At 47.1% G+C, this 130318-nt stretch overlaps 1 protein-coding gene across 1 annotated transcript; it reads left to right on the top strand.

Annotated features, from left to right (window-relative positions):
* The first annotated feature begins 35872 nt into the window (after positions 1-35872).
* On the top strand, positions 35873-88684 carry LOC138663796 (zinc finger protein 773-like). Its single transcript, XM_069750138.1, has 7 exons — positions 35873-35926; positions 56214-56363; positions 56493-56672; positions 56746-56869; positions 56953-57050; positions 57249-57339; positions 86845-88684. Exons 1-7 carry the CDS (start codon positions 35900-35902, stop codon positions 87777-87779), a joined length of 1605 nt encoding a protein of 534 aa, XP_069606239.1. The 5' UTR covers positions 35873-35899; the 3' UTR covers positions 87780-88684.
* The last annotated feature ends 41634 nt before the right edge of the window (positions 88685-130318 follow it).

Consider the following 130318-nt stretch of genomic DNA (forward strand, 5'->3'; position numbering starts at 1 on the left):
TACACTGCACAGTACCACTCCCCTCTATATATACACCGCACAGTACCTCTCCCCTGTATATATACACTGCACAGTACCTCTCCCCTGTATATATACACTGCACAGTACCTCTCCCCTGTATATATACACCGCACAGTACCTCTCCCCTGTATATATACACTGCACAGTACCTCTCCCCTGTATATATACACTGCACAGTACCACTCCCCTCTATATATACACCGCACAGTACCTCTCCCCTGTATATATACACTGCACAGTACCTCTCCCCTGTATATATACACTGCACAGTACCACTCCCCTCTATATATACTCTGCACAGTACCTCTCCCCTGTATATATACACCGCACAGTACCTCTCCTCCTGTCCTGTATATATACACTGCAGAATTTACAATAGCTATCACTCATGTAAGAAGTGAATTATGGCATTGGACTATACCTATATTTCTCTGCTGTATCTGGGCATCATGAATCGTGGTATGTGTTAAAGGGGGTAGGGGGGGGGGGGCCCACTGAGACTCTTTTGCCCGGGGCCCTCAAAAACCTGGAGCCGGCCCTAGCGACAGTAAGAGTCTTAGCAGTTTCAAAGGTGAGAAAAGGTCGGATTCTGGAGATGTTTTTAACATGCAGGTGACAAGAGCGAGTGAGTGATCGGATATAGGACGTAAAGGAAAGTTCAGTGTTGAATATGACCCCAAGACAGCGGGCATACTGCTTGGGAGTTATGGTTGAACCCTCCAGGGTTATTTCGATGTTAGGTAGAGTGAGGTTAGTAGAGGGGAGAAACACAAGAAGTTTAGTTTTGGAGAGATTTAGTTTCAGATAGAGGGAGGACATGATGCTAGAGACAGCAGACAGACAATCCTTGGTATTTTGAATTAGGGTAGGGGTGATGTCAGGGGAAGAAGTGTATAATTGGGTGCCATCAGCATAGAGATGATACTGTAACCCAAATCTGCAGATTGTTTGTCCAATAGGGGCAGTGTATAGAGAGAAGAGGAGGGGGCCTAGGACTGAGCCCTGCGGAACCCCGATAGTAAGGGGACGAGGAGAGGAAGAGGAGCCGGCAAAAGATACAGTGAAGGAGCGGTCAGAGAGGTAGGAGGAGAACCAGGAGAGGGCTGTGTCCTTGAGGCCTATAGAGCGGAGCATGGTGAGGAGCTGGTGATCCAGTGTCAAAAGCGGCAGAAAGATCCAGGAGAATCAGCAGGGAGCAATGACCTTTGGATTTAGCTGTTATTAGATCATTAGAGACTTTATTGAGGGACGTTTCAGTGGAGTGTAAAAAGTGGAAACCAGATTGTAAGGGGTCAAGAAGAGAGTTTTCTGAGAGATAGCGGATTAGACGGGAGTGGACAAAGCATTCCAGGTGTTTAGAGATGAAGGAAAGGTTAAAGACAGGTCTGTAGTTAGCAGTATAGTTCTGGTCCAGGGATGGCTTTTTAAGTAAAGGGGTTATGATAGCCAGCTGAGTGGTGACCACTGGTGAGAAAGACTGCAGGAGATGTGAAGGAATGGGGTCACTGTTGCAGGTTGTAGGCCGAGCAGAAGCGAGGAGCTTGGAAACTTCTTCTTCTGAAACAGGCTCAAAGATGTCTAGTGAGCTTGAGGTGCGGCAGGGAAGGAATCCAGGCACTGAGGAGATTGGGATAAGATATCCTGATGGATGTTGTTGATTTTTATAAGAAATAAGTGACCACATCCTCACCGCTGAGGTTGGTGATGGGGGGCCTGTACTTTAGGTTTCAGGAGGGAGTTTAAGGTTTCAAAAAGTCGTTTTGCGTTGTTGGATAGTAAGGTGATGAGGGTGGTGAAGTAGGATTATTTGGCCAGATGAAGGGCAGAGTTATAGGTTTTGAGCATGAACTTATAGTAGATGAAGTCTTCTGCTAAGAGAGATTTTCTCCACTCCTGCTCTGCACACCTTGAGCAACGCTGAAAAAAGCATGTTTGCATTGTGTGCCAGGGCTGCTGTTGTCTGTGTTGGGTCTTTCTGCGTGTAGAAGGTGCTCATCTGCTCAACAGGCCCCTACCGGCGCTGCGGCAGTTTAACGTTATTGACGTGCGGGCGCGTGCCCGCACGTCAATAGTTAACAGCCGCCAGCCAATTGGAGGCTGGCAGCTGAAGTCAGCCACAGTGCGCACGTCGCAAGCGTCTGATGTCATTGTCAGTCGCCGGCGAGTGCACACTGCTGGAGGGAGCATCGCCGAAGGAGCGCGGACAGGTGAGAACTAGGGTTTTTTTTAATTGCGAACAGCAATCCAGGGGGCCCGGGCCAGAATGCTGGGCACACTGGGGGCAATATGCTGGACACACTGGGGCAGAGATGCTGGACACACTGGGGGTAATATGCTGGACACACTGGGGCAATATGCTGGACACACTGGGAGCGGAATGCTGGACACACTGGGGGCAATATGCTGGACACACTGGGGCAGAATGCTGGAGACACTGGGGGCTGAATGCTGGACACATTGGGGGCAATATGCTGGACACACTGGGGGCAATATGCTGGATACACTGGGGGCAATATGCTGGACACACTGGGGCAGAATGCTGGACACACTGGGGGCAATATGCTGGACACACTGGGGGCAATATGCTGGACACACTGGGGCAGAATGCTGGACACACTGGGGGCAGAAGGCTGGACACACTGGGGCAGAATGCTAGAGCACTGGGGGTAGAATGCTGGACTGACTGGGGCAGAATGCTGGAGCACAGGGGGCAGAATGCTGGACACACTGGGGGCAGAAATGCTGGACACACTGGGGGCAGGATGCTGGACACACTGGGGGCTGAATTCTGGACACACTGGGGGCTGAATGCTGGACACACTGGGGGCTGAATGCTGGACACACTGGGGCAGGATGCTGGACACACTGGGGGCTGAATGCTGGACACACTGGGGGCTGAATGCTGGACACACTGGGGGCAGTATGCTGGACACAATGGGGGCTGAAAGCTGGACACACTGGGGGCTGAATGCTGGACACACTGGGGCAGGATGCTGGACACACTGGGGGTTGAATGCTGGACACACTGGGGGTAGAATGCTGGACACACTGGGGGCTGAATGCTGGACACAATGGGGGCTGAAAGCTGGACACACTGGGGGCTGAATGCTGGACACACTGGGGGCAATATGCTGGACACACTGGGGGGCAGAATGCTGGACACACTGGGGGCAGGTTGCTGGACACACTGGGGGCAGGTTGCTGGACACACTGGGGGCAGGTTGCTGGACACACTGGGGGCAGGATTCTGGACTCACTGGGGGCAGAATGCTGTACACACTGGGGGAAGAATGCAGGACAAACTGGGGGCAATATGCTGGACACACTGGGGCAATATGCTGGACACACTGGGGCAGATTGCTGGACACACCGGAGGTAGTATGCTGGAGACATTGGGGCAGGTTGCTGGACACACTGGGGGCAAGATGCTGGACACACTGGGGGCAGAATGCTGGACACACTGGGGGCAGAATGCTGGACACACTGGGGGTAATATGCTGGACACAGTGGGGGCAGAATGCTGGACACACTGGGGGCAATATGCTGGACACACTGGGGCAGAATGCTGGAGACACTGGGGGCAATATGCTGGACACACTGGGGACAATATGCTGGATACACTGGGGGCAATATGCTGGACACACTGAGGCAGAATGCTGGACACACTGGGGGCAATATGCTGGACACACTGGGGGCAATATGCTGGACACACTGGGGGCAGGATGCTGGACACACTGGGGCAGAATGCTGGACACTGGGGGCAGAATGCTGGACACACTGGGGGCAGAATGCTGGACACACTGGGGGCAGAATGCTGGAGCATTGGGGGTAGAATGCTGGACCCACTTGGGCAGAATGCTGGACACACTGGGGCTGAATGCTGGACACACTGGGGGCAGAAATGCTGGACACACTGGGGGCTGAATGGTGGACACACTGGGGGTTGAATGCTGGACACACTGGGGCAGGATGCTGGACACACTGGGGGCAGGATGCTGGACACACTGGGGGCAGTATGCTGGACACATTGGGGGCAGAATGCTGGACACACTGGGGGTAGAATGCTGGACACACTGGGGGTAGAATGCTGGACACGCTGTAGGCTGAATGCTGGACACAATGGGGGCTGAATGCTGGACACACTGGGGGCTGAATGCTGGACACACTGGGGGCTGAATGCTGGACACACTGGGGGCGGAATGCTGGACACACTGGGGGCAGGATGCTGGACACACTGGGGGCAGAATGCTGGACACACTGGGGGCAGAATGCTGGACACACTGGGGGCAGAATGCTGGACAAACTGGGGGCAATATGCTGGACACACTGGGGCAGAATGCTGGACACACTGGGGCAATATGCTGGACACACTGGGGCAGATTGCTGGACACACTGGAGGCAGTATGCTGGAGACATTGGGGCAGATTGCTGGACACACTGAGGGCAATATGCTGGACACACTGGGGCAATATGCTGGACACACTAGGGGCAGTGATGCTGGACACACTGGGGGCAGGATGCTGGACACACTGGAGACAGGATGCTGGACACACTGGGGGCAATATGCTGGACACACTGGGGGCAGGATGCTGGACACACTGGGGGCAGGATGCTGGACACACTAGGGGCAGGATGCTGGAGACACTGGGGGCAGGATGCTGGACACACTGGGGGCAGGATGCTGGACACACTGGGGACAGAATGCTGGACAAACTGGGGGCAATATGCAGGACACACTGGGGCAGAATGCTGGACACACTGGGGGCAATATGCTGGAGACACTGGACAGATTGCTGGACAGACTTGTGGCAGTATGCTGGAGACACTGGGGCAGATTGCTGGACACACTGGGGGCAATATGCTGGACACACTGGGGGCAGGATGCTTGACACACTGGGGGCAGGATGCTGGACACACTGGGGGCAGAGATGCTGGACACTGGGGGCAGGATGCTGGACACATTGGGGACAGAGATGCTGGACATTTGGGGCAGAGATGCTGGACACTGGGGGCAGAGATGCTGGACACTGGGGGCAGAGATGCTGGACACTGGGAGCAGAGATGCTGGACACATTGGGGGCAGAGATGCTGGACACTGGGGGCAGAGATGCTGGACACACTGGGGGCAGGATGCTGGACACATTGGGGGCAGAGATGCTGGACTTTCGGGGCAGAGATGCTGGACAAACTGGGGGAAGGACTGGAGACAGATGGGGCAGGATTGGAGACATGGGCAGAATGTAGATACGGGGCATGATTGGAGACACGGGGCAGAATGAAAGACATGGGGCAGGATTGGAGACACTGGGGGCAGGATTGGAGATAGATCGTGCAGGATCATGGGGCAGGATGGATACGATGGAGACTGATGGGGCAGGATGGGGAGATCATATGGGGCAGAATGGATACTCATGAGGGCAGGATGGGAGAACATATGGCTGAAGCCAGGAATGAGATACACGGGGCCAGGATGGGGGATATTATTATTACCATAGGGGCTAATTAAGGGATATTATTACTGCAGTGATGTATTTATTTTATTTTTTGAGAGCACTGTTTTAAATGGGGGGGCGGTCCTGTTACTGTGCAGAGTGACACTATGTCGCCTCTTTTTCTTCATGTGGTTTAATGTAGAAGTTGGGAAAAATTAAGTAATGTGTTCTGCAAGCGGAGCTCGAGATAATTGTGTTATTTCCTGCAGAGACAAGTCCTGGCTGGATGAAGTGATGGCAGTCTGTGCTGGATGAAAGATGAAGAACTTCACCTAGAGACGTCACTGGTGAGTCAATGTGTTACCTATACACTGACACTATACACTGTATACTATATACAGAGCTCCTGTGTATAATGTCACCGGTGATCACTGTATTTCCTCTACACAGACACTGCATACTAAGTACAGATCTCCTGTGAATACTGGCACTTATGGTGATAGTATTGTGTTTTTTTTCCCTTCCTAACTGAAGGGTAAATTGACTAGATCAATGGATGTTTGACAGGTTATAGTTTCACACAGCAACTATTTTTCTGGAATAATCTGGTTCAGGTATATGATGACCCGTCACATGACCGGGGGGCCCACAGTGTCTGAACAGCCCGGGGCCCTGGCTACCCTTAATCCACCCCTGGACGCAAACCTCCATAATTTTTCTTGAAAAAGAGAAACCCCACAGCGACTGGAGAGATGGATGGACATACATTCCCCTTGGCCCGACTCGTTTCAATATACTTTGAATATACCCTTTTAATGCATCGCTTTTGGGAAAAGGCAGGTAAAACTTAAACATTTCCCCTTCTCATTTCCTTATGCTTTTTTTTTCTTTTTTTGATATTTCAATATACAGCAGTTTTTCTTTACCTTTAAAATGCAGGACATGTGGTCATGTGAACTCTATTCAGAGACAGGTGACTTAATCACCATGGTATTGAGATAGCTCTTTTTCTGATTGGGCGATATCCGCGCATGCATGGGATTGGGAGTCATGAGACAGCCTAACGCACTGATATCTGATACAGGACTGGGCAGTATCTGGATGCATATTGTTTCCTCATATCCGGGGATCGTCTGGATTGGCGAACTTTTTACCATGACTACACAGATGTGGACGATGTAGGGATTCTGAGAGTTTGTATTCATTTTATGACATTTAAGGCCGGCTTCACACTCAGCGTATGAAAATACGGTCCGTATATTACGGCCGTAATACGCTGAAAAGTCCCGAAAATAGTGGTCCGTAGCTCCTCCGTAGGCAGGGTGTGTCAGCGTTTTTTGCGCATGGCATCCTCCGTATGTAATCCGTATGGCATCCGTACTGCGTGGTTTTCTCGCAAGCTTGCAAAACCAACATACCGCTATAGAAGTGATCCATGTGTCCCAAAAAGAAAAAAATATATATATATACTGTCTATCAGTAGACACATATATGTATATATATTAATATTTTTTCCAGCGCTATACAGCTTGAAAGCCGGTAATTCAATTACCGGCTTTTTCTTTCTCCTTCCTAAAACCCGACATGATTTGAGACATGGTTTACATACAGTAAACCATGTCTTCTCTCCATTTTTTTTGCAGATTCCACACTACTAATGTCAGTAGTGTGTATCTGCAAAATTTGGCCGTTCTAGCTCTTAAAATAAAGGGTTAAATGGCGGAAAAAAGTGGCGTGGGCTCCCGCGCAATTTTCTCCGCCAGAGTAGTAAAGCCAGTGACTGAGGGCAGATATTAATAGCCTGGAGAGGGTCCACGGTTATTGGCCCCCCCCTGGCTAAAAATATCTGCCCCCAGCCACCCCAGAAAAGGCACATCTGTGTCGAAAAAGGAGAAGGAGGAGCTATGCTAGGTATATAGTATAAAATCCAAAGTTTATTGAAAACAATTACATAACATCTATAAAAACGTTTAGTACACGTACAAAAGCCAATACACCAAGGTGAACCAGATCCGCCAGAGAACCCAGAAATGCCTAGGTTACAAAACAACTAGTAGTAAAGTGCAGAGTGTCATCATATAGGCAAGTGTGCCCACCAACAGAACGCCCTATATAGGTTTAGCCCCCAGTGGGGCAGTAAACATAGTCTGGAGGGTGGGAGAACGCTTACCAGAGGCAGGGGATGGAGGATCATAAGTCGGATGTGTACAGACGCCCCCCGACGCGCGTTTCGCGTCCCTATAAGACCGCTTTTTCAAGGGAGTGCCAATACATCCGTCTGCAGGACCTTTTAAAGGTCAAGAGGTAAGTCACATGTTCCATATGGCCCAATCCAGGTGGTTACACAGCGGCGCACGCGCACCGCAGACTCCAGGTCCTGGCAGTGCGGCGAAGCGTCGCGCGCTACTGCGCACGCGCGGGGAACACAGGGAATCCCCAGGCGTGCGAGCAGGGCAAGTGACGCGACGCCGCATACCAAAGATCCCGGGCCGCGGCACGCGTGCGCACAACCACTGGACCACCAATGGATACTGTGAGCGCTGCTGCGTACGATACCAGATGTCAGTTGCGACAGTAGAGAGGTGCGCAGCTCATTAACAATACACGAGGGACACAATAGAGGCACAAGAACAATTTCTTAACAATGGCGATTTAACAGCAGAGAAAAATAATAAATAATTAAATCCCAGATAGTGCAACAGTCCGGACTTCAGTCACATATAGCATTCTTTTCTCTGCGGTTTGTGTAAATGTCCTCTTTATTGCCCTCGGATGTAACGGTTCAGGTTATGTATCGTGCAGCACAGCGACATCCAGCATCTTAATAAGATGTAATAAGGGTCCATAAATTCATTGGTCCTGCTGTCGAATAATAGGCATAATAATGAAAGAATAATATTAGTGTACAATAAAAATAATAAAATAAAATCAAAGAACACCCGACTTAAAAAAGTGGGTAACCGATAGGAACAAATATTTCAAACAGAATATATAAAGACATATCATATTCAGGACCCTATAAATGAGGAGAAGGATAACGATTCATTAAGACCCCTCGGGGTCAAAGTATCAAGCATGGTGATCCACTTTGCTTCAACCTGTGCTAACACTTTTTTATAGTCCCCTCCTCTAATACCAAGGTGGATAGCGTCTATTCCCCTTACTTTAAATGATCCTGGATCACTATTGTGGAATTGCCTGAAATGGCGGGGAACAGTTTTGAGAAGAGTCACATCGGTCGCCGTCTTGGCCGCGCAAATGTCCCGCACATGCTCACGTACCCTTATTCTGAGCTCTCTTGACGTAAGTCCCACGTATATTTTGGAGCACCCGCACGTAGCATAGTAGATTACGTTAGTGCTACTGCAGGAAATCCGATGTCTAATATCAAAGATTTTACTTCCATCAGAGCTACAGAAGGTAAAGCAGCGCAGGACATTTGCGCAGGCAAGACAGCGACCGCATGGTATATATCCCAATGTTGGACCCCTAGAGCCAAAGGGGTGGTTCACGGTGGGCACGTAGTGGCTGCTGACCAGAAGGTCCTTCAGATTTTTGGACCTTCTAGCAGTCATAAGGGGATAATCCCCCAATCCAGTTCCCAGGGTGGGCTCGGTATGCAAAATAGACCAATGTTTTGAAAGGATCTGCCGCATATCCTCCCATTCGTGATTGAAGGTTGATATAAATCGGATAGGCCCATTGCTAGTAGTGTTTGGTCGAGCTCTGGCACCCCTAAGGAGATCGACGCGTGGAGTCGCCCGCTCCCTGCGGTAACCATACTTAATACACCGGTTCGAATAACCACGTGCCTCAAATCTGGATTTAAGATCCGAGGCCTGTGCCTCGAATTTGGCATCCGACGAACATATCCGCCTCATCCGGAGGAACTGTCCGACTGGGACGGCCCTGATGGTAGATGCAATGTGAGCTGAAGACGCATGAATCAAAGAATTCACAGATGTTGGTTTACGATATACATCTGTTTGAATAGACCTGTTTTTATCTAATTCAAAACTGACATCCAAGAAGTTAACCTTCTTGACGTCATAACTATAGGTCAGAAATATGTTACGAGAATTCCGATTCAACGTCTCCATAAAGTCCCCGAGCTGCCGCACCGTCCCGTCCCACAAGAAAAAAATATCATCAATATATCTGTGCCAGCACAGCACATGGGAAGCGGCCTGCGGGCCCTCGTCGCCAAAAATCAATCTCTCCCAGGAGCCCAGGAAGAGATTTGCGTACGAGGGCGCACAGGCCGCGCCCATGGCGGTGCCGCGCTTCTGTATATAGAACTGATCTTTGTAAACAAAAAAATTATGAGTCAGGACATAGTGCAGCAGCTCGAGGATAAACTCACAAAGCGGGCCGTCACGATCGGAGGCCTCCAGAAAGAGGCGGACCACGTCAATGCCGTGTTGGTGATCTATGCAGGTGTACAGGCTTTCCACGTCGGCGGTCACCATCAGGGTATCATGATCCACAAAAATGCCATCGACCCTAGCCAGGGCGTCCGTTGTGTCCCGTACATACGATGGTAATGTCTCCACTAGGGGTTTTAAATAAAAGTCAATAAATTGGCATATGGGGTTACAGAGTCCCCCAATGCCTGACACAATAGGACGCCCCGGGGGGTCGAGGGCATTCTTGTGGATTTTAGGAAGCAGGTAGAATGTTGGTATCTTAGGCTATTTCACTGTCAGACCCTCCACTACCTGTTTAGTGATAATCTCTTTGTCCAGAGCCCGAACCAAAATGCCCTGGAGACCGAGAGAGAAAGAGGCCAGAGGATTATAGGATAGTCTGGAGTACGTATTGAGGTCCCTAAGTTGTCTAAGGGCCTCACGTTCATATTTCTCTTGAGGCCAGATCACAATGTTCCCCCCCTTGTCTGCTGGTTTAAAAATAACACCAGGCAAGGACTGTAATTGAGACAAAGCTGCACGTTCACTCTGTGTCAGATTATCGTAACGTCTTCTAGTTGACAGTTTTTTAAAGTCCTCACTGACACATCTGGTAAAAACTTCAATTGCTGGGCTTAAAGACAAGGGGGGGAACCTTGTAGATCTGGGCAAGGATGACGGAGGAAATCTGTTAGTTTGTGGACCAACCTGTTCGTCCAAAAGATCCTCCAAGTTCTGGAGAGTCTCTCTCTCGGTCTCACTCATGGGCTCACATAGGTCCTTTTTATGGTGTAGTTTCTTCAACAGGAGTTTACGGGAGAATAGGTGCAGATCCTTTATCGCTGTAAAAAAATTAAATGAGTTAGTAGGAGAAAAAGATAATCCTTTAGACAAAAGTTTAAGCTGAACGTTAGTGAGTTGGTAAGAAGACAAATTGACTACCTGTAGCCCGCCCTGGGAGTCGGATGGTGCCCCACCACCAGTCTTAGATTTGGTGGCCTGTCTTGTGGTCCTTTTAAAATTTGATGCACCACCTGAAGCACCACTCTGTTTAGCATTCTTAGAGGTCACCTCCTCTTCCCCCGAGAAGTTAGATCTAATAGATGTCGAGCGTGACCTGGAGTATGACGCATTTCTAAAGTAGGATCTTGAACGCTCATTACTATTGCGCCATCTATATACTCTTGAGAGCCTCTGGTCTTCCACATCCCTCTGAAATTTCTTACTCTTGGTAGCCTGGATCTCATTAGCCCATTTTTGAGAGAGGGAGTACATCTCCTCATTAAACTTTTTAAGAGCGTCGGTCGTCATATCCCTCCGCAGGGTAACCTGTAGCTCCTCTATCTCGACCTCGAGAGAAACTAGGGATTCCTGGTTCATGTTTTTCAACAGTTCCAGGAAGCCCCTCGAGCATGTGTTGGTCAAAGTTTCCCATTTATTCTTAAATGTCACATCTTCAATGGGAAATGAGGGGAAGACCTGTACTCTTAGACCTCGTGGTATCAGGTCCTTTTGTAAATATTTTTCCAGAAACGCATGATTCCACCAAATACGTGTCCTTTTTCTCAAAAGATCCTTAAATTTATTAATAGTGTCTTGTATGTTCCTATCGGGTCCCACAGAACACCCTTCGGTATCGTCTTGCACAGTATCATTAATTAAGGCCCGCCAAGTCTGGTCGCTAGCACGAAAGTCCATATTAGGACAGAGGCTAGCTGTGAAAAACACAGAAATAATTAGTAACCACAAAGACCTCTCTGACATATTGCTGTCAGGAACAATGGCTATAGTTAGCCCATTAGACAAAAAACAAGTAGGATATGCCGGCTCAATATATCATATTGAAAAAGGAGAAGGAGGAGCTATGCTAGGTATATAGTATAAAATCCAAAGTTTATTGAAAACAATTACATAACATCTATAAAAACGTTTAGTACACGTACAAAAGCCAATACACCAAGGTGAACCAGATCCGCCAGAGAACCCAGAAATGCCTAGGTTACAAAACAACTAGTAGTAAAGTGCAGAGTGTCATCATATAGGCAAGTGTGCCCACCAACAGAACGCCCTATATAGGTTTAGCCCCCAGTGGGGCAGTAAACATAGTCTGGAGGGTGGGAGAACGCTTACCAGAGGCAGGGGATGGAGGATCATAAGTCGGATGTGTACAGACGCCCCCCGACGCGCGTTTCGCGTCCCTATAAGACCGCTTTTTCAAGGGAGTGCCAATACATCCGTCTGCAGGACCTTTTAAAGGTCAAGAGGTAAGTCACATGTTCCATAAGGCCCAATCCAGGTGGTTACACAGCAGCGCACGCGCACCGCAGACTCCAGGTCCTGGCAGTGCGGCGAAGCGTCGCGCGCTACTGCGCACGCGCGGGGAACACAGGGAATCCCCAGGCGTGCGAGCAGGGCAAGTGACGCGACGCCGCATACCAAAGATCCCGGGCCGCGGCACGCGTGCGCACAACCACTGGACCACCAATGGATACTGTGAGCGCTGCTGCGTACGATACCAGATGTCAGTTGCGACAGTAGAGAGGTGCGCAGCTCATTAACAATACATGAGGGACACAATAGAGGCACAAGAACAGTTTCTTAACAATGGCGATTTAACAGCAGAGAAAAATAATAAATAATTAAATCCCAGATAGTGCAACAGTCCGGACTTCAGTCACATATAGCATTCTTTTCTCTGCGGTTTGTGTAAATGTCCTCTTTATTGCCCTCGGATGTAACGGTTCAGGTTATGTATCGTGCAGCACAGCGACATCCAGCATCTTAATAAGATGTAATAAGGGTCCATAAATTCATTGGTCCTGCTGTCGAATAATAGGCATAATAATGAAAGAATAAAATTAGTGTACAATAAAAATAATAAAATAAAATCAAAGAACACCCGACTTAAAAAAGTGGGTAACCGATAGGAACAAATATTTCAAACAGAATATATAAAGACATATCATATTCAGGACCCTTAGGGGTGCCAGAGCTCGACCAAACACTACTAGCAATGGGCCTATCCGATTTATATCAACCTTCAATCACGAATGGGAGGATATGCGGCAGATCCTTTCAAAACATTGGTCTATTTTGCATACCGAGCCCACCCTGGGAACTGGATTGGGGGATTATCCCCTTATGACTGCTAGAAGGTCCAAAAATCTGAAGGACCTTCTGGTCAGCAGCCACTACGTGCCCACCGTGAACCACCCCTTTGGCTCTAGGGGTCCAACATTGGGATCTATACCATGCGGTTGCTGTCTTGCCTGCGCAAATGTCCTGCGCTGCTCTACCTTCTGTAGCTCTGATGGAAGTAAAATCTTTGATATTAGACATCGGATTTCCTGCAGTAGCACTAACGTAATCTACTATGCTACGTGCGGGTGCTCCAAAATATACGTGGGACTTACGTCAAGAGAGCTCAGAATAAGGGTACGTGAGCATGTGGGGGACATTTGCGCGGCCAAGACGGCGACCGATGTGACTCTTCTCAAAACTGTTCCCCGCCATTTCAGGCAATTCCACAATAGTGATCCAGGATCATTTAAAGTAAGGGGGATAGACGCTATCCACCTTGGTATTAGAGGAGGGGACTATAAAAAAGTGTTAGCACAGGTTGAAGCAAAGTGGATCACCATGCTTCATACTTTGACCCCGAGGGGTCTTAATGAATCGTTATCCTTCTCCTCATTTATAGGGTCCTGAATATGATATGTCTTTATATATTCTGTTTGAAATATTTGTTCCTATCGGTTACCCACTTTTTTAAGTCGGGTGTTCTTTGATTTTATTTTATTATTTTTATTGTACACTAATTTTATTCTTTCATTATTATGCCTATTATTCGACAGCAGGACCAATGAATTTATGGACCCTTATTACATCTTATTAAGATGCTGGATGTCGCTGTGCTGCACGATACATAACCTGAACCGTTACATCCGAGGGCAATAAAGAGGACATTTACACAAACCGCAGAGAAAAGAATGCTATATGTGACTGAAGTCCGGACTGTTGCACTATCTGGGATTTAATTATTTATTATTTTTCTCTGCTGTTAAATCGCCATTGTTAAGAAACTGTTCTTGTGCCTCTATTGTTTCCCTCGTGTATTGTTAATGAGCTGCGCACCTCTCTACTGTCGCAACTGACATCTGGTATCGTACGCAGCAGCGCTCACAGTATCCATTGGTGGTCCAGTGGTTGTGCGCACGCGTGCCGCGGCCCGGGATCTTTGGTATGCGGCGTCGCGTCACTTGCCCTGCTCGCACGCCTGGGGATTCCCTGTGTTCCCCGCGCGTGCGCAGTAGCGCGCGACGCTTCGCCACACTGCCAGGACCTGGAGTCTGCGGTGCGCGTGCGCCGCTGTGTAACCACCTGGATTGGGCCATATGGAACATGTGACTTACCTCTTGACCTTTAAAAGGTCCTGCAGACGGATGTATTGGCACTCCCTTGAAAAAGCGGTCTTATAGGGACGCGAAACGCGCGTCGGGGGGCGTCTGTACACATCCGACTTATGATCCTCCATCCCCTGCCTCTGGTAAGCGTTCTCCCACCCTCCAGACTATGTTTACTGCCCCACTGGGGGCTAAACCTATATAGGGCGTTCTGTTGGTGGGCACACTTGCCTATATGATGACACTCTGCACTTTACTACTAGTTGTTTTGTAACCTAGGCATTTCTGGGTTCTCTGGCGGATCTGGTTCACCTTGGTGTATTGGCTTTTGTACGTGTACTAAACGTTTTTATAGATGTTATGTAATTGTTTTCAATAAACTTTGGATTTTATACTATATACCTAGCATAGCTCCTCCTTCTCCTTTTTCGATATGATATATTGAGCGGGTATATCCTCCTTGTTTTTTGTCTAATGGGCTAACTATAGCCATTGTTCCTGACAGCAATATGTCAGAGAGGTCTTTGTGGTTACTAATTATTTCTGTGTTTTTCACAGCTAGCCTCTGACCTAATATGGACTTTCGTGCTCGCGACCAGACTTGGCGGGCCTTAATTAATGATACTGTGCAAGACAATACCGAAGGGTGTTCTGTGGGACCCGATAGGAACATACAAGACACTATTAATAAATTTAAGGATCTTTTGAGAAAAAGGACACGTATTTGGTGGAATCATGCGTTTCTGGAAAAATATTTACAAAAGGACCTGATACCACGAGGTCTAAGAGTACAGGTCTTCCCCTCATTTCCCATTGAAGATGTGACATTTAAGAATAAATGGGAAACTTTGACCAACACATGCTCGAGGGGCTTCCTGGAACTGTTGAAAAACATGAACCAGGAATCCCTAGTTTCTCTCGAGGTCGAGATAGAGGAGCTACAGGTTACCCTGCGGAGGGATATGACGACCGACGCTCTTAAAAAGTTTAATGAGGAGATGTACTCCCTCTCTCAAAAATGGGCTAATGAGATCCAGGCTACCAAGAGTAAGAAATTTCAGAGGGATGTGGAAGACAAGAGGCTCTCAAGAGTATATAGATGGCGCAATAGTAATGAGCGTTCAAGATCCTACTTTAGAAATGCGTCATACTCCAGGTCACGCTCGACATCTATTAGATCTAACTTCTCGGGGGAAGAGGAGGTGACCTCTAAGAATGCTAAACAGAGTGGTGCTTCAGGTGGTGCATCAAATTTTAAAAGGACCACAAGACAGGCCACCAAATCTAAGACTGGTGGTGGGACACCATCCGACTCCCAGGGCGGGCTACAGGTAGTCAATTTGTCTTCTTACCAACTCACTAACGTTCAGCTTAAACTTTTGTCTAAAGGATTATCTTTTTCTCCTACTAACTCATTTAATTTTTTTACAGCGATAAAGGATCTGCACCTATTCTCCCGTAAACTCTTGTTGAAGAAACTACACCATAAATAGGACCTATGTGAGCCCATGAGTGAGACCGAGAGAGAGACTCTCCAGAACTTGGAGGATCTTTTGGACGAACAGGTTGGTCCACAAACTAACAGATTTCCTCCGTCATCCTTGCCCAGATCTACAAGGTTCCCCCCCTTGTCTTTAAGCCCAGCAATTGAAGTTTTTACCAGATGTGTCAGTGAGGACTTTAAAAAACTGTCAACTAGAAGACGTTACGATAATCTGACACAGAGTGAACGTGCAGCTTTGTCTCAATTACAGTCCTTGCCTGGTGTTATTTTTAAACCAGCAGACAAGGGGGGGAACATTGTGATCTGGCCTCAAGAGAAATATGAACGTGAGGCCCTTAGACAACTTAGGGACCTCAATACGTACTCCAGACTATCCTATAATCCTCTGGCCTCTTTCTCTCTCGGTCTCTAGGGCATTTTGGTTCGGGCTCTGGACAAAGAGATTATCACTAAACAGGTAGTGGAGGGTCTGACAGTGAAATATCCTAAGATACCAACATTCTACCTGCTTCCTAAAATCCACAAGAATGCCCTCGACCCCCCGGGGCGTCCTATTGTGTCAGGCATTGGGGGACTCTGTAACCCCATATGCCAATTTATTGACTTTTATTTAAAACCCCTAGTGGAGACATTACCATCGTATGTACAGGACACAACGGACGCCCTGGCTAGGGTCGATGGCATTTTTGTGGATCATGATACCCTGATGGTGACCGCCGACGTGGAAAGCCTGTACACCTGCATAGATCACCAACACGGCATTGACGCGGTCCGCCTCTTTCTGGAGGCCTCCGACCGTGACGGCCCGCTTTGTGAGTTTATCCTCGAGCTGCTGCACTATGTCCTGACTCATAATTTTTTTGTTTACAAAGATCAGTTCTATATACAGAAGCGCGGCACCGCCATGGGCGCGGCCTGTGCGCCCTCGTACGCAAATCTCTTCCTGGGCTCCTGGGAGAGATCGATTTTTGGCGACGAGGGCCCGCAGGCCGCTTCCATGTGCTGTGCTGGCACAGATATATTGATGATATTTTTTTCTTGTGGGACGGGACGGTGCGGCAGCTCGGAGACTTTATGGAGACGTTGAATCGGAATTCTCGCAACATATTTCTGACCTATAGTTATGACGTCAAGAAGGTTAACTTCTTGGATGTCAGTTTTGAATTAGATAAAAACAGGTCTATTCAAACAGATGTATATCGTAAACCAACATCTGTGAATTCTTTGATTCATGCGTCTTCAGCTCACATTGCATCTACCATCAGGGCCGTCCCGGTCGGACAGTTCCTCCGGATGAGGCGGATATGTTCGTCGGATGCCAAATTCGAGGCACAGGCCTCGGATCTTAAATCCAGATTTGAGGCACGTGGTTATTCGAACCGGTGTATTAAGTATGGTTACCGCAGGGCGCGGGCGACTCCACGCGTCGATCTCCTTAGGGGTGCCAGAGCTCGACCAAACACTACTAGCAATGGGCCTATCCGATTTATATCAACCTTCAATCACGAATGGGAGGATATGCGGCAGATCCTTTCAAAACATTGGTCTATTTTGCATACCGAGCCCACCCTGGGAACTGGATTGGGGGATTATCCCCTTATGACTGCTAGAAGGTCCAAAAATCTGAAGGACCTTCTGGTCAGCAGCCACTACGTGCCCACCGTGAACCACCCCTTTGGCTCTAGGGGTCCAACATTGGGATCTATACCATGCGGTCGCTGTCTTGCCTGCGCAAATGTCCTGCGCTGCTCTACCTTCTGTAGCTCTGATGGAAGTAAAATCTTTGATATTAGACATCGGATTTCCTGCAGTAGCACTAACCTAATCTACTATGCTACGTGCGGGTGCTCCAAAATATACGTGGGACTTACGTCAAGAGAGCTCAGAATAAGGGTACGTGAGCATATGGGGGACATTTGCGCGGCCAAGACGGCGACCGATGTGACTCTTCTCAAAACTGTTCCCCGCCATTTCAGGCAATTCCACAATAGTGATCCAGGATCATTTAAAGTAAGGGGAATAGACGCTATCCACCTTGGTATTAGAGGAGGGGACTATAAAAAAGTGTTAGCACAGGTTGAAGCAAAGTGGATCACCATAGTAACATAGTAACATAGTAACATAGTTAGTAAGGCCGAAAAAAGACATTTGTCCATCCAGTTCAGCCTATATTCCATCATAATAAGTACCCAGATCTACGTCCTTCTACAGAACCTAATAATTGTATGATACAATATTGTTCTGCTCCAGGAAGACATCCAGGCCTCTCTTGAACCCCTCGACTGAGTTCGCCATCACCACCTCCTCAGGCAAGCAATTCCAGATTCTCACTGCCCTAACAGTAAAGAATCCTCTTCTATGTTGGTGGAAAAACCTTCTCTCCTCCAGACGCAAAGAATGCCCCCTTGTGCCCGTCACCTTCCTTGGTATAAACAGATCCTCAGCGAGATATTTGTATTGTCCCCTTATATACTTATACATGGTTATTAGATCGCCCCTCAGTCGTCTTTTTTCTAGACTAAATAATCCTAATTTCGCTAATCTATCTGGGTATTGTAGTTCTCCCATCCCCTTTATTAATTTTGTTGCCCTCCTTTGTACTCTCTCTAGTTCCATTATATCCTTCCTGAGCACCGGTGCCCAAAACTGGACACAGTACTCCATGTGCGGTCTAACTAGGGATTTGTACAGAGGCAGTATAATGCTCTCATCATGTGTATCCAGACCTCTTTTAATGCACCCCATGATCCTGTTTGCCTTGGCAGCTGCTGCCTGGCACTGGCTGCTCCAGGTAAGTTTATCATTAACTAGGATCCCCAAGTCCTTCTCCCTGTCAGATTTACCCAGTGGTTTCCCGTTCAGTGTGTAATGGTGATATTGATTCCCTCTTCCCATGTGTATAACCTTACATTTATCATTGTTAAACCTCATCTGCCACCTTTCAGCCCAAGTTTCCAACTTATCCAGATCCATCTGTAGCAGAATACTATCTTCTCTTGTATTAACTGCTTTACATAGTTTTGTATCATCTGCAAATATCGATATTTTACTGTGTAAACCTTCTACCAGATCATTAATGAATATGTTGAAGAGAACAGGTCCCAATACTGACCCCTGCGGTACCCCACTGGTCACAGCGACCCAGTTAGAGACTATACCATTTATAACCACCCTCTGCTTTCTATCACTAAGCCAGTTACTAACCCATTTACACACATTTTCCCCCAGACCAAGCATTCTCATTTTGTGTACCAACCTCTTGTGCGGCACGGTATCAAACGCTTTGGAAAAATCGAGATATACCACGTCCAATGACTCACCGTGGTCCAGTCTATAGCTTACCTCTTCATAAAAACTGATTAGATTGGTTTGACAGGAGCGATTTCTCATAAACCCATGCTGATATGGAGTTAAACAGTTATTCTCATTGAGATAATCCAGAATAACATCCCTCAGAAACCCTTCAAATATTTTACCAACAATAGAGGTTAGACTTACTGGCCTATAATTTCCAGGTTCACTTTTAGAGCCCTTTTTGAATATTGGCACCACATTTGCTATGCGCCAGTCCTGCGGAACAGACCCTGTCGCTATAGAGTCACTAAAAATAAGAAATAATGGTTTATCTATTACATTACTTAGTTCTCTTAGTACTCGTGGGTGTATGCCATCCGGACCCGGAGATTTATCTATTTTAATCTTATTTAGCCGGTTTCGCACCTCTTCTTGGGTTAGATTGGTGACCCTTAATATAGGGTTTTCATTGTTTCTTGGGATTTCACCTAGCATTTCATTTTCCACCGTGAATACCGTGGAGAAGAAGGTGTTTAATATGTTAGCTTTTTCCTCGTCATCTACAACCATTCTTTCCTCACTATTTTTTAAGGGGCCTACATTTTCAGTTTTTATTCTTTTACTATTGATATAGTTGAAGAACAGTTTGGGATTAGTTTTACTCTCCTTAGCAATGTGCTTCTCTGTTTCCTTTTTGGCAGCTTTAATTAGTTTTTTAGATAAAGTATTTTTCTCCCTATAGTTTTTTAGAGCTTCAATGGTGCCATCCTGCTTTAGTAGTGCAAATGCTTTCTTTTTACTGTTAATTGCCTGTCTTACTTCTTTGTTTAGCCACATTGGGTTTTTCCTATTTCTAGTCCTTTTATTCCCACAAGGTATAAACCGCTTACACTGCCTATTTAGGATGTTCTTAAACATTTCCCATTTATTATCTGTATTCTCATTTCTGAGGATATTGTCCCAGTCTACCAGATTAAGGGCATCTCTAAGCTGTTCAAACTTTGCCTTCCTAAAGTTCAATGTTTTTGTGACTCCCTGACAAGTCCCCCTAGTGAAAGACAGGTGAAACTGCACAATATTGTGGTCGCTATTTCCTAAATGCCCAACCACCTGCAGATTTGTTATTCTGTCAGGTCTATTAGATAGTATTAGGTCTAAAAGTGCTGCTCCTCTGGTTGGATTCTGCACCAATTGTGAAAGATAATTTTTCTTGGTTATTAGCAGAAACCTGTTGCCTTTATGGGTTTCACAGGTTTCTGTTTCCCAGTTAATATCCGGGTAGTTAAAGTCCCCCATAACCAGGACCTCATTATGGGTTGCAGCTTCATCTATCTGCTTTAGAAGTAGACTTTCCATGCTTTCTGTTATATTTGGGGGTTTGTAACAGACCCCAATGAGAATTTTGTTACCATTTTTCCCTCCATGAATTTCAACCCATATGAACTCGACATCCTCATTCCCTTCGCTAATATCCTCCCTTAAAGTGGACTTTAGACAAGACTTTACATAGAGACAAACCCCTCCTCCTCTCCGATTTTTACGATCCTTTCTAAACAGACTGTAACCCTGTAAGTTAACTGCCCAGTCATAGCTTTCATCTAACCATGTCTCGGTTATTCCCACTATGTCAAAGTTACCTGTAGATATTTCTGCTTCTAGTTCTTCCATCTTGTTTGTCAGGCTTCTGGCGTTTGCGAGCATGCAGTTTAGAGGATTTTGTTTTGTTCCAATCTCCTCACTGTGGATTGTTTTAGAAATGTTCTTACCTCCCTTCTGAGTATGTTTTCCTGGGTCGTCTTTGTTCGAGTCTAATGTTTTTCTTCCCGTCCCCTCTTCTTCTAGTTTAACGCCCTCCTGATGAGTGTAGCGAGTCTTCTGGCGAATGTGTGTTTCCCAGGTTTGTTGAGGTGTAGTCCGTCTCTGGCGAGGAGTCCATCATACCAGTAATTCACACCGTGGTCCAGGAATCCAAATCCTTGTTGTCTGCACCATCGTCTTAGCCAGTTGTTTGCATCAAGGATCCTGTTCCATCTCCTGGTGCCATGCCCGTCTACTGGAAGGATAGAAGAAAAAACTACCTGTGCATCCAGTTCCTTTACTTTCTTCCCCAACTCTTCAAAGTCCTTGCAGATTGTCGGTAGGTCCTTCCTTGCCGTGTCATTGGTGCCAACATGTATCAGAAGAAATGGGTGGACGTCCTTGGAGCTGAAGAGCTTTGGTATCCTATCGGTCACATCCTTGATCATCGCACCTGGAAGGCAGCATACTTCTCTTGCAGTTATGTCCGGTCTGCAGATGGCTGCTTCGGTGCCTCTCAGTAGTGAGTCTCCCACCACCACCACTCTTCGTTGCTTCTTGGCTGTACTTTTTGCTGTCACTTGTTGCTGTGTGCCCTTTTCTTTTTTGCTTGCTGGTATTGCTTCATTCTTAGGTGTGCCATCTTCATCCTCTACAAAGATTTGATATCGGTTCTTCAGTTGTGTGGTTGGTGATTTCTCCATGGTCTTCTTGCTTCTTTTGGTCACATGCTTCCACTCATCTGCTTTTGGAGGTTCTCTGACACTTTTTGCACCTTCTGTGACCAGTAGAGATGCTTCTGTTCTGTCTAGAAAGTCTTCATTCTCTTTGATGAGTTTCAAAGTTGCTATTCTTTCTTCCAGACCCCGCACCTTTTCTTCTAAAAGGGCCACTAGTCTACACTTCTGACAGGTGAAATTGGATTCTTCTTCTGGTCGATCTGTGAACATGTAGCACATGCTGCAGCTCACCATGTAGGTTGTCACATCTGCCATGTTGCTCCTAGATCCTGCTGACTTGCTGTGTGTTTTCCTTCTTGTGTAATCTACTCAGCCAAGCTCTCTTGCAATAATGTCCTACAGGCAAAAATTCGCGCGCCGTAAGGCGCGCGGTTTGGTGATGCTTTCGAAGCAGCTGGTCCCGGCTGTATCCAACGATCTTCTAGCTTAGGGAGACTTCGCTTCTCCCAGAAGGCACCTGGAATATGCAAATTAGCCTCCTGAAGCTTGAATCCCTGGTTTGGTGATGCTTTCGAAGCAGCTGGTCCCGGCTGTATCCAACGATCTTCTAGCTTAGGGAGACTTCGCTTCTCCCAGAAGGCACCTGGAATATGCAAATTAGCCTCCTGAAGCTTGAATCCCTGGTTTGGTGATGCTTTCGAAGCAGCTGGTCCCGGCTGTATCCAACGATCTTCTAGCTTAGGGAGACTTCGCTTCTCCCAGAAGGCACCTGGAATATGCAAATTAGCCTCCTGAAGCTTGAATCCCTGGTTTGGTGATGCTTTCGAAGCAGCTGGTCCCGGCTGTATCCAACGATCTTCTAGCTTAGGGAGACTTCGCTTCTCCCAGAAGGCACCTGGAATATGCAAATTAGCCTCCTGAAGCTTGAATCCCTGGTTTGGTGATGCTTTCGAAGCAGCTGGTCCCGGCTGTATCCAACGATCTTCTAGCTTAGGGAGACTTCGCTTCTCCCAGAAGGCACCTGGAATATGCAAATTAGCCTCCTGAAGCTTGAATCCCTGGTTTGGTGATGCTTTCGAAGCAGCTGGTCCCGGCTGTATCCAACGATCTTCTAGCTTAGGGAGACTTCGCTTCTCCCAGAAGGCACCTGGAATATGCAAATTAGCCTCCTGAAGCTTGAATCCCTGGTTTGGTGATGCTTTCGAAGCAGCTGGTCCCGGCTGTATCCAACGATCTTCTAGCTTAGGGAGACTTCGCTTCTCCCAGAAGGCACCTGGAATATGCAAATTAGCCTCCTGAAGCTTGAATCCCTGGTTTGGTGATGCTTTCGAAGCAGCTGGTCCCGGCTGTATCCAACGATCTTCTAGCTTAGGGAGACTTCGCTTCTCCCAGAAGGCACCTGGAATATGCAAATTAGCCTCCTGAAGCTTGAATCCCTGGTTTGGTGATGCTTTCGAAGCAGCTGGTCCCGGCTGTATCCAACGATCTTCTAGCTTAGGGAGACTTCGCTTCTCCCAGAAGGCACCTGGAATATGCAAATTAGCCTCCTGAAGCTTGAATCCCTGGTTTGGTGATGCTTTCGAAGCAGCTGGTCCCGGCTGTATCCAACGATCTTCTAGCTTAGGGAGACTTCGCTTCTCCCAGAAGGCACCTGGAATATGCAAATTAGCCTCCTGAAGCTTGAATCCCTGGTTTGGTGATGCTTTCGAAGCAGCTGGTCCCGGCTGTATCCAACGATCTTCTAGCTTAGGGAGACTTCGCTTCTCCCAGAAGGCACCTGGAATATGCAAATTAGCCTCCTGAAGCTTGAATCCCTGGTTTGGTGATGCTTTCGAAGCAGCTGGTCCCGGCTGTATCCAACGATCTTCTAGCTTAGGGAGACTTCGCTTCTCCCAGAAGGCACCTGGAATATGCAAATTAGCCTCCTGAAGCTTGAATCCCTGGTTTGGTGATGCTTTCGAAGCAGCTGGTCCCGGCTGTATCCAACGATCTTCTAGCTTAGGGAGACTTCGCTTCTCCCAGAAGGCACCTGGAATATGCAAATTAGCCTCCTGAAGCTTGAATCCCTGGTTTGGTGATGCTTTCGAAGCAGCTGGTCCCGGCTGTATCCAACGATCTTCTAGCTTAGGGAGACTTCGCTTCTCCCAGAAGGCACCTGGAATATGCAAATTAGCCTCCTGAAGCTTGAATCCCTGGTTTGGTGATGCTTTCGAAGCAGCTGGTCCCGGCTGTATCCAACGATCTTCTAGCTTAGGGAGACTTCGCTTCTCCCAGAAGGCACCTGGAATATGCAAATTAGCCTCCTGAAGCTTGAATCCCTGGTTTGGTGATGCTTTCGAAGCAGCTGGTCCCGGCTGTATCCAACGATCTTCTAGCTTAGGGAGACTTCGCTTCTCCCAGAAGGCACCTGGAATATGCAAATTAGCCTCCTGAAGCTTGAATCCCTGGTTTGGTGATGCTTTCGAAGCAGCTGGTCCCGGCTGTATCCAACGATCTTCTAGCTTAGGGAGACTTCGCTTCTCCCAGAAGGCACCTGGAATATGCAAATTAGCCTCCTGAAGCTTGAATCCCTGGTTTGGTGATGCTTTCGAAGCAGCTGGTCCCGGCTGTATCCAACGATCTTCTAGCTTAGGGAGACTTCGCTTCTCCCAGAAGGCACCTGGAATATGCAAATTAGCCTCCTGAAGCTTGAATCCCTGGTTTGGTGATGCTTTCGAAGCAGCTGGTCCCGGCTGTATCCAACGATCTTCTAGCTTAGGGAGACTTCGCTTCTCCCAGAAGGCACCTGGAATATGCAAATTAGCCTCCTGAAGCTTGAATCCCTGGTTTGGTGATGCTTTCGAAGCAGCTGGTCCCGGCTGTATCCAACGATCTTCTAGCTTAGGGAGACTTCGCTTCTCCCAGAAGGCACCTGGAATATGCAAATTAGCCTCCTGAAGCTTGAATCCCTGGTTTGGTGATGCTTTCGAAGCAGCTGGTCCCGGCTGTATCCAACGATCTTCTAGCTTAGGGAGACTTCGCTTCTCCCAGAAGGCACCTGGAATATGCAAATTAGCCTCCTGAAGCTTGAATCCCTGGTTTGGTGATGCTTTCGAAGCAGCTGGTCCCGGCTGTATCCAACGATCTTCTAGCTTAGGGAGACTTCGCTTCTCCCAGAAGGCACCTGGAATATGCAAATTAGCCTCCTGAAGCTTGAATCCCTGGTTTGGTGATGCTTTCGAAGCAGCTGGTCCCGGCTGTATCCAACGATCTTCTAGCTTAGGGAGACTTCGCTTCTCCCAGAAGGCACCTGGAATATGCAAATTAGCCTCCTGAAGCTTGAATCCCTGGTTTGGTGATGCTTTCGAAGCAGCTGGTCCCGGCTGTATCCAACGATCTTCTAGCTTAGGGAGACTTCGCTTCTCCCAGAAGGCACCTGGAATATGCAAATTAGCCTCCTGAAGCTTGAATCCCTGGTTTGGTGATGCTTTCGAAGCAGCTGGTCCCGGCTGTATCCAACGATCTTCTAGCTTAGGGAGACTTCGCTTCTCCCAGAAGGCACCTGGAATATGCAAATTAGCCTCCTGAAGCTTGAATCCCTGGTTTGGTGATGCTTTCGAAGCAGCTGGTCCCGGCTGTATCCAACGATCTTCTAGCTTAGGGAGACTTCGCTTCTCCCAGAAGGCACCTGGAATATGCAAATTAGCCTCCTGAAGCTTGAATCCCTGGTTTGGTGATGCTTTCGAAGCAGCTGGTCCCGGCTGTATCCAACGATCTTCTAGCTTAGGGAGACTTCGCTTCTCCCAGAAGGCACCTGGAATATGCAAATTAGCCTCCTGAAGCTTGAATCCCTGGTTTGGTGATGCTTTCGAAGCAGCTGGTCCCGGCTGTATCCAACGATCTTCTAGCTTAGGGAGACTTCGCTTCTCCCAGAAGGCACCTGGAATATGCAAATTAGCCTCCTGAAGCTTGAATCCCTGGTTTGGTGATGCTTTCGAAGCAGCTGGTCCCGGCTGTATCCAACGATCTTCTAGCTTAGGGAGACTTCGCTTCTCCCAGAAGGCACCTGGAATATGCAAATTAGCCTCCTGAAGCTTGAATCCCTGGTTTGGTGATGCTTTCGAAGCAGCTGGTCCCGGCTGTATCCAACGATCTTCTAGCTTAGGGAGACTTCGCTTCTCCCAGAAGGCACCTGGAATATGCAAATTAGCCTCCTGAAGCTTGAATCCCTGGTTTGGTGATGCTTTCGAAGCAGCTGGTCCCGGCTGTATCCAACGATCTTCTAGCTTAGGGAGACTTCGCTTCTCCCAGAAGGCACCTGGAATATGCAAATTAGCCTCCTGAAGCTTGAATCCCTGGTTTGGTGATGCTTTCGAAGCAGCTGGTCCCGGCTGTATCCAACGATCTTCTAGCTTAGGGAGACTTCGCTTCTCCCAGAAGGCACCTGGAATATGCAAATTAGCCTCCTGAAGCTTGAATCCCTGGTTTGGTGATGCTTTCGAAGCAGCTGGTCCCGGCTGTATCCAACGATCTTCTAGCTTAGGGAGACTTCGCTTCTCCCAGAAGGCACCTGGAATATGCAAATTAGCCTCCTGAAGCTTGAATCCCTGGTTTGGTGATGCTTTCGAAGCAGCTGGTCCCGGCTGTATCCAACGATCTTCTAGCTTAGGGAGACTTCGCTTCTCCCAGAAGGCACCTGGAATATGCAAATTAGCCTCCTGAAGCTTGAATCCCTGGTTTGGTGATGCTTTCGAAGCAGCTGGTCCCGGCTGTATCCAACGATCTTCTAGCTTAGGGAGACTTCGCTTCTCCCAGAAGGCACCTGGAATATGCAAATTAGCCTCCTGAAGCTTGAATCCCTGGTTTGGTGATGCTTTCGAAGCAGCTGGTCCCGGCTGTATCCAACGATCTTCTAGCTTAGGGAGACTTCGCTTCTCCCAGAAGGCACCTGGAATATGCAAATTAGCCTCCTGAAGCTTGAATCCCTGGTTTGGTGATGCTTTCGAAGCAGCTGGTCCCGGCTGTATCCAACGATCTTCTAGCTTAGGGAGACTTCGCTTCTCCCAGAAGGCACCTGGAATATGCAAATTAGCCTCCTGAAGCTTGAATCCCTGGTTTGGTGATGCTTTCGAAGCAGCTGGTCCCGGCTGTATCCAACGATCTTCTAGCTTAGGGAGACTTCGCTTCTCCCAGAAGGCACCTGGAATATGCAAATTAGCCTCCTGAAGCTTGAATCCCTGGTTTGGTGATGCTTTCGAAGCAGCTGGTCCCGGCTGTATCCAACGATCTTCTAGCTTAGGGAGACTTCGCTTCTCCCAGAAGGCACCTGGAATATGCAAATTAGCCTCCTGAAGCTTGAATCCCTGGTTTGGTGATGCTTTCGAAGCAGCTGGTCCCGGCTGTATCCAACGATCTTCTAGCTTAGGGAGACTTCGCTTCTCCCAGAAGGCACCTGGAATATGCAAATTAGCCTCCTGAAGCTTGAATCCCTGGTTTGGTGATGCTTTCGAAGCAGCTGGTCCCGGCTGTATCCAACGATCTTCTAGCTTAGGGAGACTTCGCTTCTCCCAGAAGGCACCTGGAATATGCAAATTAGCCTCCTGAAGCTTGAATCCCTGGTTTGGTGATGCTTTCGAAGCAGCTGGTCCCGGCTGTATCCAACGATCTTCTAGCTTAGGGAGACTTCGCTTCTCCCAGAAGGCACCTGGAATATGCAAATTAGCCTCCTGAAGCTTGAATCCCTGGTTTGGTGATGCTTTCGAAGCAGCTGGTCCCGGCTGTATCCAACGATCTTCTAGCTTAGGGAGACTTCGCTTCTCCCAGAAGGCACCTGGAATATGCAAATTAGCCTCCTGAAGCTTGAATCCCTGGTTTGGTGATGCTTTCGAAGCAGCTGGTCCCGGCTGTATCCAACGATCTTCTAGCTTAGGGAGACTTCGCTTCTCCCAGAAGGCACCTGGAATATGCAAATTAGCCTCCTGAAGCTTGAATCCCTGGTTTGGTGATGCTTTCGAAGCAGCTGGTCCCGGCTGTATCCAACGATCTTCTAGCTTAGGGAGACTTCGCTTCTCCCAGAAGGCACCTGGAATATGCAAATTAGCCTCCTGAAGCTTGAATCCCTGGTTTGGTGATGCTTTCGAAGCAGCTGGTCCCGGCTGTATCCAACGATCTTCTAGCTTAGGGAGACTTCGCTTCTCCCAGAAGGCACCTGGAATATGCAAATTAGCCTCCTGAAGCTTGAATCCCTGGTTTGGTGATGCTTTCGAAGCAGCTGGTCCCGGCTGTATCCAACGATCTTCTAGCTTAGGGAGACTTCGCTTCTCCCAGAAGGCACCTGGAATATGCAAATTAGCCTCCTGAAGCTTGAATCCCTGGTTTGGTGATGCTTTCGAAGCAGCTGGTCCCGGCTGTATCCAACGATCTTCTAGCTTAGGGAGACTTCGCTTCTCCCAGAAGGCACCTGGAATATGCAAATTAGCCTCCTGAAGCTTGAATCCCTGGTTTGGTGATGCTTTCGAAGCAGCTGGTCCCGGCTGTATCCAACGATCTTCTAGCTTAGGGAGACTTCGCTTCTCCCAGAAGGCACCTGGAATATGCAAATTAGCCTCCTGAAGCTTGAATCCCTGGTTTGGTGATGCTTTCGAAGCAGCTGGTCCCGGCTGTATCCAACGATCTTCTAGCTTAGGGAGACTTCGCTTCTCCCAGAAGGCACCTGGAATATGCAAATTAGCCTCCTGAAGCTTGAATCCCTGGTTTGGTGATGCTTTCGAAGCAGCTGGTCCCGGCTGTATCCAACGATCTTCTAGCTTAGGGAGACTTCGCTTCTCCCAGAAGGCACCTGGAATATGCAAATTAGCCTCCTGAAGCTTGAATCCCTGGTTTGGTGATGCTTTCGAAGCAGCTGGTCCCGGCTGTATCCAACGATCTTCTAGCTTAGGGAGACTTCGCTTCTCCCAGAAGGCACCTGGAATATGCAAATTAGCCTCCTGAAGCTTGAATCCCTGGTTTGGTGATGCTTTCGAAGCAGCTGGTCCCGGCTGTATCCAACGATCTTCTAGCTTAGGGAGACTTCGCTTCTCCCAGAAGGCACCTGGAATATGCAAATTAGCCTCCTGAAGCTTGAATCCCTGGTTTGGTGATGCTTTCGAAGCAGCTGGTCCCGGCTGTATCCAACGATCTTCTAGCTTAGGGAGACTTCGCTTCTCCCAGAAGGCACCTGGAATATGCAAATTAGCCTCCTGAAGCTTGAATCCCTGGTTTGGTGATGCTTTCGAAGCAGCTGGTCCCGGCTGTATCCAACGATCTTCTAGCTTAGGGAGACTTCGCTTCTCCCAGAAGGCACCTGGAATATGCAAATTAGCCTCCTGAAGCTTGAATCCCTGGTTTGGTGATGCTTTCGAAGCAGCTGGTCCCGGCTGTATCCAACGATCTTCTAGCTTAGGGAGACTTCGCTTCTCCCAGAAGGCACCTGGAATATGCAAATTAGCCTCCTGAAGCTTGAATCCCTGGTTTGGTGATGCTTTCGAAGCAGCTGGTCCCGGCTGTATCCAACGATCTTCTAGCTTAGGGAGACTTCGCTTCTCCCAGAAGGCACCTGGAATATGCAAATTAGCCTCCTGAAGCTTGAATCCCTGGTTTGGTGATGCTTTCGAAGCAGCTGGTCCCGGCTGTATCCAACGATCTTCTAGCTTAGGGAGACTTCGCTTCTCCCAGAAGGCACCTGGAATATGCAAATTAGCCTCCTGAAGCTTGAATCCCTGGTTTGGTGATGCTTTCGAAGCAGCTGGTCCCGGCTGTATCCAACGATCTTCTAGCTTAGGGAGACTTCGCTTCTCCCAGAAGGCACCTGGAATATGCAAATTAGCCTCCTGAAGCTTGAATCCCTGGTTTGGTGATGCTTTCGAAGCAGCTGGTCCCGGCTGTATCCAACGATCTTCTAGCTTAGGGAGACTTCGCTTCTCCCAGAAGGCACCTGGAATATGCAAATTAGCCTCCTGAAGCTTGAATCCCTGGTTTGGTGATGCTTTCGAAGCAGCTGGTCCCGGCTGTATCCAACGATCTTCTAGCTTAGGGAGACTTCGCTTCTCCCAGAAGGCACCTGGAATATGCAAATTAGCCTCCTGAAGCTTGAATCCCTGGTTTGGTGATGCTTTCGAAGCAGCTGGTCCCGGCTGTATCCAACGATCTTCTAGCTTGATACTTTGACCCCGAGGGGTCTTAATGAATCGTTATCCTTCTCCTCATTTATAGGGTCCTGAATATGATATGTCTTTATATATTCTGTTTGAAATATTTGTTCCTATCGGTTACCCACTTTTTTAAGTCGGGTGTTCTTTGATTTTATTTTATTATTTTTATTGTACACTAATTTTATTCTTTCATTATTATGCCTATTATTCGACAGCAGGACCAATGAATTTATGGACCCTTATTACATCTTATTAAGATGCTGGATGTCGCTGTGCTGCACGATACATAACCTGAACCGTTACATCCGAGGGCAATAAAGAGGACATTTACACAAACCGCAGAGAAAAGAATGCTATATGTGACTGAAGTCCGGACTGTTGCACTATCTGGGATTTAATTATTTATTATTTTTCTCTGCTGTTAAATCGCCATTGTTAAGAAACTGTTCTTGTGCCTCTATTGTGTCCCTCGTGTATTGTTAATGAGCTGCGCACCTCTCTACTGTCGCAACTGACATCTGGTATCGTACGCAGCAGCGCTCACAGTATCCATTGGTGGTCCAGTGGTTGTGCGGCGTCGCGTCACTTGCCCTGCTCGCACGCCTGGGGATTCCCTGTGTTCCCCGCGCGTGCGCAGTAGCGCGCGACGCTTCGCCGCACTGCCAGGACCTGGAGTCTGCGGTGCGCGTGCGCCGCTGTGTAACCACCTGGATTGGGCCATATGGAACATGTGACTTACCTCTTGACCTTTAAAAGGTCCTGCAGACGGATGTATTGGCACTCCCTTGAAAAAGCGGTCTTATAGGGACGCGAAACGCGCGTCGGGGGGCGTCTGTACACATCCGACTTATGATCCTCCATCCCCTGCCTCTGGTAAGCGTTCTCCCACCCTCCAGACTATGTTTACTGTCCCACTGGGGGCTAAACCTATATAGGGCGTTCTGTTGGTGGGCACACTTGCCTATATGATGACACTCTGCACTTTACTACTAGTTGTTTTGTAACCTAGGCATTTCTGGGTTCTCTGGCGGATCTGGTTCACCTTGGTGTATTGGCTTTTGTACGTGTACTAAACGTTTTTATAGATGTTATGTAATTGTTTTCAATAAACTTTGGATTTTATACTATATACCTAGCATAGCTCCTCCTTCTCCTTTTTCGATATGATATATTGAGCGGGTATATCCTCCTTGTTTTTTGTCTAATGGGCTAACTATAGCCATTGTTCCTGACAGCAATATGTCAGAGAGGTCTTTGTGGTTAATATAAATGATGTGTAGGGAGTTTTTAGATGTTATGTGCTGATTGGCGGGTGGATTAGTTAGGAAGGGGGAGGTGATAGTTGTTCATACTGGTGTGTCAATAATCAGTAATGCTGCTGTTTGCACTATGTTGGTATGCTTGATAAAGACTGGTACTGTACGTTGCACTGTATTTGGTAGAATAAAAGGAAGACTTTTTTTTTTAATTCACTCAAGTATGGATGCTGTCCTTTTATAGATGATTAATTTATCCAAGTGAGCTCCTTGGATATTGGGACTCTGCATCTGTGTAGGTATGACGACCCAGTTCCTAGAAGTCCTTATAGAGTGAAATGGTTTATTTTCTACTTTCGAAGGGTTTGAAGAGTCTAACGGAGTGGGCTTCAAAGGAAGGAAACATAAGTAAGGTCGGGGTCACACTGGCGACTAAAACGGACGAGTGCAATGTGATAAAAAATCGCATTGCACTCGGACCAATGGTAAACTATGGGGCAACTCCCAGCAGCCGATTTTTTTGTCAGCCGTTTTCCTCAGTCCGAGACAATCGCAGCGTGCTGCGATTGTCATGGACACTCGGCCGACTCTTGGCTCACTCGCACCCATATAAGCCTAAGGGTGCGAGTGAGACAACGCACATCACATGGGTATCATCCAAGTGATGTGCGTTAAACGCTGACCCCGGCAATAGAGGAGATGGAGAAATTAGTTTCTCCGCCTCCTCCGCAGCTGTGCTCCGATCGGCTCTCTGCGAGAGGCTCGGAGCACAGACGCATCACACTCGGCTCCCGCTCGCAGCAGAGCAGGAGCCGAGGGTCATTAGCATATCGCAATAAGCTAGTGTGACTCCAGCCTAAGAGGGTAAAACCTGGAAAGCACATTGTGATGAAAGGAGCAGACCAACACCTCCACCTTGTCTGCTCTAAGGTCTGGGGATAGGTGAAAACTGTATGCCATTTGTGGAGATTCCCCATTACTGGGCACAGGCAGCATTTTTCCCTGTCTCTTAGGCTAGGTTCAGATTGCGTTAATGGGGCCGCTCTAACGAACAGCGTTGCACGGCGAAATTAACGCCGTGCAACGCGTCCGTTAGTGCGCCCATTGGCAGCAATGGGAACGCGCATCCCTAGCGCGTGCCATTTTCGGCACGTGCTAGCGATGTGCCGGTGTTTTGTGACGCGCCTCGGACGCTGCTTGCAGCGTCCGCGGCGCGCCCGAGGTCCGTTCCCCGCTCTCGCAGATCGGGGATCTGCGCTAGCGGGGACGTTAACCGCGACCCCGAAAAAGACATTGCGTTAGCGCAATCCGCTAGCACTTAGCGATAAACGGATTGCCCTAACGCAATCTGAACCTAGCCTTAGTGTACCTTAGATAAAATAGAAACGCCTGTATCTCTCTTTCAGAGAAATGAAGATAAAATGAAGGAGGAGGGAGAAGGGTGCTACCTCTTGAATGAAACTTTAGCGAGGGCAGTTACTCAGGAGTGTGAGATGTATATTGGGGTGTAATCTCCTCAGACAAACTCGGTGGTCTTGTAGTGGACCCCCCCAGTGACACCAGGGTAAGCGAGGGAGGCCTTGATGCTACTTACTGTAACAGATGGAATATATCATTCTCTCACAGCCAAATGTAAAGACACAGTGAAATATTTGTGGGATAAAAATGCCATTACTGCCTGAGATGATCACTGATGGGTATAGTGTCAGAAATGGGGTCATCTTTCTGCTGGTCACACACCTCGGGAAATCTGCAGTTGGCCTCCACAATCTAGAACTGACAGATTACTGCTCTAAAAGCAAAATAGTGACTTCCCATTTGAGCCCGACCATGGGTACAACAGAAGCTTCAGACTTCAGGGTTTGGGAGAATTTTCTTTACAAGTTGTGAGGTAATTATTTCTCTTTGTGAAATTGAAAACCTTGGACCTAAAACAACATTTTAGTAAAAAAAAAAATTTAATGTTTTGTTTCCATGACCCAGTGTTATAAAATTTTATGAAAAAATTGTGAGTTTAAAATGCTCCTCACACCCCTAGATGAATTACTTGAGGAATGTCATTTCTGAAATGGGGTCACCTTGGGGGAAGGGGAGGGGATGAGTGGACCTGTGGAAGTTCAGGTTCTGGAACCTGACCTGAACTTTACTCCAAAGTTTGGTTTGGGGACCAGAAATTGAACCCCATTGAAAACATCAGACAAAACAAGAAAAATTACTTTAATAAATTTGGGAATGATAAATTGGGCCTGTAGTGACATTTACGGTTACATTTTCAGGTTCTGAATGCGTAAGGGTTTTGAAATGATGTCCTGTTTTTGCAGTTTTGCTTTTTTGGATATCTTTTTAAAGGAATAATTAAGCATATAGATTTTTATTCGGAGATTGATTGCTGGACTGAAATCATCGTTTACCTATATATACTACGAAGGGTGCAGTTTAAATTAAAATCACTTTTTGGGTTTTCCTAGTGTATGGGCTCCTCAGAATCACTTCAAAAGTGAAATGCTCTGTAAAAAAAAACTAATTTTGTTGAAGAAGAAAAAAGTGGCTGCTAAACGGTTAACAGCCATAAAAATTAAATGGGCGATTCAAAACTGATGCTGATGTCAACTAGACATAAGGGAATGTAATTTCTTACCTGTTCTGTTATGAGGGAATCAAAATACAAGATTGAAAATTGATAATTTTTCAAATTGAATCTTTTCTCTGTAGTAATTAACCCTTGTGACTGTTTTTCTCATCAAGCTACAATTAATAACTTCTGTCTTGTTCTGAATGATCCGTGTGCGAAGTGTGACTGCGTATGGTGAAGTGAGGGGGGTACACACGGCTCTGCTCCATACACCTCGTACACACACGGCTCTGCTGTATACACCTCGTACACACACGGCTCTGCTCCGTACACCTTGTACACACGGCTCTGCTCCATACACCTCGTACACACACGGCTCTGCTGTATACACCTCGTACACACACGGCTCTGCTCCGTACACCTCGTACACACACGGCTCTGCTCCATACACCTCGTACACACACGGCTCTGCTGTATACACCTCGTACACACACAGCTCTGCTCCGTACACCTCGTATACACACGGCTCTGCTCCGTACACCTCGTACACACACAGCTCTGCTCCGTACACCTCGTACACACGGCTCTGCTCCATACACCTCGTACACACGGCTCTGCTCCATACACCTCGTACACACGGCTCTGCTCCGTACACCTCGTACACACACGGCTCTGCTCCGTACACCTCGTACACACACGGCTCTGCTCCGTACACCTCGTACACACGGCTCTGCTCCATACACCTCGTACACACACGGCTCTGCTCCGTACACCTCGTACACACACGGCTCTGCTCCGAACACCTCGTACACACGGCTCTGCTCCGTAAACCTCGTACACACGGCTCCGCTCCGTACACCTCGTACACACACGGCTCTGCTCCGTACACCTTGTACAAACACGGCTCTGCTCCGTACACCTCGAACACACGGCTCTGCTCCATACACCTCGAACACACACGGCTCCGCTCCGTACACCTCGTACACACGGCTCCGCTCCGTACACCTCGTACACACGGCTCTGCTCTGTACACCTTGTACACACACGGCTCCGCTCCGTACACCTTGTACACACACGGCTCCGCTCTGTACACCTCGTACACACACGGCTCCGTACACCTCGTACACACACGGCTCCGCTCCGTACACCTCGTACACACACGGCTCTGCTCCGTACACCTTGTACACACACGGCTCCGCTCTGTACACCTCGTACACACACGGCTCCGTACACCTCGTACACACACGGCTCCGCTCCGTACACCTCGTACACACACGGCTCTGCTCCGTACACCTCGTACACACGGCTCTGCTCCATACACCTCGTACACACGGCTCTGCTCCATACACCTCGTACACACACGGCTCTGCTCCGTACACCTCGTACACACACGGCTCTGCTCCGTACACCTCGTACACACGGCTCTGCTCCGTAAACCTCGTACACACGGCTCTGCTCCGTACACCTCGTACACACGGCTCTGCTCCATACACCTCGTACACACACGGCTCTGCTCCGTACACCTCGTACACACACGGCTCTGCTCCGTACACCTCGTACACACGGCTCTGCTCCATACACCTCGTACATACGGCTCTGCTCCGTACACCTCGTACACACACGGCTCTGCTCCGTACACCTCGTACACACGGCTCTGCTCCGTAAACCTCGTACACACGGCTCCGCTCCGTACACCTCGTACACACACGGCTCTGCTCCGTACACCTTGTACAAACACGGCTCTGCTCCGTACACCTCGAACACACGGCTCTGCTCCGTACACCTCGAACACACACGGCTCCGCTCCGTACACCTCGTACACACGGCTCCGCTCCGTACACCCCGTACACACATGGCTCTGCTCTGTACACCTTGTACACACACGGCTCTCCTCCGTACACCTCGTACACACACGGCTCTGCTCTGTACACCTCATACACACACGGCTCCGCTCCGTACACCTCGTATACACACGGCTCCGCTCCGTACACCTCATACACACACGGCTCCGCTCTGTACACCTCGTACACACACGGCTCTGCTCTGTACACCTTGTACACACACGGCTCTGCTCCGTACACCTCGTACACGCGTGGCTCCGCTCCGTACACCTCATACACACACGGCTCTGCTCTGTACACCTTGTACACACATGGCTCCGCTCCGTACACCTCGTACACACGCGGCTCTGCTACACCCACCCTGTAAACCCCTCCTGACCCCACACATAAACTTCCCCTCATCCAGCACCATGACAACCAGCACAGCAGAGTCCTGCATACACTGAGGCCCCTGATCATGTGACCCCCTGACTCCTCCCCTCCTGTGACCTCATCACAGGTCCTGTGAGCACAGAACAGCCATATATGTGGTGTGCGGCTCTGCAGGTGGAGGTAGGTGCTGGAGATTCCCCATCACTGGGTGTAGGGGGCAGTAACCCTTTCAGTGCTGAGACTGTTTAGGTGTTAGGTTTGCTACCTTTTAAGAATCATAACATTCAGACCAACCATAAAAGACAGGAAACCCGCATTGCTCCCATAGTACATTGCCCCTTTCTTGTCCCCACACCGTATAATGTTCCCACAGCCCTGAAATCCCCCCACACATGAAGACACTACAACAAGCTCCCCACAATATGGTAGTCGCTGCCTCTAGCCCGGCCTAATAGACTTGTATACTGCAGACCCATCGACCATCACTGAGCCTCTGCATATCAGGGCGCAGCAGGCACGATTACTCCATTACACCCCGTGAATTCTGCCTCCGTACACAGCAACGACTGGAGCAGCAGGGAATCGGTGAAGGGAGCAGAGTATTCACATATTTAACCCCTTAACGGCCGCCAATATGCCTTTTAACGGCAGCAGTTAAGGGTATTTATTCTTAACCACTGCATTTCTAATGGCGCTGAGAAATAAGGTTATTTCCCCCCTCCCCCCCCCCCAGCTTCTGATAATCTCCAGGGTCTTGGCTACTGGGGGTAGCTGTGACCCCAGAAAACATGATTCGCGTCCTTTTTTTACCATCCCCAGTCTTCTGATTGCCGTTATTCACCGAATTGCAAAAAAAAAAGCCTGATTTCCCATTTGTTTCCCTCTCCTCTGATGTGATCTAGCATACCAGAGGAGAGAGAAATGGGGGCCCCTGAGCCTCTGGTATCCCTGGACCCTCCTGCTCTATCCCCCGGCCCATTGCATTTTCTTCCTGGAAAAAAAATGACGGGCGCAGTGCACCAGCCGAGATCTGCCGGTCGGTACTCGGCAACAATAGGACATTTTTCCTATTGGTTCATTTTGATCGCTGTGACAGACCCTATCATAACAATGTGTGTCCAGCATTGTGCCCCTGTCACTGTGTGTCCAGCATTGTGCCCCTGTCGCTGTGTGTCCAGCATTGTGCCCCTGTCGCTGTGTGTCCAGCATTGTGCCCCTGTCGCTGTGTGTCCAGCATTGTGCCCCTGTCGCTGTGTGTCCAGCATTCTGCCCCTGTCGCTGTGTGTCCAGCATTGTGCCCCTGTCGCTGTGTGTCCAGCATTCTGCCCCTGTCGCTGTGTGTCCAGCATTGTGCCCCTGTCGCTGTGTGTCCAGCATTGTGCCCCTGTCGCTGTGTGTCCAGCATTGTGCCCCTGTCGCTGTGTGTCCAGCATTGTGCCCCTGTCGCTGTGTGTCCAGCATTGTGCCCCTGTCGCTGTGTGTCCAGCATTCTGCCCCTGTCGCTGTGTGTCCAGCATTGTGCCCCTGTCGCTGTGTGTCCAGCATTCTGCCCCTGTCGCTGTGTGTCCAGCATTGTGCCCCTGTCGCTGTGTGTCCAGCATTGTGCCCCTGTCGCTGTGTGTCCAGCATTGTGCCCCTGTCGCTGTGTGTCCAGCATTGTGCCCCTGTCGCTGTGTGTCCAGCATTGTGCCCCTGTCGCTGTGTGTCCAGCATTGTGCCCCTGTCGCTGTGTGTCCAGCATTGTGCCCCTGTCACTGTGTGTCCAGCATTGTGCCCCTGTCACTGTGTGTCCAGCATTGTGCCCCTGTCACTGTGTGTCCAGCATTGTGCCCCTGTCACTGTGTGTCCAGCATTGTGCCCCTGTCACTGTGTGTCCAGCATTGTGCCCCTGTCACTGTGTGTCCAGCATTGTGCCCCTGTCACTGTGTGTCCAGCATTGTGCCCCTGTCACTGTGTGTCCAGCATTGTGCCCCTGTCACTGTGTGTCCAGCATTGTGCCCCTGTCACTGTGTGTCCAGCATTGTGCCCCTGTCACTGTGTGTCCAGCATTGTGCCCCTGTCACTGTGTGTCCAGCATTGTGCCCCTGTCACTGTGTGTCCAGCATTGTGCCCCTGTCACTGTGTGTCCAGCATTGTGCCCCTGTCACTGTGTGTCCAGCATTGTGCCCCTGTCACTGTGTGTCCAGCATTGTGCCCCTGTCACTGTGTGTCCAGCATTGTGCCCCTGTCACTGTGTGTCCAGCATTGTGCCCCTGTCACTGTGTGTCCAGCATTGTGCCCCTGTCACTGTGTGTCCAGCATTGTGCCCCTGTCACTGTGTGTCCAGCATTGTGCCCCTGTCACTGTGTGTCCAGCATTGTGCCCCTGTCACTGTGTGTCCAGCATTGTGCCCCTGTCACTGTGTGTCCAGCATTGTGCCCCTGTCACTGTGTGTCCAGCATTGTGCCCCTGTCACTGTGTGTCCAGCATTGTGCCCCTGTCACTGTGTGTCCAGCATTGTGCCCCTGTCACTGTGTGTCCAGCATTGTGCCCCTGTCACTGTGTGTCCAGCATTGTGCCCCTGTCACTGTGTGTCCAGCATTGTGCCCCTGTCACTGTGTGTCCAGCATTGTGCCCCTGTCACTGTGTGTCCAGCATTGTGCCCCTGTCACTGTGTGTCCAGCATTGTGCCCCTGTCACTGTGTGTCCAGCATTGTGCCCCTGTCACTGTGTGTCCAGCATTGTGCCCCTGTCACTGTGTGTCCAGCATTGTGCCCCTGTCACTGTGTGTCCAGCATTGTGCCCCTGTCACTGTGTGTCCAGCATTGTGCCCCTGTCACTGTGTGTCCAGCATTGTGCCCCTGTCACTGTGTGTCCAGCATTGTGCCCCTGTCACTGTGTGTCCAGCATTGTGCCCCTGTCACTGTGTGTCCAGCATTGTGCCCCTGTCACTGTGTGTCCAGCATTGTGCCCCTGTCACTGTGTGTCCAGCATTGTGCCCCTGTCACTGTGTGTCCAGCATTGTGCCCCTGTCACTGTGTGTCCAGCATTGTGCCCCTGTCACTGTGTGTCCAGCATTGTGCCCCTGTCACTGTGTGTCCAGCATTGTGCCCCTGTCACTGTGTGTCCAGCATTGTGCCCCTGTCACTGTGTGTCCAGCATTGTGCCCCTGTCACTGTGTGTCCAGCATTGTGCCCCTGTCACTGTGTGTCCAGCATTGTGCCCCTGTCACTGTGTGTCCAGCATTGTGCCCCTGTCACTGTGTGTCCAGCATTGTGCCCCTGTCACTGTGTGTCCAGCATTGTGCCCCTGTCACTGTGTGTCCAGCATTGTGCCCCTGTCACTGTGTGTCCAGCATTGTGCCCCTGTCACTGTGTGTCCAGCATTGTGCCCCTGTCACTGTGTGTCCAGCATTGTGCCCCTGTCACTGTGTGTCCAGCATTGTGCCCCTGTCACTGTGTGTCCAGCATTGTGCCCCTGTCACTGTGTGTCCAGCATTGTGCCCCTGTCACTGTGTGTCCAGCATTGTGCCCCTGTCACTGTGTGTCCAGCATTGTGCCCCTGTCACTGTGTGTCCAGCATTGTGCCCCTGTCACTGTGTGTCCAGCATTGTGCCCCTGTCACTGTGTGTCCAGCATTGTGCCCCTGTCACTGTGTGTCCAGCATTGTGCCCCTGTCACTGTGTGTCCAGCATTGTGCCCCTGTCACTGTGTGTCCAGCATTGTGCCCCTGTCACTGTGTGTCCAGCATTGTGCCCCTGTCACTGTGTGTCCAGCATTGTGCCCCTGTCACTGTGTGTCCAGCATTGTGCCCCTGTCACTGTGTGTCCAGCATTGTGCCCCTGTCACTGTGTGTCCAGCATTGTGCCCCTGTCACTGTGTGTCCAGCATTGTGCCCCTGTCACTGTGTGTCCAGCATTGTGCCCCTGTCACTGTGTGTCCAGCATTGTGCCCCTGTCACTGTGTGTCCAGCATTGTGCCCCTGTCACTGTGTGTCCAGCATTGTGCCCCTGTCACTGTGTGTCCAGCATTGTGCCCCTGTCACTGTGTGTCCAGCATTGTGCCCCTGTCACTGTGTGTCCAGCATTGTGCCCCTGTCACTGTGTGTCCAGCATTGTGCCCCTGTCACTGTGTGTCCAGCATTGTGCCCCTGTCACTGTGTGTCCAGCATTGTGCCCCTGTCACTGTGTGTCCAGCATTGTGCCCCTGTCACTGTGTGTCCAGCATTGTGCCCCTGTCACTGTGTGTCCAGCATTGTGCCCCTGTCACTGTGTGTCCAGCATTGTGCCCCTGTCACTGTGTGTCCAGCATTGTGCCCCTGTCACTGTGTGTCCAGCATTGTGCCCCTGTCACTGTGTGTCCAGCATTGTGCCCCTGTCACTGTGTGTCCAGCATTGTGCCCCTGTCACTGTGTGTCCAGCATTGTGCCCCTGTCACTGTGTGTCCAGCATTGTGCCCCTGTCACTGTGTGTCCAGCATTGTGCCCCTGTCACTGTGTGTCCAGCATTGTGCCCCTGTCACTGTGTGTCCAGCATTGTGCCCCTGTCACTGTGTGTCCAGCATTGTGCCCCTGTCACTGTGTGTCCAGCATTGTGCCCCTGTCACTGTGTGTCCAGCATTGTGCCCCTGTCACTGTGTGTCCAGCATTGTGCCCCTGTCACTGTGTGTCCAGCATTGTGCCCCTGTCACTGTGTGTCCAGCATTGTGCCCCTGTCACTGTGTGTCCAGCATTGTGCCCCTGTCACTGTGTGTCCAGCATTGTGCCCCTGTCACTGTGTGTCCAGCATTGTGCCCCCGTCACTCACTGTGTGTCCAGCATTGTGCCCCCGTCACTCACTGTGTGTCCAGCATTGTGCCCCCGTCACTCACTGTGTGTCCAGCATTGTGCCCCCGTCACTCACTGTGTGTCCAGCATTGTGCCCCCGTCACTCACTGTGTGTCCAGCATGGTGCCCCCGTCACTCACTGTGTGTCCAGCATGGTGCCCCCGTCACTCACTGTGTGTCCAGCATGGTGCCCCCGTCACTCACTGTGTGTCCAGCATGGTGCCCCCGTCACTCACTGTGTGTCCAGCATGGTGCCCCCGTCACTCACTGTGTGTCCAGCATGGTGCCCCCGTCACTCACTGTGTGTCCAGCATGGTGCCCCCGTCACTCACTGTGTGTCCAGCATGGTGCCCCCGTCACTCACTGTGTGTCCAGCATGGTGCCCCCGTCACTCACTGTGTGTCCAGCATGGTGCCCCCGTCACTCACTGTGTGTCCAGCATGGTGCCCCCGTCACTCACTGTGTGTCCAGCATGGTGCCCCCGTCACTCACTGTGTGTCCAGCATGGTGCCCCCGTCACTCACTGTGTGTCCAGCATGGTGCCCCCGTCACTCACTGTGTGTCCAGCATGGTGCCCCCGTCACTCACTGTGTGTCCAGCATGGTGCCCCCGTCACTCACTGTGTGTCCAGCATGGTGCCCCCGTCACTCACTGTGTGTCCAGCATGGTGCCCCCGTCACTCACTGTGTGTCCAGCATGGTGCCCCCGTCACTCACTGTGTGTCCAGCATGGTGCCCCCGTCACTCACTGTGTGTCCAGCATGGTGCCCCCGTCACTCACTGTGTGTCCAGCATGGTGCCCCCGTCACTCACTGTGTGTCCAGCATGGTGCCCCCGTCACTCACTGTGTGTCCAGCATGGTGCCCCCGTCACTCACTGTGTGTCCAGCATGGTGCCCCCGTCACTCACTGTGTGTCCAGCATGGTGCCCCCGTCACTCACTGTGTGTCCAGCATGGTGCCCCCGTCACTCACTGTGTGTCCAGCATGGTGCCCCCGTCACTCACTGTGTGTCCAGCATGGTGCCCCCGTCACTCACTGTGTGTCCAGCATGGTGCCCCCGTCACTCACTGTGTGTCCAGCATTCGGCCCCCCTGGATCGCCGCTCTCAAAGAAAAAAAAAAACACGAGTTCTTACCTGGCCATGCTCCTGCGCTGGGCGAAGCTCCCTCCAGGCTCCACGCAGACGCACTCGCCGGGCCCGGCGGCTGACAATGACGTCAGACGCCGGCGAGTGCGCACTGTGGCCCTATTCAGCTGCCAGCCTCAGACTGGCTGGCGGCTGTTAACTATTGACGTGTGGGAGCGGGCCCGCACGTCAATAGTGTGCCTGTGCGCCTGCAGGGGGGGCCCGGTGAGCAGATGAGACGGGGCCCGATGCGGGCCCCCTCTGCTGACCGGGCCCCATACGCCAGTCACGGCTGTAATGCCCTGATGGCAGCCCTGCCTTCGACAGCTCTTTGGTCTTCACCATAGTTGAGTTTAGAGTGTGACTCTTTGAGGTTGTGGACAGGTGTCTTTTATACTGATAATAAGTTCAAATAGGTGCCATTACTACAGGTTATGAGTGGAGGACAGATGAGTCTCTTAAAGAAGTTACGGTCTGCGAGAGCCAGAGTATAAGCTGAGATTTTCAGCCCATTTTTTGGGGCTGAAAGTCTTCCTCTGGGCATATACTCGAGTCATACCCAGGGGTCAGCAGGGGAGGGGGAGCGGGGGCTGTCTAATCATACTCACCTGCTCCTGGCGCGGTCCCTGCAGGTCCCTGGTTCCCCGGCGCCGCAGCTTCTTCCTGTACTGAGCGGTCACATGGTACCGCTCAATACAGTAATGAATATGTGGCTCCACTTCCCATAGGGGTGGAGCAGCATATTCATTACTCTAATGAGCAGTAACAGTGACCTCAGCGATTGCACCGCCCCGGGAGCAGGTGAGTATAACGGGGAGGGGAGCGCTGCGCGATATTCACCTGTTCCTCGTTCCCGGCGCCGCTCTGTCTTCAGCGTCTTCTGCATTGACGCTCAGGTCAGAGGGCGCGGTGAAGTGGATAGTGTGCGCCCTGTGCCTGACCGTCAGTGCAGAAGATGCTGAAGATGGAGCGGCGCCGGAACGAAGTCAGGTGAATATTGAAAGTTCCGGGGGCCTGAGCGACGGAGAGGTGAGTATGTGTTTTTTGTTTTTTTTTAATCGCAGCAACAGCAAATGGGGCAAGTGTCTGTATGCAGCATCTTATGGGGCCATAATCAACGTTTCTGCAGCACTATATGGTGCAAATATCTTTATGGAGCATCTTATGGGGCCATAATCAAGGTTTGTGCAGCATTATATGGGGCAAATATCTTTATGGAGCATCTTATGGGGCCATAATCAAGTTTGTGCAGCATTATATTGGGCAAATGTGTCTATGGAGCATCTTATGGGGCCATTATTAACCTTTATGCAGCATTATATGGGGCATATTTTAATATGGAGCATCTTATGGGGCCCATCATAAACTGTATGGAGCATTATATGGGGCTCCTGATTCAATATGGATATTCAAAAACACTTAACCTACTGATGTCTCAATTAATTTTACTTTTATTGGTATCTATTTTTACTTTTGACATTTACCGGTATCTGCTGCATTTCCCACCTTAGGCTTATACTCGAGTCAATAAGTTTTCCCAGTTTTTTTGTGGCAAAATTAGGGAGTCGGCTTATACTCGGGTAGGCTTATACTCTAGTATATACGGTACTTATTTTTCACCTTAATTTGCAAAGTATATCTTGCCAAATCAGACAAGGTGATTTTCTGGATTTTCTTTCTCATTTTGACTCTCATAGTTGTGTTATATATATATACTGTATATACTCTAGTATAAGCCGACCCGAGTATAAGCCGACCCCCCTAATTTTGCCACAAAAAACTGGGAGAACTTATTGACTCGAGTATAAGCCTAGGGTGGGAAATGCAGCAGCTACCGGTGAATTTCAAAAATAAAAATAGACGCTCCATACTGTTCATTATGGCCCCATAGCTGTGCCATATAGTGCTCTGCACCGTTCATATTTCCCCATAGCTGTGCCATATAGTGCTCTGCACCGTTCATAATTGCCCCATAGCTCTGCCATATAGTGCTCTGCGCCGTTCATTTTTGCCCCATAGATGCTCCGTATAAAGTTGTGCCATTGCTGCTGCTGCTGCTGCAATAAAAAAAAAAAAATAAAAAAAGCCATACTCACCTCTCTTGCTTGCAGCTCCCGGCGTCCTGTCCCGGCGTCTCTCCGCACTGACTGATCAGGCAGAGGGCGCCGCGCACACTATATGCGTCATCGCGCCCTCTGACCTGAACAGTCAGAGCAAGAGGACGCGAAGACAGAGCGGCGCCCGGCGGGTGGAACGCGGACAGGTGAATATATAATACTTACCTGCTCCCGGCGTCCCGCTCCCTCTGCCTGTCACACCGTCTTCGGTGCCGCAGCCTCTTCCTCTATCAGCGGTCACCAGCACCGCTGATTAGAGAAATGAATATGTGGCTTCACCCCTATGGGAGGTGGAGCCGCATATTCATTTCTCTAATCAGCGGTCCCACGTGACCGCTGAACAGGGGAAGAGCTGCAGCACCGAAGACCGTGGGACGGGCAGAGGGAGCGTCAGGACCGCCGGGACTAGGTGAGTATGCCTCAGCGCCCTCTCCCCCTCACCCGCCGACCCTGCCGCCCACCGTGACTCGAGTATAAGCCAAGAGGGGCACTTTCAGCCCAAAATCTTGGCTTATACTCGAGTGTATATATATCACACACACACACACACACACACACACCCGGCAAAAATTAAGGGACCACTGCAAAATGTACAGATTGTCTGATTTTTCTCTTGATAGGTATATTTTTGAGTAAAATGTAAATTGTTCATTTATTCTATAAACTGATGACAACAGGTTTCCGAATTTCCAAACAATTAATTTTGTATTTTATCTTTCCGAAAAGGAGAAATGGTCGAAATGAAAAAAAGCAACAACAGTGCTTTCAGATCTCAAATAATGCAAAGAAAACAAGTTCATAATCATTTAGAAACAACAATACTAATGTTTTAACTCGGGAAGAGTTAAAAAATCAATATTTTGTGGAATAAGCATGATTTTTAATTACAAAAATGTAAGCAGTTCTTCTTTGTTTTATGGCTTGTGACTATCCATCGTCCTCTTGATTACATTTCAGAGGTTTTCAATGGGGTTCAGGTCTGGAGATTGGGCTGCCCATGACAGGGTTTTGATGTTGTGGTCTCTTAATTTCTGCCAGAGCTGTATATATAGAGTACAGACCAAAAGTTTGGACACACCTTCTCATTTATAGATTTTTCTGTATGTTCATGACTATGAAAATTGTACATTCACACTGAAGGCATCAAAACTATGAATTAACACATGTGGAATTATATACTTAACAAAAAAATGTGAAACAACTGAAATTATGTCTTATATTCTAGCTTCTTCAAAGTAGCCACCTTTTGCTTTGATGACTGCTTAGCACACTCTTGGCATTCTCTTGATGAGTTTCAAGGGGTAGTCACCGGGAATGGTTTTCAATTCACAGGTGAATAGACTTTGTATTATGGCAAGAAAAAAGCAGCTAAGTAAAGAAAAACGAGTGGCCATCATTCCTTTAAGAAATGAAGGTCTGTCAGTCTGAAAAATTTGGCAAACTTTGAAAGTGTCCCCAAGTGCAGTGGCAAAAACCATCAAGCGCTACAAAGAAACTGGCTCACATGAGGACCGCCCCAGGAAAGGAAGACCAACAGTCACATCTGCTTCTGAGGATAAGTTTATCCGAGTCACCAGCCTCATAAATCACAGGTTAACAGCAGCTCAGATTAGAGACCAAGTCAATGCCACACAGAGTTCTAGCAGCAGACACTTCTCTACAACAACTGTTTGGTTCCAACCACTGTGTCTTTGTGCGATGCAGAAAAGGTAAACGGATGGACTCTACATGCCTGGTGTCACGATTCATGTTTGGATATGTGGCAGATCTGGTTTCCTTCAGATTAAAACCTTTTTTCCTTTCAGGTCATTGGGGTTAAGGTACCTTCACACATAACGATATCGTTAACGATATTGTTGCTTTTTGTGACGTAGCAACGATATCGTTAAGGAAATCGTTCTGTGTGACAGCGACCAACGATCAGGCCCCTGCTGGGAGATCGTTGGTCGCTGAGGAAAGTCCAGAACTTTATTTCGTCGCTGGACTCCCTGCAGTAACCCGATATTTACCCTGGTTACCAGCGTAAAAGTAAAAAAAACAAACGCTACATACTTACCTACCGCTGTCTGTCCCCGGCGCTGTGCTCTGCACTCCTCCTGCACTGGCTGTGAGCGTCGGTCAGCCGGAAAGCAGAGCGGTGACGTCACCGCTCTGCTTTCCGGCCGCTGTGCTCACAGCCAGTGCAGGAGGAGTGCAGAGAAGCTGAGCGCCGGGGACAGACAGCAGTAGGTAAGTATGTAGTGTTTGTTTTTTTTTACTTTTACGCTGGTAACCAGGGTAAATATCGGGTTACTAAGCGCGGCCCTGCGCTTAGTAACCCGATGTTTACCCTGGTTACCCGGGGACCTCGGGATCATTGGTCGCTGGAGAGCTGTCTGTGTGACAGCTCTCCAGCGACCAAACAGCAACGCTGCAGCGATCGACATCGTTGTCGGTATCGCTGCAGCGTCGCTGAGTGTGAAGGTACCTTTAATGTAGTTTTTCCCCGGTGGCCGCTGGTGTAATTGCATTTCAGCTTGTTTTGCTGTTGTGGGTGGTGACCACTCCCACCTTCCTTTTAAAGGTCACCTGGTGCATCAGCTGACTGTTGGTTATACAGGTCCTTTTAGGAGATCAACCTCGCAGTAGCAGCTCCTTGGTGTCAGCCAAGTCTGGTGTTTGGAGCTCAGTTGCTGTACTATCTGTGTTGTGGAGTCTGCAGCAGCGTGCACAAGCTAAGTTCTGAGTTTTGTTTCCTTGTAGTTTGTGCATTCACCTTTGGGTATCATGTTCCCTTCACTCTCATATTGTTTATTCCTGTTTATTTGCTTTGTGGTGCTGTTTACACTGTTCACCTCCTGGGTTGGGGGTTTAGTTCAGGGTTTAACAGGAGACAGGGACAGGTCGGTGACGTGGGCCTCCCTACCTTCAAGGGTACCCCCAAGTTAAGGAAAGACAGGGCTTCCCCTAGCCTGAGGGGCAGTTCAGGGGCCCAGATTCCTAATCTCCTGTCTTCCTAAACCTTGCTCCGTGACACCTGGTTCCCACCGTGAAGCAGAAAGGAAGAGGTGTGATGGTGTGGGGGTGCTTTGCTGGCGACACTGTTGGGAATGTATTCAAAATTGAAGGCATACTGAACCAGCATGGCTACCACAGCATCTTGCAGCGGCATCCTATTCCATCCAGTTTGCGTTTAGTTGGACCATCATTTATTTTTCAACAGGACAATGAACCCAAACCTCCAGGCTGTGTAAGGGCTATTTGACCAAGAAGGAGAGTGATGGGGTGCGATGCCAGATGACATGGCCTCCACAGTCACCAGACCTGAACCCAATCAAGATGGTTTGTTGTGAGTTGGACCGCAGAGTGAAGGCAAAAGGGCCAACAAGTGCTAAGCATCTCTGGGAACTCCTTCAAGATTGTTGGAAGACCATTCCCGGTGACTACCTCTTGAAGCTCATCAAGAGAATGCCAAGAGTGTGCAAAGCAGTCATCAAAGCAAATGGTGGCTACTTTGAAGAACCTAGAATGTAAGACATAATATCAGTTGTTTCACACTTTTTTGTTAAGTTTATAATTCCACATTTGTTAATTCACAGTTTTGATGCCTTCAGTCTGTGAATGTACAATGTTCATAGTCATGAAAATGCAGAAAAATCTTTAACCCCTTCCCGACCCATGACGCCACGTAGGCGTCATGAAAGTCGGTGCCATTCCGACCCATGACGCCTATGCGGCGTCATGGAAAGATCGCGTCCCTGCAGATCGGGTGAAAGGGTTAACTCCCATTTCACCCGATCTGCAGGGACAGGGGGAGTGGTAGTTTAGCCCAGGGGGGGTGGCTTCACCCCCTCGTGGCTACGATCGCTCTGATTGGCTGTTGAAAGTGAAACTGCCAATCAGAGCGATTTGTAATATTTCACCCATTATAACGGGTGAAATATTACAATCCAGCCATGGCCGATGCTGAAATATCATCGGCCATGGCTGGAAATACTAGTGTGCCCCCACCCCACCCCTCCGATCGCCCCCCCACCCCCCCGATCTGGCCGGTACACTGCTCCGGCTCCCCTCCGTCCAGTGCTCCGCTCCCCCCCGTGCTCGTGTCCGCTCCCCCCGTGCTCCAATCACCCCCCCGTGCTCCAATCACCCCCCCTGCACTCCGATCCACCCCCCCGTGCTCCGTTCCACCCCCCGTGCTCCATTCCAGCCCCCCCGTGCTCCGTTCCACGCCCCCCGCGCTCCGTTCCACCCCTCCCGCGCTCCGATTCCCCCCCCCGTGCTCCGATCCCCCCCCCCGTGGTCCCCCCCCACCCTATCATACTTACCGATCCAGCCGTGGTCCCGTCCGTCTTCTCCCGGGCGCCGCCATCTTCCAAAATGGCGGGCGCATGCGCAGTGCGCCCGCCGAATCTGCCGGCCGGCAGATTCGTTCCAAAGTGCATTTTGATCACTGAGATATAATCTATCTCAGTGATCAAAATAAAAAAAATAATAAATGACCCCCCCCCCTCTGTCACCCCCATTGGTAGGGACAATAAAAAAATAAAGAATTTTTTTTTTTTCCACTAATGTTAGAATAGGGTTAGGGTTAGGGGTAGGGTTAGGGTTAGGGGTAGGGTTAGGGTTAAGGTTAGGGCTAGGGGTAGGGGTAGGGTTAGGGTTAGGGGTAGGGTTAGGGGTAGGGTTAGGGTTAGGGTTAGGGGTAGGGTTAGGGGTAGGGTTAAGGTTAGGGGTAGGGTTAGGGCTAGGGTTAGGGCTAGGGTTAGGGTTAGGAATGTGCACACGTATTCTGGTCCTCTGCGGATTTTTCCGCTGCGGATAAACCGCTGCGGATTTATGGCGGATTTACCGCTTTTTTTCTGCGCATTTCACTGCGGTTTTACAATTGCGATTTTCTATTGGAGCAGTTGTAAAACCGCTGCGGAATCCGCACAAAGAAGTGACATGCTGCGGAATGTAAACCGCTGCGTTTCCGTGCAGTTTTTCCGCAGCATGTGTACAGCGATTTTTGTTTCCCATAGGTTTACATTGAACTGTAAACTCATGGGAAACTGCTGCGGATCCGCAGCGTTTTCCGCAGCGTGTGCACATACCTTTAGAATTAGGCTATGTGCACACGGTGCGGATTTGGCTGCGGATTCGCAGCAGTGTTCCATCAGGTTTACAGTACCATGTAAACATATGAAAAATCAAATCCGCTGTGCCCATGGTGCGGAAAATACCGCGCGGGAACGCTGCGTTGTATTTTCCGCAGCATGTCAATTCTTTGTGCGGATTCCGCAGCGTTTTACACCTGTTCCTCAATAGGAATCCGCAGGTGAAATCCGCACAAAAAACACTGGAAATCCGCGGAAAATCCGCAGGTAAAACGCAGTGCCTTTTACCCGCAGATTTTTCAAAAATGGTGCGGAAATATCTCACACGAATCCGCAACGTGGGCACATAGCCTTAGGGTTAGGGTTGGAATTAGGGTTGTGATTAGGGTTAGGGGTGTGTTGGGGTTAGTGTTGTGGTTAGGGGTGTGTTGGGGTTAGGGTTGTGATTAGGATTATGGCTACAGTTGGGATTAGGGTTAGGGGTGTGTTGGGGTTAGTGTTGGAGTTAGAATTGAGGGGTTACCACTGTTTAGGCACATCAGGGGTCTCCAAACGCAACATGGCGCCACCATTGATTCCAGCCAATCTCGTATTCAAAAAGTCAAATGGTGCTCCCTCACTTCCGAGCCCTGACGTGTGCCCAAACAGTGGTTTACCCCCACATATGGGGTACCAGCATACTCAGGACAAACTGCGCAACAATTACTGGGGTCCAATTTCTCCTGTTACCCTTGTGAATCTAAAAAAATGCTTGCTAAAACATAATTTTTGAGGAAAGAAAAATGATTTTTTATTTTCACGGCTCTGCGTTGTAAACGTCTGTGAAGCACTTGGGGGTTCAAAGTGCTCACCACATATCTAGATAAGTTCCTTGGGGGGTCTAGTTTCTAAAATGGGGTCACTTGTGGGGGGTCTCTACTGTTTAGGCACACCAGGGGCTCTGCAAACGCAACGTGACACCCGCAGACCATTCCATCAAAGTCTGCATTTCAAAAGTCACTACTTCCCTTCTGAGCCCCGACGTGTGCCCAAACAGTGGTTTACCCCCACATATGGGGTATCAGCGTACTCAGGAGAAACTGCACAACAACTTTTGGGGTCCAATTTCTCCTGTAACCCTTGGGAAAATAAAAAATTCTGGGCTAAATAATTATTTTTGAGGAAAGAAAACGTATTTATTATTTTCACGGCTCTGCATTATAAACTTCTATGAAGCACTTGGGGGTTCAAAGTGCTCACCACACATCTAGATAAGTTCCTTTCAGGGTCTAGTTTCCAAAATGGGGTCACTTGTGGGGGGTTTCTACTGTTTAGGCACATCAGGGGCTCTGCAAACGCAACGTGACGCCCGCAGAGCATTCCATCAAAGTCTGCATTTCAAAACGTCACTACTTCAATTCCAAGCCCCGGCATGTGCCCAAACAGTAGTTTACCCCCACATATGGGGTATCACCGTACTCAGGAGAAACTGGACAACAAGTATTGGGGTCAAATTTCTCCTGTTACCCTTGGGAAAATTAAAAAATTCTGGGCTAAATAATTATTTTTGAGGAAAGAAAACGTATTTATTATTTTCACGGCTCTGCATTATAAACTTCTATGAAGCACTTGGGGGTTCAAAGTGCTCACCACACATCTAGATAAGTTCCTTTGGGGGTCTAGTTTCCAAAATGGGGTCACTTGTGGGGGGTTTCTACTGTTAAGCCACATCAGGGGCTCTGCAAACGCAACGTGACGCCCACAGAGCATTCCATCAAAGTCTGCATTTCAAAACGTCACTACTTCACTTCCGAGCCCCGGCATGTGCCCAAACAGTGATTTACCCCCACATATGGGGTATCAGCGTACTCAGGAGAAACTGGACAACAACTTTTGGGGTCAAATTTCTCCTGTTACCCTTGGGAAAATAAAAAATTGCAGGCTAAAAGATCATTTTTGAGAAAATAATTTTTTTTTTTATTTTCATGGCTCTGCGTTATAAACTTCTGTGAAGCACTTGGGGGTTCAAAGTCCTCACCACACATCTAGATTAGTTCCTTTGGGGGTCTAGTTTCCAAAATGGTGTCATTTCTGGGGGATCTCCAATGTTTAAGCACACAGGGGCTCTCCAAATGTGACATGGTGTCCGCTAATGATTGGAGCTAATTTTCCATTTAAAAAGCCAAATGGCGTGCCATCCCTTCCGAGCCCTGCCGTGCGCCCAAACAGTGGTTTACCCCCACATATGGGGTATCAGCGTACTCAGGACAAACTGGACAACAATATTTGGGGTCCAATTTCTCCCATTATCCTTGGCAAAATAGGAAATTCCAGGCTAAAAAATCATTTTTGAGGAAAGAAAAATTATTTTTTATTTTCATGGCTCTGCGTTATAAACTTCTGTGAAGCACCTGGGGGTTTAAAGTGCTCAATATGCATCTAGATAAGTTCCTTGGGGGGTCTAGTTTCCAAAATGGGGTCACTTGTGGGGGAGCTCCAATGTTTAGGCACACAGGGGGCTCTCCAAACGCGACATGGTGTCCGCTAACAATTGGAGCTAATTTTCCATTCAAAAAGTCAAATGGCGCGCCTTCCCTTCCGAGCCCTGCCGTGTGCCCAAACAGTGGTTTACCCCCACATATGAGGTATCGGCGTACTCGGGAGAAATTGCCCAACAAATTTTATGATCCATTTTATCCTACTGCCCATGTGAAAATGAAAAAATTGAGGCGAAAATAATTTTTTTGTGAAAAAAAAGTACTTTTTCATTTTTACAGATCAATTTGTGAAGCACCTGAGGGTTTAAAGTGCTCACTAGGCATCTAAATAAGTTCCCTGGGGGGTCTAGTTTCCAAAATGGGGTCACTTGTGGGGGAGCGCCAATGTTTAGGCACACAGGAGCTATCCAAACGCGACATGGTGTCCGCTAACGATGGAAATAATTTTTCATTCAAAAAGTCAAATGGCGCTCCTTCCCTTCCGAGCCTTACCATGTGCCCAAACAGTGGTTTACCCCCACATGTGAGGTATTGGTGTACTCAGGAGAAATTGCCCAACACATTTTAGGATCCATTTTATCCTGTTGCCCATGTGAAAATGAAAAAATTGAGGCTAAAAGAATTTTTTTGTGAAAAAAAAGTACTTTTTCATTTTTACGGATCAATTTGTGAAGCACCTGGGGGTTCAAAGTGCTCACTATGCATCTAGATAAGTTCCTTGGGGCGTCTAGTTTCCAAAATGGGGTCACTTGTGGGGGAGCTCCAATTTTTAGGCACACGGGGGCTCTCCAAACGTGACATGGTGTCCGCTAAAGAGTGGAGCCAATTTTTGATTCAAAAAGTCAAATGGCGCTCCTTCCCTTCCAAGCCCTGCCGTGCGCCCAAACAGTGGTTTACCCCCACATATGAGGTATCAGCGTACTCAGGACAAATTGGACAACAACTTTCGTGGTTCAGTTTCTCCTTTTACCATTGGGAAAATAAAAAAATTGTTGCTAAAAGATAATTTTTGTGACTAAAAAGTTAAATGTTCATTTTTTCCTTCCATGTTGCTTCTGCTGCTGTGAAGCACCTGAAGGGTTAATAAACTTCTTGAATGTGGTTTTGAGTACCTTGAGGGGTGCAGTTTTTAGAATGGTGTCACTTTTGGGTATTTTCAGCCATATAGACCCCTCAAACTGACTTCAAATGTGAGGTGGTCCCTAAAAAAAATGGTTTTGTAAATTTCGTTGTAAAAATGACAAATCGCTGGTCAAATTTTAACCCTTATAACTTCCTAACAAAAAAAAATTTTGTTTCCAAAATTGTGCTGATGTAAAGTAAACATGTGGGAAATGTTATTTATTAACTATTTTGTGTCACATATCTCTCTGGTTTAACAGAATAAAAATTCAAAATGTGAAAATTGCGAAATTTTCAAAATTTTCGCCAAATTTCCGTGTTTATCACAAATAAATGCAGAATTTATTGACCTAAATTTACCACTAACATGAAGCCCAATATGTCACGAAAAAACAATCTCAGAACCGCTAGGATCCGTTGAAGCGTTCCTGAGTTATTACCTCATAAAGGGACACTGGTCAGAATTGCAAAAAACGGCAAGGTCTTTAAGGTCAAAATAGGCTGGGTCTTGAAGGGGTTAAATGAGAAGGTGTGTCCAAACTTTTGGTCTCAAAGTAAAAAAGGGGAGAAGCCAGAGCTGCTTATGGTCAGAACGCAAAACATAAAGTGCACATATTGATTTCTAACTGTATTTAAAAAATGAGACATTTAGCAAACAATTGATCAATTCTTTGAGCCACCCCGCCACGTCACAGCATTCTCATAATGGGGCAGTCCTACTCTACGTTTTTTATATTCGCTGTGCTATTACGGCCTCCTTAATGTATTAAAAGCAAGACCACATTAAATGCAAGCTGTACCTGAAGCATTTCTGAATCACTCTCATGGCACCAGAAAGGGCAAGCACAGATAAAGGTTGACCAGGTCTGGAGATAGACATTTCAGGTACAACCTCCACACTGCTTAACCAGCACCACAGATGAAGGGTGAGACAGGTTTTGAAATACAGTTAGAAATCAATATGTGCATGTGCACTTTACGTTTTGCATCCTGACCATAAGCAGCGCTGGCTTCTCCCCTTTTGTACTCAAACTTTTGGTCTGTACTATATATGTACTATCTATCTATCTATCTATCTATCTATCTCTATATATATATATATATATATATATATATATATATATTATAAGGCCGGGAGTGTCACCCTGACCGAAGCCTTTATGGACTGCGCAAGCGCCGGTGCAGTCTGGACCCCACAGAGTGACGCTCCCAGGAGATCGCGGTATGCGTAAACACTGAACGCAGACTGTGATCTCCAACGGAGAGGCAGGGACGCGCCAGGAGGGTAAGTATAAGCTATATTCACCTGTCCCGTTCCAGCGCTGTGTACGGCTCCGTGTTCCGGGTCCTCTGCTTGTGACATTCACAGTTCAGAGGGCGCGATAACGCGCTTAACGCGCCGCCCTCTGACTGAACAGTCACAGCCAGAGGACCCGGAAGAAGTGGCACGCAGCACTGGATCAGGGCCAGGTGAATATAGCAAGTGTCGGGGGCCTGAGCTAGCGGCGACTCCGGCACCTGACCCCCACAGCGCGCCGGTGTCCCACCTGCTCAGGCCCCCAGCACTCGGCGCCCAGCGACGATAGGTGAGTATGTTATTTTTTTTTATATATCGCAGCAGCATATGGGGCATATAATACTATGGAGCATGTTATGGGGGCCATAAACCTTTATGGAGCAGTGTACGGGGCATATACTATGGAGAATCTTATGGGGGCCATCAACCATAATGGAGCAGTGTACGGGGCATATACTATGGAGCATGTTATGGGGGCCATAAACCTTTATGGAGCAGTGTACGGGGCATATACTATGGAGCATCTTATGGGGGCCATAAACCTTTATGGAGCAGTGTGCGGGGCATATGGATGGGATCAGCAAATTACAGAACGGGGGCGCAGGATGGGAGCAGCACATGACAGAACGGGGGCGCAGGATGGGAGCAGCGCATGACAGAATAGGGCAGCACATGACAGAATGGGGGCGCAGGATGGGAGCAGCACATGTCAGAATGGAGGCGCAGGATGGGTGCAGCACATGTCAGAATGGAGGAGCAGGATGGGTGCAGCACATGACAGAATGGGGGCGCAGGATGGGAGCAGCACATGACAGAATGGGGGCGCAGGATGGGAGCAGCACATGACAGGATGGGGGCGCAGGATGGAGCAGCACATGACAGGATGGGGGCGCAGGATGGAGCAGCTCATGACAGGATGGGGACGCAGGATGGAGCAGCACATGACAGGATGGGGACGCAGGATGGAGCAGCACATGACAGGATGGAGACCATATACCAATATAAATGCTCGCCACCCGGGCGTAGAACGGGTTCAATAGCTAGTATATATATATATATAACACACACGTACACACACTGCCTCTCCCCAATAGGCAGCCTCTAAAGAGTAATGGAGCCCCTAATATAATGCACCTCCATAGGTAGACTCTATAGTATAATGCAGCCCCATAAAAAAAATACTCACCTCTCTTCTTCCTGGTTCCTCCGCTGCTCTGAGCTCCCGCTCCTCTCCGGACTGCAGGCGCCGAGTAGGGATGTCATTGTGCCCAGTGTCAATGTCGGCGTTGGAGACATCAGACGCTGACAGGGGGATGATGGGACAGGGAACGTGTAAGGCTCCTATCATCAGTGCGATCAGCTGTATCGGCATCTAGCCGATACAGATGAACCTGCGATGATGGGCAGTGGTGCACTGCTGGCACGAGGGGGCCCACTGCTGGTATCGGACCCCTTCCCGCCTGCTCAGAGGCCCTATAGCGGCCGGGTGGCAGAGCAGGGAGATCGATTCTCCCTGCTGTGCCACAGAATGTAACTGTATCAGCGCGATCAGGTGGGCCCCATCAGAGCGTGGGGCCCGGGGCGACCGCCCCCCCGGTAGCTACGCTACTGCCTATGGCACATGTTTAGGGACATCATGCAGGGCCCTATGGGGCATGTTTAGGGACATCATGCTGTGCCTTATGGGGCATGTTTTGAGACATCATGCTGTGCACAATGGAGCATGTGTGGGGATATTATTCTTTGTAACAGAGCTGTTTGACAACATCATGATGCATGGGGGTGACTGATTCTGTGGTGACATACTGAGGGAGGGACATTATACTGTGTTGGGACATTCAGTTTGGGGGGGTCTATGGAGACATGATACTGTGTAGGGGGCTGTTTGAGATCATAATTGAGGACTCTGTGGGGATACGATACTGTTGAGGAACATCATACTGTGTAAGGGGGCTTTGTGGTATCACACTGTGTAGGAGGATTGTGTGGGGATATACTTACTGGGGGCCTATGGGAACGTCATACTTTTTGGGGACAGCATAAAGCTTGAAGGGGCATTATGAAGTGTGAGATGGTTTGTAGGGATATCATACTATTTCTGGACATCATATTGTGTTGTAAGCTGTTGGTTAAGGAACAAAGGCTGAGTTACACAGCAGAATCATTTTCTGCTTTATATGAACTTTATAAAAAGCAGTAAATTATATGTTTATTAGCTGCTACAGGGAAGAACACTTTACATGTATTAACTGTAGCATCGAGTCATCAGACATGATTTTGCTCAAGGTTAAGTGATAAAAACTGCTAGAAAACAATAAAAATGAGTAGAATTAAGTTTGGCAGTTTGGATCGGATAAATAAAAAAAAAATCGGAAAAATTAATGACCCACCCATGTTACACATGATTCTTTATGATGTTGCATAGGCATCATCTTCTTCTCATTCAGGTTCTAACAATATCGAATCCTCTCAGTGGAGAACTTCTATATAAGAGAATTCTCCTGATTGACCCATCAAGGATAAATATGGACAAGGACAAGATGGTGGAGAAGTTATTACACCTCACCCTAGAGATCCTCTTCCGACTTACTGGAGAGGTGAGAGATTCTGATGATGCCACATCACATCATTATTATCTATGGGAATAACAGATGGACAGAACTGGAGAGGTGAGGACTCTGGAAATGTCTGTAGTGAGATTTATTAATGTATCTCTCCATAACCAGGATTACACAGTGGTGAAGAAGATCTCTAGTGAGCGCTGTCAGGACCCAGTGTCTGAGGAATGGGGAAGACCCCTGAGCCCAATCACAGAGCCTCCACCTCACCCCATGCTACATGAGGACATCAATGACCAGAAGATCCTAGAACTCGCCTACAAGATGATTGAGCTGCTGACTGGAGAGGTGACACTGCTGGGAAATTATACAGTAATGTTATGAAGGGATCGGGGGATGACGGTATCATTGTATGTGTCAGGTTCCTATAAGGTGTCAGGATGTCGCCGTCTATTTCTCCATGGAGGAGTGGGAGTATTTAGAAGGACACAAAGATCTATACAAGGACGTCATGATGGAGGTTCCCCAGCCCCTTGCATCACCAGGTAATATACAGGACTAAATACACACGGCCTATAATTATCTGTATTTAAAGAATGAATTCAGTCCCTGTATGTGTTTCCTCCAGTTATATCGGGTAGGAGAACAACACCAGAGAGATATCCACATTTTATTCTTCCAGAGGACTGTAAGCAAGAAAATCCCAATGTTCCTCAGGATTATCAGGTAGATGGAGAGAAGGTGTCATGAGATCTCCTCTATGATGTGTAGACGGCTGTGAAGGTCTTGTGTTCAGTCTTGTTTTATGCACCAGTATTATATGTTTTATACTTGTGTAATGAGAACGGTGGAGATGGCAGAATTAGAGCTGATCATAGATGTGACTTCTCCATCTCTCTATCACTTCTACAATATTTGTTTCAGGGTGAAGATCTGACCCATATTAATACTACAGAGATATGTGTGAGGGGTTATGAGTGGTATAAAGAGGATATTCCTACATATGACTACCCAGGTGAGTAACCGATAAAGGCAGAGAAAGCACAAATTCTTCTCAGTCACCAGCTCTGGCTGCTTTACTGGTGGTGTAGTCCAGCCATATCACAATCACGTGATCACCATTCTGTCGTTAGACCTCTACATGTTCTTCCACCCAAAACTGTTCACATTTCTTTGGGAATTGAAAGCCCTTATTCTATGGAGCTTGCAACCTGTAAGATCCACCTACACTTTGGAAACAGAAGATGCTGACCTTTACTTGCTCAGATCTGTACACACTAAAGCCATATGACCGCGTACGTAGAATTTGCTGACAAGTTAGAAAATTATTTTAAAAAAAATTATTATGATTGGTCTGTACAAGAGAAAACAGAGGATAATGATGCTGTTGGCTTCCTATAATCCCGATATCTTATTGGATTAATCTACCTTCTCCCCTTTCTGTGCTCCTGAATGTGCTCATATGGACCCTAGAAGACCAGGCTTAGTCTTTGTGGCCAAACTTCGCTTTTATGATTGACAACATGAAATGTTCAGTGAGGACCAAGTGTGAATATCTCTACAAAAACAGAGTTTCCCTTCATCCTGACTTTTCAAATTATGTTAAAACTAACTAAAGAGAATTGCGACAAACTACAGAAAAAACATTACACCTGTGCCATGGTATATCTCTAAGCTGTGCGTGGTTGATGGCTTAAAAAAAAGATGTGACATGGTATGGTAGAATGGCGGTGGGAGGTGAGATGTTGGTCACCAGATTGAGGTAGCCAGGAGGTAGAAGAATCCCTTCTCTGCACATAGGCGATAACCGCGCTGCTGTAAAGGATAATATGTTCCACACTCCAAATAGATTCAAGCAGTTATATTACACGTTTCTGGCTCGAACCGAGCCCTGTTTCAAATCAAACTACAGATCGAGATAGGCGATCTCTAGTTTAACCCTTTAATGACCGGAGCTTTTTTCGGTTTTGCTTTTTCGGTTTTTTGCACCCCTCTTTCCCAGAGCTATAACTATTTTATTTTTCCATCATTATGGCCATGTTAGGGCTTATTTTTTGTGGGACAAATTGTACTTTTGAGCGACACCATTTGTTTTACTATGTAGTGCAGCGCCCCAGAGATCTGGTCGTTGCAGTAACGTCGCTCTGCCACTAAGGGGAGTGATGGTACGTCTGATGGCACTAAAGGAGTTCTCCTGACCAGGTATCACCAGTACACATTACACTTCACACTCTGGCCACTAGGGGGAGCAAAAGGCTTTATTTATTGGGCCACTTCTCACACTGGTAAAACTAGGGGTTGGATAGGAAGTTACATCAGAAGCTGACTGGGTTGGATTCAGGCAACATCCCGTGGCAAAGGGTGTTGCAGGGAGAAGATTCAGGGGGGGCCCTGTCAGGCGTGGGAACCTGGCAGGTACCTAGCGACCAGAACAGAACGTTACGGAACCGCGCCTGCACACCCCACGGCGGTATCCTAAGAAAGAGACACGAAGCGAAGGATATTGTGGACAGTGAGAAACGAGATTAAGCACAAAGGAGAGCCAGTAGGAGTCGTGCCCCGAGAACGGCAAGATCCAACTGAGGCGTGTAGCCGGTGGCCGGAACACCGAGGAAGTAACTGACTCTATGCCTTACTTCAAACTCCGCAGGACAGTTAATTATAGGTTGGCTGTCTACCTTACGTCACCTAAGCAGACATAGGGGGCAACGCGTGGAGAGGGGCGTCTCTAGGGTCCCAGAAGAGCTCTGAGCCTACCCGTCAAACGGGTGCGTCCTAGCCATAACATGCCTGGGGGACGGAGAACTAGAAAGAACTGGAACGAATTAGAAAGAACGAGAATAGAAATTGTGAGGACTATCCAGAATGCTCAGCAGGGAAGCACTGCAACACACAGGCGCTAATGGTAGGCACTGATTTCCACCTGCAAAGTGAACTCTGGATGTGCCTTCGGACCGGCCGGTCTCAGACAGCCCTGTTAACTGTGCTCTGGATTGAGGATCCTGAAGTCACCAGTAAAGAGGTAAAGAGACTGCAACCCTGTGTCCTCGTTATTGTCTGCACCTCACACCATCATCATCCACCTTACTGGGAAGCCCTGGGGACTCACTTCACCTGTGGGAAGGTTTACCATCTAGCTGCCATCACATCACCCCAGTGGACCCCAAGCAGCGTCGGTCACCCTGACCGAATACCACAGGTGGCGTCACAAAACCTTGACAGACTCGCATCACCTTTCATTGGACGCCCCTTAGCAGGGTCACGGACCGGGTCCAGCCACCGTGACATCCCCAGAACTGAGCCAGCAGAGGACCGGTACCGAGTAACCCGCGGGAAAAAAATTCCAAGTGCGGTGAAATTGCAAAAAAAAAAGTGCAATCCCAAACTTGTTTTTTGTTTGGCTTTTTTGCTAGGTTCACTAAATGCTAAAACTGACCTGCCATTATGATTCTCCAGGTCATTACGAGTTCATAAACACCAAAGGTGTCTAGGTACTTTTTTATCTAAGTGGTGAAAAGAAATTCCAAGCTTTGTTAAAAAAAAAAAAAAAAAAATGCGCAATTTTCCGTTACCTGTAGCGTCTTTATTTTTCGTGATCTGGGGTTGGGTGAGGGCTTATTTTTTGCGTGCCGAGCTGACGGTTTTAATTATACAATTTTGGTGCAGATATATTCTTCTGATTGCCCGTTATTGTATTTTAATGCAATGTCGCGGCGGCCAAAAAAAAATAATTCTGCCGTTTTGACTTTTTTTTTCTCGCTACGCCGTTTAGCGATCAGGTTAATCCTTTTTTGTATTGATAGATCTGGTGATTCTGAACTCGGTGATACCAAATATGTGTAGGTTTGATTTCTTTTTTTTTTTTTTTAATTGTTTTATTTTGAATGGGGCGAAAGGGGGGTGATTTAAACCCTTAACCCCCAAGGGTGGTTTGCACGTTAATGACCGGGCCAATTTTTACAATTCTGGCCACTGTCCCTTTATGAGGTAATAACTCTGGAACACTTCAACGGATCGTGATGATTCTGACATTGTTTTCTCATGACATATTGTACTTCATGATAGTGGTAAAATTTCTTTGATATTTCCTGCGTTTATTTGTGAAAAAAATGGAAATTTGGCGAAAATTTTGAAAATTTAGCAATTTTCCAACTTTGAATTTTCATGCCCTTAAATCACAGAGATATGTTACACAAAATACTTAATAAGTATCATTTCCCACATGTCTACTTTACATCAGCACAATTTTGGAACCAACATTTTTTTGTTAGGGAGTTATAAGGGTTAAAATTTGACCAGCAATTTCTCATTTTTACAACACCATTTTTTTTAGGGACCACATCACATTTAAAGTCACTTTGAGGGGTCTATATGATAGAAAATACCCAAGTGTGACACCATTCTAAAAACTGCACCCATCAAGGTGCTCAAAACAACATTCAAGAAGTTGTTTTTTTTTTAACCAATAAATTTTTATTGAGAAATTGCTTGTTAAACCACACATCAGTGAACTTCGGGAAAAGGAGGGGGAGGAGGGGAGGGCAGGGCAATCGGAGAGGGAGGGGGGATGAGGGGAAAAATCTAGTGCAAAATACATGAAGACCACAACATAATCAGTACAAAATACACAGTTACAGTGTCAAGTACAGCAAAAAAAGGAAGTTAAAGAAACATACGTTTTAAATGAGGGTAAGAGCAGACTGGGAGATGAATGCGGAGGACACCCAGGGGTCCCACCATGAGAGGACCCTAGTTTTCCTCGACAAACCCTGGGCCATAATAACCTCATAGCAGAAGTGTAAGTCGATTTTGGCAATCAGTTTGGCTCTGGAAGGGAGATCCGAGGACTTCCAATGTTTCGCAATACATTGTCTGGCGGCAACTAGAACATTAGAGACTATGGGCCGGAAAGGGGAGGGGAGATCAATGAGGGAGATGCCTAGGACAGCGAGCTGACCACTCAGCGCCAGGGGGAGACGAGTCAGATCAGTAATCAATGCCCCCACCTCACGCCAAAAGGCCTGAATCTGCGGGCACGACCACCAAACATGGGAGGAGGACCCTAAGGCACCACACCCCTTCCAACAAAGAGGGGAGGAAGACGGGGAAAACTTCGCCAAGCGGACGGGGGTAATGTACCAATGTAGCTGTATCTTTTTCACCTGTTCCAAGTGGCCAATGCATGAGGAGAATTTAGAGGGATGTATCATTGCAAACTGCCAATCCTCCAGGGAGGCCTCAAAGCCCAGCGAGGACTCCCAGGAAGTCATAAATTGAAATTTGTCAGTGGAACCATAGGATATGAGGGCTTTGTAGATAATGGAGATGCCATGGGGCAATATAGTGGCTGTTCTGAAGAACCTATGAGCCGGGTCCTCTGTTAAAGGCGGGGGCGCCCCGAATGACCGACGTGACCTGAGAAAGCTACGGAGCTGAAGATATTGGAAAAAGTCAGTGATATTTAGGGAGAATCTCCCTGAGAGGTCCTCAAATGACAGAAGACCATCTGAGCCAAATAGGTCCGCCGCCCGGAGCACCCCACGAATTCTCCAGGAGGAAAGAGAAATGTGCCCGATGGCATACTCCAAAGCCTGCAAAGAGACATAATCATACATGACCCCCAAATGGGAGGAACTAAGCAGCGCCCAGAGTTTAGCAGCATTCCTGATAGAGCGGAGACAAGGGCCCACAAGAGGAACCCGAAGCAGCTGAAGTTCTAAGAGTAATTTAAGCGAGTTTTGGGGGGCAAAGTGAGACTCAATAAGGAACCAGGGCAAGCATGAGTTCCCCACCCACCATATTTTAAGGGGCTCAAGGATCGCCGCCCTATAGTAAGACTGCACCGCAGGGGCGCCCAGCCCGCCCACAGAGTACGGTAGGGACATAATCCGACGCCTGACCCTGTGTGGCTTCTTGTTCCAAATAAACCGATCTATAAGCGATTGAAAAGCTGAAATAAACTTCGAGGGGATAAAAAGGGGGAGGCAACTGAAGAGATACATAATTTTAGGTAGGAACAGCATTTTAGTAGTTTGTATGCGGGCCATCCATGAGAGCGTCGCATTCGATAAATGATCCATGCCCTTCCTGACCTCCGCAAGAGTTTCCTCACAATTTGCGCGAACTATATTGTCTAACCTAGTTATCCTGATACCTAGGTACGTGAAGCCCAGGGGAGCCCAAATGAACGCGTATTGTGATTGAATTTGGATCTGGAGGGGAACCGGGAGAAAAAGAGGAAAGATTGTGGATTTAGTTAAATTAAGTTTGTAGTATGAAACCGCCGAGAACTCAGTTAAAATGGAGGTGATCGCGTTCAACGAGGTTAAAGGAGAGGTGCAGGTCAGTACCACATCGTCGGCATAGAGACCAATTTTGTGTTCAGTTCCCCCCACCACAATTCCCTTTATGTCCGCACTTTGCCTGACCATTGCAGCCAAGGGCTCCATGACCAGAGCAAAGATGATAGGGGAGAGGGGGCAGCCCTGACGCGTACCGTTCCGAATGGGAAATGTCCGAGACCCAAAACCCGCCGATCGAACCGACGCACAGGGGTTGGAATATAATGCCATGACCGCTCTACCAATTTGCCCGGTCAGCCCAAATTTCTCCAGTGTGAGTTCAATATATCCCCAGTGCACGCTTTTTCCGCATCAAGCGACAGAAATACACTGGGGAGGCCACCCCTCTCCACCACATCCAAAAGATCTATCAGGCGCCTGGTGCCATCCCTGGTCTGTCTGCCATGAACAAACCCCAATTGGTCTGGGTGAATGAGGCTAGGGAGAACCGAGAATAATCTGTTGGCCCAGATTTTTGCATGAATCTTAACGTCGCAGTTTGAGTGCTATCGGGCGGAAGTTCCCCGGAGATGTTAGGGGTTTCCCTTGTTTGGGGAGAGTCGCTATGGAAGCCTCCAACCCCTCAGCCATAATACTGCCTGTCGACAACCAATTATTAAAAAGGCGCAAAAGATAAGGGGAGAGGACCGGAAAGAACTGGGCATAGTAAAGAAAAGAAAAGCCATCTGGCCCAGGGGAGGAACCTTTATTTGCCTCTCTGACAATCTGCGAGAGCTCAGACTCGACAATGGGGGAGTTTAGGAAAGAGAGCTGCTCCGAAGTGACCGAGGGGAGATTAGCCTTCTCCAAGAATGCCAAAATTGACTCCCGCGAAGGCTGGGGAATCCCTGGGTCAGACCCGAGGTCATAGAGAGAGGAATAATAAGATGCAAACTCCTCAGCAATATGAATAGGGTTGCACACCTGGGAGCCGTCAGGCCTGAGCAAGAATGGGATCTTGGATTGAGCCTCTCTCTTCCTAACACGTCTAGCCAGAACAGCACCCGCTCGGTCCCCCATTGTATAAAATTTAGCTCTAGTTTTCGTCAGAGTCTTCTCAGCTTTATGGAGGAGCAGGCTGCGGACATGCATGCGAGCTGTGGAGAGATCAGAGAAAAGCGCTGGTGTAGGGGATAGTTTGTAAGCAGTCTCGAGATGAGTTAATTCATCTGGGGCAGATTGGAGAGCTGCATTATACTTCCTTTTGGCCGTTGCCGCCATCTTAATGAGACAACCCCTAATTACCGCCTTGTGGGCAAACCAAAGGGTGTCGTCACATATGTCAGGAGTATCATTGGAGGCAAAAAATTCCCGCAAGGCCTCCTCTATACCCTGGGAGTTGGATTGGTCAGCAAGGAGATGGGCGTTGAGACGCCAGTGTGCGGGAGGCCTGATGGCCAAGGGGTCTTTTAGAGTAAGGGACACCTGGGCATGATCCGACCAGGTGATACTGCCTATATCTGCTGAGATGCAATGAGGAAGAGCCACGTCATTCACCAGCACAAAATCAATCCTGCTGTAGGAACCGTGCCTGGGAGACAAGAACGTGTAGTCTCTCTCGCCACAATGCAGATATCTCCAGATATCATGTAGGTTGAAAGAGTTAGTTAAAGGACCTGCTTCGCATCTTGACAGGGAGGAGGCAGAGCAGTCCAGATCTCTAGACATTGGAGCATTGAAATCACCAGCACTCAGTTTGTGACCGTGTTGGATGTCGTGTAGAATTTTGAAAACCCCCTCCAGAAACTTGAGCTGCCCTACATTAGGGGCATAGATCGAGGCAATAGTATAGGGTGCATTGTTAATCAGGCATAGAACCACAATTAACCTACCCAGCGGATCCGCTATAGAGCGAACCAGCTGAAAGGAGTTGGCCCTGCTAAAGAAAATGGCTACTCCCGCCTTTTTTGACGGGCCATTAGCAAAAAATTGGTGCGGGTATAAACCTGAGTGCATTCTGGGGTTATCACATTCCAGCAAGTGTGTTTCCTGAAGACACAAAATATCATGGCGGGATTTGCCCAACTGACGCCACACAACAGACCTCTTGCCCGGAGAGTTGAGACCATTAACATTAATTGAATACAATGAAATACTCATGATGAGGTCATGTAAACAGTTTTGCAATCATCTGGACACCGATAACCTGTGTATGAGAATAAAGACATGTGGCCAGTAAACTAGAGCATACATGTGGGAAGACCGGAAGAAGGGAAGAAAAAGAAGGGAGGGCACAAACAAGACGTACGACAAATAACAAATAAACCAGTGGACCGAGGTCCATTCAGGGATACCCTGAGTCCAAAAGGTGAGAATCAGAAAAACAGTGGCAAACAAATGCTGCGGATACACTCGAAAGAGGGACCAGCGCAGCTTAAAAACAAGAAAAAGGAAAACAAAGTAAATCCGTGCGGGAAAATAGCCAGGAACCATAGATGCAGTGGGCTCAGGCCACCTCCCAGTCCGGTGTAATGCGGGCCCTGAGACCTCCGCCACCTCCAGGCCCAGAAAGGGTCCCCGAGACCGGAGAGTCAGGAGTTGAGAGTCCCCATTTGGAGAGAGCGGTAGCTGCGTGAGACGGAGTCAGGCAGGTGGTGATCGATCCATCTTTGCGGATGAGGAGCTTGGTAGGAAACCCCCAGCGGTACTGGATGCCTTTCTCTCTGAGGATAGTAGTATAGGGGGCAAAGGCCCTCCGAAGGGCCAAAGTACCCGGGGAGAGATCTGGAAAAACAGAGATGCGTGCAAATCTTTCAGGGAGGGCTGGACTCTTCCTTAGAGCCTGGAGAAAATCTTCCTTCATTTCGTAGAAGTGTATGCGTGCCAGCACGTCTCTTGGAACGGAGGGGCCCAGGCCAGACGGTTTAGGGATCCTGTGCACACGGTCAATTATGATATCCTTTGGAGCAAACTGAGGGAGAGCTGCAGCCATAAAGTCCTGCAAAAATAGCTTCAAATCCCCTGCAAGGACAGATTCCTCAATGCCTCTGAGTTTAACGTTATTTCTCTGATCGCCCATGACGGCACCACGGAGAGAGGGGATCCGCCCACCAAGGACAGGAAACCTACGGATAAAAAGGCGGTACCACTCTCCTGCATCAGTTGGTTTCCTGTCCTTGATGGGAGACCTACGGACTTACCAGTCGTCGTTGGAATTCCGGGGCCAACCAGTCCGATTCAGGCAGCTGGGGTCCCTCTGCCTCGGCTAGGGTGGTGACCCGAAGCGCCACCGCTGGGAGCCAGTGGGCCGACAGGGTGTGCGGGGGAGGTGACAAGGAGTTCGCGGTCACCTCCCCAGGTAAGATGCAGCAGCGGCAACATCCAGGGGGGTCCCTCTGTGGTTGCGGGAGGTGCGGCGTGGCCCTCCCCTAGCACGCGTCAGCCTGCACACTGCACGCCATCGGGTATGCAGAGCCACGCAGTAGGGTCTGCATAGGACCGGGGGTGCCGGTCAGCAGCGCCATATCTGCACTCCGGGCGGCCATCTTGTCAGTAGGGCGCATGCCCGGAGTTGTGCTGGTCTCGCGAGACGCTGGGCGCCGTCGGCTGAGCGCTACTGCGCAGGCGTCGCCGATAGGTCACTTGGGCGTTCCAAAGGCGCCGCAGAAGCGTCTGCGCAGGCGTCGCCAAAAGATAGGTCGCTTGGGCGTTCCAAAGGCAGAAGCGTCTGCGCAGGCGCCGGCTTTCGGAGCTCCTCGCCGCCGGCTAAGCGCTACTGCGCAGGCGCCGGAAGGAAAGCGGCGGGAGCTTTAAAATGGGGGATTTACTTCCTCTCAGCGGCTCTGCAGTTTATCAGCAAGAGCCTTAGGAGCTACTAATCATCGCAGCATCAGGCGCAGCCAGCGTTATTGGCAGCAGACCAGCAGCAGTATGAGCGACCCGGCGTCTCCCCTGTCTGGATCACCTCCACCTACAGCATCGCCTCAGCAGCAGCAAAAAAGGCGACAGCAGAAAAGTTACCAGGACACCGGCAAAGAACGCCAAAGGTCTCAACACAGCAAGGAGTCCAGCACGGCGTCGGGGAAAAAGCCAGAGGCTGAGAATCCCCAACCGGTATTTATGGGTCCTGGAGGTGGTAAGTTGATCTTCGTGAAAATTAGAGACAGTAAGATTATTATTTGTCTCTTTTAGGGGAGGAAAAGCGTAGGTAAAACAAAGCACAAAGCCTGTGCCATCTGTAAAGAGGATCTTCCACCCGCATGGGAGAAGCAGCTATGCAATTCCTGCATACAGCAAACAGTATCTGAAAGCCTGCCCGGGTTTGCAACAGATCTTAAAAACCTGATTAAAGAACAGGTGGAAGACACCTTTAGATCCCTAAAAAGAGGAAAAAAACGGAGAAGGACCAGACACAGGTCCCCGTCCCCAGTCTCTAAATCTGACAGCGATAGTGCGAGTTCAGCATCCTCCGACGACTCCTCCTCATCCTCATCATCCACTTCTTCCTCAGGAGGTCACAATTGTTTCCCGCTAGAGGACACTGATGGCCTCATAAAGGCAGTGAGGAGTACTATGGGACTAGTAGACTCCCACCCCAAAAAGTCAGCACAAGACATCATGTTTGGGGGATTAGAACAAAAAAAGAGAAGAGCTTTTCCGCTTAACGAAGCAATTGCAGCGTTAATTAAAAAGGAATGGAAAAAACCCATGAAAAAGACTCTCCTAACCCCGAAAAGGAAATACCCCTTCGAGGATGAATCCTGTTCCTTTTGGGAAAAAGCCCCCAAATTAGATGTAGCAATAGCCAAAGCATCAAAGAAATTCGCTCTCCCGTTTGAGGACATGGGGGTCCTAAAAGACCCTATGGACAAGAAGGCGGACGCCTTCCTCAAGGGCTCTTGGGAGTCAGCGGGAGGAGGCCTGAAACCAGCAGTGGCAGCAGCTTGCACATCCCGCTCCCTAATGATCTGGTTAAATCAACTAGAGGGTCAATTAAAAGGGAAAACCTCCCGAGACTTGATGCTGAAAACATTACCTGTAATAAGGGGAGCGGCGGCTTTTCTGGCTGACGCCTCAGCAGACTCTATCAGGTTAGCCGCCAGGTCAGCAGTGTTCGCTAATGCGGCCAGGCGTGCCCTCTGGCTTAAAAATTGGCCTGGCGATCTGCAAACAAAAACAAAACTATGTACTATCCCCTGCGAAGGGGAGTTTTTGTTCGGTTCCACATTAGATGACATCCTGGAAAAAGCCGGGGACAAGAAAAAGTCCTTTCCCTCCCTTGGTCTCCCCTCTTACCGGAAGCTCTTTCGGAACAAGAGGTTTTTCCGCAAGAACCCTGGGAGAGGCCAGGGAAAGTGGGAGGATAAGAAGAACAAAAACAAGGGGTTCATCTTTAACAAAAACCCCAGTGATAACAAGAAACCCTCTCAATGAAGGTTCGCCCCAGGTGGGAGGGAGGTTATCTCTCTTTCTTCCAGCCTGGAAAAAGATTACCTCCAGTCAATGGATTCTGAACATTATAGAATCAGGCCTGAGGCTGACATTCAAAAGATGCCCCCGTCCCTCTTTTATGATGACATCCATAAGATCTTCGGCAGAAGAACAGCTGGCTCTGGAAAACGAGGTCATCGAGTTAGTAAAAAAGGGTGTACTCCTGGAGGTTCCCCCACAAGAAAGAGGGCAAGGGTACTATTCCCTTCTATTCCTGAGGAAGAAACCAGACGGTTCCTTCAGGACTATTATAAATCTAAAGAAATTAAACGATTTCCTGGAGGTTCAAGCATTCAAGATGGAAACGATAAAGTCATCTATCAAGATGTTGTTTCCCCAATGCTTCATGGTGGTCCTGGACTTAAAGGACGCATATTATCACGTCCCAATACACAAGGATCACCAGAGATTCCTCAGGATGGCAGTTCACATCAGGGGAGTCCTAAAACACTTCCAGTTTTCAGCTCTACCATTTGGTCTTGCCATAGCTCCGAGAGTTTTCACAAAGCTGATAGCGGAGGTAATGGCTCACCTCAGAGAAGAAAATACCCTAATCGTTCCATATCTGGACGATTTCTTGGTGATAGGCTCCTCCCCGCAACATTGCGAGGATCAACTGGCAATAGTGATGCATTCTCTGAAGGAATTGGGCTGGCTAATAAACATGGGAAAGTCCAGACTAATGCCTTCTCAGGTCCAGGAGTACCTGGGTCTCACTCTAGACTCCAAAAAGATGGAATGTCGTCTCCCGGAGTACAAGATACAAAAACTAAAAAGTTTAGTATCGAGAACCCAATCTCTCCCCTCCATAACACTCCGTCAGGCCATGTCCCTCTTAGGCTCTATGACCTCTTGCATCTCTGCAGTCCAGTGGGCCCAATTACATTCAAGAGAACTTCAATGGCAGATATTGTCGGAGCAAATCCATCTAGGAGAGAATTTAGGAGGGCAGTTATCTCTATCTCCTCGCACAAATCACTCTCTGACATGGTGGAGATCGCAGGAAAATCTTTCCCAGGGAGTCCCGTGGGTAATTCAGATCTCGAAAGTCCTGACTACGGATGCAAGCCCTTCAGGGTGGGGGGCTCATCTGGGCGACCTAGTAACCCAGGGCACTTGGTCTCCATCCACAGTCAACAAATCCTCCAACATGAAGGAGCTCCTTGCAGTAAAATTTGCCCTTCAGGAATTCTTGGGGGTCCTTCACTCTCACCATGTAAGAGTAATGTCGGACAATCGGGTGGTAGTATCTTATCTAAATCACCAGGGGGGCACCCGTTCCAAAAATCTAATGGAGGTGACCAATTCAATCCTGCAAATAGCCGAGAGCAACCTCTTATCCCTAACAAGCTTACACATAAGGGGAGTGGACAACTACAAAGCAGACTTCCTCAGTCGGTCCAGTCTAAAACAGGGGGAATGGGAACTAAATCAGGCGATATTCACCCAGATCACAGAAAGATGGGGCGTTCCCAAAATAGATCTCTTTGCGAGTCATCTAAACAAAAAAGTAACCTCCTTTTGCTCCCTATCTCCCCTGGGGAACCCAGTAGCTGTGGACGCCTTCCTGATATCTTGGGGTCACCATCTGGTCTATGCCTTTCCTCCTCTTATTCTGATTCCAGCAGTGCTGAGGAAGATTCGGGAGGACGGGGCGCTGGTCATCTTAATTGCCCCGTTCTGGCCGAAGAGGCCTTGGTTCTCATGGATGAGGAAGTTATCAATATCAGACCCTTGGGTATTACCAGACCTCCAAGATCTGTTGTCACAGGGCCCAGTCTGTCATCCGCAGGTCAAGAACTTGCACTTGACAGCTTGGCTCTTGAAAGGAAATTACTAGAAAGCAGGGGGTTCTCTCCGGGCTTGATCTCAACTCTGTTACAAAGTAGGAAGCCTGTTACAACAAGACAGTACGGCAAGATATGGAAAAAGTTTGTCATCATCAGGTGCAAAAATAGGGAAAGAAATTCCCCTCAATTCCATATTAGAGTTCCTACAAAACGGGTTGGAGATGGGTTTAGCCACTAACACCCTAAAAGTTCACGTGGCAGCTTTGGGAGCCCTATTCAATTTTGATTTAGCCTCAAATAGGTGGGTCGCTAGATTCATCAGGGCGGCAGGAAGATCAAGGCCTCTTCCAGTAAAAGCTGTTCCTCAATGGGACTTAAACTTGGTCCTTAAAGCCCTGACTAATTCTCCATTTGAGCCATTACACGAATCTACAATAAAAAATCTATCCCTCAAAACAGCTCTATTAGTCGCCCTCACTTCGGCCCGCAGGGTTAGCGATTTACAGGCTCTCTCAGCTAACCCTCCCTACACACAATTCCTAGAGGATAGGGTCATTTTAAAAACAGACCCAGCATATCTCCCAAAAGTGGCTTCAAAATTTCACAGGTCTCAAGAGATATCTCTCCCCTCCTTCTGTCCCAATCCTAAAAATAAGGAGGAACAAACATTACATACACTAGATGTAAGAAGATGTCTCTTACACTACCTAGAAGTCACTAGAGAGAGTAGGGAGGATTCCTCTCTGTTTGTGTGTTTCCAGGGTCCCCGGAAGGGGAAAAAAGCATCTAAAGCCACCATAGCAAGATGGATCACAGACGCCATCAGTCTATCATACTCAGCAAGTGGGATGTCCGTTCCCGGGGAGGTTAAGGCTCACTCAACAAGAGCAGTAGCGACTTCCTGGGCGGAGAAGGCCGGAGCTTCCATAGACCAGATATGTAGAGCTGCTACCTGGTCCTCACCATCCACATTCTATAGGCACTATAGATTGGACCTAATCTCCTCTTCAGACCTTACTTTCGGTAAAAGGGTTCTGGAGGCGGTGGTCCCTCCCTGAATGCACTATCTATGCAATTCTCTCCGTGGTGCCGTCATGGGCGATCAGAGAAAAATATAGTTCTTACCGATAACGGTATTTCTCTGAGCCCATGACGGCACCCGTACATTCCCTCCCTTCACTTGTGGGTGCGCACATCAAAATAGTGCCATAGTCTACTCATAGTGTTAATAGTCACGCGGTATCTAGTTATGATAAACAGTTAAAATTTAACAAATGTTTAGTAGTCTCCCATCGTTTTCTATGTAAAACAACTGATGCAGGAGAGTGGTACCGCCTTTTTATCCGTAGGTTTCCTGTCCTTGGTGGGCGGATCCCCTCTCTCCGTGGTGCCGTCATGGGCTCAGAGAAATACCGTTATCGGTAAGAACTATATTTTTCTCCTGGACCTATCTTCCAGGTCCAGGGCTTTAGAGTGGATTTTAGTGGCCAGGGTTTGCAGGGTCTCATGAGCGTCCCAGAGTTCGTTATGGGAAGAGACCAGCTCCGCCATCTTGCGTTCCAGGCGGTCAGTGCGATTAATCAGCTCCACCACCTCCCCTCTTAGTTCAGCCAGCATAGTGCGCATATCCTCTTGGATGGAGGTTCTGAGGTCTCCAAGTAGGCCCTTGAGGAGAGCAGCAGTCACCGGACCGTCAGCTGAATCCGACGCAGCAGCGCCTGAGTGCGACGCTGCTCCGCCTGAATGTAACGCTGCTCCGCCTGAATGCGACGCTGCACCACTTGATTGCGACGCTTGAGCGTTGCATTGCGAAGAGCGGGAAGGCCTGGGGGAGGTCGGCGCCATCTTGGATTTCGGCGGTGGCTGTGGGGTGGCCGCAAAAAATCAGAAATTCTCCTGGAGGGATCACGGGCGCCCGCTTTAGATTTCCCCATACACTCACCACCGCACCGGGAACCGGTACCGATATCGCGGAGGTGAACGAGAACGCTGAGGAGGTAGATATGGGCCGCTTTAAGGTTCCTGGCTGCGGAGCTCCCGCTCTGTGCGACCTACTCCATCGGCAGTCAGGCCACGCCCCCCTCAAGTTTTTTTAACCCTTCAGGTGCTTCACAGGAATTTTTGGAATGTTTTAAAAAAAAAAATTAACATTTAACTTTTTTTCACAAAAAATTTACTTCAGCTCCAATTTGTTTTATTTTACCAAAGGTAACAGGAGAAATTGGACCCCAAAAGTTGTTGTAAAATTTGTCTGAGTACGCTGATTCCCCATATATGGTGGTAACCCTCTGTTTGGGCGCATGGCAGAGCTCGGATGGGAAGGAGCATAGTTTTGACTTTCAATGCAAAATTGACTGGAATTGAGATCGGACGCCATGTCGCGTTTGGAGAGCCCCTGATGTGCCTAAACAGTGGAAACCCCCCAATTCTAACTGAAACCCTAACCCAAACACACCCCTGATCCTAATCCCAACCATATCCCTAACCACACCCCTAACCTTAATCCCAACCAGAAATGTAATCCAAACCCTAACTTTAGCCCCAACCCTAACCCCAACCCTAACCCCAACCCTAACTGTAGTCCTAACCGTAACTTTAGCCCCAACCCTAACCCTAATGGGCAAATGGAAATAAATACATTTTTTAAAATGTTATTTTTCCCTAACTAAGGGGGTGATGAAGGGGCGTTTGATTTACTATTTATAGCGGGGTTTTTAGTGGATTTTTATAATTGGCAGCCGTCACACACTAAAAGACACTTTTTATTGCAAAAAATAGTTTTTGTGTCTCCACATTTTGAGAGCTATAATTTTTCCATATTTGGTCCACAGAGTCATGTGAGGTCTTGTTTTTTGCGGGACGAGTTGACGTTTTTATTGGTACCATTTTTGGGCACGTGACATTTTTTGATCGCTTTTTATTCCGATTTTTGTGAGGTAGAATGAACAAAAACCAGCTATTCATGAATTTCTTTTTTGGGTGGCGCTTATACCGTTCCACGTTTGATAATATTGGTGAAGCAGTTTTATTCTTCGAGTCAGAACGATTACAGCAATACCTCATTTATATCATTTTTTTAATGTTTTGGTGCTTTTATACGATAAAAACTATTTTATATAAAAAATAATTATTTTTGCATCGCTTCATTCTGAGGACCATAACTTTTTTATTTTTTCGTTGATGACGCTGTATGGTGGCTCGTTTTTTGTGGGACAAGATGACGTTTTCAGCGGCACCATGGTTATTTATATCCGACTTTTTGTTCGCGTGTTATTCCACTTTTTGTTTGGCGGTATCATAATAAAGCGTCATTTTTTGCCTCGTTTTTCTTTCTTTTTTTTTTTTTTTTTTTTTTTACGGTGTTCACTGAAAGGGTTAACTAGTGGGACAATTTTATAGGTCACGTCGTTATGGACACGGCAATGCTAAATATGTGTACTTTTATTATTTTTTTTATTTAGATAAATGTATTTATTGGAACAATATTTTTTTTTTTCTTTATTTAGGATTTTTTTTTTTTTACACATGTAAATATTTTTTTTTACTTTTTTACATTGCCCCAGGGGGGACATCACTATATATTATCAGATCGCTGATCTGACACTTTGCAATGCACTGTGCCAGATCTGACAGGCAGTGCAGGGAGGCTTCCTGGCGCCTGCTCTAAGCAGGTGCTTGAAAGCCGCCTCCCTGCAGGACCCGGAAGGCCCCCCGCGGCCATTTTGGATTTAGGTCTTCAGGGAGGAGGAGGTAGGAGACCCTCGGAGCAACACGATCACATCGCATTGCTCCGAGGGTCTCAGGGAAGCACGCAGGGAGTGCCCTCCCTGCGTGCTGCTTCCCTATAACGCTGGAACACTGCGATCATCTTTGATCGCAGTGTGCCAGGGATTAATGTGCCAGGAGTGGTCCGTGACCGCTCCTGGTGCATAGTGCCAGATGTCAGCTGCGATAGTCAGCTGACAACCTGCCGCGATCCTCCCGTGAGCGCGGCCGATCCACTATGACGTACTATCCCGTCACTGGTAATTAAGTCCCAGGTCACCTCGACAGGATAGTACGTCATATGGAAGAAAGGGGTTAAACTTTTATTTTTTTCATATGCTTAAAAACTTTTTTTAAATTTTGGCATGCTTCAATAGTCTCCATGGAAGGTTAGAAGCTGCCATAATTCGATTGCCTCTGCTACTTAGAGGCGATGCTCAGATCGCCTCCATGTAGTAGAATTACAGTATTGCTATGACCGTCGACCACAGGGTGGCGCTAATAGCAATCCGGCATCAACAACCAAAGAGGTCTGCAGGTGACCTCTGGTTATTATGCCGCTGCACCAATGACCCCCGATCATGTGACGAGGGTCACCGGTGTGCGCATTTCCGGCCGGATGGCCAGAAGCGCTTCTTAAATGCCGCTGCCAGAGTTTGACAGCGCCATTTAACTAGTTAAGAGGCGCTGGCGGATTGCTTTTCCGCCCGCTGCTATTGCAGGCACATGTCAGCTGTTCAAAACAGCTGACATGTCCTGGCTTTGATGCGGGATCATCGCTCGAGCCCGCATCAAAGCGGGGGTTCTGCCATCGGACGTACTATTCCGTCCAATGGCAGAAAGGGGTTAGTTTGAAAAGGGGTTCGGTTTGAGCTGGAAACCAAAATCGTAATAAAACTATGTATGTATTCACACCTACAGAAGTTGTGCTGGCACGCGTTGAGCCCTAGTTTCAGGGCCTGTCCCAAAGTCAAACTCCATTTTGTTTTCGGCCCTAAAGTATTCAGATTACTGCACAATCGCTCCTATGCATCCTTTTTTTTCCCCCTACTTGTTCATGTAGTATGATATGTATGATTGTGCTTAGATTGGCCTGCCTCAGGTATGTGAGTCTGCAACTACCTCGTAGTTCTTTTTTTATTTATTTTTAACTCAAATAGGTTTTTATTAAGTATAAAATTTCAATAAAACATTTGACATCAATACATGTATTTTCGATTTTCCCCAACAACCACCCCCCCTTACCAACCCCACCTCCCTTCCCAATTAGACAGCTCACGCTCTTCTCTTAACATGTCTTGTAATAGTATATACGTTAGCATTATATAGTGTCTTCCATTATGAACATATAGACAATTATTTAATAGGAAAAACACCCCCAGGCCTATCTTCCCTTAACCTCCTCCTGACACAATTCCAGCCAAGGTGTCCACAATTTGTCATACAAGACCATTTCCCCTCTTTTCTGCTACACTCTTTTTTTCAGGGCAATAACCTACCCCACATATTTAATGTATTCTCCCCTCGAGGGAGGCTCCTCTTTTATCCAATTTCTTGCTATGACCTTCCGTGCCATGTATAGTAATCTAGTGATTGCTATTTTCAACTTGTTATCCACAATTATCTCCTCTACATATCCCAACAAGCACACCACTGGTTCCCTTGGGACCACGCATCTGTAAGCCCCCTCTATCCGGCTGAGAACCACTAACCAAAAAGCAGCCAATCTCGGACACGTCCAGAGCATGTGAAACATTCCGGCATTATCATTCAAACATCTAGGGCATTCCGAATCAGACCGCAATCCGGCTCTATAATAATAATAATATTTATTTATATAGCGCCAACATATTCAGCAGCGCTTTACAGTTAAAGGCCGGCGTCACACTGGGCGTATGAAAATATGGTCCGTTTTTTTACGGCAGTAATACGCAGAAATGTTTCCAAAATAGTGATCCATATGTCATCCGTAGGCAGGGTGTGGCAGCGTATTTTGCGCATGGCATCCGTACAGCGAAATTTTCTCGCCGGCTTGCAAAATGGACATAGAATGGATCCATGGGCTCAAATATTCGTTAAAACATATATACAGTCTATATATCAGTGAGACACATATAAAATATATATACAGTTAGGGCCAGAAATATTTGGACAGTGACACAAGTTTTGTTATTTTAGCTGTTTACAAAAACATGTTCAGAAATAAAATTATATGTGTAATATGGGCTGAAAGTGCACACTCCCAGCTGCAATATGATAGTTTCCACATCCAAATCGGAGAAAGGGTTTAGGAATCATAGCTCTGTAATGCATAGCGTCCTCTTTTTCAAGGGACCAAAAGTAATTGGACAATGGACTCTAAGGGCTGCAATTAACTCTGAAGGCGTCTCCCTCGTTAACCTGTAATCAATGAAGTAGTTAAAAGGTCAGGGGTGGATTCCAGGTGTGTGGTTTTGCATTTGGAAGCTGTTGCTGTGAGCAGACAACATGCGGTCAAAGGAACTCTCAATTGAGGTGAAGCAGAACATCCTGAGGCTGAAAAAAAAGAAAAAATCCATCAGAGAGATAGCAGACATGCTTGGAGTAGCAAAATCAACAGTTGGGTACATTCTGAGAAAAAAGGAATTGACTGGTGAGCTTGGGAACTCAAAAAGGCCTGGGCGTCCACGGATGACAACAGTGGTGGATGATCGCCGCATACTTAATTTGGTGAAGAAGAACCCGTTCACAACATCAACTGAAGTCCAGAACACTCTCAGTGAAGTAGGTGTATCTGTCTCTAAGTCAACAGTAAAGAGAAGACTCCATGACAGTAAATACAAAGGGTTCACATCTAGATGCAAACCATTCATCAATAACAAAAATAGACAGGCCAGAGTTAAATTTGCAGAAAAACACCTCAAGAAGCCAGCTCAGTTCTGGAAAAGTATTCTATGGACAGATGAGACAAAGATCAACCTGTACCAGAATGATGGGAAGAAAAAAGTTTGGAGAAGAAAGGGAACGGCACATAATCCAAGGCACACCACATCCTCTGTAAAACATGGTGGAGGCAACGTGATGGCATGGGCATGCATGGCTTTCAATGGCACTGGGTCACTTGTGTTTATTGATGACATAAGAGCAGACAAGAGTAGCCGGATGAATTCTGAAGTGTACCGGGATATACTTTCAGCCCAGATTCAGCCAAATGCTGCAAAGTTGATTGGACGGCGCTTCATAGTACAGATGGACAATGACCCCAAGCATACAGCCAAAGCTACCCAGGAGTTCATGAGTGCCAAAAAGTGGAACATTCTGCAATGGCCAAGTCAATCTCCAGATCTAAACCCAATTGAGCATGCATTTCACTTGCTCAAATCCAGACTTAAGACGGAAAGACCCACAAACAAGCAAGACCTGAAGGCTGCGGCTGTAAAGGCCTGGCAAAGCATTAAGAAGGAGGAAACCCAGCGTTTGGTGATGTCCATGGGTTCCAGACTTAAGGCAGTGATTGCCTCCAAAGGATTTGCAACAAAATATTGAAAATAAAAATATTTTGTTTGGGTTATGTTTATTTGTCCAATTACTTTTGACCTCCTAAAATGTGGAGTGTTTGTAAAGAAATGTGTACAATTCCTACATTTTCTATCGGATATTTTTGTTCAACCCTTCAAATTAAACGTTACAATCTGCACTTGAATTCTGTTGTAGAGGTTTCATTTCAAATCCAATGTGGTGGCATGCAGAGCCCAACTCGCGAAAATTGTGTCACTGTCCAAATATTTCTGGCCCTAACTGTATATATATATATATATATATATATATATATATATATATATATATATATATATATATATATATATATATATATATATATATATATATATATATATATATATATACACATACATACATACATACATACATACATACATACATACATACATACATACATACATACATACATATATATATATATATATATATATATATATATATATATATATATATATAATTTCATACAGCGCCAGGGGGGCCAATACCAGGGATCCTCTCTAGGTCTCTAGGCTATTAATATCTACCCTCAGTCACTGGCTTTCCCACTCTGGCGGAAAAAAATTGCGCTGGAGCCTACGCAAGTTTTTTCCGCGATTTTAACCCTTTATTTTAACAGCTAGAGCCCCCAAATTTTGCACACATACACTTGTAACATTAGTAGTGAGGAATATGCAAAAAAAAGGGATATGAGACGGTTTACTGTATGTAAACCATGTCTCATATCATGTCGGGTTTGGGAAGGAGATGGCAAAAGCCGGCAATTGAATTACCGGCTTTTCTGCTATCTAGCGCTGTATTAAATATAAATATATATATATATATATATATAATGTCTCACTGACACACTATATTATATATGTGTCTCACTGACACACATACACACACATATATATATATATATATATATATATATATATATATATATATATATATATATTTTCCTATACTATGTGTAGACATGTATTCTATCTTTTCTATTCTAACCTGGCAGTGTGATTTTACTTACCCACAAAAAAGACCTACAATAAAGTAGTCAAAATGAAGCGAACCAAATTATAAAAGTAACCATATTTATTGAAAACACATTTTGTATATAAAAATGACAGACAAAAAGCATAATCAAAGATATTCAGCTAATATTAAAGATAGTAATTACCGTATTTTCCGGCGTATAAGACAACTGGGCGTATAAGACGACCCCCAACTTTTCCAGTTAAAATATAAAAATCTTCTCAAAAGTCGGGGGTTGTCTTATATGCTGGGTGTCGTCTTATAGGGTGGGTGCGGAGCAATTTGCGGTCGACGTACATAGTGGGGGGGGAGTGGTCCCGATGACGAGGTGAGGGAGCGCCTCACCAGGAAGGTGTAAGTGAAGCAAACTGTCAGCGTCTGGGATGCCAGGGGTATGCAAAAAAGAGAGAGAGCAATACTGTGCCTAGAAAAACACTCCTCTTTCACTCATCTGGCTCGCCCTTGTATCCTATTATCTGCCTCTGCTTCACTTACACCTTCCCGGTGAGGCACCCCCTCACCTCGTCATTGGGGTCGCTCCCCCCACAATATGTGGCGACCGCAGATTACTCCGCATCTGCCCTATAAGACGACACCTGGCGTATAAGACTTCACCCGACTTTTGAGAAGATTTTCAGGGGTTAAAAACTAGTCTTATATGCCAGAAAATACAGTATATAGCTCCAGCCAAAATATCATATGCTATAATACTCCCTTAGCCATAATATGTGCATTTGAGACATTCTCAGGGATAAAATTAGTACCCAGACTTAATGAACAGGGACCTAGAGCTTGAGAGGGAAGGGTAAAAAACGTAGGCACAGAGCACAACAAAACGCTATACCAATAACTAGTGAATGACACTTGACACATTCAGAGAATTATTCCTGTCCACACAAAGGGCCCGGCACACCATGGATCAATGTGCTGGAAACCAACAGTGTCCGTAAAGTAACATGAATTCAAGGTTCCATTACCTGTCAGCAGCGCTGTGATAAAGTGCCGATGTCTGCGGGAATACCCAGGACTGCCACGGAGACCCTCCTCACCCCAACGCACGTTTCGCCCTGGCTTCTTCCGCACTTAATTACCGGCTTGTCTATAGAACACTGCTGCGTATTTCTCGCAAGTCACACTGATGGTCCGTGTGTAATCCGTATTTTTCTCGCCCCCATTGAATTTCATTGGCGATTTTTTTTTTTTTTTTTTTTGCGCAATACGCTGACAAATGCAGCATGCTGCGATTTTCTACGGCCGTACAAGACCGTATAATACAGATGCGTAAAATATGGCAGATTGGAGCTGCCCCATAGAAAATCATTGGTCCGTGTGCAATGCGTATTTTCTGCGCCTCTCATATGTCCGTAAAACATGCTAGTGTGACGCCGGCCTAACAATATCAAACACAACAGTCATAAGTAACAATGTTAACAATACAATAATTAAAGCGAAATAAGACAACTCTGCTCGTGAGAGCTTACAATCTACAATGAGGTGGGGGAGATACAAAGCACAGGTGTGTATTTACAATGATGTATTTACAATGATGGTCCAGCCATCTTCAGGGGGTGGGGGATAGATGGGGATAGTGAATGGGCTACACACACACAAACATAAAATGAGTTTGATTAGTGAACGTGGTAGGCCGCTCTGAACTAATGTGTTTTGAGCGAGCGCCTAAAACTATGCAAATTGTGGATGGTTCTAATATCTTGGGGCAGAGCATTCCAGAGGATTGGTGCAGCACGGGAGAAGTCTTGGAGTCGGGAGTGGGAGGTACGGATTAGTGCAGAAGTTAGTTGAAAGTCATTTGCAGAGCGCAGCTGTCGGTTAGGCCGATAGACAGAAATGAGGGAGGAGATGTAAGTGGGTGCCGCACTGTGGAGAGCTTTGTGGGTGAGAACAAGTACTTTGAATTGTATCCTGTAATGAATGGGCAGCCAGTGTAATGACTGGCGAAGAGCGGACACGTCCAAGTAACGATTAGCCAGATGGACGACCCTGGCTGCTGCAATAAGGATGGACTGGAGAGGGGAAAGTCGCGTGAGGAGGAGGCCAATTAATAGAGCGTTACAGTAGTCCAGGCGGGAGTGGATCAGGGCGACAGTGAGGGTTTTTGTTGTTTCCATGGTGAGAAAAGGGTGGATTCTAGAGATGTTCTTTAGGTGTAAGCGGCACGAGCGGGCAAGAGATTGTATGGGGAAGTTGAAGGAGAGATTGGAGTCAAACATAACACCCAGACAAGCGCGCCTGCTGCCGGGGTGTTATTATGGTGCCACCCACGGAGAGGGAAATGTCAGATTTAGGGAGGTTAGTAAATTTAGGGAGGTTAGTAGATGGCGGGAGCAGATGTTAAGTTTTGGAGAGGTTGAGTTTCAGATAGAGAGCGGACATGATGTTGGAGACTGCAGAGAGACAGTCAGTGGCGTTCTGTAGTACAGCGGGGGTAAGGTTAGGAGATGACATGTATAGTTGTGTGTCATCAGCATAAAGATGATACTGAAAGCCAAATTTGCTGATGGTCTGTCCAATTGGGGCTGTGTAGAGGGAGAAGAGAAGGGGGCCAAGGACTGAGCCCTGAGGTACCCCGACAGTGAGAGGAAGAGGAGATAAAGTGGAGCCAGAGAACAGAACACTGAATGAGTGGTCAGAAAGGTAGGAAGAGAATCAGGAGAGAGCAGTGTCCTTAATGCCTAGTGACTGGAGCCTAGAGAGTAGGAGAGGGTGGTCAACAGTGTGGAAAGCTGCAGAAAGATCGAGAAGAATGAGCAGAAAGTGGTCACCGTTACATTTTGCTGTCAGAAGGTCATTGGTCACTTTGATGAGTGCAGTTTCAGTCGAACGTAGGGGGCGGAAACCGGACTGTGAAGGGTCTAGGAGGGAGTGAGTGGAGAGGTAATGGGTAAGGCGGGAGTATATCAGGCGCTCCAAGAGTTTAGAGATGAAGGGGAGATTGGAGACCGGTCTGTAGTTATTTGGGCAGGATGGGTCGAGAGCGGGTTTCTTTAGTAATGGAGTAATGATAGAGTGTTTAAAGGAGGAGGGGAAAATGCCAGAGGAGAGGGAGAGATTAAAGATTGTAGTAAGGTGAGTTGTGACGACTGGAGAGAAAGACTGTAGGAGGTGTAAGGGAATGGGGTCGGTGGTGCATGTAGTCAGAAGAGGAGAGGAGCCTGGAGACGACTTCTTCTGTGATGGGATCGAATGTGGAGAGTGAGCCAGGGAAAATGCAGGGAGGGATGGGAGTCACTGAACTTGGTGATTGGGAGCGGATTTCCTGACGGATATTGTCTATTTTCTCTATAAAGTGGTAGGCCAGGTCATCAGCACAAATGTCTATGATAGAGGCCTGTGATTTTGGCTCGATACAAGACATCCGGAGACCTATACACTCTTTGTATGATATAAAGCTGGGAAAGTCTATACCGCTCATTCCGTGATTATTTTGGTATCCATTCTAGTACAGATTCCCACGTTTCATCCTCTATGTGGCCTAACTCGCTTTCCCATTTAGCCCTCACGCCAATCGGATATCCTAATGAGTGGGTATGGAGTAGATCTTTGTACAGGGAAGAGATAACTCCCCTCGTTGTCCCCACTCCACATACATAATCCAATACTATGTCACTTTGGATTTTAAGACAATCCCCCTTATTTTGAGCCAAAAACGCATGTCGTACTTGTGTATATTGATATCCCCTGGATGTCCTTATACCATACTCCAACTGCAGCTGGGAAAAGGATTTCAACTCCCATTGCTCTAGAATCTGACAGATGTATCGAATCCCCCTAGCTTGCCATTCTGACAGACATCCCATTGCCAAAAGCTCCGGTAGATTATTATTAAACCACAGCAGAGAAAACCTGGTAAGACAGGTAACCCAACGAATTTGTTTAACTCTGCCCCATATTTTATATATCAGAAACAATGTTGGATAAATTTTCCCAAGCATCCCAAGGGAACCATCTTCTAAGCACTGTACCGCCTGACTTCTTTTTGTCACCATCTTTATCAAGAGTTGTACCACATTGGTAGACGTCCCATGCTCCCAGCCCTTTAAATGCTGACATTGGGCCGCTAAAAAGTATATTTCAGGATTAGGCAAAGCCAAACCTTTCGCATCTTTAGGTCGCTGAAGCGTCTCCAACCTGATACGGGGGGTGCTGTTTCCCCCACACCAAACTTCTAGATAAGGAGTTAATCAGCTTGAATTTCACACGCAGTATCCAGATAGGGGAGTTATGGAGAACATACAATATCTTAGGCATCAGAATCATTTTAATAAGATTAACTTGGCCCACAACTGACAAGTGCAATTTAGACCAAGCCCCTACCTTTGCCTAAGGAATTCCCAACACCGGTGTCAGATTCTTATGCAAATAGTTTGTAGTCGGCAAAGAGATCAGTATCCCCAAATATTTAAATTGGTCTGCTATTTTAAGTCTACCCCCCCATCCGTGGAATCTCCCAGCACATCCCTGGCATCATCCACCTTGAGTAGAGTTGATTTATTCCAATTTATCTTTAGCTCCGACAAAGCACCAAATCCCTCAATGAGCCAAATAGCATTGCTCAATGAGTCACGTGAGTTGCTCAAGAACAGCAGTATATCGTCCGCGTATAGCGCTATCTTTTCCTCTATCGATCCGTACTTAAACCCAAAGACCTCAGCAGACTGTCGAATTTTGGCAGCCAACGGCTCGACAGCCAAAGCAAACTATGTAGCTTTATCGTATGAGAAAGCTCCCCATTCACTCTAACTTTAGCTGATGGTTGCGCATACAGCAGCTGAACCCAAGACACGAATTGTGGGCCAAAGCCAAAACAGTGCAAGACCTGCCATAAGTACCCCCATTCCACACTATCAAATGCCTTATGGGCGTCTAAGGATGCAATAACTCTATGACCACCGTTATCAGCCACCAATTGTACATTCAGAAAAAGCCTTCTTAGATTAACTGCCACAGACCTGTCAGGCATAAAGCCAGACTGATCTGGATGTAATAACTGAGAGATAACACCCTTCAATCGGGTCGCTAACACCCCGGCCAGGAGCTTAACATCCGTAGTGAGCAAAGAGATCGGGCGATACGATTCAGGATTCAGGATTACCACAATTATAGCTTCCCTCCTGGAAGCTGGCAGGATTCCCCTATTCTTAGCCTCCTCCAAGACCACTCTTAGTCTGGGCAACAACACTTCCTCCATCTCTTTATAGATTTTGGCTGGTAATCCATCTGCTCCTGGCGCCTTACCCCTTGCCATCGCCCTTAAAAACACACACATATATTCAGCAGCCTCTTACAGTAAATCACAGCAGGACCTGATAGGATAGATGATGATATACAGTGTATACACATAAAATAGATAGATATAGATATCAGTGACAATTAGTACAGTGTGTTTACAGCTTACCGTACATGTATTTAACTATTAAAAGACCATTTTTCTGAAGAAAAAAAATGGTGTGGGCTTAATCTTCTTAACCGGCAGACCAAACTTAGTCTTTATTGGCTTTTAAAATGGGGGATTCACATCACCCCCCCCCCCCCCAAAGAAAAAATAAAAATGAAGTATGGTCCCCCTATAATTAATAACCAGCAAAGGCTAGTTAGACAGCGGTGGGCTGATTTTAATAGCCTAGGAGGGGACTATGGATTTTACGCCTCCGCCAAGCTAAAAACATCACCTCTGTCGCCCCAGAGAGGGCACATCTAGCATTGCTCTTCTCACTTGTATAAAATCACACACACCCAGAATAAAGTCCTTTAATTGAAAGAATGACACAGACTTCTTTAATAAATCTTAATTAAACCATACTTACTGCATCATCCATTCTAGTGACTCCATTGTCCCCTGCAAATGAAGTAAAATAACAAAAATATTTCTCACCTGTCAGCTGAGAAGATATTAATCCATTTGTCTTATCATGGGTCTAGCTCTGCTACATCTAGATGGCGGGTTGCATGATGCGACCATACAGCCTGTCATAGAACAGAGACACTGAGCAGAGCTACGCCTGTTGTCGGAGAAATGGATTATCTTGGACAGGTGAGGAATATTGTTGTTTGTTATTTTCATTTTCTTGCAGGGGACAATGGCATCACTGGAATGGGCGATGCAGTAAATATGGTTTAATTAAGATTTATTAAAGGCGTCCACCATTCTTTCAATTAAAGAACTTTATTCTGGGTGTTTGTCTTTTTATACAATATGACTGGGGTTAGTAATGGGGGTGTCTTATTGACGCCTCTCCATTACTAACCACTGGGCTTGATGTCACCTGTCAATACAAAAATGACATCAACCCCCCAACTGTTACCCCACTTGCCACCACATCAGGGTAAGTGGGAAGAGCGAGGCTAAGTGCCAGAATTGGCACATCTTATAGATGCGCCTTTTCTGGGGCGGCTGAGAGCTGATGTTTTTAGCTGTCTGCCTAGCCTTCGCTGGTTATTGTAGGGGGACCCTGCATCATTTTTTTTTTGGGGGGGGGTCCCCCATTTTAATAGCCAGTAAAGGCTAAGTATACTGCTGTGAGCTGGTATTTATAGCCTGGGAAGCTCCATGGGTATTACCCCCTTCCCAGGCTATAAACATCTGCCCCAGCCGTCTGCTTTCCCTCTGCTGGTTAAGAAAATTCTGCGGGTGCCTACGCCATTTTTTTCATAAAAATTATCTTTTAATTAAATACATGTACAGTGAGCAGCGCACACTGTACTAATTGTATATGTCACTGACCTCTATATATCTATCTATTCTATGTGTATACACTGCATTTAATCTACCTATTCTTTCCTGTTGGGTCCCGATGTGATTTTACTGTACGCGACAGATAAATTGCCGACTTTTCAAAGGAGATCAGTGTGTAAAAATCGAACAACACTCGCATCGTCCGAGTGCCGTGCGATTTTTATTTTTTTCTTGCTCACACCTATTAACTTGCGTTGGGAAGTCTTGTCCGAGATAAACAGCAAATCACAGCCTGCTTCCAATTTTTTTTACTCACTACGATTTCAGCTGAGAACATCACAGATGAGATGTAACCCATTGAATAATAATTATAATAATTTTTATTTATATAGCGCCAACATATTTCTCAGCACTTTACAATTAAGCGGGGACATGTACAGACAATAATTTCAATACAAATTAAGACAATTTAAACAGTGACATTAGGAGTGAGGTCCCTGCTCGCAAGCTTACAATCTACAACGAAATGGGGGGGAACACAATAGGTGAAAAGGGCTTATTTCAGGTCTGGCAATTATAATAAATAGAGATTTTCATATAAAGCTGCATGATCCGGTCATCAGCCCGTGTGTTTAAGTGCAATAGTCAAGTATTAAAGGGACTCTGTGACCTGAATTTGGAGGGAACAATTTTCAGCCATAGAGGCGGAGTTTTCGGGTGTTTGATTCACCCTTTCCTTACCCGCTGGCTGCATGCTGGCTGCGGGTAAGGAAAGGGTGAATCAAACACCCGAAAACCCCGCCTCTATAGCTGAAAATTGTTCCCTCCAAATTCAGGTGACAGAGTCCCTTTAAGTGCAGTTATCATGTGCATGGAGGGAGTGGAGACAGATGAATAGTAGGGTGCAGATTCAGAATAATATTTGGAAGGAGGGAACAGGGCAAAGTTAGTTTACTGAGTAGTTGATGTGGTAGGCTTGTTTGAAGAGATGGGTTTTTAGAGCACGCTCGAATAGGTCGGGGCTAGGTATCAGTCTGATCGTCTGGGGAAGTGCATTCCAGAGAGCTAGCGCAGCACGAGAGAAGTCTTGGAGACGGAGGTGCGAGGTTCGGATTACGGGAGATGTTAGTCTTAGGGTACCGTCACACTATACGATTTACCTACGATCACGACCAGCGATATGACCTGGCCGTGATCGTAGGTAAATCGTAGTGTGGTCGCTGGGGAGCTGTCACACAGACAGCTCTCCAGCGACCAACGATGCCGAGGTCCCTGGGTAACCAGGGTAAACATCGGGTAACTAAGCGCAGGACCGCGCTTAGTTACCCGATGTTTACCCTGGTTACAAGCGAACGCATCGCTGGATCGCATCGCTAGATCGGTGTCACACACACCGATCTAGCGATGACAGCGGGAGATCCAGCGATGAAAGAAAGTTCCATACGATCTGCTACGACGTACGATTCTCAGCAGGATCCCTGATCGCTGCTGCGTGTCAGACACAGCGATATCATAACGATATCGCTGGAACGTCACGAATCGTACCGTCGTAGCGATCGCAATGTTATAGTGTGACGGTACCCTTAGGTCATTTGTAGAACGGAGGGCACGTGTAGGGCGATATACAGAGATGAGAGAGGAGATATAAGGTGGTGCAGAACTGTGGAGAGCTTTGTGGGTGAGAGAGATGAATTTATACTGGACCCTGTAGTGAATGGGTCATTGAATAACCATTGAATAACATTGGTCAGAGTGCAATCCAATTTTTTATCGACCTGCACTCGTTTGTTTTTCTTGCAAATGATTGAGTCCTTATACTGGGAACTCTCATTGTCTTATGTATTATGGATTTTTACTACATTTCTACAGACATTTTAAGTACCAGTGTTCAAAAATATAAATTTCAGGACATTTTATTGAAAAATAAAAATGTGTTTTATTTTTGGCAGATGGTGGTGACAGGAGATCAGAAGGACAGCTAACAGCTTCAATTTTTAAATCAGAGGACCTTGAGATCACACCGGATTCAATTGAAGTGAAGATCATAACTCCAGATATAATATCATCCTTTCACAGCAGAAATCTATCATCTGATCCTATGAAAGAGGTCCTAATTTCTGGTTCATTACAGACACCTAAGAAAAATAAAAGTCACAAAAGAGGCATTGAGAAACTAACTGCTGTTAAAGCAAAGAAGCAAATTACACATTCAGAATATGTAAATATTTTTCCTCTCCAAAAGTGTTTTGCTAAACATCGAAAAATTAACACTGAGCAGAAGAGATTTTCTTGTTCCACATGTGGTAGATATTTTAGACAGAAATCAATTCTTGTTAGGCATGAGAGAATTCATACTGGGGAGAAGCCATATTCATGTTCAGAATGTGGAAAATGTTTTTCAGAAAAGTCAAATCTTAATGCACACCAGAAATCTCACACAGGGGAAAAACTATATTTATGTTCAGAATGTGGGAAATATTTTATCTGCAAATCACATCTTGTTACACACCAGAGAATTCACACAGGGGAGAAGCCTTTTTCATGTACAGAATGTGGAAAATGTTTTACAGAGAAATCAAATCTTATCGCACATCAGAGAACTCACACAGGGGAGAAACTATATTTATGTTCAGAATGTGGGAAATATTTTAACCGGAAATCGATTCTTGTTAAGCACCAGAGAACTCACACAGGGGAGAAGCCATATTTTTGTTCAGAATGTGGGAAATGTTTTAACCAGAAATCACATCTTGTTAGTCACCAGAGAACTCATACAGGGGAGAAGCCTTTTTCATGTACAGAATGTGGGAAATGTTTTAACCAAAAATGGTACCTTCTTAAACATCAAAAATCCCACACTGGGAGCAGCCATTATCATACCTAGAATATGAAACTTTAATTACTGGAAAGTTATATTTTATTGACCATCAACCAATAACTCTCATGTGAAGCAACCATCTATTTTATTGATAAGTTGTTAAACAAAAAACCTCAACAGTTGTATAATTGAGAAAGGGAAATTACATTGGAAATTGCTGTATTTTTTGGACTAAAATATGCACTTTTAACAAGAAAAAAATCTTTCTAATAAGTAAGTGCGTCTTATAGTCTAGAGGCAGCTTTCTGTGATGGAGGAAAATGCTGAGGTAGCGTCCTTCCCAATCACTACGAGAACTGCTCTCTCTTCTCCTGCTCCATACTGATCTATATGATTGGTGCAGAGCAGGAGAGGAAGCCACCAGGCTCTTCAAAGAGGCTGAATGTGCTTAGCGAATAGATGAAAAACCTTCTACCCGAGTAGCTCTAGGACCTTTCATTCTTTTTATGGAAGGAACTGCAAAATGTATACACAGTGTGTGTTTTACATGTTCACATGCATCAGAGCTGTCTGTGCATGAAGAAGTGTGTATGTACACGTGCATATGTAACAGCTGTGTGTGTATGTAAATGTATGAATGTAGTAGAGCTGTGTTATTGTAGGGAAGACAGGTTGGACAAGGTTAAAAGTTAGCACTGGAAGTCCTGCTTATGTGCACTTAGCCTAAAGCCAGGCTCTGTATTCATTTTTAGGCAGTCAATAGGGGGAAACTGAGCAGTCTGTGTCTTGGAGCTGGTGGGGTGGAGCGAGTACAACTGTGTTAATGTACTGTGCCTATCCTGAAAAAAAAGACTTTGTGCTTTATTACATGTTTGGGGCTGAAGACAACCTGTTGTGTTTTATTTTCTTAAGCTGGAGAAAGCATTTTCATGTGGATTGTGTAGAAACGTAATAAACAATACCTTGTTTTGCTTGTGCTAAGTAAGTGCCCACTGCTGAGGGTGAGTCTCTACAAATGGTGTTTGAATGTGGAGCATAGTCCCAAAGAGCACTGTTGATTACAGTGGACTCTTGTACTCAGGAAGTTTTGTGACCCTGATAAGGGCCATACTTGCTCATGTGCTAGTTACTGGGAAGGAGTTGGGGTATGGTGTATCCATGTAGATGCAGTGAACTATCCCATGGTCAACACGTGAACAGACTGGTACGAAGTGGGAGTAGTCAAAGACTTATTGTATTCTATTGTTAGTGGACATGACTTTATTGTTTGGGACTTATGGGCTAAAACTGTAGCACCCAGTATTCTAGTATGCCACCAAGAGTTGGCTATGGTAACAAGGTAACAAGGTCACATGATGTAAACGATTAATTTCCTTTCACTGTACTGGCTAGAAAGGATGGCGAGGAAGCATCCCCTGAAGCCAATGTCCCTGACCTGGAAGATTTCCAGGACAACTTTGGGACTGACCAGCTCAGAGACTTAAGGTACCTTCACACATAACGATATCGTTAACGATATCGTTGCAACGTCACGCTTTTTGTGACGTAGCAACGATCCCGCTAACGATCTCGTTATGTGTGTCAGCGACCAACGATCAGGCCCCTGCTGGGAGATCGTTGGTCATTGGGGAATGATCAGGACCTTTTTTTGGTCGCTGATCACCCGCTGTCATCGCTGGATTGGCGTGTGTGACGCCGATCCAGCGATGTGTTCACTTTTAACCAGGGTAAATATCGGGTTACTAAGCGCAGGGCCGCGCTTAGTAACCCGATATTTACCCTGGTTACCATTGTAAAAGTTTAAAAAAAAAAAAAAAAACACTACATACTCACATTCCGATGTCTGTCACGTCCCCCGCCGTCAGCTTCCCTGCACTGACTGTCAGCGCCGGCCGTAAAGCAGAGCACAGCGGTGACGTTTTTTTTTTTTTTAACTTTTACAATGGTAACCGGTGTAAATATCGGGTTACTAAGCGCGGCCCTGCACTTAGTAACCCGATGGTTACCCGGGGACTTCGGCATCATTGAAGACAGTTTCAACGATGCCGAAGTCGTTCCCCTGATCGTTGGTCGCTGGAGAGAGCTGTCTATGTGACAGCTCCCCAGCGACCACACAATGACTTACCAACGATCACGGCCAGGTCGTATCGCTGGTAGTGATCGTTGGTAAGTCGTTTAGCGTAACGGTACCTTTAATGATAAAAGGTACTCTGGAAAATGTAGGCTGGTTAAATTGTGTTCCACAGGAGCCTGGAGTGTATAATAGTTTTTTGCATTTGGACAAGCATAATGATTTGTTATGTCGAGGGGCCAAAGTGAGAGGCTAGGTAAAAGAACGAATCCTCATGGCACAAGATACCCAATCCCGGGGTTATAATCAATTTGCTCCAGTCAAACAATTTAAGCCTGGGGATCGGGTACTTGTGTGAGTGTCCACAGTGTTCCTTACCAAGTGTTCCTTACCAAGTGGCAGGGGACCTATGAGGTGGTGGAAAAGGTCAACTATAAAGTACACTGACCAGGGAAAAGGAAGCCCTTTCTAATATATTATATAAACTTACTAATGCAATAGAAGGATGGGGACCTGTTAGAAACCTTTTGCTGGTTAGCCCAGTAAAAATTCAGCATTGTGGGTGTCAAAGTAGCAGGAAATTTGTAACCTTTCCAAAAACACTACTAACAGAAATTGGTACACCAGAATAAGGTTAGGTTCTGAGATACCAGGTCACAGCAATCTGGAGAGGCACCGTGGCTTGGCAGACAGTGGTCATCCAATGGCTTTGGCGCAAAGGGGGAGGGTATGTAGGAAATCCAAGTAGGACAGGGTTGCAACCTCTTACTGGAGGTACTGATTATATTACATCTGGCTAGCTATGTCTCGAGCCAGGCCTTGTGTTCATTTGTTGGTCAGTCAGTTGGGGAAGCTAAGCAGGGTAGGTTGCATTGTAGTTGCAGAGAGATGAGCCAGAATTTCTGAGAGGAGACTGCACAGGTCATGCACACCAAACTGCAATTGTCACTGGCTGTTGTGGACAATAACCATTTTGTGTGATCGAACCAGGACTACATCATCTGTGTCTGAGTCAAGAGTAAATATGAACCAACCGAGCCTGAAACAGGACCTGAATTTCCGCCTGGGTGAGACCTCTTTATTGCTTTGTCTTATTTGGAAAAGGACTGTGATTTTTGTTATTACGTATGTGCCGGGAAAAGGCGATTTTAATTTAAAGAGCTGTTTAAGTTTGTGGAGTTCAATAAACCTCATACTGCTTTGACACAAGAATCCGGTGCCTGTGTGACCTCTATTGCCTACTTGAGAGTGCGTGTATTTCTACACACCAATATCACTCCCTGAAATAATGCAAAAAGATGTCATAATATAAAGCTAACAGTTTTTTTAACCAATTTTCAAGCCTTCTACTGGCAGTGCAGGCACCCACGGTCCTGTTTCTCCCAATGTTAACGAGAAAAACTTTTATGTGCGAAACATGATTCGCTCCTCATCTTTCAGCCCCTTCTCGTAGACAGTAATGTAAATAACATCAATCCCTCCCTTCAGATCGCCCACATCATTCCTTTCACTGTTCAGCCCCACCCCTCATGCAGCTCCACACAATTGACATCATCTCTTCCCTGTGCAGAGACCCCTCCACCTGCAGTTTTATGAAAGTAATATCACTTCACTGCATAGCTCACCAACATGCGGCCCCACGCAAGAAACAGCAGGTTCTTCCTTGTACAGCCGCCAACATGCAGCCCCTTGCAAGTAACATCACCACTTCCCTTTGCAAGCCCCACAACAATGAGCATCATGCATGCAATATCGGCAAATTCCCTGTGCAAGTATCACCCTCTTCCTTGAGCAAGCACCCCAACTAAATCACCCCCTTTCCTATGCAAGCCCCTAACATACACCCCATTGCATATAGCATCACCCTCTTCCATGTGCAATGCCCTAATATGCAGCTCTGTACAGGCAGCATCACTCCATTCCCTGTGTCACCCCTCCAATATGCAGTGTTGTGAATTCTGTGATCAAGCTCCCTCCTGTGGTCACGAGTGGTACTGCGGCTTCTGAGTTTCCTTCCTCAGGTGATGAGGTTAAGTCGTTAGGTGCTGCTCTATTTAACTCCACCTAGTGCTTTGATCCTGGCCTCCAGTCAATGTTCTAGTATTGGTCTTGCTTCCTCCTGGATCGTTCCTGTGGCCTGTCTGCTCAGCATAAGCTAAGTTCTGCTTGTGTTACTTTTGTTGCTATATTTTCTGTCCAGCTTGCTTTTTTGTTTTTGCTTGCTTGCTGGAAGCTCTGAGACGCGGAGGGAGCACCTCCGTACCGTTAGTCGGTGCGGAGGGTCTTTTTGCCCCTCTGCGTGGTTGTTTGTAGGTTTTTGTGTTTACCGCAAAGCTATCTTTCCTATCCTCGGTCTATTCAGTAAGTCGGGCCTCACTTTGCTAAATCTATTTAATCTCTGTGTTTGTATTTCATCTTTGCTCACAGTCATTATATGTGGGGGGCTGCCTTATCCTTTGGGGAATTTCTCTGAGGCAAGGTAGGCTTATTTTTCTATCTTCAGGACTAGCTAGTTTCTCAGGCTGTGCCGAGTTGCATAGGGAGCGTTAGGCGCAATCCACGGCTACCTCTAGTGTGGTTTGATAGGTTTAGGGATTGCGGTCAGCAGAGTTCCCACGTCTCAGAGCTCGTCCTATGTTTTGTGGTTTTTGTCAGGTCACTTGAGTGCTCTGAACTTCAAGGTCCATTGTGGTTCTGAATTACCTATTCATAACAATGCAGCATCAGCACATCCTCCGTTCAAGTCCACTGACCTGAAGCCCCATGCAAGTAACATTAACTAGTTTTCTGTGTCTTCAAAATACAGTGTCAGACCACTTAGGGCTCAGACAGCTGTATAAATCAGACGAAAATTGAAATGCAATGCTTGGATGGGCTGGTGGCTCTCCCGACCCGAGCATGACTTCTTCATGTGTTTCTATGCAGTGGTCTCACTCAGGTTGGGAGAGTTGCTGGCTAGTCTGAGCATTGCATTTCGATCTACTTCCGAATGATACGTCTTCCTAGCTGAACCCTTAGTCCCATATAACAGAAAAACAACTAAAAGACAACATTAACATCTCCACACAGCTCCTCACTCCTCTTTCCTTTCAGTGCCAGTATAGAGAAGCCTTGTCCCCTCACCTAGAGAGGTCCCTGAACCAGAAGCCAATTGACCATCCATCCAACATACCTTAAATGGGACAGTTTTCATCCAGAACATATAAAAAACCTCTATTGTCTACAGTCAAGCCATCAGATATAATCCAACCCGACAGAGACAGACCCCTTGGTGGCCTCAGAAAGACCTATTTAAATCAGGGCTACCATCCAAGTGCAATTGAAAACTAGATTGCAAGAGCCACCAGAATGTCAAGGAAACATCTACAATTCAAATCCAAAGAAGAGAGCAACTGGTTACATCTAGTAGTCACTTACAATCGAAATCTGGGGGAGCAGCATGGAAATTACAACCTTTATTACAAAAAGATGCCTGATAACAATCCATATTTCCAGACCTCCCACTTCTGTGTTTTAGGCAGACCCCAAATCTAAGAAACATCAATGTCAGAAGCTCCCTGTCCTCTCCAACAGCAACAGGAACCTTTCCCTGCAACCAGAAAAAAATGTAAACCTGTCCATTTATAATGGCCATGGACAAAATTAAGATCCCCGTCATTATATCACCAGTCTATCTAGTGAGTATTGACATTCTATATGATGGATTGGGATGCTAGAGAGGCGGCTTGGCGAGCACAGCCTTCTAATATTTTTCAGTCAGTTGATACACCGGCAGTTAATTCGTAATTCTCTTCTCTCTGTTCTGATCTGATAAATGCACATAAGAATGGAGTCAGACTCTGCTGGAATATAAGGAGTCTGGAGGAGTATCTTAAGGCCGGTTATATACCGCGTTGTTTGCGTGTTCCCATTTTCCCTGCATGGGAACCATCCAATTCTTTCCGGCAGACATGGTAACAGGTTCTAATGAGTTGCTCCAACATACTTATGAATCTACTTCTGGAGCATGATAAAAACCTTTTCTCTACTACCAAAGTGCATATTAAAGATCTGGAATCAAAACTTAACAAGTTTGAAGAGCCACAGGTTACTAGTTTCAAAGCCAGGCTTAACGACATTGGATAAATATGAAGCAGAGGTGACTCTTAGAAAGCAAAAAAAAAAATTCCAGAGGGATAGATTCGATTTTGAGCAGCAGGTAGTCTTTAGGTGGAAACACACGGGTAACTCCCGTCATAATAGATCCAATAGAACTAATCCCCCTTGGATGCAGTCCAGCCTTCATTAAGGGAAGCCAGTTCAAGTGATTGTTTGCCATCAACTGGAAGCGAGTTAGACACCGAACCAGAAGGGGTCGAGGACGTAAGAACCACAAAAAAACTAGCTCCAAGGGCCGAGGGTCTCCCTTTCTATGCAACTATCAGACGCAAGTAATTGACAATGATGACCCGAGTCAAGGACACTTTGAGGTAATACGTAATTCCCTGCAAATTATTAATCTCTCAGATTATGTTCTATCTCCATCTGAGATATCTGTCTTGCAGAAGGGTCTTACTTTTGTACCTACTCATAAGATCGACAAATTGAACTTTATTAAGGATCTCTATTTGTTCTGCAGAAATCTCACTTTTCAGGTCATCTTCAAAAAAACATATCATTCATAGTCTCCCCTCGGATGAACGCCAGGTTTTTCAAGATCTGTTGGAGCTCTTGGATGAAAATCAGTCTACACCAGCCAGGAGGATGTTTCCACTTAGGAACAAGTCCACAAAGACACCTTCTTTCTCCTTGGTACCGGCAATCAAAATCTTTTTTTAATTAGTTAAGCGGGATATTGTATCCATGTCACCCCAGGTAGGCACCGCACCTAATCTCTCTATAACTGAACAACAGGCCCTTTCTACTCTTAAAAACAACAATGCCTTTATTATTAAAGAGGCAGACAAGGGGGTAATGTAGTTTTATGGTCTACCCAGATGTACCTAGAGGAAGCTTATAGGCAGCTCAATAGCTCTCGATTTTACCAAAGGCTGCCATCGGATCCAACATCGATCTTTGTGTCCAAATTTCACACGCTACTTAATAGAGCCAGTCAGTACGGTATTATCACTACTAATAAACGGAAATATATGTGGGTGGAGCATCCGGTTATCTCCACTTTTTATATGCTCCCGAAGGTCCACAAGGATGCTGGCAGACCTCCTGGCTGGCCAATTGTTTCCAGCATTGGCAGCCTTTGTGAGAAGGCCTGTGAGTATCTGGATTTTTTCTTGCAGCCTTTGGTGTCCTCACTACCTTCCTTTATCAGGGACTCTTCTCATTTTATTGAGATTTTCCGGAATATTACTTTACCATCTGAATGTCTCATTGTGACGTGTGATGTGGAATCTCTTTATTCCAATATCAGCCACAAGGATGGAGTCGATGCTGTAGCGTTTTTTCTTGACAAATGTGATCATGTTGATCACCTGCATGACTCCTTTCTCTTTGATCTTTTAAAGTTTATTCTACATCACAATTATTTTCTTTTTGATACAGCCTTTTTCCAACATATCTCCAGAGTGGCGATGGGGGCTCGGTGAGCATCAGCTTACGCAAATAGGATGGTGGGAAGAAAATGTTGTATATCCATCAGGGGCTTTCAAAAACCAGGTTTGTCACTGGTATCGTTATATAGACAATATATTTTTTCTATGGACGGGTACAGAAATAGAATGTATACAGTTTTTGGATCATCTTAATGACAACCCTTACAACATTTTTCTTATCCACACTATTTCTGCCAGTTCCGCCACCTATTTGGATCTGAGGGTTTTTATACAGGATTCATGCTTGGCAACTAATCTGTTCCGTAAAGCAACTGCTACAAACTCACTTTTGGAATACAGTAGCTTTCATCCGGTCCATACTAAGGTGGGCGTACCAACTGGTCAATTTCTCTTAGTCAGACGTAATTGTACATATGATCAAGACTTTCTTTCTCAGGCTCGTGACCTCACCGATCGATTCAAGCAACATGGATACCCTAGGAGAACAATTTTAGCTGCACTTCAACGCGCACGATCACATGACCAAGCATCACTCATGTCACCTCAGATACGTGAGAAGGGAACACAACCCAGGTTCATCACGACTTATAATAACAGCTGGTATCAGGTGAGGAGTATCCTGAATAGACATTGATCTATCTTGAGAACAGATGCTCAAATGGTTGCAGTTACCAGCACTCAACCTCTCCTTACAGCCAGGAGAGCCCCAAACCTTCGGGACATTTTAACCAAGAAACATTTCAGTAGGCTTACGGTCCGACTTAATAGGGGTATTGTATTGAAATGGTCCTTCCCATGTGGGGACTGCAATGTCTGTTTCTTCATGGTTCCAACTAGGGATGCTTTCTTGAATCCTTTAAATCTTCAAAGTCACCCTTTGAGAACTTACATTAATTGTAAAACGAGGGATGTAATATACGCATTAATCTGTCCTTGCAATAAAGTGTTCATGGGACAAACCTTCCAAGAGTTGAGAAAAAGAGCCCAAAAACACATCTCCACCATCCATTTGGCAGTTGCTGATCAAAAAAAGGGCAAAACTCTTACCCCTGTGGCTACTCATTTTTTGACAGCACATGGTGGATCATCCACTAGGATTAGATTTGAGGGCTTGCAGAAAATCCTATACAGTGGCAGAGGGGGTAGCCAATCAGAAACGCCTTTTGCAGTCTGAATCGAGATGGATTTTTGAGCTCCAATCCGCGGCACCAACAGGGCTCAATGAGGAGCTCCTGTTTACCGGATTTCTGGGTTGAGTTTATTGGACTCATTCTTCTACAATAACCTTTTACTTTATAACTGTAAATCAATATGATATATATATATATACCGTATATACTCTAGTATAAGCCGAGATTTTCAGCCCAAACTTTTGGACTGAAAGTGCCCTTCTCGGCTTATACTCGAGTCAAGGTGGGTGGCAGGGTCGGCGGGTGAGGGCGCTGAGGCATACTTACCTGCTTCCAGCGATCCTGACGCTCCCCGCCTGTTCCACGGTCTTCGGTGCTGCAGCTCTTCCACTGTTCAGCGGTCACGTGGGTCCGCTCATTAGAGAAATGAATAAGCGGCTCCACCTCCCATAGGGGTGGAGCCACATATTCATTTCTCTAATCAGTGGTAAGGGTGACCGCTGATAGAGGAAGAAGCTGCGGCACCGAAGACCAGCTGTCCGGGAGAAGGAGCCGGACGCCGGGACCAGGTAAGTATGTCATATTCACTTGTCCCCGTTCCAGCCGCCGGGCGCCACTCCATCTTCCCGGCGCCGCTCCATCTTCCCGGCGTCTATAGGCACTGACTGTGCAGGTCAGAGGGCGCGATGACGCATATAGTGTGCGCGGCGCCCTCTGCCTGATCAGTCAGAGCGGAGAGACGCCGGGACCGGACGCTGGGAGCTGCAAGCAAGAAAGGTGAGTATGGCATTTTTTTTTTTTTATTGCAGCAGCAGCAATGGCAGAGATTTATGTGGAGCATCTATGGGGAAATATGAACGGTGCAGAGCACTATATGGCAGAGCTATGGGGCAATATGAACGGTGCAGAGCACTATATGGGGCACAGCTATGGGGAAATATGAACGGTGCAGAGCACTATGTGGCAGAGCTATGGGGAAATATGAACGGTGCAGAGCACTATATGGCACAGCTACGGGGAAATATGAACGGTGCAGAGCACTATATGGCAGAGCTATGGGGCAATATGAACGTGCAGAGCACTATATGGCAGAGCTATGGGTAAATATGAACGGTGCAGAGCACTATATTGCAGAGCTATGGGGCAATATGAACGGTGCAGAGCACTATATGGCAGAGCTATGGGGCAATATGAACGGTGCAGAGCACTATATGGCAATATGGCAGAGCTATGGGGAAATATGAACGGTGCAGAGCACTATATGGCAGAGCTATGGGGAAATATGAACGTGCAGAGCTCTATATGGCACAGCTATGGGGCAATAATGAACATGCAGCGCACTATATGGCACAGCTATGGGGCAAGAATGATCTATTTTTATTTTTGAAATTCACCGGTAAATGCTGCATTTCCACCCTAGGCTTATACTTGAGTCAATAAGTTTTCCCAGTTTTTTGTGGCAAAATTAGGGGGGTCGGCTTATACTCGGGTCGGCTTATACTCGAGTATATACGGTATTTATAAAAAATTGTAATGAATTGTCACCTGTTCCTTGATTAGGCTGCCTGGAAGGAAATACAGTGGGGCAAAAAAGTATTTAGTCAGTCAGCAATAGTGCAAGTTCCACCACTTAAAAAGATGAGGCGTCTGTAATTTACATCATAGGTAGACCTCAACTATGGGAGACAAACTGAGAAAAAAAAAATCCAGAAAATCACATTGTCTGTTTTTTTAACATTTTATTTGCATATTATGGTGGAAAATAAGTATTTGGTCAGAAACAAAATTTCATCTCAATACTTTGTAATATATCCTTTGTCGGCAATGACAGAGGTCAAACGTTTTCTGTAAGTCTTCACAAGGTTGCCACACACTGTTGTTGGTATGTTGGCCCATTCCTCCATGCAGATCTCCTCTAGAGCAGTGATGTTTTTGGCTTTTCGCTTGGCAACACGGACTTTCAACTCCCTCCAAAGGTTTTCTATAGGGTTGAGATCTGGAAACTGGCTAGGCCACTCCAGGACCTTGAAATGCTTCTTACGAAGCCACTCCTTCGTTGCCCTGGCGGTGTGCTTTGGATCATTGTCATGTTGAAAGACCCAGCCACGTTTCATCTTCAATGCCCTTGCTGATGGAAGGAGGTTTGCACTCAAAATCTCACGATACATGGCCCCATTCATTCTTTTATGTACTCGGATCAGTCGTGCTGGCCCCTTTGCAGAGAAACATCCCCAAAGCATGATGTTTCCACCACCATGCTTTACAGTAGGTATGGTGTTTGATGGATGCAACTCAGTATTCTTTTTCCTCCAAACACGACAAGTTGTGTTTCTACCAAACCGTTCCAGTTTGGTTTCATCAGACCATAGGACATTCTCCCAAAACTCCTCTGGATCATCCAAATGCTCTCTAGCAAACTTCAGACGGGCCCAGACATGTACTGGCTTAAGCAGTGGGACACGTCTGGCACTGCAGGATCTGAGTCCATGGTGGCGTAGTGTGTTACTTATGGTAGGCCTTGTTACATTGGTCCCAGCTCTCTGCAGTTCATTCACTAGGTCCCCCCGCGTGGTTCTGGGATTTTTGCTCACCGTTCTTGTGATCATTCTGACCCCACGGGGTGGGATTTTGCGTGGAGCCCCAGATCGAGGGAGATTATCAGTAGTCTTGTATGTCTTCCATTTTCTAATTATTGCTCCCACTGTTGATTTCTTCACTCCAAGCTGGTTGGCTATTGCAGATTCAGTCTTCCCAGCCTGGTGCAGGGCTACAATTTTGTTTCTGGTGTCCTTTGACAGCTCTTTGTTCTTCACCATAGTGGAGTTTGGAGTCCGACTGTTTGAGGGTGTGCACAGGTGTCTTTTTATACTGATAACAAGTTTAAACAGGTGCCATTACTACAGGTAATGAGTGGAGGAAAGAGGAGACTCTTAAAGAAGAAGTTACAGGTCTGTGAGTGCCAGAAATCTTGATTGTTTGTTTCTGACCAAATACTTATTTTCCACCATAATATGCAAATAAAATGTTAAAAAAACAGACAATGTGATTTTCTGGATTTTTTTTTCTCAGTTTGTCTCCCATAGTTGAGGTCTACCTATGATGTAAATTACAGACGCCTCTCATCTGTTTAAGTGGTGGAACTTGCACTATTGCTGACTGACTAAATACTTTTTTGCCCCACTGTAAAGTGCAGCAGGTCTGTACAACCATATGGCACTTTAGTTCGTCACGTAATTTGGAGTTCATATAGCTTTTTACCCTGGCGCTTCATCCTTGGGGGCATCTGGTTCCTTATATCTTGAAGAAACAGAACTTATGTGTTACCCATTTTATCTACTCGGGATGAAAAATTCTTCAACACCATGCTTGATTGGCAACCTTATTTATTCCTCATGATTTATGGATTGGAAGGACCTCTATGAATCTGGAAGTTCCATCACTATTCCCTCTGGAATATGACGTTCTGGATTATTGGACTATTTGGTCTTATAATTGGGAAATATATATATATATATATATATATATATATATATATATATATATATATATATATATATAATGTGTGTTCATTTCAGTGTCATTATAATCTCATATTATAGCTAAATAATTATAGTTATTATTCTTTACATCTATACAAGGTTTTGATGTGTTCCTTAGACAAGCCTGTGTATACCCACACACGCATGTCTATACACAAGTATACATATTTTGGTTCAGTCTACCCTTAGGATGTATGGTTTCCTTTTAACTACAGGTATTCATTCTTTAGGGGCTACCTAAGGAGCTTTTGCCAGGTTACCATCTTTAATTTCCAAATTGATATATGTACGTAGCATTTCTGTCATTTTTTTCTCTTTACAACTGCTTTTTCCATGCTGGTACCAGCACATGCGCTTTGCTTCTCTTACTATCCTGGAGACGGCACGGTCTCCCTTGCTTGCGCATGCGCACTTTGCATCTTTTCCTGGCATACTCACTCAGCTTCCGGCGTCTGGGCAGCGCCGCACCGAGACTCCTTGGAGTGGGCGGCTCGCACCAGCTAACCTATCATCGCATCTGTATCAATTGGACCGAAACTTCACACCAGTAAAATATCACCGCATGATTATGTACTATATAAGGTTTTGTTTGAGCACTTTATCTTGACACTTCCCCTGACGAAGCTGCATCTGGCAGCAATATGCGGGGTCTTTCCTCACACCCCCATCCCTTTGAGACCATATGCTTATTTGGGCTGCCATGTGAGCTATTCAGTGAGCGGATCAGGTAACTGGTTCTACAGCTATTTGGACTTCCTATCTTCCCTTATTATAGGTTTCAACCAGTCTAATCATGTACGTTTCCTGCTGCTCAGTCAGGTAGTATACCGTATTTACTTCTGCTCACATGTGTTGCCTATTATTCTTGATACATCTTTTTTCTTGAATGATTATCATCATATTGGGACATGTGCATGCTGATCGCGGCTAATTACAGTTTATAGCACGGTCTCTGGTCTCTCACGGGATTCTTTGAGTTGCATTTTGGAGTTTGGTATCATATATTCCCTATACGGGTCATGCCTAGGGGGTGTTTCATTACTGTGATGTATTTTGTATTTGTTTTTAAATGGTTTTAATCTTTGTAGTGTCTTTAGTTGTTCAAATAAAATTTAATCTTGTATGTCTACTTATATTTTGTTGGGTGTGCACACCATTATTTGTTTGGTCTTTTTTCTTTTGCACATTGATTTAGTCTTCCATACTTGGTGTTGTACCCCATTACGACCTTCATGGCTTCATTATTATTTTGAGTATTGAGGTGAGTGCACCCTATTTCTTCCTTATAAGATTAAGATCTCCAGCTACAAGATTCCCACCCCCCAGGGATATCATTGTGTCCCTTGGAAAGAGCCAGCCTAATAGGGAGGAGAGCAGCCAGGACCTCCCACCATGGCAGGTCCTGCACCCACAGCATGAGGGGCTGTCAGGGGATTGGGTGGTATGTGTGGACAGCTTCTGCAGAGCATCGCACCTCTATGTGGAGGGCTGCTGCAGGTGACAGCCTGCAGAGCATTGCTTCTCTAATTGTGCATGTATCTGAAGAGCATCGCTTCCCTACCTGTGCATGTATCTTCAGGGCATCGCTTACCTACCTATGCGTGTATCTGCAGAGCATCATTTCCCTACCTGTGCATGTATCTGCAGAGAATCACTTCTTTACCTGTGTATCTGCAGAGCATCTCTTCCCTACCTGTGCGTGTTCTGCAGAGCATCATTTCCCTACCTGTGCATGTATCTGCAGAGCATCACTTCCCTACCTGTGACTGTATCTGCAGAGCATCACTTCCCTACCTGTGCGTGTATCTGCAGAGCATCACTTCCCTACCTCTGTGTGTATCTGCTGAGCAAACCCCTCCCTACCTGTGCGTGTATCTGCAGAGCATCTCTTCCCTACCTGTGCGTGTATCTGCAGAGCATCACTTCCCTACCTATGCATGTATCTGCAGAGCATCGCTTCCCTACCTATGCATGTATCTGCAGAGAATCACTTTCCTACCTGTGCGTGTATCTGCAGAGCATCACTTCTCCACCTGTGCGTGTATCTGCAGAGCATCATTTCCCTACCTGTGCGTGTATCTGCAGAGCATCACTTCCCTACCTGTGCGTGTATCTGCAGAGCATCACTTCCCTACCTGTGCGTGTATCTGCAGAGCATCACTTCCCTACCTGTGCATGTGTCTGCAGAGCATCTCTTCCCTACCTGTGCGTGTATCTGCAAAGCTCATTTACCTAACTGTGCGTGTATCAGCAGAGCATCACTTGCGTACCTGTGCATGTATTTGCAGAACATCGCTTCTCTCCCTGTGCGTGTATCTGCAGAGCATCTCTTTCCTACCTGTGCGTGTATCTGCAGAGCATCACTTCCCTACCTGTGACTATCTGCAGAGCATCACTTCCCTACCTGTGAGTGTATCTACAGAGCATCACTTCCCTACCTGTGAGTGTATCTACAGAGCATCACTTCCCTACCTGTGCGTGTATCTGTGGATCACTTCCCTACCTGTGCGTGTATCTGCAGAGCATCACTTCCCTACCTGTGCGTGTATCAGCAGAGCATCACTTCCCTACCTGTGCGTGTATCTGCAGAGCATCACTTCCCTATCTGCAAAGCTCATTTACCTACCTGTGCGTGTATCAGCAGAGCATCACTTGCCTACCTGTGTATGTATTTGCAGAACATCGCTTCTCTCTCTGTGCGTGTATCTGTGGATCACTTCCCTACCTGTGACTATCTGCAGAGCATCACTTCCCTACCTGTGACTGTATCTGCAGAGCATCACTTCCCTACCTGTGAGTGTATCTGCAGAGCATCACTTCCCTACCTGTATGTGTATCTGCAGAGCATCACTTCCCTACCTGTGCGTGTATCTGCAGAGCATCTCTTCCCTACCTGTGCGTGTATTTGCAAAGCTCATTTACCTAACTGTGCATGTATCTGCAGAGCATCGCTTCCCTACCTGTATGTGTATCTGCAGAGCATCACTTCCCTACCTGTGCGTGTATCTGCAGAGCATCACTTCCCTACCTGTTCGTGTATCAGCAGAGCATCACTTGCCTACCTGTGCATGTATTTGCAGAACATCGCTTCTCTCCCTGTGCGTGTATCTGCAGAGCATCTCTTTCCTACATGTGCGTGTATCTACAGAGCATCACTTCCCTACCTGTGCGTGTATCTGCGTATCACTTCCCTACCTGTGCCTGTATCTGCGGATCACTTCCCTACCTGTGCGTGTATGTGCGGATCACTTCCCTACCTGTGCGTGTATCTGCAGAGCATCACTTCCCTACCTGTGCGTGTATCTGCGGATCATCACTTCCTTATCTGTGCATGTATCTGCAGAGCATTGCATTGGAGTGGGGATGGGGCGATTTATTATGTCTGGGGAGAATTTGAGTGGGGATGGGAGGATTTATTATGTGGGGAAATTTTGAGTGGGGATGGGGGAATTTATTATGTGTGGGAGAATTTGAGTGGGGATGTGGGGATTTATTATGTGTGGGGAGAATTGGAGTGGGGATGGGGGTATTTATTGTGTGCAGGGAGATTTGGAGTGGGGATGGGGGAATTTATTGTGTGTGGAGAGATTTGTAGTGGGGATGGGGGTATTTAATGTGGGAGGGAGATTTGAGGACACAAAATGAAGAGCAAAGGGCTAAATGAGAGGCATGTATGAGTAAACAGTATGGGGAAATGGGGGCATGTATGAGTAAACACTACGAGGGAATGGGGGCATGTATGAGGAAACAGTATGGGTGAATGGGGGGCATGTACGATGAAACAGTACAGGGGAATGAGGGCATGTATGAGGAAACTACTGGGGAATTGGGGGCATTTATGAGGAAACAGTATGGGGGATGGGTACAGACAGTATGGGGAGCGAACGGGGGAATGTATGCGGACACAGTATGAGTAGCAATGTGAAAAACGTATGTGGACAGAGTACGGGGAGTGAGGGTGATGTGATGTGTGCACACACAGTATGGGGAGTCAGGTGAGCAGGCAGTATAAAAAGTGAGGGGGTAAATATATGAGGAAACAGTATGGTGAACAGGGGGATGTGAGAGGAGACAGTATGAGGAGGGAGGGGAATAGTGTGAGGAGACAGTATGGGGGAGAAAAGGGAGTGGGCACAGAATAGAAACTGAGTAGTGGGGGCGTAGCATGGGGGGACAGTGTAAGGGTACAGCCAGGATGGGACAGTATACCAAGGAGGGAGGAGTGTGATGAGAGAGTACAATATAAATATTGGGCCCTATAGGACACAGTATGAGAGGACAGTGTGAGGAGGGGGCCGGTATGGAAAGAAGTCAGTGTAAAGAGCATGTACCATAAGAGGGACAATGTGGGGGTCATATTTTGTGCAGACAATATAGTGAGAGGCAATTTTTTTTATTCAGGAGCATTATAATGACACTTCTATCTTTAAGGGCATCATGTGCCCTTTAACTACCCGGATATTAACTGGGAAACAGAAACCTGTGAAACCCATAAAGGCAACAGGTTTCTGCTAATAACCAAGAAAAATTATCTTTCACAATTGGTGCAGAATCCAACCAGAGGAGCAGCACTTTTAGACCTAATACTATCTAATAGACCTGACAGAATAACAAATCTGCAGGTGGTTGGGCATTTAGGAAATAGCGACCACAATATTGTACAGTTTCACCTGTCTTTCACTAGGGGGACTTGTCAGGGAGTCACAAAAACATTGAACTTTAGGAAGGCAAAGTTTGAACAGCTTAGAGATGCCCTTAATCTGGTAGACTGGGACAATATCCTCAGAAATGAGAATACAGATAATAAATGGGAAATGTTTAAGAACATCCTAAATAGGCAGTGTAAGCGGTTTATACCTTGTGGGAATAAAAGGACTAGAAATAGGAAAAACCCAATGTGGCTAAACAAAGAAGTAAGACAGGCAATTAACAGTAAAAAGAAAGCATTTGCACTACTAAAGCAGGATGGCACCATTGAAGCTCTAAAAAACTATAGGGAGAAAAATACTTTATCTAAAAAACTAATTAAAGCTGCCAAAAAGGAAACAGAGAAGCACATTGCTAAGGAGAGTAAAACTAATCCCAAACTGTTCTTCAACTATATCAATAGTAAAAGAATAAAAACTGAAAATGTAGGCCCCTTAAAAAATAGTGAGGAAAGAATGGTTGTAGATGACGAGGAAAAAGCTAACATATTAAACACCTTCTTCTCCACGGTATTCACGGTGGAAAATGAAATGCTAGGTGAAATCCCAAGAAACAATGAAAACCCTATATTAAGGGTCACCAATCTAACCCAAGAAGAGGTGCGAAACCGGCTAAATAAGATTAAAATAGATAAATCTCCGGGTCCGGATGGCATACACCCACGAGTACTAAGAGAACTAAGTAATGTAATAGATAAACCATTATTTCTTATTTTTAGTGACTCTATAGCGACAGGGTCTGTTCCGCAGGACTGGCGCATAGCAAATGTGGTGCCAATATTCAAAAAGGGCTCTAAAAGTGAACCTGGAAATTATAGGCCAGTAAGTCTAACCTCTATTGTTGGTAAAATATTTGAAGGGTTTCTGAGGGATGTTATTCTGGATTATCTCAATGAGAATAACTGTTTAACTCCATATCAGCATGGGTTTATGAGAAATCGCTCCTGTCAAACCAATCTAATCAGTTTTTATGAAGAGGTAAGCTATAGGCTGGACCACGGTGAGTCATTGGACGTGGTATATCTCGATTTTTCCAAAGCGTTTGATACCGTGCCGCACAAGAGGTTGGTACACAAAATGAGAATGCTTGGTCTGGGGGAAATTGTGTGTAAATGGGTTAGTAACTGGCTTAGTGATAGAAAGCAGAGGGTGGTTATAAATGGTATAGTCTCTAACTGGGTCGCTGTGACCAGTGGGGTACCGCAGGGGTCGGTATTGGGACCTGTTCTCTTCAACATATTCATTAATGATCTGGTAGAAGGTTTACACAGTAAAATATCGATATTTGCAGATGATACAAAACTATGTAAAGCAGTTAATACAAGAGAAGATAGTATTCTGCTACAGATGGATCTGGATAAGTTGGAAACTTGGGCTGAAAGGTGGCAGATGAGGTTTAACAATGATAAATGTAAGGTTATACACATGGGAAGAGGGAATCAATATCACCATTACACACTGAATGGGAAACCACTGGGTAAATCTGACAGGGAGAAGGACTTGGGGATCCTAGTTAATGATAAACTTACCTGGAGCAGCCAGTGCCAGGCAGCAGCTGCCAAGGCAAACAGGATCATGGGGTGCATTAAAAGAGGTCTGGATACACATGATGAGAGCATTATACTGCCTCTGTACAAATCCCTAGTTAGACTGCACATGGAGTACTGTGTCCAGTTTTGGGCACCGGTGCTCAGGAAGGATATAATGGAACTAGAGAGAGTACAAAGGAGGGCAACAAAATTAATAAAGGGGATGGGAGAACTACAATACCCAGATAGATTAGCGAAATTAGGATTATTTAGTCTAGAAAAAAGACGACTGAGGGGCGATCTAATAACCATGTATAAGTATATAAGGGGACAATACAAATATCTCGATGAGGATCTGTTTATACCAAGGAAGGTGACGGGCACAAGGGGGCATTCTTTGCGTCTGGAGGAGAGAAGGTTTTTCCACCAACATAGAAGAGGATTCTTTACTGTTAGGGCAGTGAGAATCTGGAATTGCTTGCCTGAGGAGGTGGTGATGGCGAACTCAGTCGAGGGGTTCAAGAGAGGACTGGATGTCTTCCTGGAGCAGAACAATATTGTATCATACAATTATTAGGTTCTGTAGAAGGACGTAGATCTGGGTATTTATTATAATGGAATATAGGCTGAACTGGATGGACAAATGTCTTTTTTCGGCCTTACTAACTATGTTACTATGTTACTATGTGGAGATTTTCTGCAAAAGAGAGGAGAAGATGGAAGTCTGCAGAGACGAACTGTGGAAGAGAAAACTCATCACGGGGTCTGGACAAGATATAGAAAAGAAGGAAAATGACTCCAGAGACGACGTCAACTATAAGGTACCTGCATGTAAATATTATTTGTGAAACTAACAAATTCTCATGTTTTTATTAAAGGGAACCTGTCACCCCGTTTTTTCAGATTGAGATATAAATACTGTTAAATAGGGCCTGCGCTGTGCGTTACAATAGTGTATGTAATGTACCCTGTTCCCCACCTATGCTGCGAAATACATTACCAAAGTCGCCGTTTTCGCCTGTCAATCAGGCTGGTCAGGTGGGAGTGGTGACATCGCTCTTTTCTTCCCCAGCTTTCCGTTGGTGGCGTAGTGGTGTACGCATGTCGCAGTGACGAATCCACTGCGCGCACGTGAAGAACCAGCGCGCGATCTGCGCTATTACCCCGTCATCGGTGGGGGCAGCCATCTTCCTGGGGCCGCGCGTGCGCAGATGGAGTGCTCTGCTGCACGGGGCTTCAGGAAAATGGCCGCGGGATGCCACGCGTGCGCAGAAGAGATCGCGGCGGCCATTTTCCCAAAGCCGAGTTTGCATCTCGGCTTTGGGAAAATGGCCGCCGCGATCTCTTCTGCGCACGCGCAGCATCCCGCGGCCATTTTCCTGAAGCCCCGTGCAGCAGAGCACTCCATCTGCGCACGCGCGGCCCCAGGAAGATGGCCGCCCCCACCGATGACAGGGGGTAATAGCGCAGATCGCGCGCTGCTTCTTCACGTGCGCGCAGTGGATTCGTCACTGTGACATGCGTACACCACTACGCCACCAACGGAAACCTGGGGAAGAAAAGAGCAATGTCACCACGCCCACCTGACCAGACCAGCCTGATTGACAGGCGAAAACGGCGACTTTGGTAATGTATTTCGCAGCATAGGTGGGGAATCAGGGTACACTACATACACTATTGTAACGCACAGCGCAGGCCCTATTTAACAGTATTTATATCTCAATCTGAAAAAACGGGGTGACAGGTTCCCTTTAATGGTAGGAGCATTAAAAGGGTTGTCCAGGTTTGTAATGACTCTGCAGTCATTTTTTGTGACTGCAGATTTCTGAATTTTCACAGTGCGCACTGCACGCTGTCAGGATTCTCTCGTGCTGGCGATTTACATACGGTACATGCAGTCACGTGCTGTCTATAGACATGTGTGGCCTCACTCAATAAAAATGAACTGAACGAGGTCAGACACGCCTAGTCAGAACGTGGTCAGAAGTATACAAATCGCATGCTTGTGCTGACATGACTGTCCAGGGCATTCACGCCGACAGCCGTGAACACCGCGTCAGGACCCGGCCACTCAGCTTACAGCTGCGCTATCCTTTGTTAGCGGACTACCATTAAGTAACTGACGAAGGCCACACTAGGCCGAAACGTTTTTCGTACTACGGAATAAAAACCTCAAGTTTAATTGAAGTTGAGTGCCGGGTTCTTTATATCTGCAGCTATGTGATAGTCACGACACATGTATGGAGAGCCCAACAAACAGGTTCTCCATGCATGTGTCATGACTGTCACACAGCTGCAACACATGCTGCTGTGGAGCCGAACAACTGATCACCTGGTGCGATCTAGGAAGCCAGGTTCCATCTGTAGCTTATTTGGTCAGCTCTATCACTTGCCGAATAAGCTCTGACTAGGCTTGAGCGACTTAGTTTTTTAGGGTCGAGTCGGGTTTCGCGAAACCCGACTATCTCAAAAGTCGAGTCGAGTGAAATCGGCCAATTATCGCGAAAAGTCGGGGATCGACCGAAACACGAAACCCAATGCAAGTCAATGGGGAAGCATAGTCGGCAGTGAGTGGAGGCCAGGAAAACACGTACAGTGCCCATTTTAATGGCAAAAACATCCATTCTTGTTACTGAAGCTTGTTAATCTTAATTTACCTTATAATAATAGTAAGGCATTGGAAATTGGGGGTCATTTGGCTAAAGTTGTGGGGGGTAGGGCTGGTTCAAGTATTTAGTGGGCCCAGGAAATCTGGACCACGTCACGGCAGTGGAGCAGGGAGAGGTAAGAATTTAAACTTTGCAAGTGCTGTGATCCTGAGCAAGCAGGGGGGGCCCACTCGTCGGCACTGGCACAGCACAGGACCCCTCAAAGTACGGCGGTGTGTTTGCACGGCGGGGGCGCCTCCCACCGGCAGCGACACTTTTGCGTACTATGAGAGGCCCTGTGCCAGTGACGTCGCCAACGAGTTCCCCCCCTACCTGATGAAGGAACCTGCACTTTCATCTGCACCTTCCTCTTTGTCCTCGTGTAAGGTGGTATGGTATGCGGGAAGGGGAACCTGACTTTCAGCAGGGTCACATTCTTGCTGTGTAGCGTGCACGGGGAATGTAGCGTTATGGGTCAATGTACCAGCAGACTCATCTATAACTGGCTGGGCAATGGGCAGGATGAGGAGGAAACACAGATATAGGCCCAAAGAATAAAGTGGGCTAAATGCAGTTCAAAATTGGTAACAGGACTAACCAGGGGGCATTGCTTTGTTCAGTGGAGTACAACTGTAATGAGAGGCTGACACAGTGAGTAGGCCCAAATCAGTAAGTAGGCTAAATGCAATTCAAAATTGGTAACAGAAGTAAACAGGCGGCACTGGTTTGTTCAGTGTAGGAGAACATCAAGGAGCGGCAGACACTGTTAGTAGGGCCAACAAAACAAGTAGGCCAAATGCAGTGTTATATTAAAAACAATTTAACGAGAGCCTGAAGATGGAAGCTAGGGAGAGGCAACCTGGAGAACACCTTGGAGCGGCAGACACCGTCTCTACAACCCAGACCCAACTTGTAGGCCTAATGCAGTGTTGTTACAACAACTACTTAACGAGAGCTTCAAGATAGAAGCCAGGGAGAGGGAACCTGGAGAACACCTTGGAGCGGGAGACACCGTCTCTAGAACCCAGACCCAACTTGTGGGCCAAATGCAGTGTTGTTTCAACACCTACTTAACAAGAGCTACAAGCTAGAAGCTATCGAGAGTCAACCTGGAGAACACCTTGGAGCGGCAGACACCGTCTCTACAACCCAGACCCAACTTGTAGGCCTAATGCAGTGTTGTTTCAACAACTACTTAACGAGAGCCTGAAAATGGAATTTCAGGACAGGAAACCAGGAGAACAGCACGGAGCGGCATACACCGTTAGTAGGCCCCAACCACACTAGTAGGCCAAATTCAGTGTAATATTAACAACTACTTAACGAGAGCCTGAAAATGGAAGTTCAGGACAGGAAACAAGGAGAACAGCACGGAGCGGCATACACCGTTAGTAGGCCCCAACCCAACTACTAGGCCAAATGCAGTGTAATATTAACAACTACTTAACAAGAGCCTGAAAATGGAAGTTCAGGACAGGAAACCAGGAGAACAGCAGACACCGTTAGTAGGCCCCAACCCAACTTGTAGGCCAAATGCAGTTGTTCCATTTAACAACTATTTAACATGAGCCTGAAGATAGAAGCTCAGGAAAGGCAACCAGGAGAACACTTTGGAGCGGCAGACACTGTTAGTAGGCCCCAACCAAATTAGTAGCCCCACTGCAGTTGTAAAATTCCGATAGGCTGAAAACCTGATAATTGCAGGTATTTTTTTTAAAGAGGACAGCTGTATTGAGTGGCGCTGCCAGACACTGTTAGTAGGCCTTACACCACAAAGTTGGCTCGACGCAGGTTTAAAAAAGGTTACATGGGTACACGGTCTGCATTGGTGTGCTCAGTGGAGGACAATTGTAAGGAGGGACCGCAGAAAGACTTAGTAGGCCTAAAATAAAAAAGTAGGCTCTATGCACTTTTAAATAGGTTCCAGGGGTACACACGCAGCATTGGTGTGGTCAGTGGAGGACTATTGGAAGAGGAGGGATCATAGACAGACTTACTAGGCCTAAAATAACAAAATAGGCTCTATGCAGCATCGATTATGTGGCAACCTGGAGAACAGCAAGGAGCGGCAGACACCGTTTGTAGAACCCAGACCCAACTTGTAAGCCTAATGCAGTGTTGTTTCAACAACTACTTAACAAGAGCTTCAAGATAGAAGCTAGGGAGAGGCAACCAGGAGAACACCTTGGAGCGGCAGACACTGATAGTAGGCCCCAACCAAACTAGTAGCCCCACTGCAGTTGTTAAATTCCGATAGGCTGAAAACCTGATAATTGCAGGTAATTTTTTTAAAGAGGACAGCTGTATTGAGTGGCGCTGCCAGACACTGTTAGTAGGCCTTACACCACAAAGTTGGCTCGACACAGGTTTAAAAAAGGTTACATGGGTACACGGTCTGCATTGGTGTGCTCAGTGGAGGACAATTGGAAGGAGGGACCGCAGACACACTTAGTAGGCCTAAAATTTTAAAAAATAGTCTCAAAGCAGTTTGAATTATCTTGCAGGGGTACACAGGCAGCATTGGTGTGGTCAGCGGAGGACAATTTGAAGGAGGGACCGCAGACACACTTAGTAGGCCTAAAATTTTAAAAAATAGTCTCAAAGCAGTTTGAATTATCTTGCAGGGGTACACAGGCAGCATTGGTGTGGTCAGCGAAGAACAATTTGAAGGAGGGACCGCAGACACACTTAGTAGGCCTAAAATTAAAAAAAATAGGCTCAAAGCACCTTCGATTATGTGGCAGGGGTACACAGGCAACATTGGTGTGGTCAGCGGAGGACGATTGGAAGGAGTGTCTGACACAGTTAGTACTCCCCCAAAAAAAATAGATGTTAATGTCTCGCAAAACAACAAAACCAAACAAAAAAAGGGTGGCATACTTAGGTACAGGGGTGGGCTCCTCTGCTGAGTTTCAGACATAGTAATTTGGCGCTAAGTATTTACTGGTGTCAATATAGGACACTGACCCTGACTATTTTAACTAGCATCATACATGTCAACAAATTGGTATTGTCAGTGCCAGGCATTGAAGGATGTCAGCGCATAGACTAAACATTGGTGGCGCTGTGAGAGATAATTTTGCAAGTGGTAGAGCACTGTTTGAGCTGGGGGGGAAACTCTTGCGGCCGGCGGTACAGGCCCAGGGCCCCTCATGTTACAAAGGTGTGTCTGATGTTGGGTGCGCACCACCACTGCCAGAGACACTTTATTGTACTATGAGGGACCCAGTGGCAGTGCCGTCGACCAAAAGTGGGCACACCCACCTCTTCAGACAAACGGCACTCTCACAGGTGCTTGCGCCAAGTGGCGAGACCACGGCCCCGTGGGGGGAGTTAGCCCATTTAGGGAGGTGTAAACATGTCGTATGCTGGACAAACAGCTGCTGCAAATTAAGAGATTGGAACAGTCAGTAAGACCAGTCCACAAGCAAGACCTTTTTATAGGAAAGCTAGGTGTCAGCCGGGAAAGGTGGGGCAAAATAATTAGAAATCCATGAGTGGTTCATTTTAATGAAGATTAGATCATCAACATTTTGGGTAGCCAGACGCAGGGCCGCCATCAGGGCATTACAGCCGTGACTGGCGTATGGGGCCCGGTGAGCAGAGGGGGCCCGCATCGGGCCCCCTCTTATCTGCTCACCGGGCCTCTACCGGCAGCCGCAGGCTGAACCGGGCCCTTAGCGGTGGCCGGCACTTCAGCTGTGTAACGCTATTGACGTCAATAGTTAACAGCCGCCAGCCGCAGCGTGCAGGTCGCCGGTGTCTGACGTCATTGTCAGTCGCCGGCGAGTACCCGCTTCAGCTGCGTGGAGAAAGCAGGAGCGCGGCAGGTAAGCAGAACTTGTTTTTTTGTTTTTTTTTATTGAGAGCGGCGATCCGGGGGGGCCAAGGGCAGTAAAGCTGGACACAGTGAGGGCAGAAAGCTGGACACAGGGAGGGCAGAAAGCTGGACACAGGGGGGCAGAAAGCTGGACACGGGGGGGCAGAAAGCTGGACACGGGGGGGGGGGGCAGAAAGCTGGACACGGGGGGGGGGGGGCTGAAAGCTGGACACGGGGGGAAGAGAGCTGGACACGGGGGGGCAGAAAGCTGGACACGGGGGGGCAGGAAACTGGACACAGGGGGGACAGGAAGCTGGACACAGGGGGGGCAGAACGCTGGACACAGGGGGGGCAGAAAGCTGGGCACAAGGGCAGAAAGCTGGACACAGGGGCAGAAAGCTGGACACAGGGGCAGAAAGCTGCCCACAGGGGCAGATTGCTGGACACAGGGCAGATTGCTGGGCACGGGCAGAATGGAGAAACGGGGCATGATTTGAGACACCGGGGGCAGGATGACAGACATGGTGGCATGACTGGAGACACTGGGGCATGACTGGAGACAGATGGGGCAGAATTGAGTCACAGGGGGCATGATTGGAGATGGGGCATAATGATGATACGGGCATGATTGGAGACACTGGAGGCAGGATTGGAGACAGATGGGGCAGGATGGATACGATGGAGACAGATGGGGAGATCATATGGGGCAGGATGGATACTCATTAGGGCAGGATGGGAGAACATATGGCTGACGCCAGGAATGAGACACGGGGTTAGGATGGCGAATATTATTACCATAGGTGTTGTGAATTCCGCTCTTGGGCTCCCCCTGGTGGTTGTAAGTGGCACTTTTGTGAGTTCTGCTCTTGGGCTCCCTCCGGTAGTTTTAAGTGGAATGGCTGCTCCTTGGATTTAGCAGTCTGCAGCTGCTTCCACTGATTGTCTTTCTGCTCGGCTATTTATGCCTGGCTCTTCCCTTCAGCCAGTGCCACTTGTCAATTGTTCCTGGTTGGATTCACATCTTTGCTTTGATTTCCCTGATATCCTGACCAGTTCAGCAAAGATAAGTCCTTGCTTTGCTCTTTTCTGTCCTCATGTTGTGGACTTATTCGTTCTGTGCATTCTATGTTTTGTCCAGCTTGTCAGTATGGATTAATTCAGTTAAGCTGGAAGCTCTGGGAAGCAGAGTTACCCTCCACACCTTTAGTCAGGTGTGGAGATTTTTGTAAACTCTGTGTGGATTTTTGTAGTTTTTAATACTGACCGCACAGTATTCTATCCTGTCCTATCTATCTAGCTAGACTGGCCTCCTGTGCTACATCCTGGTTTCATTCTGTGTATGTATTTTCCCTCTCCACTCACAGTCATTACTTGTGGGGGGGGCTATCTATCCTTTGGGGATTTTCTCTGAGGCAAGATAGTTTTCCTGTTTCTATCTTTAGGGGTAGTTAATTCTCAGGCTGTGACGAGGTGCCTAGGGAGTGACAGGAGCATCCCACGGCTACTTCTAGTGTTGTGTTGAGCTTAGGGACTGCGGTCAGTACAGGTACCACCTCCTTCAGAGCTCGTCCCATGTTGCTCCTAAACCACCAGTTCATAACACATAGGGGCTAATTAAGGGATATTATTACTGCAGTGAGGTATTTATTTTATTTTTTGAGTATACTGTTCTAAATGGGGGGCGGTCCTATTACTGTGTAGAGTGATACTATGTCGCCTTCTTCATGTGGAGTAATGTAGAAGTTGGGAAAATTAAGTAATGTGTTCTGCAAGTGGAACTCGAGATAACTGTGTTATTTCCTGCAGAGACGAGTCCTGGCTGGATGAAGTGATGGCGGTCTGTGCTGGATGAAAGATGAAGGACTTCACCTAGAGACGTCACTGGTGAGTTAGTGTGTTACCTGTACACAGACACTGCATACTAAGTACAGATCTCCTGTGTATAATGGCACTGATGGTGATAGTATTGTTTTTTTTTATTATTATTGATCAGTATTGTAGTATTCAGTCACTATGTGGTGGTAATATGTGGTCTGGTCATGATGTTGCGGTATTTGTTCCTTGTATTTGATATTATTCGATCACTGTGGTGGTAATATGTCATCTGGTCATGGTGTGGCGGTATTTGTGCCTTGTAGATAGTATTATAGGTCACTGTGGTGATATGGTGTCTGGTCATGGTGCTGTGGTATTTGTTCCTTGTATGTGGTATTATAGGTCATTTTAAAAATTGAAAAATAAATAAAAATATACCTAAATTGTATTGCATATTTTAACAAATATTTAATAGGTTACAGTAGAGTAGGGTCCGGCCAAAAGTGTCTACCTTGTCATTTTGGTGGCTTAAAAAATCTTTTGGCCAAAACAAAAGCTACCGTCTATATGTGTGATGTGGTGATGGGAACTGTTAATGTGTGATAGGTGAGAAGTGGAGTTTTTCCAAGAGAGAGAGGTGGGACTGTGGACAGTTTGAGGGGTGGAGCGTGGAGGCAGGGCTGGGGTGGAGCCTGGGCGGAGTCTCAAGGGGGCCCCGGAAATTTTGCCAGTATGGGGCCCTGAAATGTCTAGTGGCAGCCCTGGCCAGACGAGTCCTTTTTTCGGTCAATATTGAACCAGCAGCACTTAATACTCTTTCTGATAGCACACTAGCTGCTGGGCAAGCAAGCTCTTGCAATGCATATTCTGCCAATTCTGGCCAGGTGTCTAATTTGGATGCCCAGTAATCAAATGGGAATGACGGTTGAGGGAGAACATCGATAAGGGATGAAAAATAGTTAGTAACCATACTTGTACCTTCGACCACTGCACACCTGACAACTCCATGTCTGCCATCCAACTGCCTGCCCGTGTATGTGTATCCTCCCACAAATACATAACAGCACGCCTCTGTTCGCACAGTCTCTGAAGCATGTGCAGTGTGGAGTTCCACCTTGTTGCAACGTCGATGATTAGGCGATGCTGGGGAAGGTTCAAAAACCACTGATGGTTCTGCATACGGCTGGAGTGTACGGGCGAACGGCGGATATGCGAGCAAAGTCTGCGCACTTTGAGGAGCAGGTCGGGTAACCCCGGATAACTTTTCAGGAAGCACTGCACCACCAGGTTTAAGGTGTGAGCCAGGCAAGGAATGTGTTTCAGTTGTGAAAGGGCTATGGCAGCCATAAAATTCCTTCCGTTATCACTCACTGCCTTGCCTGCCTCAAGATGTACACTGCCCAGCCATGACTGAGTTTCTTGCTGCAAGAACTCGGACAGAACTTCCGCGGTGTGTCTGTTGTCGCCCAAACACTTCATTGCCAATACAGCCTGCTGACGCTTACCACTAGCTGTCCCATAATGGAACACCTCGTGTGCAACAGTGGCAGCTGCGGATGGAGTGCTCGTGCGACTGCGGTCTGTGGACGAGCTCTCGCTTCTGCAGGAGAATGAGGAGTAGGAGGGGGGGCGAACGCCTACAGCCAACTGTTTCCTAGACCGTGGGCTAGGCAGAACTGTCCCAATATTGCGGTCCCCTGTGGACCCTGCATCCACCACATTAACCCAGTGTGCCGTGATGGACACGTAACGTCCCTGGCCATGCCTACTGGTCCATGCATCTGTTGTCAGGTGCACCTTTGTACTCACAGATTGCCTGAGTGCATGGACGATGCGGTCTTTTACATGCTGGTGGAGGGCTGGGATGGCTTTTCTCGAAAAGAAGTGTCGACTGGGTAGCTTGTAGCGTGGTACAGCGTAGTCCATCAGGGCTTTGAAAGCTTCGCTTTCAAGTAACCGGTAGGGCATCATCTTTAACGAGATTAGTCTAACAATGTGGGCGTTCAAACCCTGTGTACGCGGATGCGAGAATGAGTACTTCCTTTTCCTAACGAGAGTCTCATGTAGGGTGAGCTGGACTGGAGAGCTGCAGATCGTGGAACTAGCGGGGGTGACGGTGGACATGGCAGACTGAGAGAGGGTTGGAGATGGTATTCTTGCTGGTGCCCTACATGCAGTGTTTCCTACCACGAACCTGGTGATTCCCTGACTGCTTTGGCCTGGTGACGAAACCTGCACATTTACTGCAGGTGGTGCAGGAAATGGTGGGCTTACAGTGAGGGAAGGGATGTAGCGTTGCTGACTAGTTTCATTGGCCGAGGGTGCTACAACCTTAAGGGACGTTTGGTAGTTAGTCCAGGCTTGCAAATGCATGGTGGTTAAATGTCTATGCATGCAACTTGTATTTAGACTTTTAAGATTCTGACCTCTGCTTAAGGTAGTTGAACATTTTTGACAGATGACTTTGCGCTGATCATTTGGATGTTGTTTAAAAAAAATGCCAGACTGCACTCTTTCTACTATCGGATACCTTTTCAGGCATTGCAGACTGAGCTTCTTTAACCGGATGGCCACGCTGTCCTACAACTGGTTTTGGTTTTGCCACGCGTTTTTGGCCAGATACGAGCCTCGCAGATGGAACCTGTTGCGATATTGATGCCTGCTGCGGCTCCTCCTCCTCCGCTTCAGGGCTACTGCCGCCTGCACCCTGTTTCCCCAATGGCTGCCAATCTGGGTCAACAACTGGGTCATCTATGACCTACTCTTCTATCTCGTGTGCAACTTCGTCTGTGTCACTGTTACAGAACCCCCAGCACCAAGAATATGTTATGCTATATATATATTCTGTATAATAGTTTCCATGTGAAATGCATCAGTCCACAGGCTGCGCCCCTGGACAAGATATTCTCTTTCTGACCTCCCCCACCTTTGTAATTCCCACAGGAAATACCAGCAGGCTCCGGCCCCCTGCGGCTATTGTAATGTATGCCTGGCCTATTTTTTCTATTGGCCTGCCCTGTGTATCTGTGTTATATATTCTGTGTGCTGTAAATAAAGTGTGTTTTTTTAGACTGGAAATACCTGGAGTAGCAGTCAGCTTTTATATGCTCCCATGTAATCAAGAAATTCTAGCCTGCGTCCTTCATTCAGAGTCCAGCAGAAGCGGAGTGGACCTCCTGAAACACGGGGGGCGCTGTAAGAGGTACTACAGCACAGTAGTCCCCGTTACAGTCACAGTGTAAGCCGGTGGTATAGCGTTCGTGACGGGGCACCATAGTCTCATCAGGATCTGATTCTGGATCAGTACACTGCGAGGGCAATGTTCTGGTCTCAGTCAAAGGAACAGCATAGTAATCTGGCTGTGGCTGTGCATCTGTGCACTCCATGTTCAATTCAACTTGTAATGGGCATGGCCTGTTAACTATTTCACTTTCTAACCCAGGAATGGTATGTTTAAAGCGTTCCATGGAGTAACCCGTTGTGTCGCCTGACGCATCCTTCTCTGTTGTTCTTGATGAAGAAGATAAGGAAGCGACTTGTCCCTGACCGTGAACATCCACTAACGACACGCTGCTTTTACATTTAGCAGTTTCAGAAGAGAAGGCGAAAGAGCTAGAGGCTGAGTCAGCAAGGAAAGCCAAAACTTGTTCTTGCTGCTCCGGCTTTAAAAGCGGTTTTCCTACTCCCAGAAAAGGGAGCGTTCGAGGCTTTGTGTAGCCAGACGACGAACCTGGCTCAACAACTCGAGACTTAGGTGCTATATTGCTTTTCCCACGACCACCTGATGCTCCACCACCGCTACCATCATTACCAGCTGGCAATGACCGCCCACGGCCACGACCTCTTCCACCAGACTTCCTCATTGTTTGAAAAACGTAACCAAACTAACGGTATTTGTTACTGTAAAACCAGTTACAAGGTGAACTCAAACTTCTGTTGGATTTATATATCCCTTTATAGGTGGGTGAGACTGCAGGGAAAAATCAGGCCCAATGTATAACAGTACACAGCTTCAGTGGCAGACAGATATGCCACTAACAGGACTGACGCAGATGCAGACACTACCAATAAAAATCTCTCCCTTTTTATTTTTTTCTGGGAGAATATTGAAGAAATGTGGCCCACTATTATACAGTATATGTTCTGTGGCATAAAATGAAAGACAGATGCCACACACACGACTGGCACTGTGGCAGAATTGCCAATCTTAATCTCCCACTATTTTTTTTATTTATTGGAGAATTGACAAGAAATCAGGCCCACTGTTAGACTGTATGTTTTCTGTGGCACAAAATGAGAGACAGATGCCACACACAGGACTGGCACTGAGGCAGAAATGCCAATCTGAATCTCCCACTATTTTTTTTTTCCAGGGAGAATTATAAGAAAATCAGGCCCAGTATTACACATTAGGTTTTCGGTGGCACAAAATGAGAGACAGATGCCACACGCAGGACTGGCACAGAGGCAGAATGGCCAATCTTAATCTCCCACTATTTTTTTTTCCTGGGAGAATTTAAAAAAAAAATCTGGCCCAGTATTACACACTAGGTTTTCTGTGGCACAAAATTAGAGACAGATGTCACACACAGCACTGCCACTGAGGCAGAATTGCCAATCTTAATCTCCCACTATTTTTTTTTTATTTATGGGAGAATTGGTAAGAAATCAGGCCCTCTGTTAGGGTGGTTTCACACTTGCGTTTTTGTCTGCAGCGTTTTTTGCACAAAAAAACGCATGTGTTTTTTCCCCTATATTTAACATTGAAAACTCATGCGTTTTGTGTACGCGTTTGGTCGCGTTTTCAATCGCATGCGTTTTTTTACTGCATGCGTTCATTTTCAGAAATGCAACTTGTAGTATTTTTGAGAGGCGTTTTTTGGACACATAAAAACGCATGCGTTTTCATGCTTTTTTTGGGGTCAAAAAAATACATTGGAGTCAATGGGCACGCATGCGTTTTTTTGTGCATGCGTTTTTGAACGCATGCGTTTTTTTGAGCTAAGGTTCACTAGAATGTAGATAAGGTTGTCTAGACACTGATAAGCCTCCCCCCTAGCAGCAGGGTGATAAAAGGAAGGTTGGGGGAAGTTTCTGGTCACTTCTCATCAGACTCCAAAGAAGACAAGACACTGCCAGGACGCATTGGTGGACAAGACCCAGAGCAATGTGAGTATATCCTAGCCAATGCATTTATTTTCAATTTTTTGGATCTACATGTCCTAATTTCTTCCTTTTTTTTCTTTCAACATGCATCAGAATGTCTTCTGCGGAGTCTTCATCTGATGAGGAGTTTGAGCCACGTCAGTCAGAAGTGGATCATGTGAGTGAGGTTAGTTTTTTTGTCCTTCAGCTTGGTAAGTATTGACTGTCACATCGACACATGAGACAATTTGATTTTTTTTTTTTTATAGAGCACTTCTACTGAGGGACAGAGAGGGACGGAGCAGCGGAGTCAAGGTCCGGTGGGAAGACTGCAGCGGGTATGTATACAAGGCAGACTGTCCTCATTGTAATATTCTTGAATCTTCCTTTCTGTACCCTTGATTTTCTTTTAATTTTTCTTGTATGATCCTTTTCTGAAAGTTGACTTTCATATTCATGCCATTTCTCATCTTCTGGTATTTTTTTTTCCTAATGTGATTGAGCAAACTTATATGATTTTCTTTTAATTTTAGGTTTCATAACGGGACGATGACCGGATCGATAATGACCTCCTGATCACCCTGGTCCAGGAGCGAGTCCCATTGTGGGACAGCCGGGATCCACAGCACGCAGTCAACAGTACGCTCCGTCGGTTGTGGAGTGAGGTGGCCCAAGCGTTGTGGGATGGCTATTAGAATGCCCCGCCACGGGTCCGTAATGCATTTGGTAAGTATTGCAATGCAGTGTGAAGCAGCAGAGACCTTGGCCGTGCTCTCTTGACTGTGTGTGATGAAAGAAACTTTTCGTAGTTTCTGTCATCACACACAGTCAAGAGAGCACGGCCAAAAGTCCATTTTCTGACCATTATATTTTATTGTTATTTCACAGTGGACAAAATAAGAACACGTTGGTGTTCCATGAAGGACTGCTTCAACAAGTACCTTCGCGCAGAGAATCGTGCTGCAAGTGGTTCTGGAGCAAGGCACCGGCTGTACAAATACCACCGTGTGCTGTCCTTTTTAAGACCGGTCCTTCTCATGAGAACGTAAGTATTTCTCACATGCTTCCGGTTGTATTGCATTGACATAATATGTAATTTTAAATTCCACAGGATGTACCGTCTTGTTATATTTTGGTATTAATTTTCTGTTTTCTTTTTTCACAGCACACACAGCACGACTGTCGCAACAGGTTCTGGAGTGGTCCTTCAGCCGGCAGCCACGGACCCGTCCCAGCCATCCAGCAGCGCAACAGCAGGTGGGCCTTCCACACTCACTGGAGACCAGGGAGCTGGCCCATCAGGTATTCCCCTTTCGCAGTCCTCTTTCACTGCACCCATTTTTGCGGGCTCATCCCGGCAGCGACAGAGGGCTTCGGATAGGTCACTCATGCCTGAGTTTTTGCACTTAAGCTCGGTTTTACACGAAGCAATCAAGGCTTTAGGTGACAGAATGGATGTGTCACATAACCTCTTAAATTGCCGGATCCAGGATGTCACCAAAAGCCTTGATCAAGTTAAAGCCGACCTCCAGAGGCCAGCTCATCATTTTTTTAACCAAATACAGCAGGGCATGTCGGAACACCTTAGCCCTGATCTCCAGCTGAGTGTGATGCAGGCCTGCAATGTTTCTTTTGTGCAAGCTATGCAGCAGAGTCGCAATTTACAGCAGACAGTGGCGGCATATCCAACTGTGCCGTCACTGTCACGATTAACCACCATTCCTACCTCTGCTGCATACCACTGCACGGCCACCTCTATTCCATCCACAGGTGTACTCCACTACAGCGCCAACACGATGACGAGTGCTGTTGGACATCCCACCGCCACCACCGTGACAACCGCTGCTCCGGCTTGGACCTCCTCCGCTGACACCACGATGCCGCAGGACCCTGGCGTGGCTTTTAGGCCCGGCCCCCTCCCGATGCAGCAGGACCCAGGCATGGCATATCGGACCGCCCTCCCCCCCCCCGATGCAGCAGGACCGAGGCATTGCTTTCCGGGCAGGACACCCCCCGATGCAGCAGGAGCCAGGCATGGCGTATAGGACCGCCCCCCCATGCAGCAGGACCCAGGCATGGCGTATCGCACCGGCCCCCCCACGATGCAGCAGGACCCAGCCATGGCTTTCCGGGCAGGACCCACCCCGATGCAGCAGGACCCTGCCAGGGCTTTATGTTCCCCCCCCACCAGCAATGCAGCGGGACCCTGGGAGGGCATTCTGTTCCCCCCCTCCTGCAATGCAGCAGGACCCTGGGAGGGGTTTATGTTCCCCCCCCCCCCCCAACGATGCACCAGGACCGTGGCAGGGCTTTATGTTTCCCCCCCACTACGATGCAGTTGGACTCTGGCGTTGCCGAGCGATCCACAATGAAAACGGACTGTGAAATTGTGGAGCCGGACCCTGACGTGTCTCCTGCCAACACGCAACAACATATTAGCCCAAGAAGACATCCCCCTACCAGGAAAACACAAAGGAAAACTCAATAAACACATAAAAAACAAAAAACTCTTAGTATTCCTCCCCCATCACCTAACGATGTGTCTGTATTGTCTGTTGTGTCTCACCCTTCCAGTGCGTCTCAAGCCTCTCATGTGTTAAGCCCCATCCCCGAACTCCCAGACCCTTCCAGTTTTATTGCCCCTTCTCCTGCCACCTCTGCCTCCTCCACGGTGAGCCAGGCTTCAGTTCTTAACACCCCCCGGTTACGTCACTCTACCCCAAGCCGTCGCGGTACAACGCGTCGCGGTACAAAAAAATAAATGTTTAAATTTCTTTGTTAACCCAATAAAAAAAAAGTTAATTTGCAACAATTATGTTTGGTTTATTGTGTCTTTCACCGCTGTCAATACACACCAATAGACTTCGCCACACACTTATTCTTTTGACCAAAACATATCTTCAGTAGTATAAAATACAAGACTACATGTATATGTGTTTCTTCAGTATACAGATAAGAGTTGGCCAAAAAAAAATTAGTTATTTCCATACTCTTTTTTTTTTTTTTTTGTACCTAGTGTGACAGTGCAAAGAGAAAATGGTGGAAATCAAGTTCAGTACTCAACTGAACAGGTCAGATGTCCAAAAACTCATAAGTTAAGACACCTGACCTATTGAGTTGATTACTGCCTTGTATATTCACCATATTCTCTTATTTATATCTAACAAATGATGTGACAATGGTTGTCACACGCTCCATATCTATGCTCACCTGGCCAGGTGTAAGAAATTGTGAATTCATGAGCATGTATATGTTTATCATGAATTCATTATTTCTTACACTTGACTTGATGGGTATAGAGAGCGTGACAGTCTTGACGCAATGACGTCAACAAGATTACCAATAAATCAACATGGTTACCAATAAATCAACATTGTTTCCATTATTAGAAGTATGCGGCCAGTGTTTTATATCATTATTTGTAAACCAAAATAGGGAGTGCAACAATATAAGAGGTCAATTATGATATTAAAATAATAACTATTACCTCATCATCTATCACACACTCCTGGTTTTGGATTACAAAATATGATATACATACATATCTACTGCCCGTCTTTGGTCAACCTTTGTTTAGAGAGGAAAAATATAGGAGACACAGTCAACACAACCAACACTCAAGTTTATTAATTTGAAAATTTTTTTATCAGTATTTAATAATTGGTAAAGATAAACATACAACAGGACATTTACACAACATTGTCCTGCCATGACACCCGTCCAATATCGGAAACAAAATAGGCCGCAAATTGGTCCTGCATAAGACCAACGGCTGCAGTTGACCGCATCGGGTGATGCTGAAAATCAGGCAGTTTTTTGTGAAACTGGTTCATCCAGTTCAATGTGGGGTCGCTCCCTAGCAATGAGGTAATTGTTGACCACCTCGTCCACTGTTTCCACTTTTAGATTTATGGCTGTTGCAAGAATGCGCCATTTAGCAACCAGAATGCCAAAGGTGCACTCTACTGTTCTTCTGGCCCTGGTCAGTCTGTAGTTGAAGATCCTTCTAGTGTGGTCCAAGTCCCTACTAGAATATGGCTTCAGGAGATTTTCACACATCTGAAAGGCCTCATCCCCAACAATAACAAATGGCAGCGGTGGGCCTTGAGTGTTGGGGAGAGGCTGTGGAGGGGGAAAATTAAAATTGTTGCCATACACCCGACGGCCCATATCCGAGCTCTTAAAAGTCTGGGAATCATTGCCACGGCCAAAAGCTCCAATGTCCACGGCGATGAAGCGACACTCCGCATCCGCTATTGCCATGAGCACTACCGAAAAATATTTTTTGTAGTTAAAAAACTCAGATCCGGTTCTGGCAGGTTTGATAATGCGGATGTGCTTTCCATCCACCGCCCCTAAACAGTTGGGGAAATCACACACGTTCAAAAATGTATCTGAAATTTCACGCCACATGTCCACGGTGGGTACTGGTATAAACTCCTCACGGAGTACATTCCATAACGCACGACAGGTGTCCACAACGATTCTGGACAGGGTTGATATTCCAAGGCGGTATTGGAAGTGGAGGGAAGATAAACTCTCTCCTGTGGCAAGAAATCTAGAAGAAAAAGAAACAAACAAAAAAAAATTAAAATCTACTCTTTTTATGGTGTGTTTAAAAACAAAAAGAAAAAAAAACCATAAAATACATGTCATAACCAAAATTTGGACTGTCATTGGTTTAGTTTTGGAACGTACCGTAATGTCACTAGCAGACGTTCCTCGGGTGGAATCGCTCTACGGAGCCGTGTGTCCTGTCACCGTATGGATCCTTGGACACGAGACAGCAAATCTCGGAATGATTCTTGCGACATTCTCGTGTAATCCTGGAATTTCTCCGGGTTGGCATTCAGCTCCGCATAGAGCGTGTGATAGGCTCCATGGCTCTCACGCACTTCAATGATGGGGTGCCTCCAAATACGCCTACGCTGTCTCCTTCTCCATCTTTGGCGGTTTCGGTCTTGCTCCCAAGCAAAAGCACAGGCCAGGAAAATCTTGAAGCTGAAATCCAGGTTGAAATAAAAGCTCTCCATGGAAAGATCCATCATGACACCGGAAACAGTAGCAAGCTGTGAAAATTTCTGTACCCCTAGGGTCAATATATAGAGAGACAATCATATACGCCCTTTCTATTCCCATTGGCTGTGTCTGGTTATCTTTTTTGGGCTCCTTTTTTTGGGGGGGGGGGGGGGAATTTTAAAAAAAACGCAAATGCATGCAAAAACGCATGTAAACACGTGTAAACGCAGCGTTTACATGCGTTTTTCACCATGCGTTTTTTTTTTTTAAAACGCATGCGTTTAAAAACGCAAGTTTGAAACCAGCCTTAGACTGTATGTTTTCTGTGGCACAAAATGAGAGACAGATGCCACACACAGGACTGGCACTGAGGCAGAATGGTCAATCTTAATCTCCCATTTTTTTTTTTCCTGGGAGAATTTTTTAAAAATCTGGCCCAGTATTACACACTAGGTTTTCTGTGGCACAAAATGAGAGACAGATGTCACACACAGCACTGCCACTGAGGCAGAATTGCCAATCTTAATCTCCCACTATTTTTTTTTTTTATTTATGGGAGAATTGGCAAGAAATCAGGCCCACTGTTAGGCCGGCGTCACACTCAGCGTAAGACAATACGGTCCGTATATTACGGCCGTAATACGCTGAAAAGTCCCCAAAACAGTGGTCCGTAGCTCCTCCGTAGGCAGGGTGTTTCAGCGTTTTTTGCGCATGGCATCCTCCGTATGTAATCCGTATGGCATCCGTAGTGCGTGTTTTTCTCGCAGGCTTGCAAAACCGACATACGGCTATACAAGGGATCCATGTGTAAAAAAAAAAAAAAACATATATAATGTCTATATATATATATATATATATATATATATATATATATATATATACACACAATGTCAGTAGACACTGTGGGGATTGTACTCGCTCAGGTGCGGCGGATGACACTCTGGAGGCACGTTTCATTAAAAGTTCACAGGTTTATTGCTCCATAAACCACATAGCAACAGGAACAACAGGTAAACAGTCTTACATCAGACAGTTGAATCCTCAATGTCCATATTAGAGCTCCGCTCTCTCTCAGACCTGTAGGCATACAGGCTGTGCCATGTCCAGCACGTAGGCTCTCCAGCCTAAATATGGTCTCTGTGTGCTGTTCAGGACGTCTGTCCCCACGTGGAACCGTCCAACACACAGGCCACTCTGCAGTGTCCAGCCAGGACACATGGAAGTCTGTCCACTCTTGCAGACTCCCAAACACACTCACCACATGGGCTACACACACCTCTTTACATAAGTGTAACCACACCCAGATACCTGTCACATGGCCAGTCAGGTGAGTGTGACATCACCACAGGTCCTTCAACACAAAACCATCTTAGGTATTCAAACACGCCTCTTAGGGTGGGTTTGTAGGTGACTGAACCCACCCATCTCTCCAATCACCTGGAAGCCTTCCCAATGTAAACAAATCCCTCAGCAGTAGATCTGCTTGAGCAAAACACACCCAGGCTTCCATCACAGGGCCACCCACCTCTGCCATACATACCGTCCATTAATCACATGACCTTTAGCCACGCTACATACCTCCCCCCTCTGCCTAAAGCCGTGGGGCTTGGCACTTGTCCTAAACCGACTAGAGACCCCTGTCAGTCGTCCCTGACAGTCAAACCGTCTGTCTAAGTCAGGGCCTGTTATTGAACCCTTTCATCGGCATTCGTCATCCCTTTCAATCACATCCTTTGACAACGATGACCTCTTGTCATCTCATCTGCTATAGGATCTCCCGCTTAGGTCACTGAGCGCTGAACTAACTGAGGAGTCACTACTTCTAACTCTTCCATCTGACCACCTTCGGTTCTCTCTCAGTTCTTGATCTCTCCTATTGTCTTTCTTCGGAGAGCAGCTCTTCACTTTACCTCTATATCCTCTGTTAACTTCTGCTTGAGGACTTCCAGTCTTTAGAGAACCTCTTTGCTTCTCTAGATCACGAGTTGAAGGTGGTGGCAACCTGTTTGCCAATCCTTGCAGCTCTATATTGATCTGCTCCCTCTCACGTCTTAGCTGCTCTATCTGTTTCAGGTATGCCACATGATACGCCAGGAGCATTTGGATATTCCCAAGGCTCTCCATGGATCTGACGACAAGGAATGGAACCATCCCATCTTCACCCACGACCTGGGCTTCATCATCAGCCGGAATGTTCACACTCATAACACCGGACCTATTCACCATCTCTTGCATCACCTTGCCAAATCTTCCGATGACTTTCCCCACTAGACATCTGGGCACTTGCATGACATCTTCTACAATACCCAACCGACTTTGAGCTTCTCTTGCTAGCTCCAGACGTCGAGCGGCTTCCTTATTCTTCAACATGATCATTTGTTTTGTGCGGAGGCATTGTTGATGCATCTCTCTCAGGACACCCACCCGCTTCACTGTGACTTCCTTAGTGGACAGTATGACCAGTTGATGGGTCTCAGGTGCCCAGTGCACCCTACACGTGTCGACTGCCTTTTTAAACACTTCATGCACCTCCTCACTGGTACACGCTTCTTGCATGTCTTTGGGTACGTCTATTACGCACTTGAAAATCGAAGTCTCACCTTCTTGGTCATATCGTTGGACCTCCTCGTCCTTAGCACAGTTTTCCAAGACCTCGATGTCCTTTGTAAGGCCATCTGCGTGGCACTTCCCTTGCTGGATTTCTTCCTCCTTGGAGGCCTGTTCTTTGGTCAGCCTCTCCAGCTTACTCTCATTCACCGCGATCAGATCGGGAGAGTGCAACAGTTCGATTTCCTGGTCATCTGTGGATTTCCGGAGCTGTTGATTAGTCTCCTTTGTCTTGAGCACTTGGAGATCTTTATCTTGCTCTTCTACCAAGCAGCGATGCTCATCCTCTCTCTGGAGAAACTCCTGCTGATTCTTCTCTTGGGCCTCTCTGAGCACCTCCATATCTTTTAATATGGCCTTATTTATGGTTTGACATGCTGACAGGTGACCTCTGAGCTCAGAGACTTCCTTTTCCAGCTCACCCACTCTGTGCTTAATCACCTCTCTCAGGACCCTTTCTCGCTCAACTATTTCTTTAAGCAGCTCTATCTCATGGTCCTGCTCTCTTTTGGCCAGCACATGTCGCACCATCACCTCTTTAATTAGATTTTCAGATGGGGTCTCTTGCCCACCCACACTCTGCCTCTTCAGAGTTCCACCTGTTTCTTCAGCATCAGGTACTTCATCATACTGAGTCACTTCACTCTTTGCAGGCATTGCAGATGTGGGTCTACTACAGGTCTGTTGTAACCCCAGCCCGTCACTAACCACCTCAGTGCTAGGGTTTGTCAGAGATAAAGTGACCCCCTCATCAAGGACAATAACGTTATCTGCACCTGACCCTGTCTCTTCCTCATCATCTTTCTTCTCAGAGGGTATAACTTGTCCCGCCTTTCTGCGGCCCCCGCGACGTGATGAAGATCTGTGATTTTTACTCGGCTCCTCCTTACTGCACTCCTTTCCCTTTGTGCTCGAGTCACAGTCTGAATAGGAGTCACCCCCTCTCACTCTGTCATCCTGGAACAGCAATTCCCCATTTAAACACGTGTCAGACCCACACTTTCTTCCAGTCACCTGGAACTCTGGACTATCGACCTTAGGTGTCGCTATCTTCTTTTCACACAATCCGGAATCACTACAGCCGCTTGTTGTGGTGGGGCTCCAATATTATTATTATTATTATTTATTTATATAGCACCATTGATTCCATGGTGCTGTACATGAGAAGGGGTTACAAACAAGTTACAAATATCACATACAGAAAACAAACTAACAATGACGGACTGATACAGAGGGGCGAGGACCCTGCCCTTGCGGGCTTACATTCTACAGGATTATGGGGAAGGAGACAGTAGGTTGAGGGTTGCAGGAGCTCCGGTGTTGGTGAGGCGGTTGACCATTCCATCTCTCCTCTGAACAACCCCACACTGCATCAACTTCCCATATGTCTTCAAAGATCACAAAGTCTCGGCCCCTCTCAAAGGGGTAAAACAAGTCTGGTGTTATACCGCCATCTTGGCACTTTACATTTTTGGACATATCAATGATCACTCTGTCCACAGTATAGTCAACAGTGACCCCATGAATGCAGCGAACATTTACCTTTTTCTCAGTTAGACAGAAGACGAGAGGAGTTCCTGTCAGAGTCACCTGACTCTTTGAGTCCAGCAGTCCAGATACTCCTTCATGGTGTAACATAACAGTACACACCTGCGCCCTGTCATCAAACGGGAAGTCTATGCCGCACTCGGAATACATAAAACACAAACATTGCTGTTCCCCTTTTGAAAGATCCACCCCTTTTGGGGTCACCATCCCCTTTTTAGACTCCACCCCTTTTAGGGCCACCACCCCCTTGTGGGCTATTTTTTCCTTTGTTGCCACCACCACTTTTAGGGACTCCACCCACTTTTGGGTTACCGCCCCCTTGTGGACCATTTTCTCCTTTAGGGCCACCGCCCCTTTTAGGGACTCCACCCCCTTTTGGGCAACTACCCCCTTTTGAGACGCAGCCCCTTTTTGGCCAACCATAATTATTTGGGGTTACCGCTCCGTTTTGGGACTCCACCCCACTTTTAGGGACACCACCCCACTCTGGGGTACACCCTGTGGACTTCCCACAGAACTCTCAGGCCCCAGTTTGCACAGCACACCAATGTGACTCTGGCCCTTTAAGAGTCTGCACACTCTAAACCAGCAATGTCTTTTTCTTTTTTGCTGCAACTGCACTTCACAAGGCTCTGCACCGCGGACCCGCCGATCCACAGCAAAACTTCGTAACCCTGCCGAGTTACCGCCAGATGCCTTCAGTCTTCGTGGCCCCTCCGAGCCACAGCAAGTCGATCACAGAAGAAAAAAAAGAAATACATGGACTCGCCGGTCCACAGCAAGCACTTGCACATGTGCTTATAGAAAAAAAAACACAGTCTCTTAGTGACCTCTCGTCAGCATAGCACAGACTCCTGTCTGTTACAAAAAAAATCACTGATCCCAATCAGCACAATACACGGTTTTCAAACCGGTACCCGCTGGCAACCTGCACGGGTTCCTGGACACCTCTTGGCCTCAGAGGTGCCCCACAATGTCTCTTTGTTTGTTTCACACTGATCCCAATCAGCATAACACGGATCTCCATCCGTTACCTGTTGATGGCAGCCACACAGGTTCCCGGATCCCTCTTCTCCACAGAGGTATCCCATATACAGCAGTTCTGACACTGATACCGATCAGTATTTACTCACGGTTGTCAAGACCGTCCACTCTTCTGGCTCAGACCAGCCATCGCTGCAACATGTGCTCCTTGGATCGCTGCCTGCATTCGAAACACCAATTGTAGGGATTGTACTCGCTCAGGTGCGGCGGATGACACTCGGGAGGCACGTTTCATTAAAAGTTCACAGGTTTATTGCTCCATAAACCACATAGCAACAGGAACAACAGGTAAACAGTCTTACATCAGACAGTTGAATCCTCAATGTCCATATTAGAGCTCCGCTCTCTCTCAGACCTGTAGGCATACAGGCTGTGCCATGTCCAGCACATAGGCTCTCCAGCCTAAATATGGTCTCTGTGTGCTGTTCAGGACGT

The sequence above is a fragment of the Ranitomeya imitator genome, chromosome 2, assembly GCF_032444005.1.
Source record: "Ranitomeya imitator isolate aRanImi1 chromosome 2, aRanImi1.pri, whole genome shotgun sequence".
Classification (NCBI taxonomy): domain Eukaryota; kingdom Metazoa; phylum Chordata; class Amphibia; order Anura; family Dendrobatidae; genus Ranitomeya; species Ranitomeya imitator.

Excerpts from the sequence above, each read along its gene's own strand:
- LOC138663796 (XM_069750138.1), top strand. The coding sequence starts at position 35,900 with ATGTGGTGTGCGGCTCTGCAGGTGGAG. Across the intron at positions 56,364-56,492 it reads TCTTCCGACTTACTGGAGAG|GATTACACAGTGGTGAAGAA; the intron begins GTGAGAGATTCT and ends CTCCATAACCAG. Across the intron at positions 57,340-86,844 it reads TCCTACATATGACTACCCAG|ATGGTGGTGACAGGAGATCA; the intron begins GTGAGTAACCGA and ends TATTTTTGGCAG.